Source organism: Anomaloglossus baeobatrachus, chromosome 10 (genome assembly GCF_048569485.1).
Source record: "Anomaloglossus baeobatrachus isolate aAnoBae1 chromosome 10, aAnoBae1.hap1, whole genome shotgun sequence".
NCBI lineage: Eukaryota > Metazoa > Chordata > Amphibia > Anura > Aromobatidae > Anomaloglossus > Anomaloglossus baeobatrachus.
This window is the reverse complement of record NC_134362.1, coordinates 24,023,323-24,148,990: the sequence shown is the minus strand read 5'-3', so window position 1 is coordinate 24,148,990 and position 125,668 is coordinate 24,023,323. Positions and strand designations below refer to the sequence as shown.

Genomic DNA, 125,668 nt, shown 5'->3' with positions numbered 1-125,668 from the left:
CCGCGCAGCCCATGGAATAGATTTGTTTTGTGTGTATTACATAAATTGTCATGGAAACAAAGTATATTCTATTTTTGTATCAAACGGCAAAAAGCACCTCCACTTAATTCCCCTCTTGGAGGACAAGTGCTTTGAGTTATTGACTATGAGCTTTACCAGTGCGGTGTGTTAACAGTATAGATGCCGACCCCGCTGCTCCAAAATCCAGCCGCAGCGCAGATGTAGCAGAGCTGGGTTTGTCACATAGCAAAACAAATGTTGCCGCTGCAAATATCACCTGCATTTTCTCTGGTTTTACATAGGACTGCTTGTGAATCTACACAAAAGGACTTGTCTGGGTCTGATATATCCCATCTGTGCCCAGACCATTATTGTAACATTGAAAACATTTAAAGGGGGTGACTGCATTGGGTAAATGGGCAACATAATAATAGGTGCTCCCTCCTCAGATCTGGGAGGCATTCCAAAAATGGCTAGGATTGATGCAGCCATGCAGATTTATGAAGAGCTACATTGTGTACATTTTTACTGCAGTATATATGGATGCACCAGCAACTTCCTGGCTACTGGAATCATTGCATTTGAAACATAAATGTGTCCATTCCCTGATTCTTTAGCCTAACAGTATAAAACCTGGACAGTAATATCTTTCTTGGCCACTAGATGGCATATTTAGAATTCTTGCAGTTAGTGGGATCCATAAGAATGTATACAGCCAGCGCCATCTAGTGGTGTCTGCAGAAAACATGATTTTTTTACGTTTTGGAGAAATAGCTGCACACGGGGCAGACTGGGAACTGAACCACCAAGAGCTGATTGTACTCTCCTAGCTTCTACCCCCCCCCCCCCAAAAAAAAAATAAAAAATGAAAAAAAAATAAAGTATAAGCCCTTATAGGTCATTTATGACTCTAGGTGACTTTTTATTTTAAATGAATAACTATGAACATAAGTAAAGGAAAATAATGAAATAAAGTAAGGCTATGTTCACATGTTGCATTTTTGGAGGGGTTTTTTTTCTGCAGGAAACCTTATTTTCAAAAAAGGTGCTTACAAAAAACAGGTTTTACTGCATTTTTTGCTACACTTTTTGGTGCATTTTTGCTTAATTTTTGCTACAGTTGCATTGTGTTTTTGCTTAATTTTTGCTGCACTCTTTGGTGTGTTTTTGCAGCATTTTTTGCGTTTTTGCTCCATTTTATTCTGCATTTTAAATGTATTTTTGCTTCATTTTTGCAGCATTTTTTGGTGCATTTTGCTTCATTTTTGCTTCATTTTTAAATGCAATTTTGCTGCATTTTTCGTGCGCTTTTGCCTAATTTATGCTGCACCTTTAGTGCATTTTTCCTGCATTTTTTGGTGTGCATTTTCTTAATTTTTTCTGCATTTTTGTAATGCATTTTTGCAGCACTTTTTGGTGTGTTTTTGCTTAATTTTTGCTGCATTTTTAGTGCTTTTTTGCTTTATTTTTTGCTGCAATTTTTATTGCATTTTGTGGTAAATATTTGCTTATTTTTTTTTCTGCATTTTTTTTTTTTTGTGCCATTTGTCTACAGTACCAAAGTTAGTTTGTCACTACAAATTTAGCAAAAATGTTGCAAAGGTACCGAAAGAATTATTAGATTTAAAAAATGCTGCGATTTTCCATTTCTGGCAGGAAAAAAAAGTGTGTGCATGAGATTACTGAAGTCTCATAGCTTTTGCTGGTGCTGCAAAAAAACCCCAGCTTTTAGTTTGGATTAAAAAAAATATGAAAACAAATGCTGTAAAAACGCAATGTATGAACATAGCCTGAAAGTGAAAACTGAAACCCGTTACCAATGCTAAGCCTAACCATAATCCCCTCATATATCAGAGATCATATATATTTAAAAATGGGGGAAAAAAACAAAACACTAAAACAGAAAAGAGGACACATTCTAATACTTTGCAGAGGTTAAATAAAAAGCATATTTTTTACTTTTTTGCATGCAATACACAAATAAAGACAAAAAGAAAGAAAAATATTTAAGAAACAGCTCAATGTGTCATAAAAATAGTGCAAAAATAAACAAATAGACTTTGAGCCATTTTTCCACCTTTTTGAGTAAAATTGGTAACCACAAAAATAGTGTATGGTCATTTAGAACCAAAATAGTCAGGTCCTTAAAGGGTTAATAAATTGCGCAATAACTACCGATTTTGTAAATGACACATTCTGCTCTGCTACATCTCTATATAATATAATTTCTTTAGCTCTAGACATTCATTTATCCGCAGTCTGCTCGGTTTAGGATTTCTAAATTTTGTACAAATGGTAACAAATTCCGCCTCCTCCGGGACTTGTTGCGGTTTTGTGAGCCCCGGGTCTCCTAATAGATCAATATAAGCCCCTTACACGGAGCCGCCCGGGACACTTTATAAGTCCTGAGTGACTCCTGGTGAGTGGAGCCGTCATTACTTGGGCAGTAAAAGCTCAGGTAGAAGATTAATGGATGCGGTCACTGAGCGCTGGTGATTTTTGGGTACAGATTGGGTTGTATTGAAATTGCTAAGTGGATTTAAAGGGTTAAAGTCCTTTTTTTTTTTTTTTTTTTTTTTTTAAGAGCAAGTGGCATCTTATTTTACATAAGGGGTCTATCTCATGGTGTATGTCCATCTCTGTATGGGAAAAATCTGCTAACCAGACTGCGGAATATGTTGGCGCTATAGAAATTATTTTTTTAATAATAATAATATTATTATTATTATTATTTTTAACCTATTCCTTATAGTTTGCTCTACCTGATGAAGAGCATCCTAATTAATTAATGAGAGACCAGGGCTATACACAGTGGGTGGAATAAGTATTGAACACGTCACCAATTTTCTAAGTAAATACAGTATATTTATAAATGAATTTCTCACCAGATGTCAGTAACAAACCATCCAATCCACTAAGGCAAAGAAATAAAACCATAGATGTACATAAATTATGTGTAATAATGAGAAATAACACAGGGGAAAAGTATTAAACATGTTACTGATATTTATTTAATACTTTTATATAAAAGCCTTTGTTGGTGAAACCTCCTTTATGGAGACACTAGTCACCTGCATTGCTCATGTGGGATTTTGGCCCATTCTTCCACACAAACACTCCTCTCATCCTACAGGTCCTGGCTCCTTCTATGACCTCTGAGCTTTGGTTCCTTCCAGACATTTTCTATTGGATTCAGGTCTGGTGATCGGCTCGGTCATTCTAACAGATTTATTTTTGTTCCTTGGCTGTGTGTTTGGGATCATTGCTGAAATGTTTGCCCTCGTTTCATCTTCATCATCCTGGTAGATGCAGCAGATTTTTTTTCGAATGTCTTTGAACATTTGTCCATTCATCCTTCCTTCAATTATATGATGATTGCCAGCACCATCCGCTGAAAAACAGCCCCATACCATGATGTTCCCACCTCCACACTTCACTGTTGGTGTTTTGGGGGTGATTTGCCTTTTGGCCTCCAAACATGGTGTGTATTATGGCCTCCAAAGAGCTCACTTTTGGTCTCATCTGACCAGACTATATTCTCCAGTATTTCACAGACTTGTCCAAATGTTGTGGAGAAAACTTTAAACGCTCTTCAACCTCCTTTTTCTTCAGCAGTGGAGTCCTGTGTGGTGAGCGTGCATGCAGGAGCATGCATACAGGCCATAGAGGGGGAATGCATTGCTTATTATTTTCTTTGGTACAACTGTACCTGCTGATTCCAGGTCTTTCTGTAGCCTCCACATGTGGTTTTTGGCTCTTAGACAACTCTTCTGATAATTGTTTTCACTCCTCTGTCTGAAATCTTGCAGGGAGATCTTGGTCATGGCCCTTTTTATAGTGGAATTATGTTCTTTCACCTTATAAATTATAGCCCCAACAGAGCTCACTGGCATTTCAGTAGTTGCGAAATTCTTCTGTAACCTATACCATCAGTATGTTTTGTTTTGTGAAGGTCTTGAGACAGCTCACTGGTTTTACCCATCATGAGATGTTTCTTGTGTGGCACCTTGATAATTAGACCCCCAATAGCACCTTTAAAAATATATTTAATTAGAAAATAGGTGATATGTTTAATACTTATTTCAGCCACTGTATGTGTGTATATAATGTAATATTTGAGACAAGCAAAGTGATCCTCAGGAGGCCACATCCATAGTCCATGGCTGCCGCAGCAGAGCACTTTTGTATGCGCTCCTAGCTGCCCCCGTCACCCTTCTATAGGTCCAGCCTGGCATCATTCCCAGGATCCTGCAAAGCTGCTCCCCTTTATTATATATGATGTGTTTGATGTCCGCTTGGGAAGCGCCCCCTGTTGCATTCTGTGTAATGCCCCATTGATGTCTTCCACTTATGTGCAAAGATGGAGAAGTGTATAAAAGATTGATCATGGCTGACAGTCGCACTCTGCACCTGCTCCTGTTGGCGATTATGGTCTGCAGAGTTACATGGGGGCAACAGAGGGGTCACTGAGAGTATTTGTAGTGGGGGCGCCGGAGCTGTCAGGGTCAGGCCCCAGGGGTGGGTAGTGGTCCCGCAGGATTCATCTGTTGCATAGACCTAATGGGATGTTTGAGTTGTTGCAACAGCAGCTCCTGGATGTAGCAGAGCTGAAGCTGGGATAACTGACCGTAATAGCCGTGTGTTATCTGTGATTTACATAGGACTGCAGGCTAAATGTGCAACATTATCTGAGCAATAACCAGATGAAAATACAAACAATATCACATGAAAAATGTATTTAATTTCTTGTACTTTTGAATTTCTTTTTGCAACTAAATATAATATAATCTGAAATGTGTCTGGACTCTTGCACACGGGACCACCAGGGAAGGGACACTTAAAGAACTCTGAAACTATGATGTGTTCCTATCACATGTACACTGGCCCACCAGGGCCAATATTTACTGAACATTTGCCTATTGAGACACATTGAATAGAGAATAATCCTGGATGGGTCTCAATGACATTAATAGATAACTGAAATCTGGAACTCTAGGGAATAGCTGCTGTGGTTCTACACGAATGTGCACTGGGCCACCAGGACCAGTATTTACTGAATATTTGCCTATTGAGACACATTGGATAGATAGATAATCATTCTGGATGGGTCTCAGTGACATTAAGAAATAAATAACTGGAATTTGGAACTCTAGGGAACAGCTACTATAGACCTACACGAATGTGCTCTGGGCCACCAGGACCAATATTTCCTGAATGTTTGCCTAATGAGACACATTGAACAAAAATCATCCTGGATGGGTCTCAATGACATTAATAGATAAATCTGGATCGCTAGGAAACAGCTGCTGTGTTTCTACACGAATGTGCACTGGGCCACCAGGACCAATATTTACAGAATATTTGCCTAATGAGACACATGGAATAGAGAATCATCCTGGATGGGTCTCAGTGACATTAAGATATAGACCACTGATATGTGGATCTCTAGGATATAGCTGCTGTGGTACTACACGAATGTGCACTGGGCCACCAGGGAACGATTCCTTAGTAACTGGTCCATAATGGAGTGAGTCTTTCAGTGATGACACAGAGTGGATCATGTCCTGCTGGAAAAACTATAAATTATGACACATGGAAACTAGGATATACAGATACAGTCTGGGTCAAAAGTTGGTACACCCGTGCTCATGCAATGGATTTTATTCTTAACGGAATGTGCACATTGTAGATTCAGCCTGAAGGCAGCAAAATCAAGGAGAAGCACAAATAAAGGAACGCGTGTAATCCTAAACCATAAACCTGTTACATTTGAGGCTTTACACCCCCCCACACCCCAACTTCTCTCCAGGTCAGAAACATTGTAACATTCTGCCCCATTGTTACAGTTTTCAGCTAATGTGACTTGTTTGGAGTGACGGATATTGGATGAATTTATAGATATTGGATAGATATTGGTTGGGTGTATCGAATAGATGGATGGATTTATGGATGGATGTGACGATAGATGGATATTAATCATTGGATACATTTTATATTGATACATATGACCGATATTATATACACCAAAAATAAATATGCAAGCCATAATGTATGATTCAAAAAACAACATCTTTATTAACAACCTTTATAAAAATACATAGCAAAAATGGATCAGCCCAGAAAAGACGGATGGAATAATGGGATACACCAGGCACTTGTTATTTTGTTACTGGACTTCCGTATATAGGCAATATAATATATTATTCTATGTCAAAAATGGTTCATAACTACAATCCTTTTCTATAATACGTAAGATGGTATACATATAATTATGATGGGATGCAGTTATAATATCATCACATAAACACATAACATTACCAATAGTGCAGATAGGTAGTAGTGCCACGGCCTCCCACAAACACACTGACGTGTGTTTCGCACCTAAACCTCCTGGACGAATCACGTTTAGGTGTGAAATGCGCGTCAGTGTGTTTGTGGGAGGCTGTGGCACTACCTGACGCGCGTTTCGCACCTAAACCTTCTGGACGAAGCACGTTTAGGTGCGAAACGCGCGTCAGTGTGTTTGTGGGAGGCTGTGGCACTACCTGATGTGCGTTTCACACCTAAACCTCCTGTAGGAAGCACGTTTAGGTGTGAAATGCGCGTCAGTGTGTTTGTGGGAGGCTGTGGCACTACCTGACGCGCGTTTCGCACCTAAACCTCCTGGACGAAGCACGTTTAGGTGCGAAACGTGCGTCAGTGTGTTTGTGGGAGGCCGTGGCACAACTACCTATCTGGACTATTGGTAATGTTATGTGTTTATGTGATATTATAACTGCATCCCGTTATAATTATATGTATACTATCTATTACGTATTATAGAAAAGGATTGCAGTTATGAACCATTTTTGACATAGAATAATATATTATATTGCCTATATACGGAAGTCCAGTAACAAAATAACAAGTGCCTGGTGTATCCCATTATTCCATCCATCTTTTCTGGGCTGATCCATTTTTGCTATGTATTTTTATAAAGGTTGTTAATAAAGATGTTGTTTTTTGAATCATACATTATGGCTTGCATATTTATTTTTGGTGTATATACAGATCTTGTGCAATAGAGCCCTCATATGTCTATTGTGGTTTTTGGTGTTATATGACAGATATTATATATACAGATATTTTCACTCTCTACATTGCGCCGTTGTCGGTGTGGCCGGTTATACGGTATATCCTCCCTCCAGGCGTCTTATTGAGCCTCTAAGATGGAATTACATTTAGGATCATTATTACATCCATATTTTGCCCCCTATTCGCTCATGAATGGCGGCAATTGGCCCCTTCCGGCCCACACTCCGCCATTTAGGTTTCCATATGACGACTTCATCCCACCAGTAAAGACATAAACAAGCAGTCACCGCGGCTATAACACAATGCAATGTTCTCCGCGACCTCCTGGGCTAAAAGCTTTTCATTACCGATGACGGCCGGCCTGTAATTACAGTGAGTAGTCCCGCACGCCGCTTTACTGCACTGTTTGTTTAATGGAGGAGGATTTTATTGACTTCCTCGGTAATTGGATCTACTTTTCTGTTCTATGGGTTTCGCGTTAATGGCGCTCAGCATCGAAGAAAAAAAGCAATGGGAATTATGGGCTTAAGTTTTCATGTTGGATATAATGGTGGAAAGTTGCCCCCGGGGTATCTAGGTGGCACCTTCATCCCTCATCATCCTCGTTACCGGACACTTGCTGGAGTGCTGGGTTGTGTTGTAAGCAGGAAAAATGGACAAGTATAAGGACCACTGATAAGGGGCAAAACGACTGGGTGAAAAGCATTTCCAAAATGTTAGGTCTCATGGAGTGTTCCCAATATGCCAAAAGTGCGTCTAATGAGTATAAGAGCATCAGAACCAGACCATAGTGCAAGGAAACCAGGCATCTGGGTCTCGTGAGTCATCATGTGGACGGTCAGGTGCACCACTTACATGGGAAAGAAATGGCACCGGGAGGCTTTATGGGGTTGAAGAGAGGGCACCAGGAGGTTTTATGGGGTGAAATTATGGCACCAGGAGGTTTTATGGGGTGAAGAGATTGCACCTGGAGGTTTTATGGGGTGAAGAGATTGCACCTGGAGGTTTTAGGGGGTGAAGATGTGGCACTGTGAGGCTTTATGGGCTAAAGAGATGGCGCCTTTTATAGGATGTCTAAAAACAGCTAAGCAAATATTCTCAGCACTTAAAAGGGCAAATCCACATCTATCGGACATTTATGGTCTATCCAGTGTTAAGCACACGCCATGAATGGCACTCGTGAGGAAACCCCTTTAACGTTATGGCCATTTTTCCAATTTCTATTTTGCACACTATTTTATAGCGGTCATGGTAAATTGCCATGTATCAGGGCTGCAGATATTGAGGTATGAGGAGGCTGTAGACATCCCAATATAGGGGGCTGTTAGACATCCCGATATAGGGGGCTGTTAGACATCTCGATATAGGGGGCTGTTAGACATCCCGGTATAGGGGGCTGTTAGACATCCCGATATAGGGGGCTGTTAGACATCCCGATATAGGGGGCTGTTAGACATCCCGGTATAGGAGGCTGTAGACATCCCGGTATAGGGGGCTGTTAGACATCCCGGTATAGGGGGCTGCTAGACATCCCGGTATAGGGGGCTGCTAGACATCCCGGTATAGGGGGCTGTTAGACATCCCGGTATAGGGGGCTGCTAGACATCCCGGTATAGGGGGCTGCTAGACATCCCGGTATAGGGGGCTGCTAGACATCCCGGTATAGGGGGCTGCTAGACATCCCGGTATAGGGGGCTGCTAGACATCCCGGTATAGGGGGCTGTTAGACATCCCGGTATAGGGGGCTGTTAGACATCCCGGTCTAGGGGGCTGTTAGACTTCTCGGTAGAGCAGCGCTATTATCTGTGCAGTCATTAATGCCGCTGCCACATCCTTGACTGAAGGACGTATCATGTCCGATCCCTGAGCCGCTGTTTCTGCTCTTGACCTGCCTTGTTTCAGAGCGGCTCTGCTCGGAGAGTGACGGCGCTGGTACGGTCTGTGCCCGCTCAAGTAGCATTAGTGAGGGTCCGTAATTACCAGATAAATCAGTGTGGGCACAGCTCCACTTACTGTGATTGCAGTAGAGATGTTACCGGATGCCGCTCTCGCCTCACCGCCCAGCGTACAAGTACCAATCAGCCGCACCGGCACCGCAGGTAAACCGTGCACCATAATTAAGAGACGATCGAGAAGTGGAACCGCAAACAAGTCCTTGAACTGAAGATGTTGACAATTGTATACATAAAGGTGGATGACTGAACAATGGCTGCCACAGTCATGGGGTCTCAGAAATAGGAACAAAAGACCAATGTCTGCTTAGAAGAAAAACAGCGCCACACCGGTCCACAGGTTCTGTCTGGTATTGCATCTCAGCCCTGTTAACGTCAAAGGAGCTGCAATACCAGCCATAACCCACGGCCAGGTGTGGCGCTGTTTCCCTTTTTAAGGGTATGCCGGTCAGTAGGCACGAGGAGGGATGTTGCGCCCTGATTGGGCTCATCCATGTTGGATAAATTATTAACCAGATGGCGACCGATCACACAGCGAATAAATAATCATTGTCTTGTGTGTTTCAGGAAAAGCGACAAGATGGAGGGCGACAGTCTGAGCTGCGTCAAGTACCTCATGTTCATCTTCAACTTCTTAATCTTTGTGAGTGTCACTTGTGACTTATCCTCTTTTCGTTGGGGACAATATTTGTTTCTGCTCTTACGTTTTTATTACCTCCGCTCCTTCCAAGATCTAGAACTTTTATATTACTTTTCCATTGTTTGTTGCAGCAGAGTTGCAGTATTTATTGATACCCCTAAGATTTCTAAGCTTTTTTTTTTTTTTTTTTTTTTTTTTTATACTGCATTTTCTTTTTTTGGCAGGGGGGTGGGGGGGGTGCGGCTATATAAAAGAAAATGCACTTTTGATATCTTTATGGCATTTGCATGATGGGTTAGAATTTTTATTTTTTTTTTTTAACTGGTGAAAAATGGAGATTTTTAATTTTATTTTTTTTTTTGCATATTTTTAAAAACCTTTTTCTTTACATTTTATTTTTTCTCATCCATAAGGGACTTGAATCTGCAATCATGTGTACTATGTACCGCACAGGGTTTATAGGAGAATAGGATTTGTACTATAGACAAGAGAAAAGTTACCGTATTTTTCGGTTTATAAGACGCACTGGAATATAAGACGCACCCCAAATTTAGAGGAGGAAAATAGGAAAAAATAACTTTTAATGTTAAAATGAAGGTCTGTTTTGATAATCCTGGTGCATCTCATATTAGCTCATCAGGGGGAGCGGTGGTGGTGTAGCGGCTCAGGAAGGTCATAGGAGGCAGGGTAGGTGATGCTGCGGGCTCGGAGGAGGGGGTGTTGCGGCTCAGGAAAGTCGGCACTACTGCAGGCTCGGGGGTGTCGCGGCAGTGGCAGGCGCCATTGATCTGCTGGCTGGCTGCCAGGGTGTCACTGCAGTGGAGCAACTCAGGAGGGTCACAGGACGGGGTGTCTCGATGGCAGATGCCATTGATCTAACTGCCGGCTCCATTGAATCGCCCGCGGTTGAGGAGATGAACTTCAAGAAAATGGCCGCCGAGGCAGTGTGTGCGCCCAGATAGGACTCCTTGGCCATTTTCTTGAAGTCCATCCCATCAATTTGCACATGTGCCACCTCAGCGGCCATTTTCTTGAAGCCCATCGCGTTAACTGTGGGCGATTTTCAATGGAGCCTGCAATCAATCAATGCACCCACCACCGAGACACCGCATTCTATGACTCTCCTGAGTCCCTCCACTGCAGGGACACCCCCACAGCCCGCCGCAGATTAATGCACCTGCTGCTGAAACACCCCATCCTGTGACCCTCCTGGGCCGCTCCACTGCTCCTTTGATCCCTCAATATTGCTGACCCCGCCTCCTATGACCCCGCTCCACCACCGCCACCCCGATTAGCCATATCTGAATTGTAAGATGCTCCCCCAATTTACCCTGTTTTTGCGGGGGAAAAAAGAGCATTTTACAATCTGGAAAATACGGTAAATGCCTATATTCTAGTTTTCAGTCATGGCACCACCCCATAAAGAAATGCAGTAAAAAGCAATCAAAAAGTTGTATGTACCAATTAAAGCTGCAGCACACTAAAAAAAAAAAAACAACGCCATGGATGGGTGGGTAAAAAAAAAAAAATGTTCTTGGTCTACAAAAATAATGATACAACCCAAAATTAAATTTATTTTATTAAATAGAGAAATTTTTAATAAAAGCTTAGGATTTTGGTATCGCCATAATTTTACTGATCTGAAGAAAAATATTACCCCATCATTAATAAAAAAAAAAAAAATACAAAAACAAACAAACAATGGCGGTTACTTTTTTCCAGCATTTTTCCCGTTCTACCTGCAAGCCGCTCTAGACAGACTGATGATAAAAGACAAATGTGATTGAATTATAATATTTCCTCTAACTTGTCCCTTGTCCCTTTCCTTCCAGCTCTGTGGATCCTTTCTCCTTGGACTTGGAGTTTGGGTGATCGTTGACCCCACTGATTTCCGGGAGATAATTGCAGCCAACCCCTTGATGTTTATGGGCGCCTATCTTCTCCTGGCCATGGGTGCCATGCTTTTCCTGCTCGGCTTCTTGGGCTGTTGTGGAGCAATCCGCGAAAACAAGTGCCTTCTGCTCTTCGTACGTACAACTCCTCTACTTTATATACCTTTTTAATGCTAAACCCATTCTTAAATCAATAAAGGAATACTCCGACCAAAAATTATTGGTGGCGCATTACACCGGGAATACGAAGACTGCCATGGAGTGAATCTGTAACACCTCCAGGGGGTTGGGGGAAAATACTTGTCACCCGGGCCGGTGAGGGTCAGGGGATATCATCGGTGGCCTTGCCCGGTTTCGTGACCCCCGACGTGTACACGGAAGGAGAGGGGGAATACGTATGATGGTGGAGGTTGATTTTGTGACGCCACCTGCGGTATGTGGTCAGGGAATTAGCCACCGCTGCTGTCACTGTTCTCCGGGCGGATGGTAGTAGCAGCCGAGGTGTTTCTTCTCCCTACAGGTGGAGCGGGCACCGGGGAGGATGATGAGGGGAGTAGTAATGGTGGGTGCTGAGGCTCGGGGCGGTGGCGGCGCTGGAAATGACAGGCGGACACAGTGTCTGCAGGTTCCAGGTGTTTTTACTCACTGTTCCTTAAGTAACCCGGTTGCCACTTCCGAAGCACTGGCCACCGATGTGATGGACCCCAGCCGATCCCGAGCAATTCGAGGTCACCGCCGGTGTTCCCACTGTGAGTCCTTTCTGGTCGGGGTCCCTCCAATCCCGGTGTATATGGAATATGGAACGAGTTGTAGGTGTTTTCTGAACTCAACGCAGACCCTGGAATCCCATGTAGCTGTAGAGACCCCAGGCTGGCTGGGCTGTTTGCTCCAAGCCACGGGCCCTATGGCGCTCCCAGAAGTGTGAGGTAGAAGAAAGTGGACCGAGGTCCCCAAGTGCGTCTCACCCCAAGCTGTGCCTGGGGCTAACTATGTGTGAACATTCTCCTTCCCTTTTTCCCAAGTGGCGCCCGCCCCCCAGGTGGCTGTCCTGATGATCAGGAAAGTCCCATACTTCATGATGGCCACCCCCCAGTGGGAAAGCACCTGTTTGTGGTGTGAGAATGTGAGAATCACCAGCGATTAACCTCTCCTTATCCGGGATGAGTACTACATCTTAAAGGAGATGCAGTACCCTGCGGCGACTGAATCCTCAGGGGTGCCACAAATCCTCGTTCCTGCTCCGGCCCATCAGGTCCTGCTATAGACAAAGTGAAGCAGGTTCACCTCCTTTTAACCACTAAATGTTTGTAGCCATAGAACGAGTTCCCCATCGGCCAAGAGACCACTCCAATACCCAACAGTAAGGCTCCTTAGGAGTCATTTTATGGACATCTTCCATCATGGGTCAAATCAATATAATATGGTTTCAAAAACTAAACGCTGCCATGAAATTAGATCAAAACGTACCAAATGCAAAAAAAAAATCCTCAGAGACCAAAGGACACATTGACTGTGGGCGACTGCTTCACTCACTAAAAGTGATGGACCCATGGAACCCATTATACAGGTATCGGCCCAGTTCATTCTTTTGGTGAAAGAGGTATTCAGGGGTACCCATTGATTGTTATTTTCCGCCCTCTTGAATAGATGACCTTTTTATTAGAGCTAGGTTAGGTATGGGTAAAAGTAGAGCTTAACATTTTGGAACATGGTAAAAGTTTGGAAGGAAAATTTTGGAATTGTCACATATTACAACAGCTTTTTGGACTAAAAAAAAAAATGTTTTTATACTTATAAATTACTTTTTTTTTCTTCCAGTTTTTCATGTTTATTTTGGTCATATTCCTGGCGGAGCTCTCGGCTGCTATTTTGGCTTTCCTCTTCAGAGAAAATGTAAGTATCTTCAGTATACGCTTTAGATGTTGGGATAGTAAACGGATATAAAAGTAGGAAGTCCTATGGCCCAGACCTATACTGCTGCTCCTATTTATCCATACCCATTTATTATATCATATAGATTACAATTATATAAGGGAAGAAATTCAAGTTACGCACAGCTTCCGTGCCAGCCTTTAAAGAAATGGTGTAATATGGTGTCCTGTGTATCCAGAACCATAGGAAGACGCCAAGGTGCCATAGTTGTCTGTGTGTTAGAGCGGCTGTAGAGGACTTTATTCCCATAACAGCATCTTTTTCTTATTGAAACCCAGCCAAATTGAAATAAATCGTAATGAGCTGCAATACCACACATAACCTATGAAAATATTTGACTTTGGAAGAAATGAGCCATATTTTTTTAATTCTTGATTGTGAATATACTGATGGTTTGACTTTTATGTTCTTTTCTATAGTTGACCAGGGACTTTTTTACTAAGGACCTAAAAAGACACTACCAGGGCAATAACAGCACCGATGCCTTTACATCAACTTGGAATACAGTAATGATTACAGTAAGTGGTTTTATTAATGTAAAGTAAAAAATAGAAGAACAGTGATGGGGTCTGACATTATCCTCAAGATTTAGGAAATTGATAAGGTTAATAGCTTTGCTATAATTAACAACTCATACTTATAGTAATATAAGTATGAGGTGTTAATTAAAGCATAGCTATTAACTTTACCCTCAAAATTTAGGAAAGAGATAATGTCAGACCCCATCACTGTTCCACCATTTCCTATTCTACATAATTCCAGTAGGTCTTATTTTTACATTACTATAAGACCTACTGGAATTATAATGTAGAATAGGGAATGGTGGAACAGCGATGGGGTTTGACATTACCCTCAAAATTTAGGAAAGAGATAAGGTTAATAGCTATGCTTTAATTAACCTCATACTTACAGTAATATAAAAACAAATACTGGAATTATTGTAATGTAGAATAGGAAATAGTGGAACAGTGATGGGTTCTAAACATAACCCTCAAAATTTAGGAAATAGATAGTTAATAGATATGTCATAATTAATAACTCATACTTAGAGTAATGTAAAAATAAATACTGGAACTATAATTGTAAAATAAGCAATAGTGGAACAGTGATGGGGTCTGCCATGACCCTACAGATTCAGTGAAGAGGTTGCATTTGAATAGACATGATTACAGTAATAAATCAAAGAAATACAGATATTGTATCCAAGTCACCATATTCTTTTTATGCACACGATACACGTGTGTGTTTTTTGTATAATGCAATTGGAACATTCTTCCTATAATGTTCCTTTACAGTTTGAATGCTGCGGCGTCAACGGACCAGAGGATTTCAATGGTGCTTTGCAGTTCAGAACATATGCAATGAATGGAGTTCCTGAAGCCTGCTGTGGAAAGAGTGTCCTACAAGCTGGAGATTTCATTGGCCGGGCAGAATGCATGATGGGAAAAGAAATTAACAGACAGGTAAGAACTAAATATGTGAAATGTATATAGTATCATTGCTTTTCCATAACTTTGCCCTTAAATGAACCAACCTTTAACCCTATGATGCATACCTGGGGCCTCGCAGGCCTGCTAGGTTACTTGTTTTCTATTGTAGTTTTCTATTGTTGCGCGTTCTAGTTAAACACCATAGATCCCAAGGAGGCATATTGATATTCATATTCCTTCTGCAAATCACAAATAACAGTTTTGTTTTTTTTTCTCTCTAGGGTTGTTACTCAACGATACTGAATTCTTTGGAACCATACGTGTATATTGCTGGAGCATTAGCCATCGGTGTGTTAGCGGTGGAGGTAAAAAAATATAATCAGTCATTTCAGCCTCCTTAGTTTTTATTGCTGCTCCGGTGCATGCACAAGGCAATGTAGTGTGCATGCGTCACATACGGATTCTGTATTATGGGACAATGTCTCTTGTGCAAATGACTGTCATACACACACGTAACCTTAAAGAACATGTTACGAGATGTGGAAGTGCAATATATTGCTCATGTGCAAAGCGGTGCAGTGTTATTACCTTGTGCATGACCTCTGCAGATATTGATGATAATCTCCCGGTGTTTTGGTTTTTTTTTTTGGGTAGGGGTGGGTCTTGTTGTGTAATGTGATTTTCATATTATGTCATCAGATATGCTTATATTCAGTGTTCTTTACATGCCCCGACCCTGTACAGTTGTAGGCAAAAGTTTTATCTTTTATCCGGATGTTTTAATGACTTTAAAGACATTTCATAACACTTTACTAAAAGTTGATATACCGTATTTTTCGTTTTAAAAGACTCACCCCAAATTGATTAAAAAAAAAAAAGGAGGGGTCCAACTTATACTCTGGTGGTGTCTTACTGGCAGGGGGGTGGCAGCGGTGGTGGAGCAGGGGGTCACAGGAGGCAGGGATGCTGCAGTGGATGCTATGTGGAGCAGGGCGGTGCAGCAGGTGTCCTAGATGCTCGGTTGGCGGTGCGGGCTTCAAAGAATTGGCGCCTAAAGTCGGTGTGTGCGCAGAATAATCTGTCATCTCAATGACAAGTCGAGATCTTATTTGTGCATGTGCCACCTCCAGGCGCCTTTATCCTTAAGTCTGCTGCTGGGAGATCAATGGGCCGGAGGTGGCGCACGTGCACACATGAGATTTTGAGCTGAGAGCTCCATCTGCACACGCGCCAACTCCGGGTGCCATTATTTGGAGCCTGCACTGCCTGGAGCACCCGCTGCACAGCCCTGCTCCACAGCCAGCACAGCGCCCATTCTCCACCTCCTTGTAAGCCACATTCGCATTCTAAGACTCACCCCTCATTTTCCTCCCAAATTTTTGGGAGGAAAAGTGTGTCTTATGGACAATTACCGTATTTTTCAGATAAGTCAGACTCAATATTTACAGTGTTTCCCCCTTATGTTCCACACTTGTCTGCCCTTCACCCTGGCAGCCGGATATCAGATTCTGCACCAAATCCTGACTGATGACCCAGTCTTGTCTAATTAGTGTTGGAGCTTATCACAATTTCCACATTTTTATTTGCACACAGGTTCTCAATGAGATTCTGGCCATAAACACAGTATTTTACTCACTGAGCCACTTAGTTATTACTAAAGGCCTCGTTACACACAACGATATCGCTAACGAGATGTCGCTGGGGTCACGGAATTCGTGACGCATATCCGGCCTAGTAAGCGTCGTCATTGCGTAACACGTATGAGCGACCGCTAACGATGCAAAATACTCACCAAATCGTTGACACGTCTATTTCCCAAATGTCGTTGCTTGCTCGGGACGCAGGTTGTTCCTGAGGCAGCACACATCGCTACGTGTAACACCCCAGGAACGACAAACAACACCGTACCTGTGTCCTCCGGCAACGAGGTGGGCGTGACTCTGCCGCTCCGCTTCTATTGGACGCCTGCCATGTGATGTCGCACGAACCGCCCCCTTAGAAAGGAGGTGGTTCGCCGCCCACAGCGACGTCGCTAGGCAGGTAAGTAGTGTGACGGGTGTTAGCGATATTGTGCGCCACGAACAATGATTTGCCCGTGACGCACAAACTACGGGGGCGAGTGCTTTCACGAGTGACGTCGCTAGTGATGTTGCTGCGTGTAAAGCCCCCTTTAGTCGCCATCGTGCTGGATTGCTTCTGGGGTAAATGTTGCTCTTGGAGGATGTGGACTCTTTATTAGCGGCAGTGTCACCAGGATTCCTGTATGTGCCAATGGTAAAGGCTCCGCGTGTGGGGACTTCTCATCCGTGGAGGAGGTTCACTCACTATTTTGCATAAGAACAATAAAGCATGGGATCTAGTCATCCTCCAAGAGCAACGTTTCCCACCAACCAAGCAGGAAGACTTCTTCCAGAATGGTGGACACCATGTCACCCAGAAAAAGAGAACTCTGTGAGCAAAGTATTGGATACATGGCCAGGAAAATTCCCAGATCCCAATCCCTTTAAGAACTTGTGGAGGATAAGTAAAAAAAAAACAAATTGTAATAAACGTCAACCACTGATTAGACAAGAATGTGCCATCGGTCTGGATTTGGCACAGATGATGTCGGGGTGAAGAGTAGACGTTTGGAGAAATAAGGATCAATGCTGTAAATATTGATTTTTTTTTTTTTGTAATCTTTTGTTGACAAATACATCAAATTTATGAAACACTGATAATTGTGCTTCAGTAACCAAAGGACCAGCCGACAAATATCGACAAACGCTGAAGCAACAACTTGTGAAAGCAAAACTGTTACAAAACTTTGTCGTGACTCTGTAACATTGAGGGCATTTTTTATGCAACATTCTGAATCTTTTCCCCTTTCTCTCCCTTTCCGCAGCTTTTTGCGATGATCTTTGCCATGTGCCTGTTTCGGGGGATACAGTAGCCAGACCGTCGCTCAGGAAAACTGTGTGCCAAACGGCGAGGGTCTCCTAACTTTCCACTAAATTAAGAAAATCACCTTGTTCCAAAGCCTCCTCTGCCGGCGAGGTCTTGTGCTCCTCCCGGGGACCCTGAAAAGCAAAAAGTGTTACTGTGAACACGTCGTCGAACAAAGGATCCTAATTGCTGTACCGGGAGTATGAACTCTATAAAGACCCCCCCGAATTGGGGGACGCTGACGCTGCACTCGGATGAGAGTATACAATGATTAACGCCCAATGTGTTTATATCAGACTGGTGAGACCGCGGATACGACGTCCGAGGTGGAGGCGGCAGCGGGGGCTGCAGGGTAGTTCCAGGCACTGTACTTTTCATCGTAGAGAGCAGTTTATGATTCTGTCCTGTGTTTTATAAAACGTTTGTTTGTAGATTTCCTATGATTGTATCGTAGCTCGAATACTAAAACTTTATTTATAAATACGTTTTTTTATATTCAAAGCAAACAAAGTCCTTGATCTTAAGGTGGTGGAAGATCCCTTTAAAATGGGAAAACTGTTATAAATGAAGGTGGGTGCATAATGGTGGCAATTATGCACCCACATGAAATGCCGGTCATGGTGCGGAGACCAGAAGACGTCAGTCCTTTGCCCAATCCAATTTTTTGGGAGTAGTGTGCAGTGTGCCCATCTCATCTCCATCGGTCCAATCACATCTTCACTTTCTAAGATGCCCTATTGTAAGGGGTGGCTCCTGGATCCCATTTTGCTGTAGACCCAAATTTTCCCACCATGATTGTCCCTGGTTCTGGAGGATCCGGATTCTCTCTGCATTATAAATACATAGTAACAAAAAGGAGGCAACTGTCTGCTGTTTGTTACAATGTTTCATTTTCAGTTAGCGCGGCCCACCCTTCCAGGTGCAATCAGTCTTTTTCCATCAGTCACAATCCGAGAAAACAGGTATCCTGCAATATATTTTGCAGGAATCCGTTTTTCCCCCATAGACTTGTATTAACGACTGATTGTGACTGATGACCCTACGTTGCCTCCGCCGCGCGACTGAGCGGTCGTGGAATGACTGACACTGCGTTTTTTTTTACACTCCAAGAAACGTTAATGTGCAGGATTTCGTCACAATCAGTCGAGCTATAATGGATGTCTATGGTGCGGGATTCCGCCATAATCCGTCACACGACTGAATCCAGTGCTGCATTCAGTCATGCTCTACTGAGCATGCCCAGCATGTTTGGCACACCCACTGGGATGACCCAAACACAAATGGATCAGTTGTAAAACGGACACACAACAGATGTAACTGACGCGACTGATCAGTTTTTTCACGACTGAAGTAGCCTTGGATTTTTGCATTATAAATTAATGAGACCGGTGTAATGCTCAAGTTCCCCTGGGGGGCGGCGATGTAGGGAAACAATATTTGTCAGGGTTTTTCTGATTATGTGAACAGAGGGAGCTCCTGTGATTGTGGTAGACGGGTGCCCCAATAATTAGCATAAAGGAGTTGTTCACTTCAGATATGTGCACACACTGAGGATTTGGTTGCAGAAATTTCTACATCTCTTGAAGGAAAAAAAAACCCACCCAGATAATATTATAGTGTTTTTTGTTTTTTCCGTGCAGTTCTACGTATTCTAGGGTGGAAAAAAACACTAAGAATTGACATGCTGCACATTTATTTCTGCACAAAATTTCCAAGGAGAAAAAAAAAAAAACCACAACTTCAGGATTCTGATTTTGCTGCCATAAGGATTTGCATTCCGTGTTTGGATAAAATTTGCACTAAAAGATGCAGAAAAAAAAAAAATGCTAAAACCGCTCTGTGTTTACACAATCTAAGTTTCATTTTGTCATCAATATCAATCACAAAAAAGCAGCAAGCGCCGTCACTTAAAGCTTAGAATTGGGGATTCTTTCAACTTAATAGGTCACCCCCAAGCAATAAGGTGTGCCCGTCGTCCGATACTAGCAGCTCTCACAGAACACTGAACCCGAGGCCGCGCAGCCGCCCGGAGCAGAGAACCTGAGGCCGCGCAGCCGCCCGGAGCAGAGAACCTGAGGCCGCGCAGCCGCCCGGAGCAGAGAACCTGAGGCCACGCAGCCGCCCGGAGCAGAGAACCTGAGGCCGCGCAGCCACCCGGAGCAGAGAACCTGAGGCCACGCAGCCGCCCGGAGCAGAGAACCTGAGGCCGCGCAGCCGCCCGGAGCAGAGAACCTGAGGCTGCGCAGCCGCCCGGAGCAGAAAACCTGAGGCTGCGCAGCCGCCCGGAGCAGAGAACCTGAGGCTGCGCAGCCGCTTGGAGCAGAGAACCTGAGGCCGCGCAGCTGCCCGGCGCAGTCACAGCATGGTGGTCCTCCAGCCCCGGGAGGGATGAGCCTCCCATCAAGTACAAGAATGAGATTGTGACAGCAGATTTCACACCGTAACACCCGGGATGATTACTGTGCAGAGGCCACAACACCTCAGAGCCGATATTTAATGATTTGGAAAGTGACACAAATGCTAATAAGCATCAGAATCCCAAGTCTTCCCTTCTACCTATAGGTGTATGCAGAGTGGGATATATTCCTGTAGCCTCCTACCCGGTAGTTTACTGCTCAGAGCACATACAGTTACTATACTCCTGACATAGGGACTTATTAATTCTTTAATATCCCCAGGAACACAAACTGTCACACTATAGAGCGACATACAGACGACATTGATCACGTGTGGCTAACCCTGCACTAAGAACCGGTGTGTTAGCTCCACCTGGTGGTCGTTCAACAGTACTGCACTAATATATATAGCTGAACTGTTATGTCATCAGCACACAAACCTCAATTTTTTGTTTTAAACAATCTGCATTTTCTAAAAATGTTAGTAAATTTTCAAATCATGATCTATTAAAAATGAAAGCAACAATTCATAATCTTGCAATTTTAACAGCAGCCATCAAGGCTATTTTAGTCTTATTTCCTGACCTTTCAGGAAGAATGTTCAGCAGTTTCTTTATCATAGGTAGGATTACAATGAGAGCTAATCTATTGTGATTAGTGGCTCCTATGTGATTAGTAGTGTACAGAGGAGTTATGTCACAGCTCACCACCTCCTCCTGTACAATGAATAATAATGTACAGAAGATAAGTTTCACAATAGGTGACGTCACAGCTCATCTCCTCCTCCTCCTGTACAAAGACTGATAACATTGATATCACATATTGTGAATGGTGAAGCCTATGTTATCAGTCTTTGTACAGGAGGAAGAGGTGAGCTGTGACATCACCTATTGTGATTGGTGGCTCCTATGTGATTAGTGGTGTACAGAGGCGTTGTGATATCAGTACCGGAGGAAGTGAGCTGTGACATAGGAGCCACCAATCACAATAGGTGATGTCACAGCTCTCCTCATCCTGTAATGATATCACCTATAGTGTAGTCTATCATAGCTCACCTCCTCCCCCCCTTCTCTACAATGACTGATATTCTATATATAGTAGGTAACAGAATCCACTTTCACAATAGGTGATTGTACAGGAGGAAGTGTACAGCAGGAGGAAGTGAGCTGTGATATCACCTATTGTGAAAGTGGATTCTGTGTTAACAAATACCTACATTATATATATATATATATATCAGTTATTGTACAGAAGGGGGAGGAGGTACACTGTGATTAGACTCAATACACAATAGGTGATATCAGTACAGGAAGAGGAGAGCTGTGACATAACCTATTGTGATTGTAAACCACTAATCACATAGTAGCCACCAATCACAATAGGTTATGTCACAGCTCTCCTCCTCCTATACTGATATCACCTATTGTGTATTGAGTCTAATCACAGTGCACCTCCTCCCCCTTCTGTACAATGACTGATAATATCTATATGTAGTAGGTAACACAGGATCCACTTTCTCAATAGGCGATATCACAGCTCACCTCCTCCTCCTGTACAATGACTAACATGTACAGTAGATAACACAGGTGCCATCATTCACAATAGGTGATATCTACTGTACCTAGCTGTTAGTCATTGTAGTGATGAGTTGTGATACATATTACCATTGGGAAAGTGGATTCTGTTACCTACTATATATAGGGAATATCAGTCATTGTAGAGAAGGGGGAGGAGGTGAGCTATGATTGAGTACACCTATTGTGTAGTCTATCAGTACAGTAAGAGGGGAGCTATGACATAGGCACCACCAATCACAATAGGTTATGTCACAGTTCACCTTCAAGAGTAAAATGACTAATAACACCTATGTACTGTAAACACAAACCACTTTTATAATAGGTAATATCACAGCTCATCTTCTGTACAGTGACTGATCACATCTATACACAGTAAACACATGATCCACCATTTATAATAGGCAGTCACAGCTCACCTCCTCCCCCTTTCTTTAACATGACCTTTGCTCTTACAATGGTTCAATGCAAAAGATTAGAATCTGTTAATTGCTGCTAATGTATGTGTGAATTTCCTGAAATGGGAGTCTGAAAAAGCCCTGGAGATCCGTGTAAAAAGATATGGGAAAGCTATCACAATCTTTATTAAAATTTAGAAATCTTACAGAGCTAAAAAGGTTTTGGAAAAAAAAATTAAATACAAAAATCCAAATATAAAAGAAACAATAGGTCTTATTCTGCTGCGTTCCTTCTACAAATGATTGATGACTCAGTGAGAAAAACAAAATTGGAATGTCGTAATTCTGATACCTTTTAATGTAAGGAATTGCCTAATGTTACAATATTGGGATTTATCATTCTCCGCAGGATTCTGCTAAAATAGACAAATCCCTACAATATCTGACAAACAAGAAGCCTCAACCCATCCAAATGCTTAAACTTTATAGTAGGAAAACCTCTTAAAATTTAGGGGAACCTCGTCCGATAATACTGTGCCTTAATTCAGACCCATCCTGCACACACCGGCTAATAATCCTATACTGACCCCACTAAAATCCATCACCAGGGAATCAGTCCCTTTGGTTTATTTCCATCTATTTCTAATTATGTGCTGAAGTTACACTCTTCAGGAGCAGAATCGGTGTATGTCCCTATGACAACACTTCCTGCATTGATGTACTGGTGACTCAGCGTTCCAGAAAACACTAAAGTAAAATAGTATCCATTTTTTTTTATTTTTTAAATAAGGAAAAACAATGTTTTCTCTCATTTGTGTGTTGGATGATAAAGTAGCACAGTTTGGGCCAGGAGGTTTTGTCATAGGGACATACACACATTCTGCTCCTGAACAGTAACTTGAGCACATAATTAGAAACAGATGGAAATAAACCTAGGTGCTAAAGTTACACTGTTCAGGAGCAGAATGTGTGTATGTCCCTATGACAACACTTCCTGGCCGAAACTATGTTACTTTATCATCCAACACATAAATGAGGGGAAACATTGAGTTTTTCTTTGTTATATAAAAATAATGGATACTATTTTACTCCAGTGTTTGTTTTCTATAACTGAGTCACCAGTGCATCAATGCAGGAAGTGTTGTCATAGGACACAGGAATAAGAAACTTATAAAAATGCATTATTCGTTCTCTCAGAAGTTGGTGTCGTCAGTTCTATAAACCTCAATCTGCCGCCTGTTCTTTCTGTATTACTGTGATGTTACTATGATTCTGTGTTTGCCATCGACGCTGCATTTATAGAAGAGAAGTCGGACCCCGAAGGCTCAAGAATCCCTCCTCTTGGGCCAATGCAGTGGTTTAGCATCGCCCTCTAGTGGAGAACCTGATCATTGCCAGAAATGATGGAAAGGCTGAAAAATAAAAAAAAAAATGTTTGTAACTGTGTTTATACGAATTAGTTGAAACTGCATCGTCCTGTACAAACCTGCTTCTTTTCTATGAACTTTGTTTTTTTTATTGAGGGTTGGGCAGGACATCCAGACACTTATTTCTGTAAAAAATGAAGGAAAAAAATAAAAAATTGTGAAAGTAACAAACACGGCGATTCCTGATTGTAAAGTGACATTATATGTAACTAAAAGGGGATGTCAAGAAGATTCCAAACTCGGAATATTGGCGCCTACAAGAGTTAAATACATAGAATGTGTAAATATTTAGAAATAAAACGTCATCTGAAAACAAAACATTCAAGAGGCCAATTAGATTAAAAAGTGGAGTCCATTGTAGTCAGTAAGATCAGAGCCCAAATAGGTGAAAATGGGAATAACAGAGCCAGAGCCCGCTGCCAAGAAGATTACGAAAACTAACGTCTCCTGGCGATTGTGACACTACAAGTCCCAGTATGCCATCCAAATGCTGACTTTCCACTTGGGGCCCATGGATGTTAATAAATAGGTATTCCTGGCTGGAAAAATCTGCAACAGAATAAAATCAAAGAATGAATGCAATTTCCCATTCAGAGGTCTGGGCAAGTTGGGTTAAAACCCACGGGAGAAAAATACAAAAAAAGTTACATATACACATATAATAAAGATTTATATATATATATATATATATATATATATATATATATATATATATATATATATATATATATATATATATATATAATTGCCTTACTCTGTCTGTCTATCTGTCTGTCATGCTCCAAAATTGTGTCCTTACGGTGACACAAAGCTGATTGGCCGCTGGGCTCGCCATGGCCCCGCCCCCCCACACGGATTGGCCGCTCGCCCAGGCTGCGCCCCCACACGGATTGGCCAGCCGCTCGCCCAGGCTCCGCCCCCCCACAGATTGGCCTCTCGCCCCGGCACCCTGCAGGCATTGGCAATTCGGCCACGCCACGCCCCGCCCCCTCACGCAATGCACGCTAGCTCTGGCCCCGCCCCCTCCCTCCCCCCGCGCATTCCCCGAACTGACACGGCTGTCACGGAGGTGAGTACTGTACTCCCCCCCCCCCCCCCCTGCGCATTCCCCGAACTGACACGGCTGTCACAGAGGTGAGTACTGTACTCCCCCCCCACCCCCCCCCCCGGCCCCCGCTCGCACGGGAGTGGTGTGGATACGTTGGTAACCATGCTCGCATGGTTACAAGCGCATCAAGGTCCTGCTGCTGCGGAAGATCCACACGCACACACAACAGCACACACACAAACATACACACACATCAGATCACACTCACTCTCACACACACCTCACATCGCATCCACACACTCACAGCATCCTGGGATATCGCTTGCTTCTCGGCCTCGATACTGTGCTGTTGTGACCTTCCAGGACCTGACGGAGGATCACATGGCCTGAAGCATGTGGTATCTCCGGATGTTGTGACTGTGAGCGCGTATGTGCGATATCGTCAGTGTCTGTGTGTGTGAGTGGATGCGATCGGGTGTGTGTGAGTGGATGCGATCGGGTGTGTGTGAGTGGATGCGATCGGGTGTGTGTGAGTGGATGCGATCGGGTGTGTGTGAGTGGATGCGATCGGGTGTGTGTGAGTGGATGCGATCGGGTGTGTGTGAGTGGATGCGATCGGGTGTGTGTGAGTGGATGCGATCGGGTGTGTGAGTGTCGGCAGAGGAGCACGGCGTGCTGGAGGAGGCTGGGAGCAGAGAGGCTGATCATGGGGAAGGCTGTGAGGGGGAGGCTGATGCTGGGGGAGACTGGGAGGGGAAGGCTGATGCTGAAGGAGGCTGGGAGGGGAAGGCTGGGAGGAGAGAGGCTGATCCTGGGGAAGGCTGGGAAGGGGAGGCTGATGCTGAGGGAGGCTGGAAGGAGAGAGGCTGATGCTGAGGGAGGCTGGAAGGAGAGAGGCTGAGGCTGGGAGGAGAGAGGCTGATGCTGGGGAAGGCTGATGCTGAGGGAGGCTGGGAGGGGAAAGCTGATGCTGGGGAAGGCTGGGAGGACGGAGGCTGGGAGGAGAGAGGCAGATCCTGGGGAAGGCTGGGAGAGGGAGGCTGATGCTGGGGGAGGCTGATGCTGGGGGAGGCTGGGAGGAGAGAGGCTGATGCTGGGGAAGGCTGGGAGGAGAGAGGCTGATGCTGGGGACAGAGAGGAGAGGCTGATGCTGGGAGGAGAGAGGCTGATGCTGGGATGAGAGAGGCTGATGCTGGGAGGAGAGAGGCTGATGCTGGGAGGAGAGAGGCTGATGCTGGGGGAGGCTAGGAGGAGAGAGGCTGATGCTGGGGAAGGCTGGGAGGAGAGAGGCTGATGCTGGGGACAGAGAGGAGAGGCTGATGCTGGGATGAGAGAGGCTGATGCTGGGAGGAGAGAGGCTGATGCTGGGGGAGGCTGGGACGAGGGAGGCTGGGACGAGGGAGGCTGATGCTGGTGGTGGCTGATGCTTGGGGAGGCTGATGCTGGGGGAGGCTGGAAGGAGAGAGGCTGATGCTGGTGGAGGCTGATGCTTGGGGAGGCTGATGCTGGGGGAGACTGGGAGGGGAAGACTGATGCTGAGGGAGGCTGGGAGGGGGAGGCTGGGAGGAAGGAGGCTGGGAGGAGAGAGGCTGATCCTGGGGAAGGCTGGGAACGGGAGGCTGATGCTGAGGGAGGCTGGAAGGAGAGAGGCTGATGCTGGGGGAGGCTGGAAGGAGAGAGGCTGATGCTGGTGGAGGCTGATGCTTGGGGAGGCTGATTCTGGGGGAGACTGGGAGCGGAAGGCTGATGCTGAGGGAGGCTGGGAGGAAGGAGGCTGGGAGGAGAGAGGCTGATCCTGGGGAAGGCTGGGAAGGGGAGGCTGATGCTGAGGGAGGCTGGAAGGAGAGAGGCTGATGCTGGGGGAGGCTGGAAGGAGAGAGGCTGAGGCTGGGAGGAGAGAGGCTGATGCTGGGGAAGGCTGATGCTGAGGGAGGCTGGGAGGGGAAAGCTGATGCTGGGGAAGGCTGGGAGGACGGAGGCTGGGAGGAGAGAGGCTGATCCTGGGGAAGGCTGGGAGAGGGAGGCTGATGCTGGAGGAGGCTGGAAGGAGAGAGGCTGATGCTGGCGGAGGCTGATGCTGGGGGAGGCTGGAAGGAGAGAGGCTGATGCTGGTGGAGGCTGATGCTTGGGGAGACTGGGAGAGGGAGGCTGATGCTGAGGGAGGTTGGGAGGAGGGAGGCTGGGAGAGGTAGGCTGAGAGAAGAGAGGCTGATGCTGGGGGAGGCTGATGCTGGGGGAGGCTGGGAGAGGGAGGCTGATGCTGGGGGAGGGTGGGAGGAGGGAGGCTGGGAGGAGAGAGGCTGATGCTGGGGAAGGCTGGGAGGAGAGCGGCTGATGCTGGGGACAGAGAGGAGAGGCTGATGCTGGGAGGAGAGAGGCTGATGCTGGGAGGAGAGAGGCTGATGCTGGGGGCAGAGAAGCTGATGCTGGGGGCAGAGAGGCTGATGCTGGTGCAGCATGGGGGATGGAGCACGATGGGGGGTGCGCAGCATCGGGGATGGAGCATGATGGGGGGTTGCGCAGCATCGGGGATGGAGCACGATGGGGAGTGCGGAGTATGGCGTATGGAGCACGTTTTGGGAGTGCGCAGCATGGCGGATGGAGCACGTTTGGCAGTGCGCAGCATGGCGGATGGAGCACGTTTGGGAGTGCGCAGCATGGGAGATGGAGCACGATGGGGGGTGCGCTGCATGGGGGATGGAGCACGTTTGGGAGTGCGCACCTCCCCCCCAACACACACGCGCGCACTGCACAACACACCACACACACTGGGAACCACAAACAACTGCCCTACACAGACACCCACACACACAGACAACTCTGCACACACACAACACCCAACACACAAACACCGCGGCACACACAAATATACGCACATACCGCACAACACACACATTGCACAAAACATACCTCCCCCCAAAACACACCACACACACACAAACCGCGCAACACACACACAGCGCTCCACAAACAACGCAACACACATACAACACCGCTCTCACCCCCCGTCACACCCAGACAACACCCAGAACATGTACAGCTCCTACACAAACACTTGGTAACTACACACAACAACATATATTATATATATTATATATATATATATATATATATATATATATATATATATATATATATATATATATATATATAAAACAAAAATCATACATGAACTACACAATACGTAAATTCTAGAATACCCGATGCGTAGAATCGGGCCACCTTCTAGTATATATATATATATATATATATATATATATATTTGCCTTATTCTGTCTGTCTGTCTGTCATGCTCCAAAATTGTGTCCTTACGGTGACACAAAGCTGATTGGCCGCTGGGCTCGCCATGGCCCCGCCCCCCCACACGGATTGGCCTCTCGCCCCGGCTCTCTGCAGGCCCCGCCCCCCTCACGCAATGCACGCTCGCTCTTGCCCAACTGACACGTAGCTCCGACTCCCAGGTAAGTACACACACACACACACACACACACACACACACATCAGATCACACTCACTCTCTCACACACCTCACACATCACTTCCACACACTCACAACATGCTGGGATATCGCTTGCTTCTACACCGGCTCCGTCACGATCCCAGCAGCGTCAGACATAACCTTGCGATGCTGGGATCTTCACGGAGCCCGTGAACGCTGTTAACCATTATACACATCGGGTAACTAAGGTCCCTTGGTTACCCGATGTGTATCATAGTTAACAGTGTACACCGGCTCACACTCACTCTCATACACACATCACACACTCTCACACACACATCACACATACATCACACATACATTACACATACATCACATCGCATCCACACACTCACAGCATCCGGCGATATTGCTTGCTTCTCGGCCTCGATACTGTGCTGTTGTGACCTTCCAGGACCTGTCGGAGGATCACATGGCCAGAAGCATGTGCTATCTCCGGATGTTGTGAGTATGAGCGCGTATGTGCAATATCGTCAATGTGTGTGTGCGTGAGTGTATGCGATCGGGTGTGTGAGTGTCGGCAGAGGAGCATGGCGTGCTGGAGGAGGCTGGGAGGAGAGAGGCTGATGCTGGGGTCAGAGAGGCTGATGCTGGGGTCAGAGAGGCTGATGCTGGGGTCAGAGAGGCTGATGCTGGGGTCAGAGAGGCTGATGCTGGCGACAGAGAGGCTGATGCTGGCGACAGAGAGGCTGATGCTGGCGACAGAGAGGCTGATGCTGGCGACAGAGAGGCTGATGCTGGCGACAGAGAGGCTGATGCTGGCGACAGAGAGGCTGATGCTGGCGACAGAGAGGCTGATGCTGGCGACAGAGAGGCTGATGCTGGCGACAGAGAGGCTGATGCTGGCGACAGAGAGGCTGATGCTGGCGACAGAGAGGCTGATGCTGGCGACAGAGAGGCTGATGCTGGGGACAGAGAGGCTGATGCTGGGGACAGAGAGGCTGATGCTGCGGGCAGAGAGGCTGATGCTGCGGGCAGAGAGGCTGATGCTGCGGGTAGAGAGGCTGATGCTGGCGCAGCATGGCGGATGGAGCATGTTTGGGAGTGCGCAGCATGGCGGATGGAGCACGTTTGGGAGTGCGCAGCATGGCGGATGGAGCACGTTTGGGAGTGCGCAGCATGGCGGATGGAGCACGTTTGGATGGAGCACGTTTGGGAGTGCGCAGCATGGCGGATGGAGCACGTTTGGGAGTGCGCAGCATGGCGGATGCAGCACGATGGGGAGTGCGGAGTATGGCGGATGGAGCACGTTTGGGAGTGCGCAGCATGGCGGATGGACCACGTTTGGGAGTGCGCAGCATGGCGGATGGAGCACGTTTGGGAGTGCGCAGCATGGCGGATGGAGCACGTTTGGGAGTGCGCAGCATGGGGGATGCAGCACGATGGGGAGTGCGGAGTATGGCGGATGGAGCATGTTTGGGAGTGCGCAGCATGGCGGATGGACCACGTTTGGGAGTGCGCAGCATGGCGGATGGACCACGTTTGGGAGTGCGCAGCATGGCGGATGGAGCACGTTTGGGAGTGCACAGCATGGGAGATGGAGCACGATGGGGGGTGCGCAGCATAGGGGATGGAGCAAGATGGGGAGTGCGCTGCATGGCGGATGGAGCACGTTTGGGAGTGCGCAGCATGGCGGATGGAGCACGTTTGGGAGTGCGCAGCATGGCGGATGGAGCACGTTTGGGAGTGCGCAGCATGGCGGATGGAGCACGTTTGGGAGTGCGCAGCATGGCGGATGGAGCACGTTTGGGAGTGCGCAGCATGGGGGATGGAGCACGTTTGGGAGTGCGCAGCATGGGGGATGCAGCACGATGGGGAGTGCGGAGCATGGCGGATGGAGCACGTTTGGGAGTGCGCAGCATGGCGGATGGACCACGTTTGGGAGTGCGCAGCATGGCGGATGGAGCACGTTTGGGAGTGCGCAGCATGGGAGATGGAGCACGATGGGGAGTGCGCTGCATGGGGGATGGAGCACGATGGGGAGTGCGGAGTATGGCGGATGGAGCACGTTTGGGAGTGCGCAGCATGGCGGATGGAGCACGTTTGGGAGTGCGCAGCATGGCGGATGGAGCACGTTTGGGAGTGCGCAGCATGGCGGATGGAGCACGTTTGGGAGTGCGCAGCATGGCGGATGGAGCACGTTTGGGAGTGCGCAGCATGGGAGATGGAGCACGATGGGGAGTGCGCAGCGTGGGAGATGGAGCACGATGGGGAGTGCGCAGCGTGGCGGATGGAGCACGATGGGGAGTGCGCAGCATGGGGGATGGAGCACGATGGGGAGTGCGCAGCATGGGGGATGGAGCACGATTGGGAGTGCGCAGCATGGCGGATGGAGCACGTTTGGGAGTGCGCAGCATGGCGGATGGAGCACGTTTGGGAGTGCGCAGCATGGCGGATGGAGCACGTTTGGGAGTGCGCAGCATGGCGGATGGAGCACGTTTGGGAGTGCGCAGCATGGCGGATGGAGCACGTTTGGGAGTGCGCAGGATGGGAGATGTAGCACGATGGGGGGTGCGCAGCATAGGGGATGGAGCACGATGGGGAGTGCACACCTCCCCCCACCACACACACACACACACACACTGGGAACCACAAACAACTGCCCTACACAGACAACGCTGCACACACAAATATACGCACATACCGCACAACACACACATTGCACAAAACATACCTCCCCCCAAAACACACCACACACACACAAACCGCGCAACACACACAACGCTACAGACACAGCGCTCCACAAACAACGCAACACACAAACAACACCGCTCTCACCCCCCGCCACACCCAGAACATGTACAACGTACAACCCCTACACAAACACTTGGTAACCACACACAACATCTCATCTATATATCTATAGCTATATCTATATCTATATCTATATATAGAACAAAAATCATACATGAACTACACAATACGTAAATTCTAGAATACCCGATGCGTAGAATCGGGCCACCTTCTAGTATATATATATATAAATAATATATATATATATACAAATAATATATATATTATTTGTATATATATTGTTTGTGTGTATATATATAATTATTATATTACACATACATACACACACACACCATTCTGTTTTCTGCCTGATCCAAGCGTCTGATTTTCTCTTGGAGCATCTCTCTCAGTAATACAGGCTGGGTGTGAGCTCTGTATGTATCCAGGGTGCAGCTGTCCTCTCTTTCCTATATCCGCTTCTATCCTGCACTTATTTCCTTTCCTCCTTTTCTGTAGTCCATTTTCTCTGCCCTCCCTGAAATACTCTCTCCCCTCTCCGCTGCAGATCTGTCTACAATCCCCCTCCCTTTTGCTATCTTTGATACTGGAGGGAGGGAGAGGGGCAGCAAAGAGACTCACAAATCCCCGAGAGCTCATGATGTTAACAGTTTTGCCGTTCTCTCTGCTAGATAAATGACTTGGATGTTCTGCAGCAGCAAAATGGAGTATGTATAACTAGTTGTAGTACCCGCCGTTGCCCAGGATAGTAACTATCTCTCTCCCAGTCTCTGTTGGTCTGTGTGTCTATCTCTGTGTCTGTCTGTGTTTTTGTCTCTGTCTGTCTCTGTCTTTCTGTCTGTCTTTTTGTTTGTCTGTCTGTCTCTATCCCCGCCTCTGTCTCTATCCCCGCCAACATCTTAGTACCTCACACATAAGCTTCTTACACTAACAATTTGTTGTTCCTATAGCAACCAATCACAGCTGCTATTAATAACCTAATAGCTCGCAGCTCCATTCACTTTAATGGAGGCAGGATTTTTGGAGAGTAACTGTAAAGCGCGGGGTTACATTTTTCCGTCCAAACATAGTCTATGACATTCCCTGGGTCACATCTGTCTGTGCAAAATTTCGTGATTGTAAATGCGACGGTGCGGATTCCTTTAGTGTACGTACGTACGTACGTACGTACGTACATACATACATACATGCATACATACAGCTTTATATATTAGATGAAGACTATTTAAAAAGTGTATATATATTGTTTGTGTGTGTGTGTATATATATATATGTATATATATATTATATATATATATATATATATATATATATATATATATATATATATATATATATATATATATATATATATATATATATATATATATATATATATATATATATATATATATATATATATATATATTATAAAAACTGCATCCATTATGTAGAGTTTCTGCAGCGATTTGACATGCACATGTGCTGTCATATCGCTGCAGATTATTCAGCAGCTACGTGCGCATGAGCCCCAAAAAAATACAGGAGGTGCTTTGTGGTCATCTGATGTTACCAAATACATAAATAAAAGTCTTAAAATGCATAAAACGTTTCTTCGAGGCGATGTCTCTGGCCGGCTTCATCAGGGGAGCGCAGGCTGCAGCCTGTGCTCCTCTCGGGAGGCACCGGTCGTCATTACATGGGCGCGCTGCCATCATATCCAGTGGCATTAATAACCTGTGCGAGCGCTTCAATTACAGGTAAATGACAGTAATTACCGCTGATTGCTGGGTAGTTATTACTCGGACCGGCTAATCACTCAGCGTCTTAGATATAACTGATTGGCGTCCACTTCTGCACAATCACATTGTTCCAACTGATTTCATAACAACATGTCTTCTAAGAGGCCGGCGCGCTGATTAAGCGGATGATGAGCCTCCTGCTCAAACACAAACACAACACGTCCAATGCAGAGTAATCACTGCGGAATACAAAGGAGAAGATGGATACAAAGTGTTATCAGTGCCTCGCGATACTCAAGATCTCTACTTGCAGAAATGGAACATTATGTACACACACATACATACATAGATACACAGTACAGACCAAAAGTTTGAATGAGAAGGTGTGTCCAAAGAGTTTTCTTTATTTTCATGGCTCTAAAAATTGTAGATTCACATTGAAGGCATCAAAATTATGAATTAACACATGTGGAATGAAATAGTTAGCAAAAAAGTGTGAAACAACTGAAAATATGTCTTATATTCTAGGTTCTTCACAGTAGCCGCCTTTTGCTTTGATTACTGCTTTGCACACTCTTGAAGGAGTTCCCAGAGATGCTTAGCACTTGTTGGCCCTTTTGCCTTCACTGTGCGGTCCAGCTCCCCCCAAACCATCTCGATTGGGTTCAGGTCTGGTGACTGTGGAGGCCAGGTCATCTGGCGTAGCACCCCATCACTCTCCTTCTTAGTCAAATAGCCCTTACACAGTCTGGAGATGTGTTTGGGGTCATTGTCCTGTTGAAAAATAAATGATGGTCCAACTAAACGCAAACCGGATGGAATAGCACGCCGCTGCAAGATGTTGTGGTAGGCATGCTGGTTCTGTATGCCTTCAATTTTTAATAAATCCCCAACAGTGTCACCAGTAAAACCCCCCCACACCATCACACCTCCTCCTCCATGCTTCACGGTGGGAACCAGCCATGTAGAGTCCATCCGTTCACCTTTTCTACAAAGACACGGTGGTTGGATCCAAAGATCTCAAATTTGGACTCATCAGACCAAAGCACAGATTTCCACTGGTCTAATGTCCATTCCTTGTGTTCTTTAGCCCAAACAAGTCTCTTCTGCTTGTTGCCTGTCCTTAGCAGTGGTTTCCTAGCAGCTATTTTACCATGAAGGCTGCTGTACAAAGTCTCCTCTTAACAGTTGTTCTAGAGATGAGAAGGTGTGTCCAAACTTTTGGTCTGTACTGTACATATATATACATACACACACACACACACACACACACACACACACACACACAGAGCTCCTGGCCTGATACTATCCACAGCTGTATCTGGACTAGAGATAAAATAGAACAATTGGAAATATTCCGTTGTTCAGGATTTCACCATGTAGAATCAATATCTGTAATAGTAACGATGGATCATCTCTAAATACAATCATCCTCCAACAGGATCAGACGTCTGATATATAAACTACAATAATTGTTTATAATTTTTCATTTTCTACCATTATAATAATTAACATCCCTCAGTGTAATCGATGTTCACGATCGGCCATTCATAATAGATACGTTTTAGCAGCATCAATGATAATCATTCTCCACCAATTATCAGTCATCCAACACCACGAATAAACGGTCAATAATGATGAATGATCAGTCGTCCACTACAAGCCAAATCCTCTGCCACTACCAATCATCAATTGTCCTCATCAGTTATGGTCAAATAATGTATCATTACTTACTCAGACGAATCATCTTCCACCGGCCTCCGTCATCTTCTCCAATGGATCATCAATAGTTGATAATCTTCCATCACTAATTATCACCATCAATAAGTCATCTAGAATAGTCAATTATCCTCATCACCCTTCATTATTTGCCCTCGCCAATCTTCCGGCATCATCACGAATAGCGGAGGGAATTATTATCATAGTCAATAAGAATGTCTTATCTGCTATAATCAATAATTCTCCACCATCATCAATACCATCATGTGGAGCAATAGTTACTCTATATCCAACCCCCAAACTTCACTAATACTACGCAACCATAAGACATAGTGCCAATGATCATCCCTCAATAGATCGATGTTATCGGCTCTGGTATTGATCAGAAAATGCGCGATAAATATAGAAATTATTCCCAGAAATCAAACAAATCATTGTAGAGTCCGGTCTGTTCTCAAACCGCAGAAGAGGAGCAGTGTGAGGGTCGTCTGCGCTGCTGGAGTCCATGATACGATTTTATTATCTATGCATTTCCATCCATGTGGGTTTATCCTGATGAAGTTTGAAGACTTCGAAACACGTAGATAATAAATCCGCATTAATGCTATTTTGTATCCTGGATGAGTCTTTCAGATCTCAATTAGCGCAGATGACCAAACTGTTTCTCTTCTGGTATTTACATTTTTTTTTAACCCATGGATCTAGACTCACACTGTTTTTTTCAGAAGGCTCCTTACCATCAGAGGCAAGATTACAATAGACGATGGCACAGCTCACCTCCTGCTCTCATCCCGTCACAATCTTTGCACATGCTCATTAGATGCTTTAATACAAAAGATAAATAATAAAAAAAAAAAAATGTCACTTGTGTATTAGCAGCATTAAATCACCCTAGTGGCCGGGATGAAAATTGCAGAATTTTAGATATAATTATAATATTATATATATATATATATATATATATATATATATATATATATATATAATTATAATAATATATATATATATATATATATATATATATATATATAATTATAATAATATATATATATATATATATATATATATATATATATATATATATATATAATTATAATAATATATATATTATATATATATATAATTATAATATTATATATATATATATTATAATATTATATATATATATATATATATATATATATATATATAATTATAATATTATATATATATATATATATATATATATATATATAATTATAATATTATATATATATATATATATATATATATATATAATTATAATATTATATATATATATATATATATATATATATATATATATATATATATATATATATATATATATATATATTATAATATTTCATAAAATATTAAAAACCCAAAACTCTGATTTAAACAGTAGGTCATTCTCTGATGGCATTGTAAAGTGCAGCGGAATATATAATAACAATAATAATTAATAATAAAATAATAAATTATTAATAATATTGCAATGTGCAGCATCGCCATCTGGTGGCGAAATACAGTAAGTGCACTTACAAAGAAAATAAAATAAAAAAATTATGAGTTACACGCCAGCCACCCATGTTGCTGAATGCATATTTTATTATGGAAGATACTGAGGTATTAAGTTTTAAAACACAAAAAAAATAATATAATACAACAGTCTTCACAAAATCACAACACAGTGTTGGAGGAGGGGAGATAAAGTGCACCCACAGGCTACATAATGGGGAGGAGACCTGTCCCTTGGTGAGGCTTACATACAAAACGCCTGCCTCTGTCGCCTGCAGGGGACGGGTGGAATTAAAAGCAAAGTCTCATTTTTGGCTGCGGTCGCGCTAGTGACGGGCAGTGTTCAGGGGAGGGAGTCACTAGCCGCTGGAAGAAGTAGTCAATGCAATGGTAACGAGGCTCGCAATAGTTTAGGGTGAGACAATGCAGAACTCGGGGGGCGGAATGTTGGGATTAATGAACAAAGGCAACATTTAACCCTTTGCTTATCTCAGATATGGAAAAAAGAAAAAAAATATATTCCTACTCCCCCCATGATAAATCATATTCACAGCACTAGTCTCTTCTGAGAATTTTGTGATCTGGACATTTTCCAAAGCAGATTTCCTGCTCATGGCAGATCCGTGAATAACATCCCGTCAAACATCCGTGCGGGGAAATATCCTCCTTAGATTGCAGGAAGTCGTCCTAAATCTCTGCATCCCGGGACGGCTGCACCTACAGATCGTGGTGTCGCATCCTGGGGAAAACGTCTCCAGTTCACTTGTCATTTGGGAATAAATATCAACTTTACCTGCAGTACCGCATACTGCCAGCAGGTGGCGCTGTGAATCAACTGGTTGGAGATCCATCTAAATTGCACCCCACCACTATTTTTTTTTTTTTTGCAGGGTGCACAAACTTATCAGTGTATCATTGAAGGAATGTAATTTTTAACCCCTTGGTTGCTACAGGGGAATAAAAGGCACTGCTTCGGCAGCCAAAGCGTCATTTTTGGGGGGGGGGGGGGTTTCAGACGCGAAAGTGACCCTTGAATCATCCCGTTATGTCAAAGCGCAGAATATGCCGTCCAGCCGTATGCTCGTTAAATCCATTTGTGAGAAAAGATACGCAGAGCTAGGGGTGCAGAGTATGATAGATTAGCCGTTCAGGGGCTTGGAAAAGCTGGGTGACGTATCCCGGAGGATAAATGAAGATCCTGGTATGTACAATATGTACAGGAGATCTTTGTGGATTAAAGGGGGCATTAAAAAAAAAAAAATATCCACATTATTCGGGATGGTCACGACCACTCGGTAGCTGAAGACATGCGAAAACTGGCCACATGGTTACAAAAGGGTTAATATACAGACAAAAAAATGTCGAATACGGTAAAACGTAACAGGGGAGATGGCGGCTGTGCATGCCGTGTGCTTCATCCAGTCCTGACGGCACGCTGGGAGGTCGCGGACCCGCGGTGCCGACGGCGGGGGATCCAGTCTCTGAAGACCAAGGTGGCTACAGTTCTTGGTTCCAAGAGTTAAAAATTAAAACCATTACAACCCCCCCCATCCCCATTTCCATAAGATGATGGGAGTTATTGTGGTGGGAAAGGGAGGGAGGAGACACGTCCCGGTACCAAAAAGTCCAAGATCCTTCAGAGCTTCTTTGGTCTGCGGCCGACTTGGTAATAGAAGTAGACACTGACGAGAACGAACAAGAGGCAACTGAAGACGAGGACGGACGCGGCAATGGTCGCGGAGCCAATCTCAATCATGGTCACCGTGGTAACTGCATAAGAGAGGAAAAAGAGTTAATAAAATTAAATGATCAATGCATAAAATCAATAGTTCAGGTGAATATAAGAAACTCTGTTTTTATAATGTGTTTTATTGGAGAATTTGGCTTCTTTCTCCACTTATGAGCCCCTTCTCTGCCTCCTGAACTCACACTGAAAAGAAAACAAAAAAAAAAAAAAAAAAGCTAAAATCTGTCTGGAGACAATATAATGGATCTAATTATAGCTGCCGATAAAACTCATTGCAGATGGGAGGTCTATAGAGAGCGGGATCTCCTCTGTGTGTAGGAGGCGTCGCACTCACCAGCTCAGAGACAACTGTAAACTGTAGACAGAGCCTGGGGGGAAAACTGGGGAAATGCAGGATACAAGTCAAAAAATGGCCTGAAATAGTGTTATTCGTTATGTGCAAACCGGACAGATTATGTGGAGCATTCACCAGAGGTCGCCGCTAAACTTTAGGCACCCGGGGAGGAAGAGTTTGTCACTTATATGCTAGATACGCGGGGGGATGAGCGGGGATATTTTTTAGCTTTCTGGTGAGCTGCCGGCTCCATGATCAGCTCCGCACACCGTGTGTGGGTGAAGAATACCAAATATTATCAATAGATCGTCCTTTATATCTACGCTCTCCATGGAAACGCACTCGTCATTGTCATCTCCTCTGCTGTATCGGCACTCACATAGTATCAGCAATGCACGGGACATAGCGCGGACTCTTCCTAAATTAACTCGGCAGATTGTGCTGGTGTGGGATTATTCAACGCCTAATTTTCTGTCAGTCTGGTCACCAGAAGATTTTACAATAAAGACCCAAGACAGCTTCATCTGCCATACAGTACACTGCCCTTCAATGTTGCACAGACTGGGTTAGGCACTTCCCACTAAAGAGCTGAAATCTTGAGATTCCATCTGCGTCCTACAGAGGTCTGTGTTCCCTTCTCGGCCTTTTCCCCTCCCCTTTTGTATCTTCCCTCACCTCTTCCCTTTTCCCTTTCCTCCCCTTTTCCCTTTCCTCTTCCCTTTTCCTCTTCCCTCTTCCCCTTCCCTCGTCTCCTCCCTTTTCCCCTCTCCCTTTTCTCATTTTCTCCCTTTTCCCCCCTCTCCCTTCCCTTCCCCTTCCCTTCCCTCCCTTTTCCCCCCTTTTCCCCCCTCTCCCTTCCCTCCCTTTTCCCCCCCTTTTCCCCCTCTCCCTTCCCTTCCCTCCCTCTCCCTTCCCTCCTTTTCCCCCTCTCCCTTCCCTTCTCTCCCTTTCCCCCTCTCCCTTTCCCCCTCTCCCTTCCCTTCTCTCCCTTCCCTTCTCTCCCTTTCCCCCTCTCCCTTTCCCCCCTCTCCCTTTCCCCCCTCTCCCTTCCCTTCCCTCCCTCTTCCCTCCTTTTCCCCCTCTCCCTTCCCTCCTCTCCCTTTTCCCTCCTCTCCCTTTTCCCTCCTCTCCCTTTTCCCTCCTCTCCCTTTTCCCTTCTCTCCCTTTTCCCTTCTCTCCCTTTTCCCTTCTCTCCCTTTTCCCCTCCCTCCCTTTTCTCTTTTCCCCCCTCTCTTCTTTTTTTCTTCTTTTCTCTTTCCGTCTCTTTTCCCTTCCCCATTACTCCTCGGCTGCACATGTCCCAGGATGAGTGTTGGGACATGGTCGGCTCTGAAAATATATACAATTTTGCAATACACTGCAACAAATGTTTCTGCTGCGTGTCTCCCCCTAGTGGTTGTGATGGAGCGGGTTCACGCTTTTGCTCCCATAAAATATATCACATTTATGGCGTCCTCAAATTAATTCTTTGTAATCTCACTTTTGTCCATTCCAGAAAAACCCTGACAACAACTGATGGTAAAAGTGGACATTATGGATGGAAGACCCTGCTGACAGCGGTAACGTTTCTTCACCTACGTATTGTAGATTGTAAGCTCTCACGAGCAGGGTTGTATTTTTTTGTATTTTGTATACACTGTATTTTGTATACACTATTTTTTTTCCCCTCTAAATATTGTATTTCTATAACTGTTACTTGTTTGTATATGATCCTCCTGAATTGTAAAGCGCTACGGAATATGTTGGCGCTATAGAAATAAAGATTATTATTATTATTATTATTACCTACGTAGCTTATTAGGCACCGGTGAAGGAGGCCTTGGGCTGTGTTCACACGTCGCGGGTATTTTTTGTTGCTTTTCTTTAATGCAAATTAAAAGCTGCTTTTTACAGCTCCAGTCAAAGCTGTGGGATTCCAGAAATCTGCTGCTTTTTTTTTTTTTCTTTTAAACTGCTGCTTGATAATCCTTTCATTGTCATCACAATAGAAAACAATGAAAAAAAATAAAAAATATATTGCAAAAATGCAACATGAATTTCGGCGGCTCTTTGGCGAAAAAAACTTTATTAAACATTTGCTGTAGATAAAAGGACATCAAAATCTGCACCAAAAACACTGCAAAAATTAAAAAAAAAAAATGCAGTAAAACCAGTTTTTTTTTTTGTAAGCAGATTCTCTATTGCTAATAGAGCAGGTTTTGCTGCAGAAAAGTGTGAACATAGCCTTAGGCAGAAGCCCCTCTATGGCTCAATTCTAAAAGGGTTGTAGGAGAGTCTAAACTAAATAGAGTTGGGGTTTTCCCCTGGGAAACATCGCCCCCTTTTTGCACAGGCCGTGTCTGGTACTGCAGCTGGTAGTAAATCGATGATATCCATTCTACTCACCGATTAGCTGTATACTGAAGTAGCAGGCTTCGGTCAGCAGCGTCCATCGGATGATGACCTTCTCTGCCGTGTACATTGAATTCCATATAATTAATGAGATACCTGCCAAAAAAAAAACCACACACATAGGGGGCAGTCAGCGCCGACCAGTGGATTATTAGCACCAGTATAATCTCCAGCCAATACTCACTGAACAGCGCTCCGCCGTACAGCCGCGTGGAGGTCTTACTGCTCACCGTGCCTTTATCAAAGACGACTTCATACAGCTGATCTGGGAAGGTGAGCGCCTGCAGGACGGAGAGAAGAACGTACGGTGACTATAGCACAAATCACTGGGGGTGCTGCTGCTGCTCCTCAGAGGAGGAATTCTAGGGAAAAAGGAATGCAAATGAGCTCTCCTCCAGAAGGAAGAGCCGGCTCTACTGCCACCTAGTGGAAGCATATGTCAATGTCTGGCAGGGTAAAGCTTTTTACAGGGAAGCTTCATCCACCAGGAGGCGCTAGAGAGGCATCTTAATCTTGGAGGAGAGCTCATTTGAATAATCTGGACAATCAAGTCTTTTAATCCAATCCTAAATGTTTCTTGATTATTGAGTCTTCCGGATTAGCAGACTGGAATCCAAATATTCCATCCAGTCTGCAAAAATCAACCCAATCCTTCTCTGAAATCCTCTGTGCTGCAGTCTCTGGATGCGTGACTCTCATAGGTTTCCCTGAATCCTGTCCATGTTGTAGGCAGCCAGCATGTACTGACACAAAGCACAGGAACATCAGCTGTAAATAATTCATAGGGAAGATAATGTGCCCAGGACGAGGAGTGTGAATAATGCATGCGCCTCCGACTGCACTATATTCAGGGTAATTAGGCCACAGGGGGCGCCACTTCATGAACGCAGCTGCACACATTAACTACCCAAAATTCGCTGGATCATCACTGATCTGTGTCAATGAAGACACTGGAGGCCCCGTCAGTCTGACAACCATTAATAAGCAGCGTGATTGTGCACACACAGGGTTGTCGGCTAGTGTTCCCAATCACAATGTCCCATATAAACCGGTTTGTTTCCTCCCCTGATCAGTCATCACTGCTGCCATCATTCAATTTGTGACCTCGGACTTAAGATCTCTGCTTGCTGTCCGGAATATGAAGCCTAGAAATCTCGGCAGACTTCAGATGATACTTTGTTACAATTGTATCCAGTTTAAACAGTCCAGATTCCAGATTGATGCATTTCACCTGTGCTCATACATAGTAGCAAACGAGCAATTGGGCTGCGTATCTAGTAAGCGGATTATGCAGAATGGACACTTGTGAGATGCACTGAGTCTGTACAGCGGGTTAGGATCTCTGCTTGCTGTTAAGGAGGATCACAAAGCTGCATAACCTCTCATCGTGCAGTGTGAACCTCGGCTGCCCCCACAAAGATGGCGGACGGGCAGCTCACAGTGGAATTTCTCCATAAACACCAACTGTCTTGGGGCATCGGACATGTGCAACTTCCTTATGACAGGTAATTTTAGGAGGACTCCCCCCTCCCCTCCCCCCAGCTTTGAGGTCGGACGTCCCCGGCACACATACAGGAAAGACAGTAGTTTGATGTCCGGATCACTGAGAGCTACGTGAATTATTCAGAACCATGAATGGCCCGGGGCTGACTCCGAACATCAGAGCATTACATGGCAGCTATCTAGCACTCACAGAAGGGGTAACCCAGCTCTCCAGTGATCCTGAATGGAGGAATATGGAAAAGCTGGGTGATCTCCACACACGGCAGATGCCAGATCTTCCTGCTCAATGGAAGACGGACGTGTACAAGACGCCAGCGTGAGAGCAAAGCCTGCGTCATCCATAGACGGAGGTGCAATGTGAATGCCCCCTCCCCCACACGGCGCCATCACGTTTACAAAGAGCTTTTTACTATAACAGGTCCCTGTAATACAGAGTGGAAAGGAACGCGGAGATCTCATCACAAGCTCCTTATAGAAAAGAACAAAAAAAATAAAAAAAAGCCAAGAAAGAAAAAAAAAAAAACATCCTTTATGGAGATAAAACTGAAGAATCTGACAATGAGCGGCTCAGAAAGAAAATGCATCAAAGGAGCATTAACCAGCGGGAGCAGCGGCAAAAGACGAGCGCAAAGTCTGCAGAAGAGAGAGAAGATATCATCCCAGAGGAGGATGACGGAAATACAAAAAAAAAAAAAAAAAAAAAAAAAAAAAAAAAAAAAAAAAAGGCATTTATTCATCCCATCCATGACACATTACGACCTCCGGGTAATACACACCTGATATTTGCCCTCTTCACTGCCGGCAGCTTCTGAGCTCAGCTACATTTGTGCAGATTGACTTCCTGCAGAACTTGTGTTAATACACAGCAACCTGAAGAAGCAGAGCTGCGGTGTAAAGCATAGTGGGGGGAATTAAGACATCAAAGCCGCTCATTAGGTAAGTTTAACACATGCATCCAAGCTTACATGGCTTCTTTTTCAGTCTCCCATGCTTTACACTGCAGCTTGGTTGCTGCTTATTAGTCCAAATTCTGCAGGAAGTGTGTGCATTATATAAAGAGTTCTCATTTGTTTTAACCTTAGAAACAGCGCCACTCCTCTGCTAAGGTTGTGACTGGTATTGCAGCCAGACAACTTTATTTTTCGGGACAAAGCGCTGCATTAGTAGTTAGATGTGTAGTACTGGTAAAAGGCTGTAATGTCAGCCACATGAGATATTTCTTAGGCGATGGCCAAACAGAATCGAAACTTACCATTACTGCAATTCCTGTGAACATCACAGCAGAGAGGAACTGCCAGACTCTGGAATAGAAAAAGAATCCAAATCACATTGTATCACATCAAAGTCATTACTCCATTCACATTCATTTCCTAACATTCAAAGCTGTAACACATGCAATACCACTTGTGGCCACCAGGTGGCAGTGTGAAGATTACAATAAAATACACTGTGACCCTACAATGTTGAGCACTGGCAGTTGTGGTTGCATCTAACTATAAAACAGAAGGTAACTAATAACTATTCCATCATTTCTGCAAATGACTACTAGATAAAATCAGATTCTCCCATAATGGGACATAACATTATAATTTATAGTGGAGCGCCCCTCCCCCGCCTTACATAATAGATCACAGTCAAAATGACTCATATTAGTAATGGCAGAGATTATTATTAATCTGTCTGATTGCAAAATAAATGCCCTCCTTACAGAACTTTGAAAACGTCTTCCAAAATTGCAGAGTCGTCTCCTTGCTCCTCTCACTATAGGGGTTGTCCCTATATTGAACCTTCAATCATCTGATCACTTGTTCCGCAGAAATCACAGTCTCCTATGAACGCCGGCCACAGACTGTTTTTCACAGGAGTACCATGATGAGACACTGGGGTCTTCAGCTGACCCCTGGCTGTCATAACACATTGGGGTCCTGTGATCGTGTAGTGGTTGTGCAGATGAGGTGTCAGAACAGCGCACTCCCCTAACAGCACACGTTAATATGCTGCTTTTAGAGATTGACAGCAGCATCCGACAGGTAAACAGCTGCTCCACTCGTGGCTGTTAGAGGCAGATGAAGGCGGAATGATTCAGCCATCATCTGCAGGTAAAGATGCCGGCTCAGCATGTGAGCCTGCATCAATGGCAGGAAGACCACTGATGACGGACAAATCTTGTCATTAGTCATAAAGGGGTTCACTTTTTAAATAGTCTTCATCTAATATATAAAGCTGTATGTATGTATGTATGTATGTATGTATGTATGTATGTATGTATGTATGTATGTATGTATGTACGTACACTAAAGGAATCCGCACCGTCGCATTTACAATCACGAAATTTTGCACAGACGCCCCATGTGACTCAGGGAACGTCATAGACTATGTTTGGACGGAAAAATGTAACCCCGCGCTTTACAGTTACTCTCCAAAAATCCTGCCTCCATTAAAGTGAATGGAGCTGCGAGCTATTAGGTTATTAATAGCAGCTGTGATTGGTTGCTATAGGAACAACACATTGTTAGTGTAAGAAGCTTATGTGTGAGGTACTAAAGATGTTGGCGGGGATAGAGACAGAGGCGGGGATAGAGACAGAGGCGGGGATAGAGACAGAGGCGGGGATAGAGACAGAGGCGGGGATAGAGACAGAGGCGGGGATAGAGACAGAGGCGGGGATAGAGACAGAGGCGGGGATAGAGACAGAGGCGGGGATAGAGACAGAGGCGGGGATAGAGACAGAGGCGGGGATAGAGACAGAGGCGGGGATAGAGACAGAGGCGGGGATAGAGACTGACAGACAAACAAAAAGACAGACAGAAAGACAGAGACAGACAGAGACAAACACACAGACAGACACAGAGATAGACACACAGACCAACAGAGACTGGGAGAGAGATAGTTACTATCCTGGGCAACGGCGGGTACTACAGCTAGTTATACATACTCAATTTTGCTGCTGCAGAACATCCAAGTCATTTATCTAGCAGAGAGAACTGCAAAACTGTTAACATCATGAGCTCTCGGGGATTTGTGAGTCTCTTTGCTGCCCCTCTCCCTCCCTCCAGTATCAAAGATAGCAAAAGGGAGGGGGATTGTAGACAGATCTGCAGTGGAGAGGGGAGAGAGTATTTCAGGGAGGGCAGAGAAAATGGACTACAGAAAAGGAGGAAAGGAAATAAGTGTAGTATAGAAGCGGATATAGGAAAGTGAGGACAGCTGCACCCTGGATACATACAGAGCTCACACCCAGCCTGTATTACTGAGAGAGATGCTCCAAGAGAAAATCAGACGCTTGGATCAGGCAGAAAACAGAATGGTGTGTGTGTGTGTGTGTGTGTGTGTGTGTGTGTGTGTGTGTGTGTGTATGTGTAAATTATTATAATATAATATAATATATATTAAATATAATATAATATATATTAAATATAATATATATTAAATATAATATAATATATATTAAATATAATATTATATATATTATATATATATATATATATATATATATATATATATATATATATATATATATATATATATATATATATATATATATATATATATATATATATATATATATATATATATATATATATATATATACACACATACATACATACATACACATACATATACACACACATACATACATATATATATACATACATACACACACATACATACACACTCTAATTTAAATATATATAAATTTTCACGTTTAGTGTTTCATTTATTATCAGAAGTGGAAAGATGATACAAAAGATCATATTATTCTGGGGGAACTTGTGCAGGCGACATAATATGGTCCGTCCATTGATTTCAATGGGAACTGTGTAATACTTACTTTTACCTGTAGTGGCGCTGTAGGGAAATTGAACCGTGGCTACCAGGTTCCATCACAGATGAGAACTGATTTACTGGAGAATATTTTATGTTAATGAGAAAAATCCACAAAAGTATTGGCACCATGCATATTAATAAAATTCGCAGCGCCAATTTCCACCTGCGGATGAGTTTTTTAAATGTCACTTTACTGCTGTTGTAATCCGCTTTGGATTCTACTTTCTGCCAGGTGTGAATTTGGCACTAAAGCCCCCACAAGTGCCTGTTAGTCATGGAGAGATCGGACCGGGCTCTTACCTTAGACCCAGAGGTTCCCGGACAGCAAATTTGATTTCATTCCCTAGAACTTGACTGATCTGCCGACGAAAGACAAAGGGTTAAATTTCCATCTTAATAAACCCTACAAGAGGGGCAATAAGGTCGGTTATTAGAGGCACAATCATCATTAGCCGATTTTCAGCCTCTCAAGCGTCACAAATGATTGTAATCACCGCTCTGAAGCCCGGGCCGCCGCCGCCGAATGCAGGAGCCGACGCTTCATCGTAATGCAAAGGAGGTTTATTTCAGAGACTGCACAAAATAAATACTTAATGCCGTAATTACAAGCCTGCCAGGGCACTTATCAGCATGCCGGGGGAAAGAAGTGGGGAGACGGCGCCTGGACGCCTTAAGGGGTTAAGTAAAATGCCAGTGATGGGATTGATTCCGACAGCGTCTGATGAAATCCGGAGGAAGAAGGCGGCGCGGAGATGAGCGAGGGGAAGAACAGGAGAACGGCGGCATCGGAGCAGAAAATCCGGCCTGTATAGGCTGTGAAGAGAGGATCGAGGTGATGGGGGGCAACGCCAAGACAAAAGACGAGGGGTGGGGGAACAAGGACTGACGCCAAGACTGTGCCAACTGCCTCCCACAACTGGAGGAATTCATAAAGGAACCATAAAATACACTTGGCACTAAAAGGGGAAGAACATTCTGATTTATGAGATCGGCTACACATGCAGGAGTCACCCCAAATTCATGAGCTGTACTGTGATTGGCTATTGCTCCATGGCCAACCACAGGCGGAGCAGTCTGCTTCTCTAATGGCAGGGAATGTTACAAATTGACATTTATGCTGAGAACAGAGGTCTTTTCCAATCTTTATCAATAGGGAATGATTCACAGAGTACGTCTGCAAAACATCCTAAAGACACGCCCCAGAGGATCTGTAAGCCACGCCCCAGAGGATCCTCCAAGCCACATTACCTTGCTAAAGAACATTAAAATTAGCAAAAAAATTTCTGCCGAATGTTTAACATAGAGATCAGCAATTTTCCCCACCCAGTCAGAACCATATTTATTACATGAGCCCTCACCTTCGATCTGTGCACCTCGCCGTCATCATCCTCTCCTCCCACGCCGAGAATCTTCCGCGTCTTCAGCCGGCTCACCAGGTCGGTCTGGCTGTGCTTTTTCATTAACGGTGGAGGCGGTTTGGTCGCCATTGTGACGGCGCCGTCTGTCGCTCTTCAACCAGCAGCAAAATCCTGCGGATGCACAAGGTGACAAGAGAAGAAATAAAGACGATTCCATTATATAGACGTTTCCATTAGACCAGAATCGGATGCTAAAGACATCCTGCTAATCTGGCATGCAGCACCAAAGAATGTAATGGTGGCCACATGCTGGTGGTGCACAGAGTCACTCGGCGGCCGACGGCCACGTGCCTGCACCGACAGCCACGTGCCTGCACCGACAGCCACGTGCCTGCACCGACAGCCACGTGCCTGCACCGACAGCCACGTGCCTGCACCGACAGCCACGTGCCTGCACCGACAGCCACGTGCCTGCACCGACAGCCACGTGTTGGTACCACACTGACGGCTCCGGATGTCAATGACTTCCCAGCTCGAGTATCGATGGTCTACCAGGACCTGAGCAGTAAGATAGTCTGTTACAGCCGCACACACCGGTTTTTCCAACCAGGACGGCAGATCTGACAGCAGAGCGTCTCACCGCTGGGATCAGCATTCAGTCTCCAGTGCCAGCGGTGTCGGATGAGATGATCTGCACATGCACAAATCTCACCATTAATGCCGAGCAGTTTTCCTCGGCATCTTTCATGTTCAGCAAAGCCATAGATCTTATACTTCACGCAGCTGAGGGATTGTTTGCTACAATTGTATCCAGTGTGGATAAATCATACGTGACCAACCTGAAATCCAGACTGATACATTGTAACAAACTGGTAGAGGAGATTATATTTGTTTTATAAACTTTTGTAACAAACCCAAAGTTTTGTAAAGTTTTTCCTGAGCTCCCTATGTGTAGCGGGGGAGGGGGGGGGTCCGTGATCAGCAGGGTCCTCTCCTATAATACATTAGGGGAACCTGTGCCTCCATCCACCCCCTCAGTATCCCGGCTCTCGGCTTCACGGGAAAGGAAAACCTTTGTAGAGAAGTTTGACATGAATTCGATCCCTGAACTTCAGCAAAGAGTCAGGACTGAAGATGCCAAAATCTAAGAATCCAAATATTACGCTTTTTCATCACTAGCCGGGATACGGAAAATAACAGAATGGTCTCTGTGCCAGAGGCGCGCCTGCACCTGTGCTGGGGAAATACTGGGAACACTGGGATTCTTACCGTACCCAGTCTGAGCCACCACTGGGAAAGGAGTGCACGTAGTACATATGCAAGATGTATAGAATGCAGCACTATATAAGTGTGCACAATTACCATTCAGGAGTCTGGGAAAGCTGTGTGAAAGCCGCAGGTACAAAGTTGGTCATAGGTGGTCACCCAGCTCTCCCAAAAGTCAAACTATGCCCAGCCATACAGAAGAGTGGACTGGTTACTATGTAAAAAGGTAGAATTACCATTCAGGGGCGTCTGAGAAAGCTGTGTGATAACCGCAGGTGCGAGGTTGGTTATATAGGTGGTCACCCAGCTAACTAGGTGGGATTGCCATTCAGGAGTCTGGGAAAGCTGGGTTAAAACCCTTGCCGAGCCTGTAAAAGCAGCCCATATTGCAGCCAAGTTGCCCTTACTCCTGTATGAACAATGTTCCTATACATTGCATTACTAAAGTATAGGATTTATCACAGAGAAAAAAAATGCCGTTCAGGAGACTGGGAAAGTTGTGTGATAACCGCAGGTACAAAGTTGGTCATATAGGTGGTCACCCAGTTCTTCCGAAAGTTAATTATACCCAACCATACAGAAGAGTGGATTAGTTACTATGTAAAATAGGTGGAATTACCATGTAGGGTGCTTGGAAAGCTGGGTTAAAGCCCTTGCTGAGCCTATAAGAGAAGCCCACATTGCAGCCAAGTAGCCCTTACTCCTGTATGAACAATGTCCCTTCATATGCTGCATTATGAAAATATATAGGATTTATCACAGAAAAAAAAAAAAAAAAATGACATTCAGGAGACTGGGAAAGTTGTGTGATAACCAGTAGAGCCAAATCAGACAGCTTTACAAGGGCTATCACCCAGCTCTCCCAAACCCTAGAACATCATATCTGGCCAACTGTACAAAAGAATAATAGGTAGGTTACTGTATAACTAGGTGGAGAGACCTATCAGGGGACTGAGAAAGCTGGGTGATAGATGCTGTAGGAGCCTTTTAGTGGTCATTTTGGTTATCACCTGGCTTCCATATACTAAAAAAAAAAAAACCCCAACATCTACCTAGAGAGAGAGAGAGAAATGATACAATGATACAAAGAGGGATAATTAAGACAGGATTGCCATTCAGGAGTCTGGGAAAGCTGGGTGACATGCACTATCTTAGCCCACAGTCTGTATCCTACATACAGCTCTACCCAGGAGCGCAGGAAGCGAAACTTATTAACAATTGAAGAACTGAACTTACACGTCATAGTCTTCGGTATTCCTGGGACTTTTAGTGCTTCTGCAGCAGTTAAAGGGGACACGACTGATTTTACAGCGTGGGCAAATTAGGTTGAAATTTTGAATAGCAGCTCTCGGTGTGACTAGAGGACACGTTCCAAATTTTACACTATAGCCAGGTGGAACTGGACTTGCATGCCACGGTCTTCTGTATTTCTGTGACTTGTAGTGCCACGGCAGCACAGTTCAGAGTGAAGTTTGGAAGCAGCTCTGGCTGTGACTGGAGTAAAAGTTCCAGATTTTACAGAAACTAAACTTCTAATGAGCACAAACCATTGTGTAAACTCCGCAGTGAAACCATTCAGTAAATCCGTGCCACACGTCTCCTAATGACACAATGTAATGGGCGCGTGTGCGGCGAGTGTCCGCGGAGGGCGCTGAAAGCCTAATCCGCCTCCCTGCCATGCTCAGGATTTTATGCCCTTGGAATAAAGCGTATAATTAGGCTGCGTGCCACGGCTCGCTCGCCCCCGCACAGCCAGGAGGGCCGGCGGTTGGCATGGTCCTGCACAACTGCGCTGGCACCGGACCCTGGTGGAAGGGACGGCCGCTGGCATCAATGCTCGCTTTGTAAGAGCCAACAAAGACTTAGGAACGCCGCGCGCCCACAGGACACGAGAGGATGAAAAATGGGAACATTGATTACAAGGGAAACAGTCAGGTTCCAAGATCTCCGCTTGCTGTCAGTGAAAGTTTACATGCAGGAGATGATCCCTACTGCTGCTCACAGGGTTTGTTTTAATGTATGAGCCGCTGATTCTAGACTGATACAATGTGACAATCCGCACCGGGTATGCTCATGATGACAACCTCATCTATTAGAGGGGGTTTCCACTTTCAGCAAAAAGGTCCCCAATCGCTGGCAGACATGTAACCCCCCCCCCCCACACACACACACACACACACACACACACACACACAAAATCGATATTGGCCATCACCGCTGCAACCAATTACGGAGCTCATTGGCTCAGTTTATGTAAATGCCATGAGACACCAAGTTCAGCGATTGACTGCAGCAAGTGTCACATTGGATATTGGGTATCCCCACTGCAGCCAATCACTCAATCACTAAGCTCAGTGGTTCTGTTTATATAAATGCCGTGAGCCACCAAGTTCAGTGATGGGAATCACTGCTGCAGCCAATCACAGAACTTGGCGTCTCATGGCATTTACATAAACAGTGCCACTGAGCTCAATGATTGGCTGCAGCTGTGACATCACATCGATATTGGGTATCACTGCTGCAGCCAATCAATATTGGGTATCCCCGCCGCAGCCAATCATTGAGCTCAGTGGCACTGTTTATGTAAATGCCATGGGACGCCAAGTTCTGATTGGCTGCAGCAGTGATTCCCATCACTGAACTTTGTGTCTCATGGCACTTCTATAAACAGAGCCACTGAGCTCAGTGATTGGCTGCAGCTGTGACATCACATCGATATTGGGTATCACTGCTGCAGCCAATAGCTGAACTTGGTGGCTCACGTTATTTACATAAACAAAACCACTGAGCTTAGTGATTGGCTGCAGCAGGGTACCGTATATCGATGGGACGTCACAGCTGCAGCCAATCAACATTGGGTATTCCCGCTGTAGCCAATCACCAAGCTCAGTGGCTGTTTATGTAAATGCCACGAGACACCAAGTTCAGTGCTTGGCTGCATCAATGATACCCCATATGGATGTAACATCACCGCTGCAGCCAATCACTGAGCTTCACAGAACACGGCATTTACAAAAACAGAGCCACCAAGTTCAGTGAATCGCTGCAGTGGTGACGCCACATTGATATTGGGTATCAAGGCTGCAGCTAATTACTGACTAATCAGTGGCTCTGTTTATGCAAATTCGGTAAGCCACCAAGCTCAGTGATTGCCTGCAGCGGTGATATACACTGAAGTCGTGAGGTCATTGCTGCAGCTGAAAATCAGAGGCCAGAGCAGCCGAGGAGGGAGATCATCATCATTATCTGTCTTTGTTATTTTTCATGTCTGCAAGTGTTTATGGTTCATTTTGATGAAAGTGGAAAATCCCTTTAAGGCATATAGACTTCATTAAAGGGGTTCCAATACTTGCAATAACATCTATTCAGTTTAATACTCTGTTCTATTCACCCTGGACTCCAGACTCATACATTGTACTGGCATGGATATCATTAAAGAAAAGGAGGGGGCACTGTATATCAAAGAGGTTCTGCAGCAGCTAGGCTGTATATTATACAACAATGTTACAGCTGCTGCTGAGCCACTTTCTAAAAAAAACCAAAAAAAACAAAAGAACAAAAAGTAAACCTAATGCTTCCCTTTTATCATCAAAATGAGTATTTAGTGTTTCATAGAATACATTAACCATGCTGCTGCAGAACCTCTTCAATACTCATAAGTCATAAATGATTAAAAGAACATCCCTTTAAATAATCTTGGAAGGAAAAAAATAGTTTTTAAGCAGATCTTCTGTAGAAGAAAATAAAAAGCAGTGCTGAAGAACAACCAATGATGGACTAAGGCTCTACTAAGAGGTTCTGCAGCAGCAGAAATCATATGTTTAAAGACACAGGTGAGAGTTTGTGGCCTTTGGCCTGTGACCTCTTGATCCGGCTACAAAGCTCCTGGGGGGTTTCTTATATCTGATCACAATAATCTAGTGAGAGGAATCCCAGCACTGAACATGTTAAGTTCTTTAGATTCACAAAACTTTAGTTACCGCCAGAGGCTGAATATCACCGCCGCTAAAAAAAAGCCACCACTTAATTAAGTCTTTAATTGCTTTTCTCCGTAGCCCCTCCCTCTCGGCGGGAGACAAGCCCCGCTAATTGCGGAACACGCTCCTACCTGCTCACTTTAAAGAGGCGCCTTCGCTTTGGGTTTGTGAATGCGCAAAAGAATAAACAATTGTATCTTTATATAGAGGGGAAAAAAAAAACAAAAAAAAAAACAAACAACTGTCAGTTGATAAGTTCAGGCTTTTGAGCGTCTTAACCTTTTCAGGCTTCTAAAGATAGAGCCCAAAAAAAAAAAAAAAAAACAAAAAACAAAACGCAACAAGAGCAAAAAGAGGCAACCGGATCATTCTTCTACATTTTTCCCTTCTGAAGTTCTATACAAGTTACTGGGAAGGCTAAGGCTATGTGCCCACGCTGCGGATTTACCGCGGATTTTGCCGCAGATTTACCGCGGATTTTCCGAAAATCTGCAGCAGCGGCACTTCCAAGCCATTTCAATGGCATTTTGGAAATGCTGTGTCCATGCTGCGGATTTTTCCGCGGCGGATTTGCCGCGGATTTTGATCCGGAAAAATCTGCAGCATGTCAATTATTGTTGCGGATTTTGGGTATAGAATGGGGGAAAAAAAAAAAAAAAAAAAATCCGCATCAAAATCCGCGGCAAAAATAAAAGGTGCGGATTTGCCGCGAAAGTCGCGGATTTTCATCCAGAAAAATCCGCAGGTACATTCTACCGTGGACACATAGCCTTAAGAGAAAACCGAACTTACTTTTCATCTTTTTTGAGCATTTTTACTTAAAAAACTGCCACCTTTTTCATTGTTGGACGGAGTTAAAAATAAAAATCGTGCAGATTGCACCTTTGGTTTATTGACCCCTCATACGACCTGGTGAGAGGACCACCGCCTCCAGATGTACAATATCCATAACTCCCACAGAACAGTATGGACAGTCATGATTGGCCACCTCTGCACTCGTTCACCCTAGATGAATGGGTGATTTCTCCACTGATAATAAGAGGACTCTACTGACCCATGCCCCTAATAAGAATGAGAGGACTCTGACCCCAATAAGAAGAGGGCTTTGCTGACCCCTGCTCCTAATAAGAATAAGAGGACTTTGCCCCTTGCCCCTAATAAGAATGAGATCACTCTGCCCCCAATAGGAAGAGGGCTCTGCTGACCCCTGCTCCTAATACAAATGAGATGACTTTGCACCCAATAAAAAAAGGACTCTGCAGACCCCTGCCCCTAATAAGAATGAAAGGACTCTGCCCCAATAAGAAGAGGGCTCTGCTGACCCCTGCCCCTAAAAAGACTATGATGACTCTGCTCCTAATAAGAATGAGAACTCATGTGACCCTGTCTTAACCTACACGGTGTGATGCAGAAAACAAGAAAAGTCACCTTATAGTATGAAAACTGGAATATTTACATTCCTTGACGACATAGATTTCCTTAGAAACTTAAAAAAAAAAGTTGAGTGAAATAATTTTCTTTTGCGTTGTAGTTTTTCTACCAATCAAGGCTTTTTGTGCAGTTTTTATCCCAAAATACATACAAAAATTATCACAAGTCTCCTATTCACTTTAATAGAAAAGGGTGGCAATACCACATACAACCTGAGGACAGGGGTGGCGCTGTGTCTAGAAGCAGACATCCTAATACTATAGAACCCCTGTAACTAGAACAGCGTAGACTAGAAGGGGGGGGGGGGAATCAGCAGTACGTGCAGACGCCTTTCTCCGGCTTCTCCTTTTCTTGCAGCCACAATGACCCAATTTTCTTAAAAGGATTTAGACCCCAATGTCACTTGTGAGTTTGCACAGCGCACATCTCTCCTGAATGCAGCTTTAGGTGTAACTAGAGAAGAAAATCTGCAGCTCAGGATCCTGTGACCGGATTAAGAGAAATATTTACAAAAAACGGTCAATATTTATATCTGTAAAACAAACTGGCACTTTCCTATAGAGATGCCTGCGCTCCTCGTGCCTTATCCTAGGTGTAAGCGGATCTATCAAAACAAACATGAAACAGGAGGCTCAGGATGAACGGCCACCAAGGTATGAAGACCTCCCATAATAAAAAACTTCAATTACAAAAAATATATAAATAAATAAATAAAATAATGGTCCGAGTGACGAGAGGGAGCAGGGAAAATGTCCAGCACTGACACTGATGGATGGGGACGATGGAATCTGATGGTTTCTGAAGTCTTCATTTTCTGCAGCCGTCGTCACGTAATGGAAAAGTTGCGAGACGATGGAGACTGAAGATTCATTTTCCCTCCAAAGCAAATCAGGTGAAGCCCAGGAGCAGCGACATGATGTGATCGCACACAGCGCGCCACTCCCGGGATTTGGAAGCGATGCCAAGTGCCATCTGTCACACTGAGCGCACAGACCCAAACGCACGAACAAGAGCAAAAATATAGGAAATGATATCGAAAACAAACCAGAACACAATCCTAGCCAGGCGCAATGATGTTCACTACATAGACATAAGTATCTGCTATACAGCAGACTGCATCTCCATGGAACAGACTTGCTTCGGGTCCACAGAAATCACCCAAGAAATAGAAAAAGCTGCTATAATTATATATATCTTAGGTAAAAAACAAGGGTCTGTGATAATGGTCAGCGGGGATTGCTGGACTCAATCGGCAGCACGAATGCCCAACCACTGCACTGTTTTTGGCTTTTTTTTTTCTCTCCGACAGCCCCATAGAGAATGAATGTAGCAGCTTTCGTGCATTCGACCTGCATAATGGGAAAAGGAATCTCCTGTTCTGCTCGTTGTGGCAGGTAGTGGCATTAGAGCCCCCAAGTTATTACTTATCCCAGGGACAGGGGATGTTACCCCCTATAAGATGTAGTAAAGGACATAAGAACAGGGAAACTGAAGAAACCTGGAAGATGAGGAGACAACATTGGACTAAGAAGGAGGGATGTGAGCAAAGGGAAGAAAAACTCTGCAGTTGGAAACTGAACTACAGGCCACATCCAAATTATGCAGCGTGAAAACTGCAAGGAACACGATGATTTCTACAAGCCGTCATTTATATGAGACCTCCTCCTCAGTTGCTTTAATGGTTTGTCCAGGTTAGAGGCTTGTACAGATGGGTGGCAAGGTGGCTCAGTGGTTAACACTGAAGTTTTGTGGTGGCTCAGTGGTTAGCACTGCAGCCTTGCAGCGCTGGGGTCCTGGGTTCTAGTCCCACTAAGGACAACATCTGCAAGGAGTTTGTATGTTCTCCCTGTGTTTGTGTGGGTTTCCTCCGGGTTTTCTGGTTTGCTCCCACACTCCAAAAACCTACTGATAGGGAACTTAGATTGGCAACACTGTCCCCATTGGGGCTCACAATGTATGTAAAGCGCTGTGGAATTAATAGCGCTATATAAATGAATAATTATATTATTAATTATTATTATTATTATTACAGACGATTATCTTCGATCCAACTGCAATGAGACCAAACATTGGATCACGCCCTGATGCCCGGACCAATGTTGTTCTATGGGGACGATTTTTACTTTGTACAGTGGAAAAGGGGACAAAAAAAAAAAAAAAAAAAATCCAGCATGCACTATTGGCCTCCCTAAATGTGGTGCAAGCGCACGGCGAAAGGGAAGGGAAACCCTGTGTCTAGGGAAGGAGAAAATAGTGACCCCTGACAACCTACTGTTGACCCCTGGGGTCCCACACCACCCTAGATAGGTTCCCCACCTATGCACCGAGCAGGATACCTGACCCTAGGTATCCCTACTGCTGGACCCTAAATTGGGAACGGATGGGATGAGCTCTTCGTCAACCCCAATAAACCCTATAGAAGACACAAGGGGGACACAGGGGGAAAATGCATTAACTACTTATCATTTGATGACTCAGGTAGATGTTTACCAGAGCTTTCAGCACCGATACCACAGAGGAGTACAAGCCACCTGCTTGCAACCAGTGCTTGAATGAACTGAAAATATCACCAGCACCAGTTCAAGGAAGGAAGGGGTCTATAAACACCAAGGGAATGCTGATTATCAACAGCTGGGTGGAAGTCGAGCTCCTGCTGGGTCCAAAAGGGGGAAGAGATGAATCCAGCAGAAAGCCTATACCAATGACTACTGACAGCAGGAACAATGGAAAGTCAGGGAGCATTCTGCGCAGCCAAACATTGTGACCTTCTATGGCCAGAAATCACATGACTGTCAACCGTGACACTAAATTGGTTCATACTCAGCCATTTAAGGCCATGGGTCCGTGAAGGGGTATAAAAAAAAGGAGAAAATAGAATTTTTAACATACTTCTTGACATCCAATTAAAAAAAATGATGGGAACAGAGCATTTTTTTCTCAGATAGAGAAAATATTGTCGTGTGAACAAAGCCTTAGAATAAGGGTCTATTTTCCATCAAAACAGCGCCACTCTTATCGGTGGCTGTGCCAAGTAATGCAGCTCAAATGAATGGTGCAAATCTGCAATAACAGGTAGCCCATAGGATAATGCCATTTCTAGGAAGAAAGAAAAAAAAAAAATATAAAAATAAACCTTTTTATCCATGGACAAATCTTTGAAAACGAGAGCATAGTATGCAAAAAGGAAATTAAAGACCACAGCTATGTATTGCAGAGGAATAGACAGGAGTTTACGTGACCTGGGCTTAAGCTTCATGCATGAGATCAAAGATATGAAACTGCAAAAATAAATAATTAAAAACAATAATAAACAGAGAAAAACATCAGCAAAATAAGACAAGAGATCCAGATTGCGCTGCGCTGTGCGGGCTCGCGGCTCCTGGAGGCCGGCCCAACATTCACACTCCATAATTAGCATCTGTCGGATTCTTTATATATTCGCAGCTTCACAACGAACCTCATTAACATAATCTCAGCTCTGCAAAAAATAAAAATAAAAAAAAAAAAAAAATCTGTCATCTTTAACTTTTTGTTCCTGCAGCTGGGAAGAGTCTCCGGCAAATCCCAAAATTAGCTGTGTGCACGCTGTACTGGGACGGCACAGACAAGAGATCTGCTAAATTTGCTGGAAAATATAAGTGGTGCTATTATTCCCGGGGACAAGAGTTTTCCAGCAGATTAATGAGCGGGAATCAGAACGAGGCTCGATAACGAAGCAGCAATGTGACACAGACGGATTAATACCGTCATTAGAATCAAGCTTTTATATGAGCAACTGATAATCCAGAACATGTGATAATCTGGAAGAAGACTAGGCAGCAGGAACCAATAAAATACTGGTCTTTCTAGAGTTCTCTACAATAAGGCTGTGTGCACATGGTGCTTTTCTGCTTGTGGATTTTAAAAAAATCTGCAAGGAAATTCTTATTGCAGCAAAGCAGCAAAGTCAGTGAGAATCCACTTGTTCAGCATTTTTCCTTGCAGATTTAGTTGCAGAAGAAAAAAAAAAAAAAAAAAAAAAAAAAAAAAAAAAGTGTGCAGCATGTCAATTCTTTCTGCGTTTTCACCCTTAAAAGCAATGAAAAATGGTATTTAAAAAAAAATAAATAAATAAATAAATCACTGCAAAAGTGCATTTTTGCCACAGAGTTTTTACTGCCAAAAGATGCAGATTTGATGCAGAAATTTCTACAACTATATCTGCAACTTGTTAACATACCCTAAGCCTGCATGCTCATGATCAGGGTTCACAGCGTTTTGGAGGCAGAGTCGTGTTTTTGCTGCGTGCTAAATGCTGCGTGGAGCAGAGCAAGCACAGTGGATGGGATTTATAGACATCCTATGCCCATTGTACTCGTTTTTCCTGCAGCGTAAACTGACTTGCTGCGGTTCAGGAAGCCGCAGAGCATGTCAATTTATTGCCGCAGAGCCCCACCATGTCAATTTATTGCCGCAGAGCCCCACCATGTCAATTTATTGCCGCAGAGCCCCACCATGTCAATTTATTGCCGCAGAGCCCCACCATGTCAATTTATTGCCGCAGAGCCCCACCATGTCAATTTATTGCCGCAGAGCCCCACCATGTCAATTTATTGCCGCAGAGCCCCACCATGTCAATTTATTGCCGCAGAGCCCCACCATGTCAATTTATTGCCGCAGAGCCCCACCATGTCAATTTATTGCTGAAGAGCCCCACCATGTCAATTTATTGCCGCAGAGCCCCACCATGTCAATTTATTGCCGCAGAATGTCAATTTATTGCCGCAGAGCACCACCATGTCAATTTACTGCCGAAGAGCCCCACCATGTCAATTTATTGCCGCAGAGCCCCACCATGTCAATTTATTGTCGCAGAGCCCCACCATGTCAATTTATTGCCGCAGAGCCGCAGCATGTCAATTTATTGCCGCAGAGCCGCAGCATGTCAATTTATTGCCGCAGAGCCCCACCATGTCAATTTATTGCCGCAGAGCCCCACCATGTCAATTTATTGCCGCAGAGCCCCACCACGTCAATTTATTGCCGCAGAGCCCCACCATGTCAATTTATCGCCGCGGAGCCGCAGCATGTCAATTTATTGCCGCAGAGCCCCACCATGTCAATTTATTGCCGCAGAGCCCCACCATGTCAATTTATTGCCGCAGAGCCCCACCATGCAAATTTATTGCCGCAGAGCCGCAGCATGTCAATTTATTGCCGCAGTGCCGCAGCATGTCAATTTATTGCCGCAGTGCCGCAGCATGTCAATTTATTGCCGCAGTGCCGCAGCATGTCAATTTATTGCCGCAGTATGTCAATTTATTGCCACGGAGCCGCGAGTATCCTCAGCTGACAAATCAATACTGGCACTATCAGGCTGATTCTATTCATACCTTTAGTTGGGAGATCGGATGTATAGGTTTTCAAACACAAGTAAAGTTTGTAAAATGAGCAGCTTTTTGATTGGCAGCAGCTGATAGCTGTGGTGGGTATTCATAGTGATTCCCATCCCCCTGCCTTTTGTTGCTCCTTGTCATTTATGCTAATTCTATTATAGAATCATTTTACTAAGTGACTAGAAGGACCTGTGCTAATGTCATACCCATGTGACCAGAAGGGGCGGGGCTTCAGCCAACATAGCTGATACCAGGAAGCAATATTATTTTTCTGTTGGCTGAGGCTCCGCCCTTTCTAGTCAGGTATGACATCAGCACAGGTCCTTCTAGTCACTTAGTAAAACACTTTTATAATAGAATTATCATAAATAACAGATAGGGGGAGGAACAACAGGCAGGGGGGTGGGAATGCTGGACACAGACAGAAGAGGCCCCTGTGCAAGAACAGTAAATAAGCCCTTTTCAGTCCAATATCTTATCATAATGCACAACTCCACCTGTTTATAGGTGGATGTGGCCCCTTTACCTCTCGGGCCAGGCAGCACCAATGACATGTCCATCCCCGGGTCAGTGTCAGGAACACACTCCATTGACAAAAGATCAGTTAATTAATGTATTTCCAGTATGAATAACAGAGGAACTATATAAAACATGAAAACCATACTGCAGATTTTAATAGTGTATTTAGATAAACTCTAAACTTCCAAGTGTCTAAACTTGACGCTCTTGCACCTAAAAATTGGCAGATTATCAGATAATTTGGATTATTGGATTGACACAATTGTATATTAAATTACCTTTATCTTTACAGTAAGACGGCCAGACTAATGTTTTTTCATAGTAAAACAGTGAAGCACCGTGGGCCCTGCAGGGTTAATCCATCGCAGCGGCACCTACGTAAACCGTCTACTTTTGCATAATATCACAAATCCGAGAAATCTAATCTAAACATTCTGCAAGAAATAACAAGATGACACCTGGTTATTATGTGCGGCCCCCTTCACACATGCATCATCGCTGGGTACCCATGGATACCGCAGGCACGGGAGGATGCTGCACAGAAATTTACCCTACTGGATGCCAGCAATGCCTGCACTTTTCTGCGGTCTCATCTCCTGGACAGTGTGATTGGAGGGGGGTTAAACATATATAGCAGCCATTAATTGTATAGGATCCCTCAACTCTAAATCCATGCAGTAGTCAAAATAGCTGCCTCCGATCCCACCGGCATTCTGCAGGATATCTGCAGCGACTTGGAGATATTTTACCTTTTATTTCCTTTATAGCTAATAACATCCTAACTGTGGCAACTAGGGGAAGCACACTGTACAGGGATGTATCCATCTGCAGTGGGCTCCTCCTAGTGGTGGCAGGAGGGAGAGCTCACTGTACAGGGATGTACCCATCTGCAGTGGGCTCCTCCTAGTGGTGGCAGCAGGGAGACCTCACTGTACAGGGATGTATCCATCTGCAGTGGGCTCCTCCTAGTGGTGGCAGGAGGGAGAGCTCACTGTACAGGGATGTATCCATCTGCAGTGAGCTCCCCCTAGTGGTGGCAGGAGGGAGAGCTCACTGTACAGGGATGTATCCATCTGCAGTGAGCTCCCCCTAGTGGTGGCAGCAGGGAGAGCTCACTGTACAGGGATGTATCCATCTGCAGTGGGCTCCACCTAGTGGTGGCAGCAGGGAGACCTCACTGTACAGGGATGTATCCATCTGCAGTGAGCTCCCCCTAGTGGTGGCAGCAGGGAGACCTCACTGTACAGGGATGTATCCATCTGCAGTGGGCTCCTCCTAGTGGTGGCAGCAGGGAGACCTCACTGTACAGGGATGTATCCATCTGCAGTGAGCTCCCCCTAGTGGTGGCAGCAGGGAGACCTCACTGTACAGGGATGTATCCATCTGCAGTGGGCTCCACCTAGTGGTGGCAGGAGGGAGAGCTCACTGTACAGGGATGTATCCATCTGCAGTGAGCTCCCCCTAGTGGTGGCAGCAGGGAGAGCTCACTGTACAGGGATGTATCCATCTGCAGTGGGCTCCTCCTAGTGGTGGCAGCAGGGAGACCTCACTGTACAGGGATGTATCCATCTGCAGTGAGCTCCCCCTAGTGGTGGCAGCAGGGAGACCTCACTGTACAGGGATGTATCCATCTGCAGTGGGCTCCACCTAGTGGTGGCAGGAGGGAGAGCTCACTGTACAGGGATGTATCCATCTGCAGTGGGCTCCTCCTAGTGGTGGCAGGAGGGAGAGCTCACTGTACAGGGATGTATCCATCTGCAGTGAGCTCCCCTAGTGGTGGCAGCAGGGAGACCTCACTGTACAGGGATGTATCCATCTGCAGTGGGCTCCTCCTAGTGGTGGCAGGAGGGAGAGCTCACTGTACAGGGATGTATCCATCTGCAGTGGGCTCCACCTAGTGGTGGCAGCAGGGAGAGCTCACTGTACAGGGATGTATCCATCTGCAGTGGGCTCCTCCTAGTGGTGGCAGCAGGGAGAGCTCACTGTACAGGGATGTATCCATCTGCAGTGGGCTCCTCCTAGTGGTGGCAGGAGGGAGAGCTCACTGTACAGGGATGTATCCATCTGCAGTGAGCTCCCCCTAGTGGTGGCAGCAGGGAGACCTCACTGTACAGGGATGTATCCATCTGCAGTGGGCTCCTCCTAGTGGTGGCAGCAGGGAGAGCTCACTGTACAGGGATGTATCCATCTGCAGTGAGCTCCCCCTAGTGGTGGCAGCAGAGAGACCTCACTGTACAGGGATGTATCCATCTGCAGTGGGCTCCACCTAGTGGTGGCAGCAGGGAGAGCTCACTGTACAGGGATGTATCCATCTGCAGTGGGCTCCACCTAGTGGTGGCAGCAGGGAGAGCTCACTGTACAGGGATGTATCCATCTGCAGTGAGCTCCCCCTAGTGGTGGCAGCAGGGAGACAGAATTTGATAATTTCCTTGTATAGTTGATGGATTTGGATCTATTCCATCCATTGATCAAACATACCAGAGCCATTTATTGCAAGATATGTGGGCACTTTAATGCATTGTTCAACGCAACCCAAACTGGTCCCATCAGCAGAACTGGGGAGAAGGGGGGGGGGGGGAAACAACAACTCATCATTTTGGAAATATTTGCCTTGTGTGTATGCTTAGAAGGCATCAGTAGTTGTAAATAGTGATTCAAGGAGTCAAAAGGAAAGGTATTGGCTTTCAAGTGCAGATGGACATTATTACATACTCATAGGTGTGATCATTCAGCTTTCCACAAACCATATATGGGGGCAAAATTTCTTAAATATGCCTTTTCTTACACATCTCACCATGTGCCAGTTATCATTACAGGTATGGAATGAAGCTCATGAACCAGGAGGTTTAGGATGAGCAAAACTATAGACACCAGACTGCAGCACTGGGATCGTAAGAAAACGCTGAATATATTTATAGATAAGTGACAGCTATGGAGTCCTGGATATTCCTTTTGCTCCCCGCTTGTAAATTACTCTGCCCCATGTTGTGTGCATTACAGTCCATTGACAATCCTGGCTGCCAGCGCTGCCCGTCATACACTGCACGTGGTGGCCATAGCATACCCTTCCAGAAATTCCCTGGATTTCATCCCTAGGTATAAGGATTTCCTTGCACATTAACGTTTTCCTGTTTTACTCGGCAACATTCAGTCAAGTCTGCAATTATGCAATCACGCCACAATCATGTAACCGCCGGCAGCAGTGAGCGCGATTGTCATCCGGGATTTGATTGTCTGCTCTTTTGAAAACATGTTTAGAATTAAATCAGCGCAAATCAAGATGATGAATTTTCTAGATCAAATTGCAAAAAAAAAAAAAAAAGTTTAAATTTCTGCATAAAAAAAATAAAAAAAAAAAAAATTATCAACTTTCTAACATCGTGCACCTCCTACAACCGAATCATAATCTCTCATAGTTGTTTATTTGTATAAAACTTTTTATAAAAGAAAGAAGCCCTGGAACTATATGTTTCAGTTCAACATTTGCAAGATCTCTGCTTGCTGTGAATATGAATACTGTAATTTAGAAATGTTTCCATTCACTGACTGCTTTCCAAAATCTTGAGAAAAGCAGAAAAGTGAATAGAAATGGCTATAAAAGAAATGCAAAATAAATGTTACTAAGTAGAAATATAAATCTTGCAGAATGTGTCTTCCGATAATGACAATATTCTGAGGATTCATCATTATAGGACTTGTCCCCGCACAATGAATGACGTAACGTAGTGCAGCTCCGGTCAATGTGTTCACATCCAGGCGCCGCTGGGACAAGCAAATTTACTTTTGGAGGGGGTCTCAGGTATCTAATATTGATCAACTATCCCAAAGCATAAGTTATTAATATCTTCTAACCAGAAGGAATGACCCCTTCAAGTATTCATTTTCACACCCCCTTTCTGGTGACTTCTTCATGGTTCCTACCATCAGTCACATCAGTCTTCATCCTTAGCAATTACATAGTATAGTTACTTAGGTTGAAAAAAGCCCTAGGTCCATCTAGTTCCCCCTTCCTCCATCAATTCTACATTTTGTCCCTAAGTCACTTATAACTAACAAACAATGTTGTGTACTGAGGAAATCATCCAGCCCTGATATAAAAACTGTTATAGTATCTGCCATTACTACCTCTTGTGGTCGGCATTCCACAGTCTGACTGCTCTAACTGTAAAGAACCCTTTCCTATTTAGCTGCCGGAATCGCTTTTCTTCCACTCGCAGTGAATGCCCCCTGGTCCTTAGAATTCACTTTGTAAGGAATAAGTCATGTGTCGTTACTACCTCTTGTGGTCAGTATTCCGCAGTCTGACTGCTCTAACTGTAAAGAACCATTTCCTATTTAGCTGCTGGAATCACTTTTCTTCCATTTGGAGAAAATGCCCCCTGGTCCTTAGAATTGTCTTTGTAAGGAATAAATCATGTGTCATTACTACCTCTTGTGGTAGGGCATTCCACAGTCTGACTGCTCTAACTGTAAAGAACCCTTCCCTATTTAGATGCTGGAAACATTTTTCTTCCATGCGCAGGGAATGCCCCCTGGTCCTTAGTATTGTCTTTGGAAGGAATAAGTCATGTACCATTACTACCTCTTGTGGTCGGCATTCCACATTCTGACTGCTCTAACTGTAAAGAACCCTTTCCTATTTAGCTGTCGGAATTGCTTTTCTTCCACTCGCAGTGAGTGTCCCCTGGTCGTTAGTATTGTCCTTGGAAAAAAGAAGTCATGTGCCAGTCCTTTATATTGACCACACATGTATTTATACATATAAATTACAACATGGAGAGTGATGCAAACAGCCATTACAGACCCCCAGAAGGTCCCGAAATCAACCCTGAAGCACCAGACCATAGGTGAAAGAATGGGTACAGGGAGGCGGCCACAATGAGATGGAAACTTTAAAACAAAATGGTTATCTTAAATTCACAAAAGTGGAATGATTCTTCTTATAGGATTATTATCTATTTCTTAAATGGTTAAAACTGCAAAGTGATTTCAAAAAAACGAACAATGTTGCTATTCTCCTTTTATTTAAAAATAATCTCTGTGTTCTAGAATGGAGGGATTTAAAATTCTATTGTTCGCCACTCATCACCTAGGTTACCAGCCACCTCTGCAGTCTATTCGCAGAAACTGTAATATGCAAAGAACGGCACTTCTGACCCTTTTTGGGCGATCTGCTAGGATCCAAAGCGCAGTAATGTTTATACCAATACAGTGAGAAGAGCTAATTTATTCCAAAAAGCAGCAAATCTGGTTAACCTCTGTAGTATGTTAGTGGTGACTGGTTTTACAAGCAAGGAGTGCAGCACTTCCCATCTCTTTTCTATAGAGCTTGTAAATGCTGCTCTGAAGTGGTCTGCAATGCTGGGTCCAGCTTCATTCCTCCCTACTAATCCAATGCTACAGAGGTAAAGCAGTCTCTGCCTGCAGCATCAGAGAGCGCAGAGTCCAGGCTGCCGCTCTGAGCTGTCAATCCGGAACCAATGACCCCCAGAAGCTAGGAGCAGGGGGTGATGCATTCCTAAAACTAAAAGTATTACAAAACCTCTTTAAAATGTGTTTGCCCAAACTGGATGCTAGGGTAGATTACAATGAGGGGGTCTGAAAAAGCCTCAATACCGGGTTGCCCCCACAGACATAGCTTTACAGGAGGCAGTCACATTAGGGTCATTGAGCCTAAGGGGGAACATTAGCGCTTCTCCTACAGAAGACAACACTAGCATTATACAGGACACATGGTCGGTGGGGACTCTGGGTACAAATTTTGCAATCTAGACCTCCGGCTGCCCCTACTAAGACACCACCTGACTTCTGGGACACTGAGAAGGTTTTGTCCCCTTTGCCAGGTGTTGTCCAAGGTAGACAACTCCTCAAACTTGAGCTCATTGGTTCCATCATTAATCCCAATTCTCAAAACCCATTGACTCAGCGACGTATCTGAAATCCAAGACTAGGAGAGGACCCATAGGAGGAGAATCTTTCTGATGGCAACTTCATGCACCAAGTAACACAAATCCTTCCATGTTATACTACAGCCCCCTCCTTCTGTCGGCACAGCCCCTTCCTTCTGCCAGAATCTCCCCACACTACGATACTCACGGAAGAGTCCTTGGCAGACGCGACACTTCACCAATTCCTTCCTCGCAGAAACATTGGCTCACACTTACGCAGAGACATACGCAAAGCATGGAGCAGATATACACAAACAGCTCTGCTCAACTCCTGCGACTCCTCCTGGAAATCACTGCACTAACATAGGAAGCCTGGCGGTTCAGCATGACTCATAGCGGGGCAGGATTTCCTCCGGCTCTGGGGGTCCCTACAATGCAGCATTCAGCTCGTGTCGCCACATTCTGCTGCTAAGAGTTGTTACAAAGCAGAGTTTATTTGGTGACTCAGAGGGTGATTTACATAGGACTGCATGGTCCCAACTACCTATGAGCAATGATGCTCGCGTCATCAGATGTAGCAGAGCCAGATTGGTGATGCCTCATTTGTGCATTGCGGAGAAAAAAAAAAAAGCAGCACTATTGAGAGAATGACTAACTGCAGGCTTATGTAAAACACAATGTTTTAACCTATTTAGGATGTGTCATGGCAACTTAAAAGGATTTTTCTGGGATCAGCAAAAATGAGGCTAAAAAGTTAATAAAATGGCCTAAAACAAGAAAGACATTACCTGTCCATTAAATCCCCCATCGTCCAGCACTGCTGCTCTGATGCGCCTGGTCTTTAGGTACCTCCTTGCAGTGGTCACAAGTCCCTTTATCCCATTTGACCACTGCAGCCAATCACTAGCCAACTGCATCGTATCATTGGGTCCTATATGAGACCCGGGGGTGCGATGCTTGGCACACTGTCCTTTAGTGCCTTTCATGTGGCACAAAAGGATGTTTTTTAGCATGGTTTAACTTAAACAATTGAAAAAACTAGCATGGGGGCCCTCCTATTTTTGATACCTAGCCAAGGTAAAGCAGACAGCTGGGGGCTGGTATTATCAGGGTAGGAAGGACCATGGTTATTTGGCCCTTCTCAGCCCAAAACAGAAGCCTGCAGCCACCCCAGAAGTGACACATTCATTTGGTTTTCCAATCTCCAATCCTAGCTCTGATTGCACTGTTGAAGTGGCAATAGAGGTAATATTTTTAGGGGGTTGAGGTCAGCTGTATAATGTCAGCAGTCATCAAGCCCAAGGGTTAATCTATCAGACATCTCAATTACTTAATTGGCAAGTATAGAGTTGAAAACACACACACACGCGCTATGAAGACTCGTTCTCTGGACGAGGCTCCAAAGGGTGGAGTCCTGATTCGGGGGGTGGGGGGGGGGGTATGGTCATGGGACCAGTACACCATGGATATCAGAGATATGTGGATTATTTTTTAAATTACAAATTAGTGAAAAAGAGCGATAGTGCTAGGGAGTCTTTATTCAAATAAACCATTTCTTCCTCTTGCTGACTTCGTAATGGGGATGTCTGGTAGACACCTCCATTATTAACCCAAGGGCTTGATGCCAGCTTTCACTACACAGCTGGCATCAAGCCCAAAACTATTACCCCAATTGCCAACGCATCAGGACAATGAGGGAGAGCCAGAATATGTGCAATCTAATGGAAGCTCCACTGCTGGGGAGGCTGCGGGTTGATCTATTTAGGCTGGGGAGGGCCCAATAACCATGGACCTTCTAAGCCTGATAATATCAGCCTCCAGCTGTCTGCTTATCAAAAATAGCGGGGACCCCACAGAGGTGTTTTCAGTTTATTTTTTTACTTCCCACCAGTAACCTGGGAGTCAGAGATGCTGTTCCCCATTCCTTTTTAGTGCAGCTTCCATCCATTTAAGCGATTTTCCTACCCCTGCCAAGCCATACTGGGGGGGGGGGGGGGGGGAGGAAATGCACATTGACTCCCATTATACTTATATTGAGCCCATGATCTTTGGGGATAATTAGTGACGATTTGTAATCTCATTAACCCTTCCACCACTAAACATTATATCAATATAGTAGATAATTGGGACATCAGCCGGACACGTAGCTCATCACTCCTGGCAGCATGTGGGGGGGGGGGGGGGGCGCGATCACTGTCACGACATCTGTTAGGGATGTAACAAACTGCAGGACCAAGAAGTAATGTCATCGCTGCATCTAATCCGCCGTCTGCAGCACAAGGTCTATGGCTTCGGAGGAGACGTCCATGGTCTCCTATCATCGTTCATATTGGAGAATTGCATAAATGACAATTCCCCAATACAGTTATCATTGAATCACTCTCTACAAGACGAGGAAGGTAAAAAAGAAAAAATAATTCTGCTCTTGAAAGACAGCAAGGTCCAGGGTGCCAAACATCTGCTGAGGGATTACAGAGCAAAGCTCATTAACTAGGAGATAATGAGAGAAGACTTGGGGATTGCTGTTTAAACCGTCTGCATATCCATCTGAATATTATAGCCTGTATTATACTTCAGAGCTAAATTCACAATTCTGCAGGCTTTATAGGTGAAATCCACTAGAATTCTCTGCTGGATCAGCTTCTGCATGGAAATTAATAAATCCACAAGACCCTGGGTCCAGCAGCCACCGCCAAGAACCCTGTGAACCGCCTCCGAGTGCTGCAATCCCCGACTCTAATTCTGACTTGTAGGTCCAACGCCATCATCACCGGGACACAAATGCAAAATTCTGCACCGAGCTGCTAATCTGAGATTCAAGGAGGTTAGAAAAGGTTCGCTACTGTCGGGTGGCCACAGAATACGGACGTGGTCCAGAGTCCCAGGAATTCATTCACTCGTCTGTTATGTACAGGAATCTGATGCAGAGAGAAAAAATATATACAAATATCTCTGCATAACAAATTCCACCAAGCCAACAGGGATCTGAAGAAAATTACAATGTGTAACTGAAAATCATAAGTAATGTATTTTCTGCACCAGCAGAATAGTGAGCGCTGCTCTGGAGTATGATTGATACAGGAGGTAACTCAGGATCAGTAATGTAATGTATGTACACAGTGACTGCACCAGCAGAATAGTGAGTGCAGCTCTGGAGTATAATACAGGATGTAACTCAGGATCAGTAATGTAATGTACAGTATGTACACAGTGACTGCACCAGCAGAATAGTGAGTGCAGCTCTGGAGTATAATACAGGCTGTAACTCAGGATCAGTAATGTAATGTATGTACACAGTGACTGCACCAGGAGAATAGTGAGTGCAGCTCTGGAGTATAATACAGGCTGTAACTCAGGATCAGTAATGTAATGTACAGTATGTACAAAGTGACTGCACCAGCAGAATGTAACCCAATAGCAATGATTTAATTGTTTTATATTTACGCCAATCTGGGAAGTGTTCCCTTTATAAAAAATAAATGAATAAACCATGTACAACTCTCAGCAGAATGCAGGTCAGTTTATGGCTTGATCACTGGAATCATCATTATTGCATTCTTTCAGTGACAGGCGGTTGTAAATCTGCCTGTAGATGGTTATTTAAAGAGACCCTGCACAGGACTGTTCAAACCAAGCAGAGGCACCCGTGCATCATGGTGGGGATAATCATTTATGTGACGCTTCCCACCTGCTTGTTTTCCCGTCTCCCATCTTTGATTCACAGTTCTGGCTTCATTGAGCAAGAAAGGGCAGAGATAGGTGAAAACAGCAGATATGACGCGGTTCATACATGTGTGCCGGGGCTTGGTTTGAACAGTCGTTCTGTACAGAGTCGTTTTAATTTCTGGAATTGTTGTTCCTAACAGTGTAATGTCCTGGTGCCGGATTACCCGGGCAGCCGAGCGGACTCCAGCTTGTAGCTTTCCCTGATTATTGTGCCAAAGTCAATATTATGGCCATCGTTCATGTGTTTACACATGTAATCCCATTGTAAGACACATGAGCAGTGATGTGCGCGGAATACGAAATGTTTATGTTCTATGTGGGAAGGTTACCTGCGGTCATCAGGCCCATGTACGCTCCCCTCCCCCTATACAGTATCTCACGTACACCACTAAATACCAAACCGCACTTCCAGGAAACCAGCGCAGGACCTTCATTCACAGGAACATTTACAAGCAGTGGTTACAGAGATCAGCAGCAGTGATGAGCGGGCACTACCATGCTCGGGTGCTCAGTACTGGTACCTAGTGATGAGCGGGCACTACCATGCTCAGGTGCTCAGTACTGGTAACTAGTGATGAGCGGGCACTACCATGCTCAGGTGCTCCGTACTGGTAACTAGTGATGAGCGGGCACTACCATGCTCGGGTGCTCAGTACTGGTAACTAGTGATGAGCGGGTACTACCATGCTCGGGTGCTCAGTACTGGTACCTAGTGATGAGCGGGCACTACCATGCTCAGGTGCTCAGTACTGGTAACTAGTGATGAGCGGGCACTACCATGCTCAGGTGCTCCGTACTGGTAACTAGTGATGAGCGGGCACTACCATGCTCAGGTGCTCAGTACTGGTAACTAGTGATGAGCGGGTACTACCATGCTCGGGTGCTCAGTACTGGTACCTAGTGATGAGAGGGCACTACCATGCTCAGGTGCTCAGTACTGGTAACTAGTGATGAGCGGGCACTACCATGCTCGGGTGCTCAGTACTGGTAACTAGTGATGAGCGGGCACTACCATGCTCGGGTGCTCAGTACTGGTAACTAGTGATGAGCGGGCACTACCATGCTCGGGTGCTCGGTACTGGTAAGTAGTGATGAGCGGGCACTACCATGCTCGGGTGCTCAGTACTGGCAACTAGTGATGAGCGGGCACTACCATGCTCGGGTGCTCAGTACTGGTAACGAGTGATGAGCGGGCACTACCATGCTCGGGTGCTCAGTACTCGTAACTAGTGATGAGCGGGCACTACCATGCTCGGGTGCTCAGTACTCGTAACTAGTGATGAGCGGGCACTACCATGCTCGGGTGCTCAGTACTCGTAACTAGTGATGAGCGGGCACTACCATGCTCACCCAAGTACTGAGCACCCGAGCATGGTAGTGCCCGCTCATCACTAATCAGCACATCCGCTTCCTTTCTGCTCTGCGGTTAAGCCACAGAAAGGTTAATTTGTCTATTTACTTTTAGAAAATCAACTGAGTATGGTGGGAGTTGTAGTACATAGACCACTTCCATACAGCACAGTAGCACACACAGGTCCTGCACCCAATCTTCTCCTCCTTTCCTAGGACACAACTGCAGTTTTGCCCCTTTGCACTGATCTGCTTTCTCCTCTAATCTCTGCTCGCTGTATAGAGGGGGGATATGGAGCTCTGAAGCCCCCGATCAATAGCACATCGCTCACTGCCGCTCCCCTGCTTCTTTTTGGGCTGCGATTCCTCCCAGGATCCATCACTAACACTTGGCTGTCAGACATGACGCCACGAGACTGTCAGTGCTATTTGCCAGCTGCACGGTTCTCAGTAGGCGATACCTGGCAGAGAATTGGAAACACAATTTCCCAGTCACAAATCAATTCACATTCAGGCGTCGAGTGCACAAAGTTACATATTGCAGAAAGTTACTGGCTGGTAATCCGAGGTCAGCGAGGCTCCGGTGCGGAAGGATTGTGCAGGATACGGGGCAACATGACCTTTATTATTTACTAGCTGTACTGCCCGGCTTCACCCGGGTTAATAACTGCTGTAAACAAAATAGAATGCATTAACATTCCTGGGATAGAATATATAAATAGAATATATTAACGCCCGGGATAGTAACGGTCTCTCTGTTTCTCTCCCATTCTCTGTCTGTCTCCCCCTCTGTATATAATCGCCCTGTCAGTCTCTTTCCCTGTGTCAGTCAGTCTCTTTCCCTGTGTCAGTCAGTCTCTTTCCCTGTGTCAGTCAGTCTCTTTCCCTGTGTCAGTCAGTCTCAGTCCCTGTGTCAGTCAGTCTCAGTCCCTGTGTCAGTCAGTCTCAGTCCCTGTGTCAGTCAGTCTCAGTCCCTGTGTCAGTCTCTTACCCTGTCTATGTCTGTTTCTTACCCTGTCTGTGTCTGTCTCTTTCCCTGGCTGCATTGTGACACGCCAACATTCCATATAAGGGCGTGACTGCGCATTCTTCTGAAGTTCTGGCTGCACTGTGGCTCCCAGCTCCATTTGCTTTAATGGAGGCAGGTTTTTTGGTGAATAACTAAAGCGCGGGGTTAAAATTTCCCCTCAAAACATAGCCTATGACCCTCTCGGGGTCCAGACGTGTGAGTGTGCAAAATTTTGTGGCTGTAGCTGCGACGGTGCAGATGCCAATCCCGGACACACACACACACCTTTATATATTAGATTGGATAAACTGGAATGATATTTAAGCCAGTGAAAACTATAGTAAAATCTGGAGCGGCACAGGAGAAGAATCGGAATTTGGACATTTTTTTTTTTGCAATTGGCAAAACAACATGAGAGCAGATAAATACCACATCGCCATTAGGTTCCCGAAAACCACTACTGCCCAGTTATATGGGACCGAAGGGGCGTCTGGTTTTCTATTAGAAGGGGATAACTTGCAGATAGCCGGAGCTGTTATTGGGGCTCTAGAGCGCAGTCTTGAATGGATCAGAGGGTCACATGCTCGGCCTCCACTTCATTGTCTATGGGGGGCAGCGGAGCACGGAGCTTGGTCACTTTTGACAGTCCCATAGACAATGAATGGGGCAGAGGCAGAGCATACTCACCTCGGCTTCTTTCGGGGCTGCAGAGCCTGGTTCTCCAGGTCTTAGAGCCTCATTCTTGGGATCACGGAGTCTCAGAGTTTGGAACACAGCGATCAACAACTTATACTTGATTTTTTTGGGGACTAACCTGTTACCACCTTCCACGTACTCTGCTTTTTATTTTTTTTTTATTTTGGTGCAGTTTGTTGCCCAAAAGTCTATCCTTATCACAGCAAAGTCAATGAGAATTCTGAAGTGAGGTGCACATGTTGCTTCTGTTTTCCCCTCGTAGTTTTAGGTGCAGAAAAAAAATCTGCAGCATGTCAATTGTTGGTGCATTTTTTTCCAGCCCCTCCAAATTCCAGGCAATGATGTCACTTAAATTCTTTTTATTTTATTTTTTCTTCTTTTTAAAAAAAGGGAACCTGTCACAGGTTTTTTGCCCTATAAGCTGTGGCCACCACCACTGGGCTCTTATCTACAGCATGCTAGAATACTGTATATAAGAGCCCAGGCCGCTGTGTAGAACAAATACTTTATAATACTCATCTAGGAGGTCGCTACGGTGCACAACGGTCGGATGGGTGGCGTCGTTCTCCGGGACCAGCGCCTTGCCTTTCGGCCATCTTGGTCTTCCTTATTCTGAAGCCGCGGTGCATGACACATCTACGTCATACACACGCACCGGCATTGAGGTCCTGCGCAGGCGCACTTTGATGTGCCATGCTCAGGGCAGAGCAAAGTATAGTAGTGCGCCTGCACAGGACCTCAATGCCGGTGCTTCAGAATAAGGAAGACCAAGATGGCTGAAAGGGGAGGCGCTGGTCCCGGAGAACGACGCCACCCGTCCGACCATTGTGCATCAGAGCGACCTTCTAGGTGAGTATTATAAAGTGATTTTTACGTTCCACATAGTGGCTTGGGCTCTTATATACAGCATTCTAATTTACTGCATATAAGTGCCCACTAGTGGTGGCCGCAGCTTATAGGGAAAAAAGAAAAAAATGGTGACAGGTTCCCTTTAAAATAAAATGCATGGCATGGAAACACATGCATTTTTTTGGTGCGTTTCTCTGCCACAAGGTGCAGTAAATTTCTGCAAAAAAAAAAAAAACACAGCGTGCGCACTAAGGAAATGTGCAGCAAGCCTGACCGGGTGGGGGAGGGGGGGGGGGGGAGCGCGTCTCCTCCGCAAGAGACCGCATCTGTCAGTACCCACGATCAGGGTTTGGTGCACTGTGGTCTCCTGCTTGTGTTCTCCCTACGGAGGGCGCAGGCAATTCCGCAGCAAACAATTGACACGCTGCGGTCTGGAAAGACGCTCCACAGGTCAGTTTTTGCTGCGGAAAAACAAGCACAGTGTGCACGGGATTCAAAGGAAATCCATCCACTATGCATCGCAGCGGTTTGGACGCAGCTGAAGCATGCTGTGTCCAATCCGCTGCAAATACTAATACGCACCCTAAGGCTCTGCTCACACAGGGTGTTTTGGAAATAAAACTGTGGTTTTGCACTTCCTGATTGATTTGTATGGATTAGGCTACTTTCACACATCCGGTTTTTGCTGTGCGGCACAATACGGCGCTTTACAGAAAAAACGCAACCGTTTTTTTTTTTGCCGCCGGTTGCGGGTTTTTTTGCATAGACTTTCATTAGTGCCGGATTGTGCCGCATGGGCTTGCGTTCGGTTCGGTTTTTGCCGCATGCGGGAGATTTAGCCGATGAGGTGGCCGGATGGAACGTTGCCTGGCACGTTCCATCCGGAAAAAAAAAACGCAACCGACGGCAAAAAAAACCCCAAAAAACGGTTGCGTTTTTTCTGCAGAGTGCCGGATTGTGCTGCACAGGAAAAACCGGATGTGTGAAAGCAGCCTTAAAAAAGGGGCTCATTGATTTCAGACGGCGCTGTGTTGTAATGCTTTTCTCCTGTGGTGGCGCTGCAGATCCTACAGATTACAGCTGATCCTGGGGTCTCCAGTAGTCGGACCCCTCAGTGATCCGATAACAAAAGGATTCCCCTTTTTAAAGTAAAATTACAAGAAATGGTGGAGCTGTGGAAAGAAAACACAATAGGGTCTTACCCCAAAATACACAGGGTAAACAAAAGTGGGGTCACTCCCCAAGTCAAGTTGTGAGAGTCACAACTACTGTAAATGCATAAAAACTAGGCCACGGCAGCAGCAACCCACAGGCTGATAGCAGAGAGTAGTAGAGAACGGGTTAATTTCACACTGCGCCAATGACCACTGATAGAGATAAGATCAATGTCGCTTTATTTCATGCTCAGGTCTACGCGTTTCAGGAGACTCAGCTCCCTTCCTCAGGACAAAACAGGCACAAGAAACATCAAATCCCCTTTTTAAAAGTAAAATTACAGGAGAAGCAGCCTGACAACTCTGTACAAGGAAAACTGGTTGACAACCCCCATAGGAGCCGTGTCACACAGCTTTTCCAGATGCAGACCAAAAAAAAAAAAAATAAAGCGCCTGCTGGATAAAATTCATCAAAGGACCCAAGGCTTCACTTTCACAGCGATCTGCATAAATGTTAACAAGACTGTAATTACAATCCTGCGCCAAGACTATGAGAGCCATTAACTGATAGACGCGGCGAGCGGCAGGACCATCTTACAGATCCTCAGGGATCCTTAGTCTGGAACTCCAGGCAGTAATTAAGGACCACTATTCATTTAGGGGGCATATTTCCTTCCCCCCCAACCCCTTGAGGAATCTCAATAGTTCATTATATACCCAAAATTGGCGCTTTTCCAGGCCGCACTTCAGTAACGCCATTCTTCTGACAGTCGACTCCCAAATTCTCTCCACTGCTACAACTTCCTGTTATTTTTCTCAGCCCTGGGCGAAGTCAAATCGAGCGAGACTGACCGTTCAGGGATTTTGCAACAATTCAAAAGCAAAGAAGTCGGGCTACAAATCAGGATAAAAAGAATAATAAAACAACACAGTAAATATCTGTTAAAGGGAATCTGCCGCCAGGTTTTTAACACCTAATCTGAGAGCAGCATAATGTAGGGGCAGAGATCCTGATTCCAGTGATGTGTCACTTACTGGGCTGTCTGTAGTCTTAATTAAACAATGATTTTATCAGCAGGAGATTATCATTACAGGTATCTCATGGGATCTCCAGTAGTCGGACCCCTCAGTGATCCGATAACAAAAGGATTCCCCTTTTTAAAGTAAAAATTACAAGAAATGGTGGAGCTGTGGAAAGAAAACGCAATAGGGTCTTACCGCAAAATACACAGGGTAAACAAAAGTGGGGTCACTCACCAAGTCGAGTTGTGAGAGTCACAACTACTGTAAATGCATAAAAACTAGGCCATGGCAGCAGCAACCCACAGGCTGATAGCAGAGAGTAGTAGAGAACGGGTTAATTTCACACCGCGCCAATGACCACTGGTAGAGATAAGATAAAATCATTGTTTAAATCAGCAGGAGATCATCATTACAGGACTACATGGCCTCTGCAGGTAGTCCAGCATATGCATTAGCCCTGTAGATCTGCAGCAGAAAAAATGGATTTTATCAAAATGACAGCAAACAAACAGAGACCCTGATTCCAGTGTCACTTACTGAGATGTTTGCTGTCATTTTGATCAAATCCATTTTTTCTGCTGCAGATCTACAGGGCTAATGAATATGCTGGACTACCTGCAAAGGCCATGTAGTCCTGTAATGATTAAACAATGATTTTATCAGCAGGAGATGATCAAGACTACACCAAGCATCAAGTAAGTGACACAACTAAAATCAGGGTCTCTGTCTATGTTTTGCTGCTCCCAAATGAGGGAGCAAAAACCTGGTGACAGATTGTACTGTAGTACAGTACAGTCATTCATAAAAGAAAAGGGGATTCAAGACTGCAAATCTCCACTCATAGGGTTTCTTAGCATAGCTGTCAATCACACTATATCCCCTCCCACGAGGAGCTGTTCAATATAGACACTACACAGAAAAAATTAGACCAAAGCCATTATAACTGCAATTTATATGCACTTTTTAAAAAGCTCAGTTGATCTCATCCACAGTGCTTTACACTGCAGCTGCTTCCTCAGAAGATTTTCTTCTTTAGAACACACAAACCTGGCTGTTATTAAACATTGATTTCTATTAAAGCAAGCCAAAAAAGGATTAGAGAATATAGGGCGGCACGGTGGCTCAGTGGTTAGCACTGCAGTCTTGTGGTGGCTCAGTGGTTAGCACTGCAGTCTTGCAGCGCTGGGGTCCTGGGTTCAAATTACACCCAGGACATCATCTGCAAGGAGTTTGTATGTTCTCCCCGTGTTTGTGTGGGTTTCTCCGGTTTTCTCCCACACTCCAAAAACATACTGATAGGGACATTAGATTGTGAGCCCCAACGGGGACAGTGTTACCATTGTATGTAAAGCGCTGTGGAATTAACAGTGCTAAATAAATGAATAAATATTATATATATATACAAATGGATTACTGCTGCACAGAAATGGAGAATAAATATTGCTAAAATGTACAGATCCACACATGATTTCTAGTTACCAGCCCTAACTAAACTGATCATTTTTATGTGACCTTGAAATGGCATTCTGTCACTGCATTAAATACCTTGTGCAGAATAAAAAAAAAATAAAATAAAAAAAAAATGGTTGCTGCTTTGTAAAATAGCGCCACTCCTGTCCATAGGCTGAGTCTGGTATTGCATCTTAGTACTATTGGAGTGACTTGATGAGCTGCAATACCAGCTGTGGACAGGGGAGGTGCTGTATAGTTATAGCAGCTACGTTTATCCAGTCCTGGATACCTCCCTGTAATAAAACACTGAGCGTGGAAGTCATCCATGGTGGAGAATATGGATGGAGAAGGGGGGGGGGGCTCTTCACCTGCAAGGTTGATGAACTCAAAAACTTTCTCACAACACAGAACTGGACATCTTCCTATGAAAACATCAGATTCTGGGTACTTTCGTTAATAAACACACACGACGGCGTGCGGATCCCCAGAGCTGTCCCCCTGCCAGGTCAGAATGAGAACATTCCGAATCCATCCTAAAAGGGGGATCACATTAATCATTTTCATACCAAAAGTCCAGATATATTGTTTATATAACTTTCCAGGCATTCTAGCATTATTTCTAAATATATTTTCAGTTTATTTTTGCTCCTTTCTGCAAAGCGTTGCACAAAAAGAAGTCTCCTTCTCCCTCTGGCAGCTGACAATATGGTCCCTGCTTCCTCCAGCTGCAGAATGAGCACTTCTCAGCTGCTATACTTCAATGAGAAGCAGGCAGACATTTCCATTGGCTGCCCTGTAGATCACAGAGGATCACAGAGACCTGGCCAGGGGAGCGTGATCGAGCATGTGTGATTAGGTGGACGTGCACATTACTACACTTTGAACACAAAGTAACAACATACTATGAATCTGCATTTAAAGGGTAACAATGTATCTTTTTATATGGTGATTACAAATCACATCCAGAGCTGCATTCATAATTCAGCGGTGCATCAAGAGAGCAGCAGTTTAGTCCAACGCCTGACAGCAAAGTGATTACCCTGCAGTCCGTTTCCAAAGGAATCCAGCACAAGTCTGTATGCAGCTTTAGATGTGAGTGGAGTAAATCAGCACAAAACTGAAAAATTATGTGGTGGGGGGGGGGGGAACAAAATAACAGTAGACGGTATAGGTAATTAGCACTGCAGATGGTAATCGAAGCGCCGGATATTGACGTTCCTCCGTGTTTGAGACTCCTTTAATTACTTACAGGTTTTGTTTTGGCTTTCAAGAAGTGACAAATAATCCTCTTGAAAGCTGTAATAAGCAATATATATGACAGGTCAGGAAAGCAGAGGCTGCAAAGCCTCATCAAGAGCAACCACTAACAGTAATGCATCCCATAGAGGAGCTGCACACACCACCAGAGCTGCAATTATGGCCTAACAGCATTAAAAGTCCGGGGCCCCAAATCTGTAAAACTAAGTGCTTGAACGGCTTCACTAGTAAGGTCCATTAGGAAATCCAGGGGCAGCCATTATTGAGGTTTTGAAAGTGCTCAAAAGCAATAAATATCCATCTTTCCCTGGATCCTGAATGGCAAGATGGTCATTACGTGCAGAAATACATTTCCTACCATTATATAGCCAAGCAGGTTCTGCATTCAGGAGTCACCAGGAGTAAAGTGGTCAGATTTTGCCCTTATTTTTCGCATTCTGCTCGCCTGATTATTCAGTGGTTTGTTTTTAATCCTTTAAATGGTTCCAAAGATACGGCCATTTTTTAGTGTTAATTCTTATTTGTTTTTTAATCAAAGTAGCATGGTTCACTGGAAGATTTTGAAAAGCAGCCTAAAGCCCCGCCCCAGAGGCTCCGAGAGCCATGCCCCCCAGAGGCCCCCCCGAGAGCCCCGCCCCAGAGGCTCCAGAGAGCCCCGCCCCAGAGGCCCCCCTCGAGAGCCCCGCCCCAGAGGCCCCCCTCGAGAGCCCCGCCCCAGAGAGCCCCGCCCCAGAGAGCCCCGCCCCAGAGAGCCCCGCCCCAGAGGCTCCTGTGAGCAACACCCTCTGATAAAGTCCATAAAAATTTGCCCTAAAGCATAAATCCCCATATCTTTGGGGGTAAATTATTAATGAGAACAAATATTTACCTTTTGTATGGTAGCCTTAATATCAAGAAAGCTGGCGCAAAAAAGGAACCCAATTTATTAAAGAATTGAAAGCATCAAAATAAATGTGCACCATGAAGGCAAAGTGCTTAGTGTGATCGCTTACAGATACATTGTACAAATGACAGTAAATTAGTCAGACCGTGGGACGTTACAACACTGAGCCAAACACACCTTTCAAAAAGTTGGCAAAAAGCAGCGGCACAGAGCAAAGAGTCACAAAATAATGGCGCAAATGTGGCAAGTGCCATAATTAATGAATCCCCTGGTGTAAAGTATCAGCAAACTTCCTGCACAGATATCAGGGGCTTCAGATATCTGTAAAGCAAGAATAAGATTTGCAGATGATGAGCGGGCGTTCCTTCAGAGGGTGCGATACCGATCTCCGGGGTGCGGTGCCCGGAGGGATGTGCATGAGGCGCAGGGATGATTAATGATACATTTGCACTACCACTGATCCATTTACAACCGGATTCTGGAACTCTGCAGAAGTGTCACATGTAGCAAATGTGAGGAGCAGAAATCACAGCAGATGCCTGCCCCTGAACACTAACGTTCCCAGGTCACTAGGGTTCACTTGTGAAAGTCTAGCCTTAGGCTGCTTTCACACTTACGTTGAACGGCATCCGTTTCTATCCGCCGCCTTGAGGAATTACGGTAAGCGTTTCAGGAATCCGTTTTATTCCTCAGACTTCTATTAGCTACGGATAGCCTTGCATTGCATCCGTCAGCCGACCCTGTGTTGCATTCGCCTGGTGGATGGAACGCTGCGTGTAGAGTTTTTCTGCGCTTGGCGGAATGTAAAAAAAACCCGCAACCTGCAGGATTCCGTCGGCGTCCGTTTTTAAAATGGACACCTATGGTGGCGGATTCCGTTAGAATCCATCATTTCACAGATTCCGTTAACACAACCGTCTTTACACAACTGCGCATGCCCAGATGTGTAGTCAAGAAAAAAAAAAAAAAGCTATAACGGATTGCGTTATTTTGTATGATCCGTAGCATCCGTTGTGCCACTATATGCAACGCATCTGTTACATCCGTCACACAACGAAATGCAACGGAAGACGTTCAATGCAAGTGTGAAAGTAGCCTTAAAGGCGCTGTCTCATGACTGTTCTTCAGGAGCGCCTCGCACCCCTGCTTGCCAGACAGTGTGCTCCTGAGCTGCACTCCCCTTCTGCTGCAAGCAGTAACCACATTGCCCCTGCAGCATTGGAGGAGCACAGGGGTAACAATGCCGGCCGGATACAGTGATCGCCCATCTGCACAGCAGAACTTGCAACCTCTGAAGCAAGGACTAGTATGCATGTGCTCCTTGCCTATTAAAAAGGCCACCTCTGAGTCAGCAGCGGTGGGAAGTAACCTAGGCAACAAGAAGTTAACTCTACAATAAATTCCTATGTTCTTGAGAACGGAGATGATTTTTAATGATGTAGACTGTAAAGTTACTCGTTTTTACAAGATAACAATAACTAACTGCTTCGTACCAAAAGGAACAATTGCAACTTTGCCCAATGTCTCCCCATGTCCCACAGGTGGATTCAGAAGTTTTGCATATGCAAAAGAGCGGATAACAAGTGACAGAGGATGAGAGCTTGGATAGTTCCAGCACCTATTAGACTGGTATGTGCACCAAAAGCAGTTATTGTTATTGCAGAGGAGGACAGTATGCTTTTCTATGGGATGTGCGTTAAAGAAGGTACACTTTAAAGACGCCCAGTATCCAGGTGTCCATGGCTTCTTTCCTAACAGTAATCCACAGTAGTCCCGGAAACAGCGATTTCTTCACGAGTGGCTGGACATTCTCCCTGTGATGGTGGAATATGGGGGATTGTATATCATGTTGTGTAGGTTTGTATTTTAGGCATGGTTCACTGTCCATTCTGTATTCCTTGTGTGTACATTGTCCCATTTGCAGGTTTAATCCCTCCCCTGCCAGGCTTTTGCTCCTAAGTCGGGGGAGGGGGCCTGGGATCCACCTAAACTCTCTGCTTACCTGAAGAATTGGTCAGTCTGGCTGCGCAGGAGAAGAGAGAAGCAGTCTGTTTGCGAACTTGAAGAGATAAGGACGAAGATTGATCCTCTGGGCTTAAGGTGCGGCCTGGATATTTATCGCTTACTGGACTATATTCGTGTTTCTGGACTATTTTACCCTCTGTATGGTGGATTATCTTATTGACCATTTGATTTGCTTGGAATAAATATTCTTGGATTGCTCACTCATCTCTCGCTCTGTTGATTGTGTGATATGGGAGAAGGACCCCGTCACACTCCCTTTACCAGTTTTTGGTGAAGACTCTCAGTTCCCTCGGTTTTCTTCTTGCCGCAGCATTCTCATTCACCGGTTACTCCAGGTCTTTACAAGTCCCAGGGCTTTTTTTTACTGGTCTTCTAGCGGCGCCTTCATATCTCCCTTAGCGCCAATGAACATACAGTATTTCCAGTTTCCAAAAGGTTCTCATTCTCCAAAACCCACCTGTAGCTCACTCTCTCAGGTTTTTCCTTCAAGGGTCAGGGCTCCTTTTGAAAGTTCTCACGGATTACCACCCAATGTTAGCCATTAGTGATGTGCGCCTGACAGGGCCGTATTTACCATTAGGCACCCGTGGTCCCGTGCCTAGGGCGGCAGGATGCATGGGGCGGCACCCTTCTAGCAGTAAAAAAAAAAAATAATTTTTTTTTTTTTTTTACACATTCATTAAATCCGCTGTATTTTTGGAGGGGGAGAGGCGCACCTTTATTTATTTGTATCCGCGTCAATTAAGACGCGAATGCAGACAATCTGCGGCGGCCGGGCACAGAGAGCTGATTGACCCCGGAACTGCCAGCGCCTGCACTTCCGGGGTCACAGGCGCGCCAATCAGCTCCTTCCTCTGTGCTGCGTCCAATGCTGTGTGGATTTCACATGCAGAGCTCACAGCAGGACGCCGCAGAGGACGCCGCGATGGAAGCCGGTGTCAGAAGAGGATACTCACGTGAGCCAGGAAGATGACGGCGGGCCCTGGAGCAGGTAAGTGCTCGCAGAGCTGAAGATTCATAAGGAGCGTGGGGGTGTCTCTAATGCAGACTGGAGATCTGCGTATGGGGTAGGAGGAGAGAAGCTGATACTGGGGGAGGCTGGGGGGAGAGAGGCTGATGCTGGGGGAGAGAGGCTGGTGCTGGGGGAGAGAGGCTGGTGCTGGGGGAGAGAGGCTGGTGCTGGGGGAGAGAGGCTGGTGCTGGGGGAGAGAGGCTGGTGCTGGGGGAGAGAGGCTGGTGCTGGGGGAGAGAGGCTGGTGCTGGGGGAGAGAGGCTGGTGCTGGGGGAGAGAGGCTGGTGCTGGGGGAGAGAGGCTGATGCTGGGGGAAGCTGGGGGAGAGAGGCTGATGCTGGGGGAAGCTGGGGGAGAGAGGCTGATGCTGGGGGAAGCTGGGGGAGAGAGGCTGATGCTGAGGGAGTCTGGGAGGAGAGAGGGGGAGGCTGGGAGGAGAGAGGCTGATGCTGGGGGAGGCTGGGAGGAGGGAGGCTGATGCTGGGGGAGGCTGGGAGGAGGGAGGCTGATGCTGAGGGAGGCTGGGAGGAGGGAGGCTGATGCTGAGGGAGGCTGGGAGGAGGGAGGCTGATGCTGGGGGCAGAGAGGCTGATGCTGGGGGAGAGGCTGCTGGTGAAGGCGGGGGGAGAGCGGCTGCTGCTGGGGGAATGGGAGAGAGGGGCCAATCCTAGAGACAGGTGACAAGGGTTGAGGGATAGTGCAATGACAAAATCGATGGCGGGGGAGTGTAAGGACTCAGAATGAGAGGGGGGCAGCATTGGGAGCTCATTATGGATAAGGGGCAGCATGTGTGGGCTCAGTATAGAGTGGAGCAATGTAGGGGAGTCAATATCAAGAGTGGGGTAGTGTGTGTGTGGGAGGGGTGTCTCAGCATAAGCGTTAGTGTGGTGGTCTTAGTATGATGAATGAGGCAGCATGGAGGTGTCATTATGAAAAAGAGGAAGGCAGCATTAGGAGCTCATGGAGAGGGGCAGCATGCATGGGACATTGTGAGGAGGGGGCAGCATGCATGGGACATTGTGAGGAGGGGGCAGCATGCATGGGACATTGTGAGGAGGGGGCAGCATGCATGGGACATTGTGAGGAGGGGGCAGCATGCATGGGACATTGTGAGGAGGGGGCAGCATGCATGGGACATTGTGAGGAGGGGGCAGCATGCATGGGACATTGTGAGGAGGGGGCAGCATGCATGGGACATTGTGAGGAGGGGGCAGCATGCATGGGACATTGTGAGGAGGGGGCAGCATGCATGGGACATTGTGAGGAGGGGGCAGCATGCATGGGACATTGTGAGGAGGGAGCAGCATGCATGGGACATTGTGAGGAGGGGGCAGCATGCATGGGACATTGTGAGGAGGGGGCAGCATGCATGGGACATTGTGAGGAGGGGGCAGCATGCATGGGACATTGTGAGGAGGGAGCAGCATGCATGGGACATTGTGAGGAGGGAGCAGCATGCATGGGACATTGTGAGGAGGGGGCAGCATGCATGGGACACTGTGAGGAGGGGGCAGCATGCATGGGACACTGTGAGGAGGGGGCAGCATGCATGGGACACTGTGAGGAGGGGGCAGCATGCATGGGACACTGTGAGGAGGGGGCAGCATGCATGGGACACTGTGAGGAGGGGGCAGCATGCATGGGACACTGTGAGGAGGGGGCAGCATGCATGGGACACTGTGAGGAGGGGGCAGCATGCATGGGACACTGTGAGGAGGGGGCAGCATGCATGGGACACTGTGAGGAGGGGGCAGCATGCATGGGACACTGTGAGGAGGGGGCAGCATGCATGGGACACTGTGAGGAGGGGGCAGCATGCATGGGACATTGTGAGGAGGGGGCAGCATGCATGGGACATTGTGAGGAGGGGGCAGCATGCATGGGACATTGTGAGGAGGGGGCAGCATGCATGGGACATTGTGAGGAGGGGGCAGCATGCATGGGACACTGAGGAAGGGGCAGCATGCATGGGACACTGTGAGGAGGGGGCAGCATGCATGGGACACTGTGAGGAGGGGGCAGCATGCATGGGACACTGTGAGGAGGGGGCAGCATGCATGGGACACTGAGGAGGGGGCAGCATGCATGGGACACTGAGGAGGGGGCAGCATGCATGGGACACTGTGAGGAGGGGGCAGCATGCATGGGACATTGTGAGTAGGGGGCAGCATGATGTGAGGACAGTGTCCAGATCAAATTTCATAATTGAGGAAGGTGTGGTGGGTATAATTTATAAGGGAGGGCAGTGTGTAGTATATTAGGGGCAGTGTGACAGTCACAGTATATAAGTGATGTTTTGATGTGCCCGTGGTGACCCCATTGGGGGGGGGGGGGTTAGTGCCCTTCGTTTCTCATTGATACTTTTTAAAGTGTTTTACAGAGTAGATCTGCCTTAAACAGATGTCGTGTGCGAAAACTCAGTGTTACGTTGTCACTAAGGGGCGCGACCACTTAAAGTGCCTAGGGCAGCACGAAGGCAAAATACAGCCCTGGCGCCTGTGCTCGCCACTCGATTCAGCATCGGGGGTGCTCAGACACCACTCAAGTATAATGGAAGTCAATGGGAAACTCAAGCATTTTTAAATTCGGACACTCGATTGAGTTGAGTGCACGCTCGCTCATCCCTATAGCCATCCATTCCCAGTTTGAACTCCCAACCTCAGCTTTCCTTTACCCTTTTTCCCCCTTTTGACCCAAAGGTTGTGCCACAGATAACTTGCAACTCAACCTCCCGTCTTATCAATATTCCACCCCCAGTCTGAGGTCTTAGGCTGCTTTCACACATCCGGTTTTTGCAGTGCGGCTAAATCCGGCTCTAAAACCTATGCAACGGATGCGGCGAAAAAAACGCATCCTTTGCATACGTTTTTACATGCAGCCCGTTCGTTTTTTTGCCGGTTGCGGCATGCTACTGAGCATGCGCAGTGCAAAAACTGCATGCGGCGGCCGGATGCGGTTTTTGCCGCATCCATAGGCATTTATTGGAAAAATGCTGGATGCGGCGCGATACATTTTTTTTTGCCGGACAAAAAAAACGTGCCAGGCAACGTTCCATCCGGCCGCCGCATCGGCTAAATATGCCGCATCCGGCAAAAACTGGACCGAACGCAAGGCCATGCGGCACAATCCGGCACTAATGAAAGTCTATGCGGAAAAAACGCAACTGGCGGCAAAAAAAAACAAAAAACGGTTGCGTTTTTCCTGCAAAGAGCCGAATTGTGCCGCACAGGAAAAACCGGATGTGTGAAAGCAGCCTTATGCCTCCGTGTCCAGTCTGTGGCTAGCTGTACCCCGTGCCCGTGGCTCCTCACTTACCCTCTCCTTTAGCCCCTTGCCTGCAGAAGACGGGCGTCTAGAAGAGGTCTGCGCCTCGCTGCTCTTCTCGCTAGCAGCGGAAGTTGTGGCGCTGAAAGCGTTCAATAAGAGCGTGGGGCGATATTATTCTGCACCTGGCACTCGGCTCGCTGTTAACCCTTTCACGTACCACAAGGATACCATAAATACTCATACAGCGAGGATGGCAGCTGATCCTCATCACATTCACAAACTCAACTCATCCAATCCAGGAAAGACTAAGATATGGCCGTGCTGGAGCGATAGAGAGTGTGTGGTCAGCAGACGGCTTCTCTCCGCCATTATGCAACAGGTGCGGATGCAGCAGAGCTCAGTTGGTCAAGCATTTTTGACTAGAGCCAATATGATACCTGGATTTTTAGGATTTTAAATATGTAGCAAAGAAACCGAGCCCAGGAAAATGCCATAATCAATTCTGCTGCAGCGCCTAAGAAGGCACGAAGCTATTCAATAGTGTCGCTCAAAGAGTGTAAAGGGTCTGCGTCTCCCCCACCCAAAATTCATCTAGCGTAAAACTACAATTATGAACCAAATTCATCTTTCTTTGCTTGTGGCATTGACTTCCCCCCCCCCCCAAATCTTCAAAAAAAAAAAAAAAAAAAAAAAAAGGGCACCCGCAGTTAAAGGGAATATGACAGTAGGTTTTTGCCACCTAATCGGAAAGCCCAATAACACAGGGGTAGAGATCCTGATTCCAGCGATGTGTCCCTTACTGAGCTGCTTAGTGTACTTTTGATAAAAATATCACCGTTTAATCAGCAGGAGATTATCATTACCGGACTACTTTGTGTGCTGCCAAGTAGTCCAGCATATTTATGGGCACTGTATAACTGCTAGATCTGCAGCAGAGAAAACATGGATTTTATCAAAATGACAGCAAACAGCTCAGTAAGTGACACATCGCTGGAATCAAGGTCTCTTTCTCTACATCATGTTGCTCTCACATGGGGAAAATTCACAGCAACAATGTTTACTTGCCCAGGCCACAGGATCAAATGCCCTCACAGGATGCAGCAAAATCCTTAAAGTGAACCGGTCACCAGATTTGGGGCCTATAAGCTGCAGTCGCCACCAATGGGCTCTTATATGCAGCATGTTAGAATGGTGTATATAAGAGCCCAGGCCGCTGTGTACAACATAAAACACTTTATAATAGTCCCGGTGAAGGTCACTCCGGTGCACAACAATCAGATGGGTGTCTCTGTTCTAAGGGTCCGGCGCCTCCTCTTTCGACCATCTTGGTCTTCTTTCTTCTGAAGTCTGGGTGCATGACATGTCCTATGTCATACACAATCCCTGGCATTGAGGTCCTGCGCAGGCGCAATACAATACAATACAATACAATACCTAAAAAATGACAGAAGTCACTTAATAAAAACGCAAATCTAAAAAGAAAGACAAGATATCCTCTAGGCCTCCAAGCTCAAATGGGCCAGGGAAGTGTGTCAGGCACATAGAACAAAACACATCCCACATATACACACAAACGCCAAACAAATGGATACAGGACCCCAAGTCACCTACCCAATGGAACCGCCTAAAGATCAGGTGACTGGGTTTCATGTATTGGGACTATAACAATGGTACCGAACCCTCCTATTCATAGAGGATCCCACCCTCCTCTCAATTGAGTGGGTCCCAACACAGAAAAGGAACGCATTACCGTATTCAGATGGGCATATACAGATTACAAGCCAAGGCTTCACTCATTGGTTACCATCTAGTGTTTTCATAAATACGGAATGTTGCCTTATTCATGCTTGTGAGCAACAGCCGAATAAACGCATCCTCCCAAAGTATTAGTATTAAAATTGCACACAAATGGCTTGTATAGGACGCCGTTCACACATGTAGGTGCACAGTGTCTCATGGAGAGCAAAAACCTGGTGACATTCTCTTTAACCTCATGCAAAAACAAAAAAGTCCTTTTTCTAACTTTTGCACAAAACAAAAAATAAAAAAAACTCACATTCTGCTAAGGCTGCTTTCACGCATCCGGTTTTTGCTGAGCGGCACAATACGGCGCTTTGCAGAAAAAAACGCAACGTTTCTTTTTGCCGCCGGTTGCATTTTTCCCCGCATAGACTTGCATTAGCGCTGAATTGTGCCTCATGGCCTTGCATTGCGTCCATTTTTTTGCCGGATGCGGCATATTTAGCCCATGCGGCGGCCGGATGGAACGTAGCCTGGCACGTTTTGTTTGTGCGGCGAAAAAAAAACGCATCGTGCCAGATCCGGGGCGATTTACAATGCAAGCCTATGGACGCCGGATGCGGCGTCCTGCGGTAAAAACCACATCCGGCCGCCGGATGCGTTTTTTTGCACTGCGCATGCTCAGTATCAAGCCGCATCCATCAAAAAACGGACGGGCTGCGTGGAAAAAACTTATGCAATGGATCCATTTTTTTCGCCGCATCCGTTGCATAGGTTTTTGAGCCGGATTGAGCCGCACTGCAAAAACCGGATGTGTGAAAGCAGCCAAAATGTCACTAAATTTGTGCCAAAAAGTGCAGGCGCATGCACATGAAGCAAATCTGCGGTACACTCTAGTTAAAAAACGGGCAAAGTAAATGAAGAAATTGGTTGCAAATCAAAAACAGGATAAAAGACAAAAAAAAAAGTGCAAATGTAATATTGTATCAAAAGTATTGTGTGCAGAGGAAGATTTAGACCCCTCGGGGGTTAGGTATCCCCTATGTGATGGTGGGCTGCAAAAGAGCTGATACACTAAGGAAGGGGCGGGCATCCAGCAGACATCGCAGGGGGTCTCTTAGCCACCTGCTGCCACCATAAAATTAGATTACACTTGAAGACTGCAACTAGAACAGCCCCAGGACTGCAGCAGGGGATGCAAGAATTTACTTGATGTTATTAATTCATTATGAAGCCATTTTCCTGCTTGCTGTCACTATCTGTAAACACCATGACCTGATCATATCCAGTGCAGCAGAGCGCTTTCTTGTAGCTACACATGCAACCCCGTTATTTGTGCACTGGAAGCGTCCCCTGCTCTTTTGACAGCTGTCACTTTAAAATGTAGAATTCTGAACAATAGGGAAAACAAAGGGATCTTCATATGCAAAACTGATGATAATGTGGCGCCAGACTCCTCCAAAGTCCCAAGGCGACGGGGTATTGAAACGGATTATGCAAACCAAAATCAAATATAGGGAGGATCTGCTCCTGGAGAAGAAACAAGGGGACAAAGAATCCACAAACACTATGCACTGCTCCTTTAAGAAGAAGTAAAGAAAAAAAAAAAAAAAAAAAAGATTTATGAGTTTTATATTTAGTTTTTTCAGGTCTGATTTGGGCAATAGTCTTTAAACCCCAAAATAGTACATATGCCGTGTGCTGTATAGCTCCCCATTTGGTCAGTCTTGTAATTCAGGAATCTGGAAAAGCTGGGTGATATCCCCTCGGGGCGATATTGGTTGTCACTTTGCTTATAGATGTGCAAAAAAAAGTATCAAATTCAATATGGCACTAACTATCCACACAGGAATCTGAAGGAGTTGGGTGTTGTCATAGGGTGGCACGGAGGCTCAGTGGTTAGCACTGTATGATGGCTCAGTGGTTAGCACTGCAGTCTTGTGGTGGCTCAGTGGTTAGCACTGCAGTCTTGTGGTGGCTCAGTGGTTAGCACTGAAGTCTTGCAGCGCTGGGGTCCTGGGTTCAAATCCCACCAAGGACACCATCTGCAAGGAGTTTGTATGTTCTCCCAGTGTTTGCGTGGGTTTCCTCCGGGTTCTCCGGTTTCCTCCCACACTCCAAAAGACATACTGATAGGGAATATAGATTATGAGCCCCAATGGGGACAGTGTTGCCAATGTATGAAAAGCGCTGTGGAATTAATAGCGTTATATAAATGAATAAATTATTAATTATTATAATATAGACAGTGCTATTGGTTGTCACCCAGCTTTCTCATAGTCCTGATAATTCCAGCTATGCAGTGATAAATCCATAGCATTAACTATTCATTAAAGATAACTTTTAGTTGCTCCTCAGCATTTCCCTCCCCAAAGGGCGGCTAGAGAAATCAGACATAAAAAGGATATCCGATAAATAGATACATTTTAGTTTAGTAAATATTTACAAGTGCTAGAGATCATTTAATAAACAAAAGCAATGGGCAACATTCAAAATACTGAAACCCCCCAGAGCCATAATGATGAAGGATCAGAAAAAAAGCTCCAAAAATGAAGGGTATTTGGATAAGCCCTGGGGTTCCCGAGCAGATCTGTACTGATAGTCACACAGAATCAGGAGCGAGAGCCTTTCCCACACTGAGGGGTCCTGTAGGTCACACTGAGGGGTCCTGTAGGTCTGAAAAGACGAGGTTAGAGGTTGGGAACAGTCACTTGTCTATAGATGTAATTACTGGGACTTAGGCTACTTTCACACATCAGTTTTCTGTATTCAGGCACAGTCCTTTTTTTTCCTGATCCAACGGATCCTGAAAAAAAAGTGAAAACAGTATCCATCGGATCCGTTTTTTAACGGATCCGTTATGCCGGATCCGTTAAAAAACGGATCCGGTGGATACGGTTTGCATCCGTTTTTGCATCCTTTTCGTCCGTTTTTTGGCTGGATCCGTTTTGTTAATTACATTGGAGCATGCTCAGTTTAGAAAAACGGATCCGGCGGCCGCATCCGTTTTTTACCGCATTACGCCGGATCCGGCGTCCATAGGCTTCTATCGTAAAACACGCCGTATCGCGCCGGATCCGGCGCGATGCGTTTTTTTTGCCGGACAAAAAAACGTTGCAAGCTACGTTGCCTCCGGCCGCGGCTTTAACTAATTTTGCCGCATCCGGAAAAAAAACGGATGCAACGCAAAGCCATCCGGTACAATCCGGTAACAATGCAAGTCTATGAGGAAAAAACGGATGCGGTACCGGATCCGTTTTACCCGTTTTTTTCCGGATTGAACCTGATGGCAAAAAACTGATGTGTGAAAGTAGCCTAACATGGACCTATAGAAGCTCGGTGGACGGGGACTTAACCCTGACAGATGTTTGCAAAACTGGGTTAACCACTTTACAATAACAGTCAGATGTAGCAGAGCTGGGAGGAATAGTGTTAGCTGTGGGTCTGCATAGATGAACACATAATGCAGCCTCAGACAGTGACAGATTCAGCTCTGCTACATCCACAAACCCCTAGAATAACAGATACTGGCAGCAGCATGCTCCAGCTGATCACATCTTAAAGGGGAAAGCAACATTTTCAGCCAATATTTGGCTCTGCTATGGAGACCGTTAGGTAGACTGTACCTGTAATGCGAGTAGGACGCGCGCATCCCATAATGAATTGCCATAATTACCCATGATTAGATTACATCATAATCATATTCCAAAGCGTCTCCTATGGGGACTGTAACGTCTCAGCCATTAGATCTACAGAGGCTACAAAGCCAGTAACACAATCATGTAAATGCAGGGTCTTGTAGCATCAAAGAAACTGTCAACTTATATTGGGGGGTCTGAAGGGAAGGACGAAAAAACAAAAGAGACAGGAGGAGCAGCCGGCCAGGGATGGGGGTGAGAAAAGTGAAGCAGCCAGCTGTCCACAGCCAGGGGAGAGGAAGACGGGGCAAACATCCATAGCCAGAGAGATAAGGGGGCGCAGCTGCAGTCAGAAAGAGAATGGGGTGCAGTATTCCCTCCATAAATACGAAAAAAAGAGAAGGGGGTGCATCTACTACATCCCCCTCCGCACATACACAAAAAGAGAAAGGGGTGCAGCTGCCACAGCCAGGGGGAGAGGAAGACGGGGCAAACATCCATAGCCAGAGAGATAAGGGGGCGCAGCCTCTGTCAGAAAGAGAATGGGGTGCAGCTACATCATCCCCCCCACTCCCCCCAAAAAAAGAAGGGGGTGCAGCTACTACATCTCCCTATCCACATACACAAAAAGAAAAGGGGGTGCAGCTGCTACACACACACACACACACACACAAAGAAGGGGTGCAGCTGACATAGCCAGGGGGAGAGAAATAGATGGGGCAAACCTTTATAGCCAGAGAAATAAGGGGGTGCAGCCTCAGTCAGATGGAGAAATGGATACAGCCACAACCCCCCCCTCCCCCAAAAAAAAAACAAAAAAACAAAACAAAAAGGGGTGCAGATACACTCCCTTCCTTTTGTGAGGGGGGGGGGATGTAGTAGCTGCTACACCCCCCCCCCTCAGAAAAAAAAAGGAAAAAGGGGGTGCATCTGCCATAGGCAGGCGAGAGATGAAAAGGAGTGCAGATAAAAGGGAAATGTAGATGCCATGACCCCAAAAAGGGAGAAAAGAGGTTTCAGCAGAAATAGCAAGAAATAAAAAGGGATGCAGCTGCCACAGCCCCCCCCCCCCCAAGAAAAGATTCACTATACTACAGTCACAGATGTCTCATCACCCCTGCGCTACAAGATAAGGCGATAATATGCAGCTGCACATATACACTGGGTACAGGAGGTGAGTGGCTATAGTCACAAAACAGCAGCAATGGACTGCCCAAACAGCCAACAGTAACAGACACAAGGGGCACCAAGCCCTGGGGTATAGAGGGGTCTGGGAAATGGGTGGAGAACACAATTAGGGGGTGAAGTACAGATCTGCACTAATGAGTTACAGGAATGATGCCCAATACCTGCACTCAGGTGTGATCATAGTAAGGTGTCAGACATAGCTGGCTGCGATCTGCTGTAAGCAACCACAAAAAAAGGGGTGCAGCACCCACAATGAGAGCAGCAGGTATATAAGTGGGAGCGCAGGAGCAGATCCTTGTAAACAGCTCTGCTGACAATCTGTATAGGGGATAAAGTAAACTGCTACATGCAAAGGGGTAAGGGGGACACGGAACACCAAGGGGGGGGAAGCAGAACACGCAAGGGGGGGGGGTTCATAGCAGTGGTACTTTCATGACGAGGTCACTACACCCATTATAAGACAGAGGGGTGCAGAGCCCACACAGTTACAATGGGAAGGTGTATCTTACACAAGGTGAGCAGAAAACAGGCAAATAGAGGGGTGCAGAATCTCCACAGTAAGTATAGGAGAGCGATATCCAATTATGTACACAGCTAATGGGGTGCAATAAAGAGGGACCTGCACCCAGCTATATCCAAAAGTGGGGTGCAGCAAATTAGAGCACTGCACACATGCAGAGGTGCATGTTATAGAGGGGGACCCCAGCCACAAAAGGAGGGGCACAGGAGAGTTACCTCTGCCCACATAAAGAGGGGTGCAATAGTTACACAGAAGAGTGGGAGAAGCACGAGCTACATGAAGGAAAAGGGGTGCCGAGCAGTCCCCTCCACAGAGATAGGGGGGCTGCAAGGAACAGACGTGGGGTCCGGTAGTCACAAATATATATATATATATATATATATATATATATATATATATATATATATATATATATATATATATATATATATATATATATATATATCTACATCCCCCCAGTCCTGGTACATCCCCTCAAGTGCACACACCCCGCCGCCTCTGACCTGTTGCCCCCTCAGCTCCACAGTCCCTTATACACATGGGGGTCCCCAGTCCTGGCACATCCCCCAGGTGCACAACCCTGCCCCGTACCCGTCACCCCCCCCCCAGTCACTTCTATATGGGGGTCCCCAGTCCTGGTACATCCCCCCCCAAGTGCACACACCCCGCCGCCTCTGACCTGTTGCCCCCCTCAGTTACTTATATACGGGGGTCCCCAGTCCTGGCACCCCCCTGCCCCGTACCTGTGGGCTCCTCCGCTCCGCAGTCACTGCTCTCCGTCCCGGCTGCTCATCCGTTTTCTCCGGAGTCTCCTGCAGCCGCGGCTCCGAGTCACAACAAACTGCCTCACCGTAATCACCGACACAGGCGCACTCATTACCGTAACGCACCGCCCAGAGCGCACTCCCCCTCCCACACTGTCCCACCCACTCACAGCGCGGGACCCCCTCCTGGGGGCGGAGACTTTATCTGGGGGGAATATAAATAAAGTTTCTGCAGCTTCCAAAAACTTCCTGCAAGAGCAGAAATCCCTCAGTCCTCCTGTCTGTCAGGTTCTTGGGAAAGTTGAGTGACAACTATTTTGGTTAATGTTCTGTGCTTGGGGGTTGTCGGACAGTTTGCCTCACTAAGTTTCCTATATAACTACCTACATAGTGGGCATTCTGGGTTCCAGGAAAGTTGGGGGAACCTAGCACCCCTCGTCAGTATGGTAATCACTCAGCTTTTCCAGAACCCTGAGCGTCAGTCCTGTTATCAGACTGCAGCTGTAGGGGTTTGGATATAGCAGTAACACCAAAGACCCCTCTGCCACATAAGAAGCCCCCAGTATCCTAAATAGCCCATGGATCAGGTCAGGTGGTCTGAGGATGGGGGTGATCACTGATTTACTAGATGGACCTGCCATTCAGGGGTCGAGAAAAGCTGGGTCTATGCTATATCACCCTGATTTACCATAACCCTCAAGGCTCTGATCTAAACAGACAGAATTTGTGATCTGTGCCATAATTTCTACAAACAGAAGCAAAGGGGCCCATTGATTACTATGGGATTTTTCTGCGTTCGTCCTTTTTTAGGCCACGTTCACACACGCAGTATTCGTCCGTTTGATACTGTAAGAAAAAAACTGGCTAAATTTAATTCTGATGGAAATCGGGTCCATTATTTATCATTCCTGATCCGTTCCCATTGACTTCAATGGTTTAACAAACAGATCCAGCAACAGTTGGGTTTTTTTTAAGCTGGACCAAAAAGTTGTATAGTGTGAACAGGTCGGTTACAAACACTGGACGTGTGAGCTCCGAATATAAAGGAAACTGCACTTTTTTTTGCCAGTTGCAAAAAGCGGACACCTAATGGAAACTGGAGGACCCCATAGAAATGAACGGGCCCCTCAGCTTCTGTTTCTGAAGCCGCAGATCACTTTTATCGTCTGTCTACGTCAGCTAAAGTCACGATCCAGTAATCGTCCGTGAGAACGGATCCAGCAGCGATCAGATTGCAAAAAAGTTCTGCAAACGCAATTTTTATGTCTGTTTGTAAATAACTGATTTCACCTGGATCCGTTGTTTTAACATTGGAGCCTATAGAAAATGGATCCGTTAATTAGCCATCCGGTTTTATTTTGATTTTCATTTGAAAAGGATCCGTTATTTGCTTATTGGACCAGTTTCAAATGTAATGGATATGTTTTCCATAGACTCCAATGTGAAAACAACGGATCCTGCTGAAATCAGTTATTTACAAACAAATAAAAGTTTTGTTTTCAAAACTTTTTTTGCCATCTGATCGCTGCTGAATTCTAACGAACAATTACTGGACACGTGACCTTAGCTGATGTAGACAGAAGATAAAAGATAAGTGATCTGTGGCTTCAGAAGCTGAGGGGCCCGTTCATTTCTATGGGGTCCATGTCCATGCTGCTTAATTCTAATGAACGATTACTGGACACATGACCTTAGCTGACGTAGACAGATAATAAAAGTGATCTGCGGCTGTGGAAACAGAAGCTGAGGGGCCCGTTCATTACTACGGGGTCCTCCAGTTTCCAATTGTTAAACGCTTTTTGCAACGGGCGAAAAAAAAGTGCAATTATTTAAAAATTTCATAAGGGTATGTTCACACATTGCTTTTTTTTTCTGCAGCAAAACCTGACCTCTTGGCAGTAAAAAGCTGCTTCCAAAAAAGCAGGTTTTGCTGCGTTTTTGGTTTGTCTACAGTACATATTTAAATAAAATCAATGTCATTAGCAGCAAAAGCGCAGCAGGAAAAGCAATGTGTGAACATTGCCTAAAAGTTCTGTCTGCAAAACTTTGATAGATCTGTTCTAATGGATGATTTCTGGACATGTGACCGGAACCAACAAACAGAATATCAGAAGAGGTGTGAACTGAGCCCGACTTTTCTGTAACTCCTATTCGGCTATGTTCACACTTCCGTTGTTTTGCTTCTGTCAGGTCCCTCGTTGCGACACAACGAAGGATCCGTTGATTTTGAGATGTCAACTGACGCAACGGATGTCTTATTTCACAGGATTCCGTTCACAGGAATCCTGTGAAAAAACTGATCCGTCGCGTCCATTAAATCCGTCGTGATCCGTTTTAAGCATGCTGGGCATGCTCAGTAGAGCATGATAGAATGCAGCACTGGATTCCGTCTTGTGACGGATTACGGTGGAATCCTGCACCATAGACATCCATTATAGCTTGTGACAGATGGCGATGGACACCTGCGGAGTGCGTTTTTTGCCGCTGCAAAAAACGTTACATTCAGCGTTGCTCCCGTCTGACGGTCAGTCACTAAACGACTGATCCATCGTGCGGCGGATGCAACGCAAGACCATCAGTCACAATCCGTCGCTAATAGAAGCCTATGGAGAAAAAACTGATTCCTGCAAAATATTTTGCAGGATACCGTAATTCCTCAAGGTGACGGATTGCGACGGAAGCAAAACAACGCAAGTGTGAACATAGCCTAAGGCTGCTTTCACACATCCGGATTTTGCTGAGCGGCACAATACGGCGCTTTGCAGAAAAACACAACTGGTTTTTTTTTGCCGCCGGTTGCGTTCTTTCCCCATAGACTTGCATTAGCGCCGTATTGTGCTGCATGGCCTTGCGTTGCGTCCGGTTTTTGCCTGATGCGGCATATTTAGCCCATGCGGCGGCCGGATGGAACGTCGCCTGGCACGTTTTTGTGTGCGGAGAAAAAAACACATCGCGCCGAATCCGGCGCGATTTACAATTGAAGCCTATGGACGCCGGATGTGGCGTCCTGCGGCAAAAACGCGGATGTGCTTTTTTGCACTGCACATGCTCAGTATCAAGCCGCATCTGGCAAAAAACGGATGGGCCGCGTGGAAAAACTTATGCAACGGATCCATTTTTTTCGCCGCATCCGTTGCATAGGTTTTTGAGCCGGATTGAGCCGCACTGCTAAAACCGGATGTGTGAAAGCAGCCAGACACGTGCAACTGTTTGTGTCTCATCACCTGCTAGGAAAATACAATGTAACAACCGCTCCATATTGCTTCCTGCAGACGCTCTCAGATGTGTCCAGACCCTGACAGGCCCCCCTGGGCAGCGCCAGCCTCCTGCGTGCCTCGTCTTTGCCTCGGGCACACTTCTTGCCAGTGCATTAAGCAGCTTCCTTCAGACTCTTCCATTACTGGCCCTTCAGAAACCCTTCATTGGGCACCTAATACATTGTGAGAAAATCCACATAACCCCGGGGTCCAGTATACAGAGAGCAGGGAAGTTATATAATAACCATGATACAGTAGGACTATTATATGTGAACCCATCCCCCTTCATTTCTCACATGTTCCCATGTGAAATATTGCAATGAGAGGCGTAACTGCACCCCCCGCCCCAATACAAAGGTTCCTATGTGAATTATTTCAATGAGAGGTGTAACTGCACCCCCCGCCCCAATACAAAGGCTCCTATGTGAATTATTGCAATGAGAGGCGTAACTGCACCCCCTCCCCGCCCCAATACAAAGGTTCCCATGTGAAATATTGCAATGAGAGGCGTAACTGCACCCCCCGCCCCAATACAAAGGTTCCTATGTGAATTATTTCAATGAGAGGTGTAACTGCACCCCCCGCCCCAATACAAAGGCTCCTATGTGAATTATTGCAATGAGAGGCGTAACTGCACCCCCTCCCCGCCCCAATACAAAGGTTCCCATGTGAATTATTGCAATGAGAGGCGTAACTGCACCCCCCCCCCCCCCGCCCCAATACAAAGGTTCCTATGTGAAATATTGCAATGAGAGGCGTAACTGCACCCCCCGCCCCAATACAAAGGTTCCTATGTGAATTATTGCAATGAGAGGCGTAACTGCACCCCCCGCCCCAATACAAAGGTTCCTATGTGAATTATTGCAATGAGAGGCGTAACTGCACCCCCTGCCCCAATACAAAGGTTCCTATGTGAATTATTGCAATGAGAGGCGTAACTGCACCCCCCACCCCAATACAAAGGCCCCCACCTTCCATGTGCCATATGTAACACTGAAAAACTTACATCGCACCCTCCGGCACTGCGGCACTGGGGCAAATCCTATAAACATTCACCTACATTTACATTCTGTAATGTATTTTCTTCTTTGCAGATCCCGGCATGCCATGTTAGGGTATATGGACTCCCGAGAGCGATCCTGACAGTGAACAGTGCTGCCCTCTGACGCTGCCAGCTGGGTACACGCCAGATAGGTAAATTTGCCAGTTTATTGCTGCTGTAAACAGTCTGTGCCTGTCAGGGCAAAGCTGAGTGACAATGCCCAGGTCCACACAGAGCATAAATTATACCGCCATACTGTGCATAAACAAGACAACACTGTGACTGCAGCAGAGCTGGTCTCACTATTGAGTTATGTGACCTGCACACCACAAGATTCCGGGTTCTTTAACCCATTTTAAGCCACTTGTAATAACACCTTAACACTAAAAGTCCCAGAAAGGGGTCATTTAGCATTTCTACCATTGGAACCCTATGGAGCTCGAAATTCCTGGGACTTCTAGTGTTAAACATTCAACAGGTCCAACAAGAAGGGCCCCATATTAGAACTGACACATAGAGCTAGAGCGCCCCCCATAACACTCCAATTCATAGCTCCCTACTTTCCTTATCCTGCACATTCGCCTCTTGTACTGATCCCTACGTTGGAACCTTTATAGCTCGGGAGATTATTTTTGGATACATGTATACGCGCCTTATATCCGATGAGGTTGTCGCTGCTGCAATGTCAGGAACCGAGCAAATCTGCAAGAGCCCGAAGGGAACACAAGGAAACGTAGAGCAGGGAACATTGTGTCCTTCCCAATAAGACACTGACAGATCGGAGGAGCCCAAATATTGATCGTCTGATCGCATAATTACCCAGCGCTGCAGCTGACAGACACCTGACCTCCGCAGACATCGTTGGCATTATATTTGGGCACCAAGTTCTTCCATCAAGAGCCCAACCTGGCGTTAGAGGCAAAATATCCATCCACAGGCGTCTAAATAACCCACAATACCCAGATAGAGGGTCAATAAAAGGATCATCATCGTCATACTGGAACGTAAAGAGTCACTAACTGAGCAAGTTCTGGGAAAGCTGGGGGACAAATAATGCCTAGATCGGGGGTCCCCAACCTCTCAGACCCACAGAGCCGCATTCTGCTGAGACACGGGCACAAGCCACATTCTATGCATAGAAATTGTAGAAGACCCCGTTTGTTCCTTCCTTTCAAGGTTTCTATGCCCCCCTTATAAAGTAATAATATTGCGAGTGCCCCCTTATAAAAGAATACTGACTCGAGTGCCCCTTTAAACTTAATGTGCCCCCTTAAAAACTAATTGTGCTCTAAGTGCCCCATTATAAAGTAATAATATTGCGAGTGCCTCTTTATAAACGAATAGTGCCTTGTGCGCCTTCTTATAACGTAACAATGCCTTGAGTACCCCCTTATAAACTAATTGTGCCTCAAGTGCCCCCTTATAAACTAATTGTGCCCTGAGTGCCCCCTTATAAATTAATATTATTGCCAGTGCCCCCTTATAAATTAATATTATTTCCAGTGCCCCCTCATAAAATAATATTATTGCCAGTGCCCCTTTGTATACTAATTATACCCGGAGTGCCCCCTTATAAACTAACTGTGCCCTGAGGGATCCCTTATTAACGAACATTCTTGCCAGTGCCCCTATATAAACTAATAGTGCCTTTAGTGCACCCCTTTGTTAAATAGTGCCCTGAGAGCCCCCTTATAAACTAATAGTGCCTTGGGGGCCCCCTTATTAACTAATATTTTTGCCAGTGCCCCTTTATAAACTAATAATGTCTCGAGTGCCCCTTTATACACTAATAGTGCCCTGAGTGCCCCCTTATAAATTATTATTGCCAGTTTCCCCTTTATACACTAATAGTGCCCCGAGTGTCCCCTATATACACTAATAGTGCCCCGAGTGTCCCCTTTATACACTAATAGTGCCCCGAGTGTCCCCTTTATACACTAATAGTGCCCCGAGTGTCCCCTTTATACACTAATAGTGCCCCGAGTGTCCCCTTTATACACTAATAGTGCCCCGAGTGTCCCCTTTATACACTAATAGTGCCCCGAGTGTCCCCTTTATACACTAATAGTGCCCCGAGTGTCCCCTTTATACACTAATAGTGCCCTGAGTGTCCCCTTTATACACTTATAGTGCCCTGAGTGTCCCCTTTATACACTAATAGTGCCCTGAGTGTCCCCTTTATACACTAATAGTGCCCTGAGTGTCCCCTTTATACACTAATAGTGCCCTGAGTGTCCCCTTTATACACTAATAGTGCCCTGAGTGTCCCCTTTATACACTAATAGTGCCCTGAGTGTCCCCTTTATACACTAATAGTGCCCTGAGTGTCCCCTTTATACACTAATAGTGCCCTGAGTGTCCCCTTTATACACTAATAGTGCCCTGAGTGTCCCCTTTATACACTAATAGTGCCCTGAGTGTCCCCTTTATACACTAATAGTGCCCTGAGTGTCCCCTTTATACACTAATAGTGCCCTGAGTGTCCCCTTTATACACTAATAGTGCCCTGAGTGTCCCCTTTATGGTGCCCTGAGTGTCCCCTTTATGGTGCCCTGAGTGTCCCCTTTATGGTGCCCTGAGTGTCCCCTTTATGGTGCCCTGAGTGTCCCCTTTATGGTGCCCTGAGTGTCCCCTTTATGGTGCCCTGAGTGTCCCCTTTATGGTGCCCTGAGTGTCCCCTTTATGGTGCCCTGAGTGTCCCCTTTATGGTGCCCTGAGTGTCCCCTTTATGGTGCCCTGAGTGTCCCCTTTATGGTGCCCTGAGTGTCCCCTTTATGGTGCCCTGAGTGTCCCCTTTATGGTGCCCTGAGTGTCCCCTTTATGGTGCCCTGAGTGTCCCCTTTATGGTGCCCTGAGTGTCCCCTTTATGGTGCCCTGAGTGTCCCCTTTATGGTGCCCTGAGTGTCCCCTTTATGGTGCCCTGAGTGTCCCCTTTATGGTGCCCTGAGTGTCCCCTTTATGGTGCCCTGAGTGTCCCCTTTATGGTGCCCTGAGTGTCCCCTTTATGGTGCCCTGAGTGTCCCCTTTATGGTGCCCTGAGTGTCCCCTTTATGGTGCCCTGAGTGTCCCCTTTATGGTGCCCTGAGTGTCCCCTTTATGGTGCCCTGAGTGTCCCCTTTATGGTGCCCTGAGTGTCCCCTTTATGGTGCCCTGAGTGTCCCCTTTATGGTGCCCTGAGTGTCCCCTTTATGGTGCCCTGAGTGTCCCCTTTATACACTAATAGTGCCTCGAGTAAACCCTTATAAATTAATAATAATGCAAGTGCTCGTTTATAAACTAATAGTGCCTCAAGTGCCTTCTTATAAACTAATAATGCCAGGAGTGCCCCCTTTTAAAATGTGCTCCCAAATAAGTTAATAATGCCCTGTCTGCCTCCTTATGAAATAAAAATGGCCTGAGTGCCCTCACACAAAGTAATTGCATTGCTATTGCCCCCCATAGAGCCTCAAGTACCCCTTATAAAATTATAGCCAAAGTGCCCCCTGATAACGTACTTACCCCTTGAGTGCACTCGTAAAATATAGCGCCCCTCAGAGACACCATATCAAATAATGTATTGCCCCCAAGTGCCCCCTAATGCCGCAGTTCAGCTCCTATTAAAGTGAATGTGCACAGAGCTGCAGTACCCAGAAATGTCCACTATGCGGTGAATGGTGCTGTGGTGCTCCAGCTCTGTGCACTGTGAACCTCTAGCAGCCGTGGCTCCAGGTATTGGCTGATCGGCGGGGCACGGGAGGGTAAGGGGGGGGGGATTCTCACCGATCTGGTATTGATTACCTATCGTCAATATTTTAATCCTGGACAACCCCTTTAAATCTCCTTCAGATTTTTCCCCAACTTTTCCTATAAATTTCGCAGCGACTATGATTACACATTAGCCATTCAGGAGCATGGAAAAGCTGGTGGACACCCATTATTGCCATTCAGGAGCCTGGAAAAGCTGGTGGACACCCAATATTGCCATTCAGGAGACTGGGAAAGCTGGTGGACACCCAATATTGCCATTCAGGAGCCTGGGAAAGCTGGTGGACACCCAATATTGCCATTCAGGAGCCTGGGAAAGCTGGTGGACACCCAATATTGCCATTCAGGAGCCTGGGAAAGCTGGTGGACATCCAATATTGCCATTCAGGAGCCTGGGAAAGCTGGTGGACATCCAATATTACCATTCAGGAGCCTGGGAAAGCTGATGGACACCCAATATTGCCATTCAGGAGCCTGGGAAAGCTGGTGGACACCCAATATTGGCATTCAGGAGCCTGGAAAAGCTGGTGGACACCCAATATTGCCATTCAGGAGCCTGGAAAAGCTGGTGGACACCCAATATTGCCATTCAGGAGCCTGAAAAAGCTGGTGGACACCCAATATTGCCATTCAGGAGCCTGAAAAAGCTGGTGGACACCCAATATTGCCATTCAGGAGCCTGGGAAAGCTGGTGGACACCCAATATTGCCATTCAGCAGCCTGGGAAAGCTGGTGGACACCCAATATTGCCATTCAGGAGCCTGGGAAAGCTGGTGGACACCCAATATTGCCATTCAGGAGCCTGGGAAAGCTGGTGGACACCCAATATTGCCATTCAGGAGCCTAGGAAAGCTGGTGGACATCCAATATTGCCATTCAGGAGCCTGGGAAAGCTGGTGGACACCCAATATTGGCATTCAGGAGTCTGGAAAAGCTGGTGGACACCCAATATTGCCATTCAGGAGCCTGGGAAAGCTGGTGGACACCCAATATTGCCATTCAGGAGCCTGGAAAAGCTGGTGGACACCCAATATTGCCATTCAGGAGCCTGGAAAAGCTGGTGGACACCCATTATTGCCATTCAGGAGCATGGAAAAGCTGGTGGACACCCATTATTGCCATTCAGGAGCCTGGAAAAGCTGGTGGACACCCAATATTGCCATTCAGGAGACTGGGAAAGCTGGTGGACACCCAATATTGCCATTCAGGAGCCTGGGAAAGCTGGTGGACACCCAATATTGCCATTCAGGAGCCTGGGAAAGCTGGTGGACACCCAATATTGCCATTCAGGAGCCTGGGAAAACTGGTGGACACCCAATATTGCCATTCAGGAGCCTGGGAAAGCTGGTGGACACCCAATATTGCCATTCAGGAGCCTGGGAAAGCTGGTGGACACCCAATATTGGCCGTCTAAGTGGTCAGTCACCCATTTTGATTACAAATATAGTGAAGATTTTTGCAATTAAGGGTGAACCTGACGAGCTGTAGGCCGGGAGCTGGATGTGTACAGAGTCCTGCAGAAGAAGCCACATCTGCTGATTCCAGCCTCGGCTTGTACGGGAGAGTTTGGTTCAGCTCATTGTATCTTCCACTTAAGATGCAGGAAAAGCATTTCACTGTGAGGATATAGAAAGGAGATGATGTATGTAGATTTGCATTAACAAAACCCATAAGAACCTCTTCCTTTACCGCAGGATGATGAGAGCATCTCCTCCTGGGCGCAGGGAAGGCGGAATTTCATGTATTCGATTACGTTGTGCTCAAGTCTTGGTGAAGACTCAAGAATGTCTGATGGTTTACATCATTCCGTGATTAGTGGGAAAATGGGAATCATTAGAAGTGCAAACTGAAGCACCTGAGCCCCAGAGCAAAATCTGTGTCAGCCCCCACCTACCGTCATGATAGGTACTGGGAAGTCCCCAGCGAGCGGCGAAAGTGAAGGGGGAAATGGTGACCCCCCTGACCAAGCCTACTGCTGGTCCCTGGCTTCCCTCACCACTCTAGATAGGTTCCGAATCTTTCGCCGAGCAGGATACCTGGCCCTGATCTGGGCCCTAGGTAGGGAACGGATGGTATGAGCTCTTCGTTTACTCCACTGGGAGCTAAAGGACACATGGGAATAACAAACAAGGAAAGGAAACATCAATTTATCTCAAGAAGATTGAGGGAGAAGGACTGCAACATGCAACCAAGTTACTCCAGATGATTGCAAGCCAGCTGCTTGCACTCAGGTTCTTTAGGTAGTTAGAGCTATCACCAGCACAGACCAGAACGGAATGAGGGAATTTAAGGACACAAACGGATGTGCTGATAAAACAGCTGAAAAAATGAGGAACTCCACAGGGTCCTAAAGGGAAAGGGATGAACCCCAAGCAGAGGAAATACATAAGATGCCATATACACCAATCTGGAATAATAGAAGGTTAGGGAGCAGTTTGAGCAGCCAAACACTGCAACCTTCTATAGTCGGACACCACAGGTCTGTCTGTCACCTGTGACACCTACTGTGTTTTTAATCCCCTTCAGGCCCCAGGGGTCTCTATTACCTACATAGAAGCCGATCAGGAGTCACTTATTAGCCTATTTAGACAGGCCGACTGCACGTTACTGTGCACAGAACGATCAATAAAATGATAGTTTTGTGCACACAGAATGCCATTGCTCTCGGCAGCACATACTGATTACATAGGACGACATGCTGCCGAGAAAAATTACTTTTAAACAATGTAACTCATTTCACCCGATGAACAAGCTGCTACATCGGGTGATTGGCAGTGTGATTGCACGATAATTGGAAACAATTGTTCCTAGGAGCGTTTGTTTACGATAATCGGCCATTGTAAATGCATCCTTCAGACATGGTCTTGTGCGGGTTATTACTGCACTCAATGGTTCTTTGCACAATCACTAAATCTTGCAGGGAAATAACTGTTTGATCTGCAAAATTTGGCACTCATCGACCTCACAGGTTCCGCAGGTGACGCGGCCATTTCCCTGCAAGATTAAGTGATTGTGCAGGTAAATAGTGCAAGGACAACGATGTCATAGGGCTGCTTGGTTAAGAGCCGAGTGTGAACAAAGCCTCAGTTTTGTTACTTATCTATTCTACAATGTTACAGCTTGTCCAGATGAGTCTATAATCCAGGGACAACATGTCGCTGGTGCAGCCTGTGCGGCCGCACAGGGGCCCGAGAGGTCAGGGGGCCACTACCACCTCCAAAGAAGATGGGATTTTGTATTTTGATGAGCTTTTGGGCTGCAAAGGGCCCTTATATAGTTCCTGCACAGGGGCCCTTATATAGTTCCTGCACAGGGGCCCTTATATAGTTCCTGCACAGGGGCCCTTATATAGTTCCTGCACAGGGGCCCTTATATAGTTCCTGCACAGGGGCCCTTATATAGTTCCTGCACAGGGGCCCTTATATAGTTCCTGCACAGGGGCCCTTATATAGTTCCTGCACAGGGGCCCTTATATAGTTCCTGCACAGGGGCCCTTATATAGTTCCTGCACAGGGGCCCTTATATAGTTCCTGCACAGGGGCCCTTATATAGTTCCTGCACAGGGGCCCTTATATAGTTCCTGCACAGGGGCCCTTATATAGTTCCTGCACAGGGGTCCTTATATAGTTCCTGCACAGGGGCCCTTATATAGTTCCTGCACAGGGGCCCTTATATAGTTCCTGCACAGGGGCCCTTATATAGTTCCTGCACAGGGTCCCTTATATAGTTCCTGCACAGGGGCCCTTATATAGTTCCTGCACAGGGGCCCTTATATAGTTCCTGCACAGGGGCCCTTATATAGTTCCTGCACAGGGGCCCTTATATAGTTCCTGCACAGGGGCCCTTATATAGTTCCTGCACAGGGGCCCTTATATAGTTCCTGCACAGGGGCCCTTATATAGTTCCTGCACAGGGGCCCTTATAGTGTTCTTGCACAGGGGCCCTTATAGTGTTCTTGCACAGGGGCCCATATAGTGTTCTTGCACAGGGGCTCGTATAGTGTTCTTGCACAGGGGCTCGTATATTGTTCTTGCACAGGGGCTCGTATAGTGTTCTTGCACAGGGGCCCATATAGTGTTCTTGCACAGGGGCCCATATAGTGTTCTTGCACAGGGGCCCATATAGTGTTCTTGCACAGGGGCCCATATATTGTTCTTGCACAGGGGCCCATATAGTGTTCTTGCACAGGGGCCCTTATAGTGTTCTTGCACAGGGGCCCTTATAGTGTTCTTGCACAGGGGCCCTTATAGTGTTCTTGCACAGGGGCCCTTATAGTGTTCTTGCACAGGGGCCCTTATAGTGTTCTTGCACAGGGGCCCTTATAGTGTTCTTGCACAGGGGCCCTTATAGTGTTCTTGCACAGGGGCCCATATAGTGTTCTTGCACAGGGACCCTTTTTTGTCTGTGTCCACCAGTGCTATCATTACTCACTGTGTTGCCTGTATGTGCTGTGGACCGCACATGGTCCCATTATAGCCAGTGCACATGTCAAATTTTCCACAAGGACTGATGGTCCACATGGAAAAAATAATTGCAGCATGCACTATACTAGTGCACTATACACACCAGAATAATTGCTGCAGTATAAATGCAGCTCCTGCAGCCATCTGTAATGTGGACTCGGGGCCTCTGTGCAGTCACTTCTGTAATTTGCAGATGCGGATTGCCCGTTTTTCCATACAACTGGAGAAAACCGGCCTAATAGGATGCACTTATGCGCGTTATGATCAATTCTCTGGGAAATCAATAAACCTATCGATATTATTTTTTCTTTAGCGTGGAAAGCAGATAAAATCCAGGAACCATTTCTGCAAAATAACAGCGCTAACCACTGAGCCACCATGCCTGCTGGAAAGTCATGGGTCTGTCGTGGTGTTGCAGCATCACCAGGTCTTTAGTTGAGGCTTAGTTCTGGGGCTCATTTATATAAGCCCTGGAAGGAAAGAAAGAAAGAAAGAAAGAAAGGGAGAAAAAGAAAGGGAGAAAAAGAAGGAAAGAATGAGAGTGAGAAAGAAAGACGGGGAGAAAGAGAGAGAAAGGGAGGGAGAAAGAAGGACCGGGAGAGAGAGAGCGAGAAAGAGAGAGAACTAAAGAAAGAAAGGGAGGAGAGAAAGAAAGGGAGAAAGAGAAGGAAAGAAAAAGAGAGGGAAAGAAAGGGAGAGAGGGAAAGAAAGGGAGAGAGGGAAAGAAAGCGAGCGAAAGAAAGGGAAAAAGAGAGGGGAAAGAAAGAGAGAAAGAAAGGGAGAGAGAAAAAAAAAGAGAGAACAAAAGGTAGAAAGAAAGAAAAAGAGGAGAGGGAAAGAAAGAGAACTAAAGAAAGGGAGAGAGAGAAAAAAAGAGAGAATGAAAGGTAGAAAGAAAGAAAAAGGGAGAAAGAGAGGGAAAGAAAGAGCAAAAGGGAGAAACAAAGGGAGAAAGAGAGGTAAAAAAAAAAAAAGGAGAAAGAAAGAGAGACGGTGAGAGAGAAAGAGCGAAAAAAAGAAAGAGCAAGAGAAGGGGGGAAAAAAAGAAACGGCAAATAAAGGGGGGAAAAGAAAGAAAGGGTGAAAGAAAGGGCAAAAGTAAGAAAGTACAAAAAAAAGAAAGGAAGGGTGAAAGAAAGAATGAATGAATTACAGGTGAGAAGTATGGAGAATAGGTTACTGCAGGGAAGCATAGTGACAACCAATATGGATGGCTTCATAGCTCCCCCCGCAGGGACCGTGGCTGCATTTGACATTAATTATGCCACGTAGGTAAGATGGGTGACAACAATCCAATATTCATTGACCGCGCGGTCACATATTGCTTCATCCGTTCACCATTGGTTGCTCCTAATGGAGCGTCCACCATTTCTCCTGATAATACCGCTATAATCATACACGCCAATTCCTTTTTTATTACTTTGACTTCCGTTCATTATTTTTTCTGCGCTTTTCCAGGAGATTAAACCTCTTCCTTACAATTGTTTCAGATTATTCCGGGTGAGTAATAATTTATTATAGCCGCGCTCTGCTCGTAATGGTTCTTGGCTAATGACAGGATGCAATTTTATTTTAAAGGGCTTTTTCCCTGAACTAACATTTAGGGCATTTCTCTCCAATCTCCGGCTGCTGGAAGAGGTGAGCCGGGAATTGGAGTGTTTCATAAGCCGGAGAAGCAAAAGATGGAGACGAAAAGAGGCATATATCAAAATGATTGACTTATAAATGTCCAGCGGCTCCCTGGTGGGACGTGGGGACTGAACACGACTATGGCGCTCCTAGAAGTCCCAAGAACAGAGGAAACTTGTCCTCCTTACTAACCGAAACTCTGACCTTCAGCTTAGGGCCTCCTTAAGACTTAGCTTTTCCAACAGACATTAAGGTCTACTTCCCACACCCTGATGTCCAGCAGTTAGTATGGTTAAAAAGTTAGCACCCATGCCCCTGGTGTCCAGTGGTTTAGTACTTTAGTCCACAATTATTACCTTAGATCCTAGTGTCCAGTGGTTTAGTACTTTAGTCTAGAAGTTTATTACTTTAGATCCTGGTGTCCAGTGGTTTAGTACTTTAGTCCAGAAGTTTATTACCTTAGATCCTGGTGTCCAGTGGTTTAGTACTTTAGTCTAGAAGTTTATTACTTTAGATCCTGGTGTCCAGTGGTTTAGTACTTTAGTCCAGAAGTTTATTACGTTAGATCCTGGTGTCCAGTGGTTTAGTACTTTAATCTAGAAGTTCATTACTTTAGATCCTGGTGTCCAGTGGTTTAGTACTTTAGTCTAGAAGTTTATTACCTTAGATCCTGGTGTCCAGTGGTTTAGTACTTTAGTCTAGAAGTTTATTACTTTAGATCCTGGTGTCCAGTGGTTTAGTACTTTAGTCCAGAAGTTTATTACCTTAGATCCTGGTGTCCAGTGGTTTAGTACTTTAGTCTAGAAGTTTATTACCTTAGATCCTGGTGTCCAGTGGTTTAGTACTTTAGTCCAGAAGTTTATTACCTTAGATCCTGGTGTCCAGTGGTTTAGTACTTTAGTCCAGAAGTTTATTACCTTAGATCCTGGTGTCCAGTGGTTTAGTACTTTAGTCCAGAAGTTTATTACCTTAGATCCTGGTGTCGTGTAGTGGACACACTTTTGACTAACGTTGAGTGGGTTAGCATCATAGGCTTTAGTTTCCAGTGGTTGTCCCTGGTGTCCAGTGGTTTAGAATCCTATTTCCCCTGTGTCCAGTAGCTAAGTACATTATAACCTATGAGTTTGTACTTCCTAAAATTGAGCGGTTTAGAACCATAGTCCCTGGTGTCCAGTGATTTTGTAGACTAGCCCTGGTGTGATGTGATCCCATGCACCAGTTCAAATGTTCCCTTGTTTAGGTCCAAGTCTCCAGTGCTAACTGGTCACCCATTCCTGGATAGCTAATGGATAAACTATCCCAAAATAGTTGTTTGCTCCTGAGATATGGCCATATACAGTATGTTGTTTAAATGTATAAGTGCTGCTACCCGGCGAGTATGGCTGACGATAAAACAGAGCCGCAGCTGTCGCCCTCTAGTGACCGGCAGTTTTAAGGGTTTTGTTGTATTTTACTGTATAATATGTATTTTATAGCGTAATGTGTTAATTGTGAAATGTTAAGTAAGGATGATAGCATAAAGGATTTTAGTATGCATAGTGTAATAGATACATCCTGAGGGACCTAGAGTTCGGATGGGAGGAGTGAGAGAGCAGAGGGTTGGTTAGCGAGACAGGCCCGGAAGAGGGTCAGTTCTGCCAAGTGTTGCTGAAGCAAGAATTCGCTTTATACCAGAATCCGTCGCAGAACCAGGAGGTATTTTCCAACAGTCCGGAGCCTACGGCTCACCTCGTGACGGACTTAGAAGAGTCCAAAGACCAGTCGGGCAAGTGTATCACAGGCGGGCCCATATAGAGGTTGAGTGACTAAAAGCCATCCGGGATGGTGAAGTGGACCAGGGAAGCCGCAGGAACAGGAAGCTGAGGGGAAAACGTGACGGGCTTAGAAGAGTCCATGGACCAGTCAGGCAAATGTACCGCCGATGGGGCCATTTACAGGGCAAGAGGTTAAAAGCCGTCCGAGGTGGTGAAGCGGACAAGGGAAGCCGCGGTAACAGGAAACTGGGGGGAAAACAGAAAGATAGACTTGGCTGCTGGACAGCCAATACCCAGGCGAGGGCTAGCGTAAAGAAAAGTACCCCAGAAGAAAGACAGCGGCAGAACAGGAATGCATAGGGAAAGTGGCTATGTCTGTCCAGGAGCTTGAAAGACAAAGCGTTTATTGTTGTGTTGCAAAGAATCTCTCTGTGTGATGTGTTGCCATGCTACGCACCCCCCCGGTAAAGTATCGCGGAGTCCTGCCGGCCATCATCCTTCTCACCTTTATACTTTTGCAGGAAAGAGAGTTTTGCCAAGAGTTGCTGAACCAAGGACGAGTTTTGTACCAGAGCCCATCGCAGCACCAGGAGGTGTCCTCCAATGGTCTGGAGCCTACAGCTCACCTCGTGACGGGCTTAGAAGAGTCCAAGGACCAGTCAGGCAAGTGTATCGCCAGTCGACCCATATACAGGTCAAGAGGCTGGAAACCATCCAAGCGGACCAGGGAAGCCACGAGAACAGGAAATGGGGGGGAAAACAAAAGGTTAGACTGGTCTACTGGAAGGCTTATACCCAGGGCAAGAGCAAGCATAAAGAAAAGTACCCCAGAAGAAAGGTGTCGGCAGAACAGGAATACATACAGAAAGCGGCCATGTCTGTTCAGAAGCTTGAAAAATAAAGTGTTTGTTGTTGTGTTGCAAAGAATCTCTCTGTGTGATGTGTTGCCCTGCTGCACACCCCCCGGTAAAGTATCGCGGAGTCCTGCCGGCCATCACCCTGCTCCCCTTTACACATTCGCAGGAAAGAGAGTTCTGCCAAGTGTTGCTGAGCCAAGGACGAGCTTTGTACCACAGTCCGTTGTATAAATAGGAGGCATCCTCCACCGGTCCGGAGCCTATGGTTCACCTCGTGACGGACTTAGAAGAGTCCATGGACTAGTTGGGCAAGTGTATCACCAGTGCACCCATATACAGGTCAAGAGGCTAGAAGCCATCCGAGTGGACCAGGGAAGCCGCGGGAACAGGAAATGGGGGGAAAACAGAAGGTGATACTCGGCGGCTGGACGGCTAATACCCAGGTGAGGGCTATCATAAGGAAAAGTACCGCAGAAGAAAGGCGGCGGCAGAACTGGAATGCATAGAGAAAGCGGCCATGTCTGTCCAGAAGATGAAAAGACAAATAGTTTGTTGTTGTGTTGCAAAAAATCTCTGTGTGATGAGTTGCCCTGATACGTCTCCGATGGTGATCGGCGGTGGGGTGGCGGACGCTCCCCTGAAGACTCAAGTAAGTGTCGCAGCCCCGGTAAAGTATCGCGGAGCCCTCTCGGCCATCACCCGGCTCCATTTACACTTTTGCAGGATGTTAAGTGACTTGGACAAACCGGATATTGTCAGATGCTTCTCTGTGCACCTACAATTACCATCTGTAGTATAATGGAGCCGCAGTCATAATCTAGCACTTTACCTTGATTTTAGCCGAAAATGAAGCCCATTAGCTCTTGCCTTGTAACACAACAGCCGCTCCTGCACTTCCAGCCTCGGTATAATGAGACCTCATGATGAGCATTGGCTTCTCTAATTATACGATATTAACCAGGGTCGTCCTTTCACCCCTCGATGGTGTAACGCATGGATTGTGGGGAAAGTGGCAGGTCGCGGGGACACTGACGAGGCACTTTACACATCGTTCGGTTATTTTCGGGGGCTATATCCTTTACTCTCACACCTTCAATTTCCCCTGATTGTCCGTCCTCCGGCTTCAGGATAAAAAATGTGACAAGATCCTGCCACATCCACATCCCGTCGCCATCACTTCCTCGAAGCGAGCCAAGGACGCCGAGAGATCACGATGGAGGGGCGGTGCGGGGACGACGGCAGCAATCCATCTTTCATGGCACTGCCTGACATTAATATCTGGATTTGTGTCACGGAGAAGTGATGACGGCTCCGCAGCTTCACACATGTCCCTGAATTCCAGGGAAATTACCTGACATTGTTTTCCGCAGAAAACTATTTTTTGTTTACTGATCATCTACTCACTTAATAGTTTCCTTTTTAAAGAAGTTATTCCTTTTTGGGAAAACCCCTGTCCCCTGGCTGCAGTTTGTGGGGAAAAAAAACAAAATTGTACTTACTCACCCTCCCCAGGTCCGCTCCTGGCATCTTTTATTGTCTGAGGACAATCAGTGAGCTCTGCGGCTCTGTGCGAGTTGACAACATAAGCCACTGAGCTCAGCGACTGACTGTAGCGTTGTCGATGTGATGTCAATAACAGACACAGAGAGCAGCGGCGGAGACTCAGCACTGGACCTGGGGAGGATGAGTAAAGCACAGTTTTAGTTTGTTTTTTTAAAGCAAATTACAGCCAAGGGGCATAGGTGTTCCTTTACAAGATAATTTAGGGTTAAAAAACGTCAGTAGATTTAGTCCTGATGTTTTCAGGGGTGAGAGCTAATAGGACCGTCAATGGGGTTGCCATTGATGTTTCGGCTGGAAAGTGACAACTTCAGGGGAAGCAGTAATCCTGGTCACCATCTTGGTTGTTACCGAGCATTTGTACAGATAGATGTTAATGTGCCTCGTTCTGCCAATCGGTGCAGATCCTGGTGGTCAGACCCCCCCCCCACCTCACCGATCAATAGGTCATCACCTGTCCTCTGTAGAGTTAATATTCTCTTCACTGTGCACCCCCTTTAAGACAAATTAATGCCATGGAGGGGGTCCTCCACTTATAACCCCCCCATGAGCTTAGTGGACGAGCATCAGCTCTCGGATGCACCTCTCTTTGCTCTTGATCCGGCCTTGTTGCCCATAGCAACCGATCACAGAGCAGCTTAGACAGTACTACATAAACAGAGTCTGGTTGCTAATGGCAACAACTGGCATAATGGCTGCCAATGTCTACTTTGGAGCCGATACTTTGCAGATTAACTATTAAGAGACTGCCGGAAATGTTCTCCGACTGTACAGAGACATAGATAATGTGTACTGACATTAAACCCCGGGGCTCAGGAGCGGAGGATACAGCCGATCCCTGTGTACACAGCGCAGGGCTCCGGATTCGGCTCTGTATTAGCTGAGCTCATCGGGCCGCCGTTTTGTCCCTCCAGGCATCTCTGTGGGGTTCGGCTCACGGAACATTCTGGACCCTTTGTAATCTGGGAATCCAGACAGGATTATTGCAGCATAGATTTTGTATAATCTAAGCACATAATCTTGTAGGGAATATCGCCCCTTTAGTGCCTGCGATAAGCAGAAAATTAAGTTTTATCATAAATGCTAATTAGGTGCACCGTGGGTGTGGCCAAATGTCTCATCGCACCGTTCCGCCCACTAGTTTTGTATGTCTCCGCCTCCTTCAATGGTGATTGACAGCAGTAGCTTGCATGCAGTGAGCATTGTCTGCTGAGAAAGCTCAGGCTAGTGCTGTCACTCACCAATGAAGGAGGCGGAGTCATGCAAAACCAGTGGGTGGAACGGGGAAATGAGCCCCTTGGCCACACCCAGGGTTCACCGAGAAGCTTAATTAGCATATCTGATTATACAGTGACTAGACTAAAGATGTAATATAATAGAGGTTATACAAAGCTAAGTGCTCATAAAGAAAGCCTTTGAGTCCTGCTGCCCGCGCCCACTGATAAAGCCTGTGAGTCCTGCATACCCCCACCCACTTATAAAGAAAGCCTGTGAGTCCTGCATCCCCCACCCACTGATAGAGAGCCTGTGAATCCTGCATACCTGCACCCACTGATGGGGAAAGCCTGTGAGTCCTGCTTCCTTCACCTATTGATAGAGAAATCCTGTGAGTCCTCCATCCCCCACCCACCTATAGATAAAGCCTGAGTCCTACATCCTCCACCCACTGATAGAGAAAGCTTGTGAGTCCTGCATCCCCCACCCACTGATAGAGAAAGCCTGTGAGTCCTGTATCCCCACCCTGTGATAGAGAAAGCCCGTGAATCCTGCATACCCGCCCATTGATAGAGAAATCCTGTGAGTTCTCCATCCCTCACCCACCTATAGACAAAGCCTGGAGTTCTCCATCCCCCGTCCACTAATATAAAAAACCCGTAACTCCTGCATCCCCCACCCACTGATAAATAAATCCTGTGAGTCCTGCATCCCCCACTCACTGATAGAGAAAGCCTGTGAGCCCTGCTTCTCCCTCCCACTGATAGAGAAAGCGGCGGGTCCTGCATCCCCCCGCCAATTGATAAAGCCTGTGAGTCCTGCATCCCCCCGCCAATTGATAAAGCCTGTCAGTCCTGCATCCTCCACCCATTGATAAAGCCTGTGAGTCCTGTATCCCCCCACCCATTGATAAAGCCTGTGAGTCCTGTATCCCCCCGCCCATTGATAAAGCCTGTGAGTCCTGCATCCCCCCGCACATTGATAAAGCCTGTGAGTCCTGCATCCCCCCGCACATTGATAAAGCCTGTGAGTCCTGCATCCCCCCGCCAATTGATAAAGCCTGTCAGTCCTGCATCCTCCACCCATTGATAAAGCCTGTGAGTCCTGTATCCCCCCACCCATTGATAAAGCCTGTGAGTCCTGTATCCCCCACCCATTGATAAAGCCTGTGAGTCCTGTATCCACCCGCCCATTGATAAAGCCTGTGAGTCCTGCATCCCCCCGCACATTGATAAAGCCTGTGAGTCCTGCTTGTAGCAGCTCACTTCGGTTTACTCTGCATTCTCGCCTCCATTGTTCATGTCCAATGGGGCATAACAAAAACCCCTTAAAAAAGACATGGCCGCCTGTGGCTGTGTAAATAGACACACGGAGCGCGCTGCATCGCTGTAATCCCATGATTATAGAATTCAATATAAGCGCAGCTGATTGCAAGCTATGGTAATAGGAAACCAGTGAATGCAAGACAAACCCTGGATGCCACACAATTGTCTCCTTCTAGGAGAGATAATCATTTCAATCCGGCATGTTTAATGACTGGGACGAGATGACTCAGTTTCTGAAGAAAATCGCAAGAATATAAATGTATCTGCAGATTGCTGAGAGTAAAGGATAGCAAGAGATCTGAATAACTGAGCTCGATATCTGCAGCTACCAAGGTCACTACAAAATGTGTGCCACGCAGACCTTCACCCACCTCCAGGCAGTGTGCCACGCAGACCTTCACCCACCTCCAGCCAGTGTGCCACGCGGACCTTCACTCACCTCCAGGCAGTGTGCCACGCTGAGCTTCACTCACCTCCAGGCAGTGTGCCACGCGGACCTTCACCCACCTCCAGGCAGTGTGCCACGCTGACCTTCACCCACCTCCAGGCAGTGTGCCACGCAGACCTTCACCCATCTCCAGGCAGTGTGCCACGCTGAGCTTCACTCACCTCCAGGCAGCGTGCCACGCGGACCTTCACCCACCTCCAGGCAGCGTGCCACGCTGGCCTTCACCCACCTCCAGGCAGTGTGCCACGCTGACCTTCACCCACCTCCAGGCAGTGTGCCACGCAGACCTTCACCCATCTCCAGGCAGTGTGCCACGCTGAGCTTCACTCACCTCCAGGCAGTGTGCCACGCGGACCTTCACCCACCTCCAGGAATTGTGCCACGCTGACCTTCACCCACCTGCAGGCAGTGTGCCACGCTGACCCTCACCCACCTCCAGGCAGTGTGCCACGCTGACCCTCACCCACCTCCAGGAATTGTGCCACGCTGGCCTTCACCCACCTCCAGGAATTGTGCCACGCTGACCTTCACCCACCTGCAGGCAGTGTGCTACACGGGCCTTCACCCACTTCCAGGCAGTGTGCCATGCTGGCCTTCACCCACCTCCAGGCAGTGTGCCACACGGACCTTCACCCACCTCTTCTTCTCTGATCCCGGCCCTCTCCTGGGGTGGGGGAGAGGGGGTGTAAGATCAGGGTTTAAACAGGAATTAGGGTCACGCTAGTGGCCCAGACCAGGCTAGCATCAAGCTTACTTCTGACTGCAGGTGCTGCTCGGTGGGCTTTCTTATTATGGCTTAGAGGCACCCCACTCTAGAACAAAGCCAATCATAAAGAACTATGGGTCAGAGGTCACTTTACATTCGTAGCCATTTATAAAAGCCCAAGGCTTATCTGTGAATGAGGAGAGGGGACCTCAGAGCATACGGTAGTTCCATCATATACAAGAACACTCAACTTATGTCCTAAAGAACAAAAGTAGTGGTAATTGGAAATCCAACATGCCAGATCATCTCAAGAGATGTCAGGGAGCCTACGGACACACTGTTAGCTAGTTGCACTAAAATAATCGGGTTCAGTCTAATCTGTATTGTTGCCTTCACTGTGTCAGGACTCATTCATTCTACAATGTAGCCAAGTGGAGGATGAATTTAGCCCTGGGCTGTCTTGAAGTATAAGGGGATTAACGGGCACTGGGGCTCCTAGACTGGCCCTCAGGTTAGGGGGTCCTAGCTGTCCCTGCTCCCAGAGATACTTCTGATGGTGAAGAGGTCTGGACCGCCAACTTAGCCCTGCTCCTGGCCAACCCTTATCTAATACCCCCATTTTTGGACATTTGTGTGAAATTATGTCCAATTTGCCTTTTTTTGTGTTTTTTTTTGTGTTGTTCCAATACACAGAAAAGAAATAAATTGGTATAACAAAATGTGTAATTTCAATAATTTTCTGGAACAATTTCAAGGGAGCCAATACTTTCGGACATGACTGTATCTGACCTGTCTTTTACCACTGCTGTCGTTACTGTTTGACTTTCCAGATATTCATAAGAGCAGGGTTTTCGACAGGGACATACAGGGAGAGCCATCGCCTGAGTAGGGGCGCAACATCTCATATAATTTTAGGGTGCCAACCTCTGCGGTTAGGGGGTACCAGCTTTGGACTATCGGTCTTGGGATTCACAGGATCATGGTGTTGCCTAGTGTTTAATCGACTGGATCTATGTCCATAATTTTGGACCTCAATATTAAGGATCCAAACAGTATTGTTTTTTGTGTTGTTTTAATTGTATTCATTAAACTCATGTTTTAAATGGAATTATACGTGTCACTAAATGAATATTTCCTATTGGAGCTAGACATTGATGTCCGATTTCCACAGACCAATATATGTGGCTTTTCTATGCAGAGAATTTCCTAATGGCCTCAACCTATATAATGGCGTATGTGATTATTCTCTGCCCATTTGTCTTGTGCAGTTTCCATATAATGAGCTTGGAGGAATGTCTATCAATGTTCAGACCCTGTGGGGGCTTATAGGACGGCACGCTATGTGTACAAATGGGTTGTAAGGCCATGGAGACCGGTCAGGAAAATATCCGGTAATTGTAGGGTAATTGTGTGCACCGGGCATCGTTACATTATTATTATTATTATTATTATTGTTTATTTATAGAGCACCATTGATTCCATGGTGCTGTACATGAGGGGGTTACATACAGAATACATGTACACGTTACAATAGACAGACTAGCACAGGGGGAAGAGGGCCCTGCCCTTGCGGGCTTACATCCTAAAGGATTTTGGGGAGGAGACAGTAGGTTACATAAAATAAGTGCCACACTGTTACCTTTATGGAAAAGTTAGGTGGCAACCAATATGGCCTCCGCTATGTCCCCATGATGACAAACTATAAAAGATGACTGCTCCAAAATACAATGCAAAACACCATTACAATCACAGCTTTTGGATGGGAAATATCTCAATATAGTACTATGGAAATGTGATCCATTCCTACTAGCTATGATCTTGCGACTGGGTGGAAAAGGTGTGACGTCAAAGACTTAGGGAAAGCCTGGCATGAGGGAAAACGCACAACAGACGGGTTTTACCAAGACAAACAAGGGGTACACTGGGGACACATTAACAATAGGAGGCCCTGATGCTAATGAGAGGGAAGATGGACCTCTCCTTCACTTACCTGCTGCTATTCCCTGCACTCCTAAAAAGCCTTTAGAGACCTTACAGTAAGCCCTGGCTAGTGAGTGGGAAGGTAAGGATCACTAGTCCTACCACTACACTAAAACAACAAGCCAGGAAAGGTAAGACAGACAGGGGGGAAACAACAAACTATCTCCAACAACTAGGCTGTAATCAGGCACCAGTACTGCAGCTTACACTGCTACCAACAGCAAGGACTCCAGCAACTCCTTCCACCTCCAGGCCCTTAATCCACATGGCAAAGAGAGAAACTGGCCCCTTCTGCTGGGAGCAGAGGGTATATAAAGGCACTGGGAGTGGTCCCAAACGAGAAACACCTGACCAGGAGTCAGTAGGTGTTGGTAAGGAAAACTGACATTAACCCTTGCCACACCCAGAGAAAGAAAACACATTTAATATGTAGATTCTCAGATGAAAATTGAAAAACTCTAGTCCTGATCCTGTCACTAGTCTCAAAATACAGAGCGACAGCTGTGACAAAAGGGGACCAGGGTGCTCCATTCTGGTGATTAATGGGGGTCCCAGCAGTTGCACCTCCAGATATCAAACAATTATCACCCATCCAGTGGCCAGATGGAAAGTGATTTTGGCCGCAATAACCCTTCAAGATTTGCAGTGCCCCCTTCTGATGATCAGTGGGGGTCCCAGGAGTTGGACCACCACCTATTTACCAGTTACAAGCTGTCATTTTATTCTACTGTCCCTGGTATCTCCTGCAAAAACATGATAAATGTCTGAGAGATATACATCACAGATCATTGTAAACTCTGCACAGAGCACGAGCGCTGTCAGTATGGATCGTATGTACCGAGATAGCGCTCACTGTCTGTCAGAGTGCGAGAGGTGCAGAGATCAATAGAGATCAATAGTGAATAGAAAGATGGATGGAGAGAACGAAAAAAGAGAAATATATAAGATAGATAGAAATGTAGAGCGCAGGTAGCAATGATGTAACTAGAGTCCGATGGGCCCCAGTGCAAGATTTGGACCTCTTACCCCATCCGTATGTTGGTTGGACGTATAGACCTTTTGTAGCTTTCCAAACCTTTTAAAGACATACGTGCTGCCCCCCTTTTATTATGTAGAAATGTCCCCCATCCTGGTATATATGTCCCCATCATAGTATATATATGTCCCCATTCTAGGTTTTTTCATGGAATATATGTCCCCATTCTGGGTTCCATCATGGTATATATGTCCCCATTCTAGGTTCCTTCATGGTATATATATATATATATATATAATATATATCCCCATTCTAGATTCCTTCATGGTATAAATGTCCCCATTCTAGGTTCCTTCATGGTATATACCGTATTTTTCGGATCATAAGACGCACTTTTTTTCCCCCAAATGTTGGGGGAAAGTTGGGGGTGCGTCTTATGGTCTGACTGTGGCTGCGGGGAATGAGGTGCTGCGGTGGAGCGGGTCATTGGGGGCACGAGCAGGCTGTATCAGCCTGCTGTGACCACGTGTGCCCGCTCATTACATATGCACGCCCATCCTCCCGCCCATTTCTCAGCGCAGAAGCCGGCGCTGACAGGTGGGCGGGAGGATGAGCGGGGACGCGCGCATAGTAAAGAGCCGGTCCACATGATCACCCCTGGCAATTACAGCCTGGAGGGATCATGTGCGGCTGTATTCACTGCCCCCCGCGCGTCATTATCAGCGCGGGGTGCAGTGAATCAGTACACTCACCCGTCCCCGTGTGTGGAGCCGTCTCCCTGCAGCACGCGATGTGTGCCTTTCTGTGCCGGTCAGCTGATCGGCACAGACAGGAAGACATTGCGTGCTGCAGGGGAACGGCTACACACACACACACACACAGGTCAGCGTGCCAGAGAGGAAGATGATCGGTGCTGCAGGGAGTGAGGAAAAGGTGAGTATAAATGTTTGTTTTTTTTTCTCTGTGCTATAGGATACAGGCCATACACCAGGATGGTATATGAGAACGATGGGGGCATATAGCAGGATGGGAGTATATGAGCAGGAGGGATGGGGGGTATATGAACAGGATGGGGGTATATGAACAGGATGGGGGTATATGAACAGGAGGGGAGTATATGAGCAGGATGGATGGGGGGGGTATATGAACAGGATGGGGGTATATCAACAGGATTGGGGGTATATGAACAGGATGGGGGTATATGAACAGGATGGGGGTATATGAGCAGGATGGGGGTATATGAACAGGATGGGGGTATATGAGCAGGATGGGGGTATATGAACAGGATGGGGGAATCTGAACAGGATGGGAGTATATGAGCAGGATGGATGGGGGGTATATGAACAGGATGGGGGTATATGATCAGGATGGATGGGGGATATATGAACAGGATGGGGGTATATGAGCAGGATGGATGGGGGTATATGAACAGGATGGGGGTATATGAGCAGGAGGGATGGGGGGTATATGAACAGGATGGGGGTATATGAACAGGATGGAAGTATATGAGCAGGACGGATGGGGGGTATATGAACAGGATGGGGGGTATATGAGCAGGATGGGGGTATATGAACAGGATGGGAGTATATGAGCAGGATGGGGGCATATAGCAGGATGGGGGTATATGAACAGGATGGGAGTATATGAGCAGGATGGATGGGGGGTATATGAACAGGATGGGGGTATATGAACAGGATGGGAGTGTATGAACAGGATGGGGGTATATGAACAGGATGGGGGTATATGAACAGGATGGGAGTATATGAACAGGATGGGGGAATATGAGCAGGATGTTGGTATATAAGCAGGATGGGGGAATATGAGCAGGATGGGGGTTTATAGCAGGATCATATACAAGGCAGCAGGATCATTACCAGGATGGGGTACCTTAGTAGAGAATTTGGGGACATTACCCCCATAACAGTGTCAGCAGCAGATCCTCGCCCCATAACAGTGTGTCATGACCACATTTTTTTGCTTAAAGTTTTATTTTCCTATTTTCCTCCTCTAAAACCAGGGTGCGTCTTATAGTCCGAAAAATACGGTATGTCCCCTTTTTGGGTTCCTTCACGGAATATATGTCCCCATTCTAGATTCCTTCATGGCATATATGTCCCCATTTTATGTTCCTTCATGGTATATATGTCCCCATTTTATGTTCCTTCATGGTATATATGTCCCCATTTTATGTTCCTTCATGGTATATATGTCCCCATTTTATGTTCCTTCATAGTATATATGTCCCGATTTTATGTTCCTTCATGGTATATATGTCCCCATTTTATGTTCCTTCATGGTATATATGTCCCCATTTTATGTTCCTTCATGGTATATATGTCCCCATTTTATGTTCCTTCATAGTATATATGTCCCGATTTTATGTTCCTTCATGGTATATATGTCCCCATTTTATGTTCCTTCATAGTATATATGTCCCGATTTTATGTTCCTTCATGGTATATATGTCCCCATTTTATGTTCCTTCATAGTATATATGTCCCCATTTTATGTTCCGTCATGGTATATATGTCCCCATTTTATGTTCCTTCATGGTATATATGTCCCCATTTTATGTTCCTTCATGGTATATATGTCCCTATTCTGGGTTCCTTTATGGTATATATGTCCCCATTCTAGGTTCCTTCATGGTATATATGTCTCCATTCTAGATTCCTTCATGGTATAAATGTCCCCATTCTGGGTCCCTTCATGGTATATATGTCCCCATTTTAGATTCCTTCATGATATATATGTCCCCATTCTGGGTTCCTTTAAAGTGTATATGTCCCCATTCTGGGTTCCTTTAGTATATATGTCCCCATTCTGGGTTCCTTTATAGTATATATGTCCCCATTCTGGGTTCCTTTATAGTATATATGTCCCCATTCTGGGTTCTGTCTTATTTTTGGGATAACACCTTTATTCCTATGCACTTTTTCATGTGCACATAAAGTGCAGGCAGCTAATAGGGCACTCACCAGATACGCCAGGGCACGCTTGTGGATTTTAGGGCATGAGACTTGTATTTTTGCTGATACAGAGTCACAAGTTGTTTAGATACCAAACTATATAGTTTGACACTCTCTTGACAATTGCATCTCACATATATTTCAATCCACCAGATACTTTACAGCCCCCAGCAGCCATTCTTCTGTGACATTGTGTGTGATCCCCCCAAGAATATGGCTCCACATTTCCTGCCATGATTCAATGCCGCAGACAGATTGCGTTAGTATTTGCATCTTTGATGTGCTTTCCCTGTTTTTTGCTGTGGCGGTCTCTAATTATGCACACAGGGACCAAAGTACAAAACCCCATCACTTTGTCTGTGAATCCCCCCCAAAAAGCAAATTTTAGTTTGTAACATCAAAAATGTTATTTCTCATTTGTAACTCTGTCCCTGTAGCATGCAGCAGAGTTTCCGCATCCATGGAAAATCTTCTGTGCACTCGCTATGTAGGAGCGCGCTCTGAGCCTAAATTCTCAAACAACCTTTCCATTGTGAAAATGTTGTGGATTTACCTGAAATCTACCTTAACCTTATCATTCCCCTGAGTCGCTTTCCCAGTGTGCTTCCAAAATGTCTGCGCATGCGCCAATGGCACTTTATCTCTCCTGTGCTGTGCACCTATATCTGCGCCTATATCTGCACATGTGCCACTGGCTGTGCTGTACACGTATGTCTGCACAAGTGTCGCTGGCACTTTATCTCTCCTGTGCTCTGCATCTATATCTGCACATGTGCCACTGGCACTTTATCTTTTCTGTGCTGTACACCTATGTCTGCGCATGCACCGCTGGCACTTTGTTTTCTGTGCTGTACACCTATGTCTGCGCATGCACCGCTGGCACTTTGTTTTCTGTGCTGTACACCTATGTCTGCGCATGCGCCGCTGGTACTTTATCTCTCCTGTGCTCTGCATCTATATCTGCACATGTGCCACTGGCACTTTATCTTTTCTGTGCTGTACACCTATGTCTGCACATGCGCGACTGTCACTTTATCTTTTCTGTGCACCTATATCTGCACATTTTTCGCTGGCACTTTATCTCTTCTGTGCTGTACACCTATGTGCAAGTGTAGCAGAGAACATAGCCTGTCTTACGGATATATGCGCTTTCATTGTTTGTTTTTTTTCATTCCTAAAAAAATTCCACACCAGAATCCAAATTGTAACTTGCACGTCTTACATGAGGATTTCAGGCTGATTTTGATGCAGAATTTGGAAACATTTTACAATAATTTGCATTGCAGTGACAATTTTGCAATATTTCTGCTACAAAAAAGTAAACTTTAAAACTTCAAAATCCTCAGCATAGTCCGATTTTTTTTTTTTATTATTTATTTATTTATTTATTTATTTTTAAACGCCGTGAGTTATCGTGCTTTCTTAAATCCCTTGAATCTACTTTCTTCATTCTTCCTGACTAAATTGGCTGACAGGTGGATCCAAGACCCAGAGCTGATTATGAAACAATGTAACAATGTAACAATCAGGACTGTGGAGTTGGTAAGTCAAACCTGCGACTCTGACTCCTCAATTTCCATTGCACCGACTCTGACTCCCACATATATTGCTTATATTTAAGTGAAAAATGTATTGTAGTACAATGTGGACATCAGACATTTAATCATTTTTATGATACAATAATAAAGATATTTAGATAGAACATAAAATATATTTACTGGAATAGAACTTTAGAACACAAAAAACTGTAATAAATTGTAAATATGTAATACACTATGTAAGTGGCAAAAATTAGTTTTCAACAAAGACATACTAAATAACATTTGTGCAGTGTATGAATTTGTAGTAAGAAATAGAATTGCCTCCATCAGATCGTCCTTCGCAGATGACCTCAAATCTGACGTAATAATTTTAAGGCTAGAGAACAACCTCTCTACAGTAACTTGGGTTGGTGGCAAAGCCGTAACCACACGGGCGACATCTCTAACAATTTCCGGGTATAAAGGAATGGCCTCATGCACAGTCAGTTTTGATGAACAGTTGAATTTTTCTATTTATTTGAGAGCAAGTGAAAAATGTTGCTGAAATCTGGTCAATCTGCTGATAAAGGAGACAGAGTGAAATCTTTTTCCTTGCGGCAACGCTTTGTCTGCTCCATTCACATCCAAATACTTGTCAAAGTTAGGCTATGTGCGCACGTTGCGTATTTACATGCAGTTACGCTGCGATCTGCACCGCAGCGTAACTGCATGCATCTTGCGTCCCCAGCATAATCTATGAAGATTATGCAGGAGCCGTGCGCACGTGGCGTATTAGAGCGCAGCGATTCTGCTGCTGCCCAAAGCGCGCTTTCTAAGAAGTGACATGTCACTTCTTTTGTGCGTATTGGTTGTAATGTTGGTCTCTCTCTCTCTCTGTCTGTCGGTCAGTCTCTGTGTCTCCCTGTCGGTCGGTCTCTCTCTCTCTCTGTCGGTCTATCCCTCTCCCCCCTCTCTCATACTCACCGATCAGCTGCACAGCTGTCACACTGCTCCGGCGGCTTCTCCTGCTTTTGAAAATGACGGCCGCCCATTTATTCAATCTCGTATTCCCTGCTTCCCCCTCCCACCGGCGCCTATGATTGGTTGCAGTCCGACACGCCCCCATGCTGAGTAACAGCTGTCTCACTGCAACCAATCACAGCCACCGGTGGGCGGGTCTATGTAGTGCAGTAAAATAAATAAATAAAAAAAAACGGCGTGCGGTCCCCCCCAATTTTGATACCAGCCAGGGTAAAGCCACACGGCTGAAGGCTGGTAATCTCAGGATGGGGAGCCCCACGTTATGGGGTGCCCCCCAGCCTAAAAATATCAGCCAGCAGCCGCCCGGAATTGCCACATGGATTACATGCGACAGTCCCGGGACTGTACCCGGCTCATCCAGAACTGCCATGGTGCGGTGGCAATCTGGGTAACAAGGAGTTAATGGCAGCAGCCCATAGCTGCCACTAAGTCCTAGTTAATCGTTGCAGGCGTCTATGAGACACCCCCAATGATTAACCTGGTGAAAGTAAATAAACACATACACCCGAAAAATCCTTTATTTGAAATAAAAGACAAAAACCACCCTCTTTCACCACTTAATTAAAATCCCCAAACACACCTCCAGGTCCGACGTAATCCTCACGAGGTCCCGCGACACATCCAGCTCTGCTACATGAAGCTGACCGGAGCGGCAGTAGAACACTGCCGCTCCTGTCCGCTCCATGCAGAAACTGAAGTGAGTCGCGCTGTCAGCGGGGACGTCACTGAGGTAATGCCGGTGTGTGTGCGGTGATGAGGGCTGTAGTGGGATGTGTGCGGGGATGTCGGGTTGTGTGTGGGGATGTCGGCGATAATATCGGGATGTGTGCGGGGATGTAGTTGGTAATGTCAGGATGTGTGCGGGGATGTCGGGATGTGTGCGGGGATGTAGGCAGTAATGTCGGGATGTGTGCGGGGATGTCGGCGGTAATATCAGGATGTGTGCGGGGATGTCGGCAGTAATATCAGGATGTGTGCGGGGATGTAGTTGGTAATGTCAGGATGTGTGCGGGGATGTCGGAGGTAATGTCGGGATGTGTGCGGGGATGTAGGCGGTAATGTCAGGATGTGTGCGGGGATGTCTGGAAATGTGCGGGGACGTCTCTCAGGTTACCCGCGGCCACAGGTCTCGGGTGGAAGACTCGAGCTGTCCGCGGGTAACCTGAGTTACGGCACCGGTGATCGCGCGGCTCACTGCAGTCACTCAGATTTGCCGTCACAGGTGAGTCCTTTACCTGTGACCGCGAATCAAGCCGCGGCACACAGAGTAGCGCGATCACAATGAAGTCGGGTGAAGTTCACCCGATTTCATTCGGATCGCGCGGCTCTCTCCCGCAGCCAGCCATGTGCTCTTTTTGACATTCCGGTCCCAGTCGGTTCTGCTGCAAATCTATAGGGATGCAGCAGAGCCGAGTGGGACCGCACTGTCAAAAATGTGCGCTATGGATGCTTTTCCCATGGCAGAGCAAGCATCCAGAAAGCATGAATTCTGCAGGAATGTGCGCACGTTGCGTTCTGCCGAATGCGTCTCAGAACGCAGCTTTTCGGCTGGGTTCTGAGACGCACATGCAGTGACTATTTTACGCTGCATAATAGAACGCAACGTGCGCACATAGCCTTAAACTCATCTGATGAGGATGAAGATATGGCAGCAGTAGCACTGTCAGGACCCAAGTCCTCTTGTGCCTGGCAGTCCTGTAGCCGCTCATCCTAACTGCTACCTCAGTCAGAACTTCTTTTCCTTTAGTAAGCTGTTGATCATCAAGCGGTATACGATGACTTGAGTCCACATAAACAGCTGCCAGAAGAATTTTATTTTCCAATAGCTGTGTCTTTGTCCGTTTCATTGAAGCAGAAATGCCATCTGCTATTAAATCTCCTCTTTGGGAAAGGCAAAATAGCAAGTTCTTCCACTCCCTTATGAAAATGCCAGGAGTTAAATCCTCAGCTTGTAATTTTTTAGTCACGGTAAATGGGTGATTAAGCAATTCCTTCAATTCAGCCATTTGTGTCCATTGACCTTCATTTAAGGTTACTTGAGGGTTCACCATAAATTTGAAAACATTATTTATGAGCTCAAAAATCTTTCAGGTGATGCGGTTTATTAAAAAGCTGA

The 125,668-nt window shown here is 46.0% G+C and overlaps 2 protein-coding genes across 2 annotated transcripts; one reads left to right on the top strand and one right to left on the bottom strand.

The window, feature by feature from the left end:
* Positions 1-9,597: 9,597 nt before the first annotated feature.
* TSPAN18 (tetraspanin 18) lies at positions 9,598-21,567 on the top strand. Its single transcript, XM_075326736.1, has 7 exons — positions 9,598-9,669; positions 11,499-11,693; positions 13,377-13,451; positions 13,910-14,008; positions 14,786-14,953; positions 15,202-15,285; positions 17,805-21,567. Exons 1-7 carry the CDS (start codon positions 9,607-9,609, stop codon positions 17,850-17,852), a joined length of 732 nt encoding a protein of 243 aa, XP_075182851.1. The 5' UTR covers positions 9,598-9,606; the 3' UTR covers positions 17,853-21,567.
* A 14,399-nt stretch (positions 21,568-35,966) lies between these two features.
* Positions 35,967-93,182, bottom strand: TP53I11 (tumor protein p53 inducible protein 11). The gene is made up of 7 exons (XM_075325338.1): positions 93,046-93,182; positions 47,058-47,228; positions 46,000-46,058; positions 43,124-43,172; positions 40,553-40,649; positions 40,363-40,464; positions 35,967-37,666 (listed from the first exon to the last, which is right to left on the bottom strand). The coding sequence occupies exons 2-7, from the start codon at positions 47,184-47,186 to the stop codon at positions 37,533-37,535; spliced, it is 570 nt and encodes a 189-aa protein (XP_075181453.1). The 5' UTR covers positions 47,187-47,228; positions 93,046-93,182; the 3' UTR covers positions 35,967-37,532.
* Positions 93,183-125,668: the final 32,486 nt, after the last annotated feature.

Coding starts and splice junctions, on each gene's coding strand:
- TSPAN18 (XM_075326736.1), top strand. CDS start 9,607: ATGGAGGGCGACAGTCTGAGCTGCGTCAAGTACCTCATGTTCATCTTC. Junction 11,694..13,376: donor ACAAGTGCCTTCTGCTCTTC/GTACGTACAACT, acceptor TTTTTCTTCCAG/TTTTTCATGTTTATTTTGGT. Junction 13,452..13,909: donor CTTTCCTCTTCAGAGAAAAT/GTAAGTATCTTC, acceptor TCTTTTCTATAG/TTGACCAGGGACTTTTTTAC.
- TP53I11 (XM_075325338.1), bottom strand. CDS start 47,186: ATGGCGACCAAACCGCCTCCACCGTTAATGAAAAAGCACAGCCAGACC. Junction 40,650..43,123: donor TCACAGGAATTGCAGTAATG/GTAAGTTTCGAT, acceptor TCCGTCCTGCAG/GCGCTCACCTTCCCAGATCA. Junction 37,667..40,362: donor CTTCAGTATACAGCTAATCG/GTGAGTAGAATG, acceptor TCTCTTATGCAG/TTACCACGGTGACCATGATT.